Source organism: Onychomys torridus, unplaced genomic scaffold (assembly GCF_903995425.1).
Source record: "Onychomys torridus unplaced genomic scaffold, mOncTor1.1, whole genome shotgun sequence".
NCBI classification, from domain to species: domain Eukaryota; kingdom Metazoa; phylum Chordata; class Mammalia; order Rodentia; family Cricetidae; genus Onychomys; species Onychomys torridus.
In genome coordinates this window covers 344,807-478,399 of record NW_023412870.1, presented here as the reverse complement: position 1 = coordinate 478,399, position 133,593 = coordinate 344,807, and the positions used below count along the sequence as shown (strand labels likewise).

The 133,593-nt window shown below is 38.7% G+C and overlaps 3 protein-coding genes and 2 pseudogenes across 8 annotated transcripts; 2 read left to right on the top strand and 3 right to left on the bottom strand.

The window, feature by feature from the left end:
• Positions 1-5,546: 5,546 nt before the first annotated feature.
• On the bottom strand, positions 5,547-8,259 carry LOC118575922 (olfactory receptor 2J3-like). The gene is made up of 2 exons (XM_036176280.1): positions 7,218-8,259; positions 5,547-6,543 (listed from the first exon to the last, which is right to left on the bottom strand). The coding sequence occupies exon 2, from the start codon at positions 6,519-6,521 to the stop codon at positions 5,547-5,549; it is 975 nt and encodes a 324-aa protein (XP_036032173.1). The 5' UTR covers positions 6,522-6,543; positions 7,218-8,259.
• LOC118576049 lies at positions 6,884-6,978 on the bottom strand (annotated as a pseudogene).
• A 26,713-nt stretch (positions 8,260-34,972) lies between the features above and the next one.
• LOC118575920 lies at positions 34,973-35,716 on the top strand (annotated as a pseudogene).
• A 19,906-nt stretch (positions 35,717-55,622) lies between these two features.
• Positions 55,623-85,155, bottom strand: LOC118576037 (zinc finger protein 431-like). 5 transcript variants are annotated; one of them, XM_036176443.1, is made up of 5 exons: positions 73,893-73,909; positions 60,401-60,452; positions 60,110-60,236; positions 59,850-59,910; positions 55,623-58,684 (listed from the first exon to the last, which is right to left on the bottom strand). In XM_036176443.1, exons 2-5 carry the CDS (start codon positions 60,434-60,436, stop codon positions 57,262-57,264), a joined length of 1,647 nt encoding a protein of 548 aa, XP_036032336.1. In that variant the 5' UTR covers positions 60,437-60,452; positions 73,893-73,909; the 3' UTR covers positions 55,623-57,261. The 5 variants fall into 5 exon arrangements, with proteins under 5 accessions (XP_036032336.1, XP_036032338.1, XP_036032341.1 ...); XM_036176445.1 differs by lacking the exons at positions 60,401-60,452; positions 73,893-73,909 and adding an exon at positions 85,047-85,155; XM_036176448.1 differs by lacking the exon at positions 60,401-60,452 and having other exon boundaries at positions 73,893-73,915.
• A 3,894-nt stretch (positions 85,156-89,049) lies between these two features.
• Positions 89,050-110,214, top strand: LOC118576023 (zinc finger protein 431-like). 2 transcript variants are annotated; one of them, XM_036176426.1, is made up of 5 exons: positions 89,050-89,158; positions 107,130-107,256; positions 107,454-107,514; positions 108,763-109,586; positions 109,671-110,214. In XM_036176426.1, the coding sequence occupies exons 1-5, from the start codon at positions 89,132-89,134 to the stop codon at positions 110,141-110,143; spliced, it is 1,512 nt and encodes a 503-aa protein (XP_036032319.1). In that variant the 5' UTR covers positions 89,050-89,131; the 3' UTR covers positions 110,144-110,214. The 2 variants fall into 2 exon arrangements, with proteins under 2 accessions (XP_036032319.1, XP_036032318.1); XM_036176425.1 differs by having other exon boundaries at positions 108,763-110,214.
• The last annotated feature ends 23,379 nt before the right edge of the window (positions 110,215-133,593 follow it).

Below are 133,593 nucleotides of genomic sequence, written 5' to 3'. Positions count from 1 at the left end.
CTTGCCTAGCAAGTGCAAAGCCCTGGGTTCAGTCATCAGCTCTGGCAAAAAAAAAAAAAATCAGTCCAAAGAGAATGGGGAAGGGCATTACATATTCATCACAGAAAAAATCCTCCAAAATAAAGTCTCAATTCTGAACATTTATGTCCCAAATACAAGGGTACCCACATATGTAAAAAATAAATTACTAAAGCTTAAATCAAACATCAAACCTCACACATTAATAGTAGGAAAACTTCAACACCCCACTCTCACCAATGGACAGATTTGCCAGACAGAAATTTAACAGAGAAATAATGGATCTAACAGGTGTTATGACTCAAATGGACTTAATAGATATCTACAGAACATTCAACCCTAACAAAAAAGAATATACATTTTTCTCAGAATCCCATATAACCTTCTCTAAAATTGACCACATACTCAGTCAAAAGCAATTCTCAATAAATACAAAAAAAAAATTGGAATAACCTCCTGTATTCTATTGAACCACCATGGCTTAAAGTTAGATTTCAACAACAAAAATTACAGAAAGCTTACATTCTCCTGGAAAGTGAATAATACTCAACTGAATCACCAGTGGGTCAAGGAAGAAATAAAGAAAGAACTTAAAGATTTCCTAGAATTCAATGAAAATGACTGTACTACATACCCAAACTTATGGGGCACAATGAAAGCAGTGCTAAGAGAAAACTTCATAGCATTAAATGCCCACATAAGGAAGTTGGAGAAATCTCACACTAGTGACTTAACAGCACACCTAATAGCTCTAGTACAAAAAGAAGCAAACTAACTCAGGAGGAAAAGATGCCAGGAAATAATTAAATTGAGGGCTAAAATCAATAAAATAAAAACAAAGAGAACAATACAAAAAAATCAATGAAACAAAGAGTTGATTCTTTGAGAAAATGAGCAAGATAGACATGCCCTTATCCAAACTAACCAAAAGGCAGAGAAAGAACATGCAAATTAACAAAAATCAGAAATGAAAAAGGAGACATAGCAACATTCAATGAGGAAATAGAAAGAATCATTAGGTCATACTTCAAAAACTTGTACTCCATAAAATTGGAAAATCTGAAAAAAATGGATAATTTTCTGGATAGGTACCACATATCAAAATTAAATCAAGACCAGATAAATAATTTAAATAGACCCATAAATTCCTAGGAAAAGTCTTTAAAAGTTTCCCAACCAAAAAAAGCCCAATACCAGATGGTTTCAGTGCAGAATACTACCATAATTTAAAGAAGAGCTAATACCAAGACTCTTCCAATTGTTACACACAATAGAAACAGAACAAACACTATCAAACTCTTTTTAAGAGGCTACATTTACTCTGATACTCAAGCCACACAAAGATGCATCAAAGAAATAGAATTACAGACCAATCACCATCATTAACATCTATGCAAAAATACTCAAAAATATATTGGCAAACTGAATCCAAGAATACATCAAAGAAACTATCCACCATGATCAAGTAGATTTCATCCCAGAGATGTAAGGATTGTTCAACATAATGAAAAATGTGTCAATGTAATACACTATATAAACAAACTGAAAGAAAAAAAAAACACATGATCATCTCATTAGATGCTGAAAAAGCATTTGACAAAATCCAACACCCCTTCATGATAATGGTCTTAAAGAGAACAGGGTCACAAGGAACATACCTAACATAATAAAAGCAATTTACAACAAGCCAACAGCCAACATCAAATTAAATGGAGAGAAACTCTAAGTGGCTCCACTAAAATCAGGAATAAGACAAGGCTGTCCACTCTCCCCATAATTATTTAATATAGTACTTGAAGTCCTAGCTAGAGCAATAAGACAACAAAAGGAGATCAAGTGGGTAGAAATTGGAAAGGAAGAAGTCAACCTTTCACTATTTGTAGACAATATGATAGTCTATAAGTGATCCCAAAAATTCTACCAGGGAACTCCTAAAGCTGATGAACACCTTCAGTAATGTGGCTGGATACAAGATTAACTCAAAAAAATCAGTAGCTCTCCTATACACAAATAATAAATAGACTGAGAAAGAAATCAGAGAAACATCACCCTTGACAAAAGCCACAAGTAACATAAAATACCTTGGGGTGACTCTAACTAAGCAAGTGAAACACCTGTACAACAAGAATTTTAAGTCTCTGAAGAAAGAAATTGAAGAAGATACCAGAAAATGGAAAGATCTTCCATGCTCATGGATAGTAAGATTAACACAGTAAAAATGGCAATCTTACCAAAAGCAATCTACACATTCAATGCAATCCTCATCAAAATCCCAACACAATTCTTCACAGACCTGGAAACAACAATAGTCATCTTCATGTAGCAAAACAAAAAACCCATGATGGCTAAAAATAATCTTGTACGATAAAGTAACTTCTGGAGGGATTACCTCAAGCTCTACTATAGTGCTATAGTAATAAAAATAGCTTGGTATTGGCATAAAAACTGACTTGTGGACCAATGGAATCAAAGTGAAGACTGACATTAACCCACATACCTATGAATACCTGATTTTTGATAAACAAGCCAAAACTGTACAAAGGAAAAATGAAAGCATTTTCAATAAATGGTGCTGGCATAATTGGATGTCAATATGCAGAAGATTGCAAACAGATCCACATATATTGCTATGCACAAAACTCAAGTCCAAGTGGATCAAAGACCTCAACATAAAACCAGTTATACTGAACCTGATAGAAAAGAAAGTAGGAAGTAGTCTTGAACGCATTGGCATAGGAGATCACTTCCTAAATATAACACCAGTAGCACAGACTTAATTAATAAATGGGACCTCTTGAAATTGAGAAGCTTTTGTAGGGCAAAGGACATGGTCAATAAGACAAAATGACAGCCTACAGAATGGGAAAAGATCCTCATCAACCCCATATCTGACAGTGTTCATCTCCAAAATATATAAAGAACTCAAGAAACTAGACATCAAAATACCTAACAATCCAATTAAAAAATGGGCTACAGAGCTAAACAGAGAACTCTCAACTGTCGCGCCCGCCTCGACCAGCAAGGAAGACGCTACACCGGGATCCTTCTCATTACAGTTTAATCAGACCTTTGATTAGTTACATTGTGTCTCTCTCGCTGGGGCAAGCCTCTCCCAGCACCTAAGTAGGGCTGGGCTGCCAACCCCAAGCAGCCACGTGGGCACTGTCCACAGGTTCACGCATATGCCAGCAACACACGAATCCAGCCACAGCCAAATAAGGAGCTGTTTACCATAAAGAGTGTTTGCCATCGGGAAGGCAGAGGGTAGAAGCCAGAGCCATCTTTAGGGTGCGGCTACACGCGGCTCTCTACACTCAACAGACAAATCTCAAATGGCTGAAAGACATTTAAGGAATTGCTCAACATTCTTAGTCATCAGGGAAATGCAAATCAAAGCAACTCTAAGAAACCATCTTACACCTGTCAGAATGGCAAAAACAGTGATGACAGCTTATGTTTGAGAGGATCTTGAGCAAGGGGAACACTTCTCCACTGTTGGTGGGAATGCAAACTTGTACAGCCACTTTGGAAATCAGTATGGTGGTTTCTCAGAAAATTGGGAATCAGTCTTCCTCAAGACCCAGCTATACCACTTTTGGGCATATACCCAAAGATTGCTCAACCATATCACAGAGACACATGCTCAACTATGTTCATAGCAGCATTATTCATAATAGTCAGAATCTGGAAGCAACCTAGATGCCTAGATGTCCTTCAACAGAAGAATGGATTAAGAAAATGTGGTACATATACAAAATGGAGTACTACTCAGCAGTAAAAAAAAAAAACAAAAAAAACCAATGACATCATGAAATTTACAGGCAAATGGATGGGACAAGAAAATATCATCCTGAGTGAGGTAACCCAGACTCAGAAGGACAAACATGGTATGTGCTCATTCATAAGTGGATACTAGCTGCAAAGCAAAAAATAACCAGACCACAACCCATTGCTCCAGAGGAGCTAGCTAACAAGGAGAGGCCAAAGAGGGAGGCATAGATAGCCATGGGAAGGAGAAATAGATGAGATCTCCATGATATAAGGGGGGCAATGGAGATAGCAGATGGAGAGTGAGAACATAAGTGAATGGGATGGTTGAGCTGTAACAAGGATAGAATGGGAGAGCAATGAAAACCATGATAGAGGGAGAGATAATGGGGATAGGGAGTGCTAGGGAAGTTCCCAGGAATCCACAATGGATGAGACCAGTTTAGACTACTAGCAATAGTGGAAAGGGTGCCTGAGCTGGCTTACCCCAGTAATTAGATTGGTGAATATCCTGACTGTCATCATAGTGCCTTTCTCCAGTAACTGATGGAAGCAGATGCAGAGATCCACAGCCAAACACCAGCCTGAGCTCCAGGAGAGAGCTCAGTCAAAGAGAGAGAAGAGGGATTCTATGAGCAAGTGGCATCAAGATCATGATGGGGAAATGTACAGAGACAATCAAACCAAACTAGTGGGAATTTATTAAATTTGGACCAGCACCTGTGGAGTCTCCACAGGACTGGACTAGACCCTCTGCATAATCGAGACAGTTGTGTAGCTTGGTCTCCTTATAGAGCTCCCTGGAAGTAAGATCAGGATATATTTCTGGTGCATGAGCTGGCTTTTTGGAGCTCACTGTCTATAATGGAACACCTCACACAGCCTTGAGGCAGGGGGAGGGGCTTGGACCTGCCTCTATTGAATGTAACAGGCTCTGCTGACTCCCCATGAGAGGCCTTACCTTCTAGTAGGAGGGAATGGGGAGTGGGTAGGGGGGAAAGGCTAGAGGTGTGGGAGGAGGGAAGAGAGGATCTGTGATTAGTATGCAAAATGAATAAAACATTTCTTAATTACAAAATACTATACTGATAAAGAGATGGAAATATAAGTTACTCTGTATCAACTCATGCATATTGGATACAGGTATTGAACTGTAACACTTGGTCCCATAAAATATGTAATAGTTATATATTAGTATATATTAAAAACAATAGATATAATTCAAGAATGTTGCTAATTAAGCTTACTTTAGCAAAAGAATGTTATGTTGATTTACTAACACAATCTTCATCTCACCTTAAAAGTAGATGTTTATATTTAAGACATTTTGCTAAATCCTCTTGAGTTAATTTGGAGAGACCTTAATTTATTTGAATGCTTCTCTTGGCAAACCAAGTTTAATACAAAATTTCATAAATAAAAATTTCTTCATCCTGCATCTTTCTCATATTTTCCCTCTCTGAATATGATTAGTTCATAAAGTAGCATGTTAATTTATGTTAGAAATATTTTAAATTTTCAAAGGTTTTTGTAATAATTTCTTCTTCATATAACCTTCATCAAGCACTCTACTTGTCTCCTCAACTCACAGATGCTGAAACTTTATTACAGTCACCTAAAAAAAATCAAAGAGATCATCTTAAACATATTTCAGAATTAACCAATATAAAGGACGGCACATTGAAGATTTAAATATTTTATGTTTTATGACCTACTGTGCAACAGATATCTCAATAAATCAAAGTGTCCTTTATGAAGGATCAGGCATTCTTATCAAAGACTACACAGTGGAGGCTTCTCTCATTGCTCCCTCTCACACCCATCAGCCTCCTTGCTGCTCCTCTGACATCCTTGTTTCTTAGGGTATAGATGAGAGGGTTCAGGCTAGGGGTGACAACGGTGTAGAAGAGGGCAATGAACTTGGCTTGATCTTGGGAATTTTCTGTTGGAGGCTGAAGGTAAATGCACATGATTGGAATGAAAAAGAGACACACAACAGTAAGATGGGCTCCACAGGTCCCCAAAACTTTCTGAAGTCGAGTGGTTGACTGCATTCTTAGGACAGTGCATGCGATGGCACCATAGGAGCTCAAAATGAGAATAAGTGGTATCACAACAAAAATGGCACTCATGACCATGAGGGTCAGCTCATTTGCACGGATATCAACACAGGATAACCGCAACAGTGCTGGGACTTCACAGAAGAAGTGGTCCACTTGGCGATGTCCACACAGGGGTACCCAGAAGGTAAAGGAGGAATGAAGTGCTGAGGTGGTAAAGCCACTTACCCAGGATGCTGCAGCCAGCAGGTAGCAGAAACGAGGATTCATGAGGACAGAGTAATGTAAAGGTTTGCACACAGCTGCATAGCGGTCATAGGACATCACCACCAACAGAACACACTCTGTGGTACCCAGTGCGAGGACAAAATATAGTTGTAGCATACACCCAGCATAGGATATCGTCTTCTCTGGACCCCAGAGGTTGAACAGCAGCTGAGGGATAGAGCTAGTGGTGTAGCAGAGATCCAGAGCAGAGAGGTTTGAGAGGAAGAAGTACATAGGGGTATGCAGGTGGGAATCTAGGTATGACAGGATGATGATGAAGAGATTGCCTGTCAGTGTCATCAAGTAGAATATCAAGATCACCACAAAGAGAGCAACTTCCAGATGAGGCCATTTAGAAAAACCCAGAAGGATAAAATAATCTTCAGAACTTGCATTGAGCTTTTCCATTATCACTCATTTTTTCCTGTACCTTAAGAGGAAAAAAATCTCATAAACTTCATAATAAACACTTGTAAGTAGATCAGGTTAAATAAATGCTGCTTTTCAGTGTCACACCATGTGCTATGTGTTAATACATTTTTTATTTTTTTTTCTATTCAGTCCATTATTTGTGTTGTGGTAGTTGCAGTGAATATGTCTTAAGTTAATATGTGTTTTACAGCATCTTTAAGCTAGCATTTGCAAATATGAAGAGTAAGTTATTGTATGAATATAAAGGGCAATTCTTATAAAGTTCTTTTTGCCAAAAATTAATTTATTCTCTTTTATCATATTTTTGATGGCCCAGAAAAAGGATCACCTATAATATTTTCTATAAGGAATGCTTCCCAAATTTGTGTGTCATCCTTGTGCAGAGGCCATGCTAATCTTCCAATTTTAGTATATGTGCTGATGAAGCTATTACAACTGCAATCAACAATTTCTCACAAATGAAAATTCCTCATGTGATGATTTTAATTTGGTAATAGCTTTCAAATGTTAAAATTAGGAGAACTTTAACTTGAATTGAATACACACATAAAATTTATATATATTTTAAATCATCAGTCATGGATGGGAGAGGGTATCACAGAGCCACACTACTTCCTGCTGAACTATTGGTTCTAGAGATTCCGAAGATGAGAGTCAGTGTCTTCAGCATACCCACTGGTAAATCCACCATGCTTCAATGCGTAGTTCCAAACTCACAGTTCCACAGAAGACTCTGGTTAAACTCAGATTATAAAAACAAAACAAAAGCATGTCAGTGTGGCAAAGAGATTTGTAAGGAGAAGAAAGGATTGAAAAATGTGGGAAGGAGATAAGAGTATGTGAGGTAAGAGTTATCAGAATACATTTTATACATGTATGAAATCATCAAAGAACAATTTTAATTAAAATATATTCATTCTGATCCTTATTCTCAGACAAAAACTATGATGACAATGGATGTATAAACAGATACTTACGAGCAAAAACACATGGAAATTTATAAGTATTTACAATATTAAAAAATTATGTGCACTTAAAAATGGGGAAATCATTGATAACAAAAGAGGGGATAGATTGGAAAAATAAGTTATGGAATAGTTCTAGTGTTATGTGAAAATAATACTAATCTCTGAAGACTAAAGTTAAATACTACATTTAAGAAAATTTAGCAAGTAGGCAAAAGATAAAGAGAGGTTTGGAAAATATAAGAAAGGCTAGAGAAGCACTGAGTGTGGAGCCCAAAATTAAGTCATGATTAGCTTGGGCAGTGAGATACAGATTTAAAGGTAACATCTACAAACTTCACGATGCTGAAGAAAATAACTGAGATAGAATTTAAATTATGATCTATAATTTATAATTTGTGTCTTTTAGGTTGTCCATAATTTCCACTGGACCTTCTAACTAGTCATTATCTAATGTTAATCTCCAATTCAGTGCTTGTGAACACTTTACTCATCTATCTCATAGCCATCCTGCTGTGAAAAACAATAGTGGAATTCTAATATCCATTGGTACTTTGAATAATTAGTGTCTCATTTTACCTTGTGCTTTATCAGTCTCTCATATAAAAGATAAATACCCTTTTCTTATTTTTTTCTGTACAATACAGTGACCCACCTTTTGAATATTTCTGAAGAGATTTGCTGTGCTGTGTTTTCTGTCAGAGTGGTTTCTTCTTCTCATATTCTGAAAGAATACAGTGAGAAGCAAATACAAGCACAACAGGCCTTCATTCAATTTATTGAGGAAAATTTCAAAGCTTAAATATTTTGATGTTTACTCTTTAGAAAATGATGTCAGGAGCACTGAAATTCTAAGTGGGTGGATTTAAATGTGATGTTCTCTAGTGCAGCATAATTTTTTAAACTGCCTCGCTTAGAAACTTACAACATTAATTAAAGAAAAGTGATATTCTTCATCTAAAATATGAAATGATTTTGGAGTTCTACATATTTAGAAAGAGTATGAAATTGGGGATCCAAAAGATTGGCAATTCAAATAGAGAAAGGTTCAGAATCTTGATTTTCTTTTTGAGAGAAAAGAGAAAGTGAAGACTATTAAATGCGGTTTTTAAAAACTCTTGGAATATGATATATTCTTAAATCAAATATTATAGATTAAATGGATATCTCAGCATGCTCTAGTAGCCCCCAAAGCACTAACAGACATTTTGCTAATTCTTACAGAATTTATTCATATTAGGCTTATTTTTGAAAATTAAATCTTAACTGAATACTTCTTGTATTTATTTATGGGGCGCAATGTAAAGTCTTGATACAGGTGTACCCTGTGTAGTGCTTGTTTCCAGATAACTAACAAATCTCTTATCTCTTCTTTAAAGAGCATTTTAAAAGTTATGCTTTCAGCACTTTGAAATATAGGTCTGTCTGCCTGGGTCTTAGGCAATGCTCTATCAACTGTCTTCTCTGTCAGTCCACCTTTCCTGTAGCCTAATGCCTAAGCCCATGCAAAGGAATATGGAAGCTCACTGACTGTCTTGCAGCCTCAAGTCAACCATATTTGTTCTCACAATCTAGTTTTATGAAATCCATTTAACTATGGAGACAGGACTGTGACAATTGTCACAGACAAGTGAGCCTGAGTTTGTCCAGAAGATTTGCTTTTAGCAGAAACTCAGAACACATTAGGGCATTACAGCCATCAGGGAATGTACCATGACAATGAATAATAGAGCTCTTTTCCTTGACTAGGACCTTTGGGAGGTATATCCCAATGTAGCAATTAATATTATTAAGAAAATTTAATATTTCTCTATTTCTAGCTTGTTTTGTCTTTAATCTTTTGAGACTATATTATAGTCACACAATTTCCCCCTTCTGTTTTCTCCCTCCAAACACATTTTATAGAATTGTCCTCATTAGACCAGTGTGGGGTTCATATAGTAAGCCTTCCAAAGAGATACTTATGTCTTATTTTCAAAATCACAATGGATTTATCACTAAACAGGGTGTAAAATGAGTGTGTTTGTTATATAATGAAAGAGGCTTTTATATTTTTATATTATGATATATATCCATTTATGGGGTATGTTGTAATGTTTTGACCTATGCATCTCATGAAACTACTAAACCAAAGAGATGTATTTGTTGTGATAACTTTTCCTGGGAAAATATAAATAAACATCTATTCATCCTAAATAATTAACCCAAGCCTAGCTTGGTGGTTCAATGAGTTTAATTGGCACTGCTTACTAGAACATGATTTGAGGGGCTTTGCTTTTTGTTTTTGTTTTTTCTTTTTCTTCTTCTATCATACAATACATTCTAACCATAGTCTCCCCTCCCTCCCTTACTCCAGTTTCCCCACACACCTCTCTATAGTGATATTTTATTTGTATTGAAATGTGATTTTATTTGTATGTCAATAAAGTTGCCTTGAGGTCAGAGCAAGCCAGAGCAGAAGCAGAACAGTAGTGGGGCACGCCCTTAATCCCAGCACTTGGGAGGCAGAGCTAGGCGGATCTCTGTGTGTTCAAGGACACAGCCAGCATAGCAGACACACGCCTTTAATTTCAATACCAACCATAGAAGACCTGGAGGTCTGTACAAACAGGCAGTGACGAGGAGGTCATGTGGCTGGGTTTACAACCAATGAGGGAGGAGAACAGAAAGTTTTTAAATAGACAGGACGCAGAGAAGTAGGTCTCTTGCGGAGAGGAGGAACGGCAGAAGCAGTGAAGGGTAAGGTTTTCTGCTTTGGCTCTGACCTCGTGGTTTTTAACTCTGCAACTGGCTCTGTGTTTCTTATTTAACAAGCAGGATACATCTACACCTCTCCTCTCCCCCAAATACACTGCTCCTCCATTTCCCTTCAGAAAAGAACAGGCCTCCCAGTGATATCAACAAAACATGGAAGAAGAAGATGCAATAAAACTAAGCATAAACTCTCATACTAAGGCTAGATGAGGCAACCCAGTAGGAGAAAAAGGGTCTCATATGCAGGCAAAAGAGTCAGAGTTAGCCCAAATCCTACTGTTAGGGGTCCTATAAAATTGTGCACGCCTTTAATCCCAGCACTTGGGAGGCAGAGGCAGGCGGATCTCTGTGAGTTCGAGGCCAGCCTGGTCTCCAAAGCGAATTCCAGGAAAGGCGCAAAGCTACACAGAGAAACCCTGTCTCAAAAACAAAAAAAAATCCCAAGCTAAACCACAGCATGGATACAGAGGGCCTAATGCAGATCTATGTAAGCTCCCTGATTGCCACTTCAGTCTCTGTAGGCCTCTATGAGCCTTGCTTAGTTGATTCTGTGGGCCTGTTCTCTTGGTGCTCTTGCTTCTACAGGCCTTCCTTTTCCTCTTCTGTGTGGTTCCCTGAGTTCGGCTTAATGTTTGGCTGTGGGTCAATTGAGGGGCTTTGTATGGGAACATGGATAATCCATACTCCCCACCCAAGCTACTGCCAACTTCTTATATATCAATGGGAAAGGAAAAAAGCCTTGTACATCTAAAGCATTGACTTTGGGGGTACACATACACACACACACACACACACACACACACACACAGAGAGAGAGAGAGAGAGAGAGAGAGAGAGAGAGAGAGAGAGAGAGAGAGAGATATGTAATGGCATATTAATGGAACCAATTCTGAACATAGCTCTTACACGGAATCACAGCTATTAAAATTTCAGGTATCAACAGAATAATTGCCATGTCATTTTTGAAGTATGGTTTTCCACAATATTCTGTCCCATCCTCTATCTTTAGATTCTTTCTGTATCCCCTATTCTGTGATGTTCCCTGGGTTTTGGAGGGCATGATGCACATAATCCATTTATGTCTTACTCTCTACACTTTCACCAGCCTCTACAATACAAGTCACTCATTACCAAAAGTAGCTTCCCTGACCAAAATGATAGCAACAAGAACCTATAGGCATAAACATAAAAGCTTAGAAGGTAACTTGACAGAAGATCATGCCGTTTTAGCAAAACAACAGTAGTAGCTTCCCCACATGACCTTTGACCTCCCTAGTAATTGGAACATGAGTTCCCTCTCATAGAATAGTTCTTACATGCAACAGGAAAGCAATTGATCAAACACACTCTACTTTTCTCACTATCATATCAGTAGTACATTTTATCTGCCATGTTGATCATGAAGGTCTACAGCCAATTCTTTCCCAGAAGCCTGTATAGTACCTTCTTACACTACAAAAGTTAGGCAGTAGGGAGAAAGCTACTATATCATCCCCAGCTTGTTTTCTCCATGTATTGCAACCAAAGTATGGTTTCTAGCAATAGAAACCTACAATATAGTTCAGACAACTGATAGTAATGACAGTAGCCTACTTTGTTTTCAGGAAGTTGGGGTCCTCATTGATTAATTTAAAGGGTGATAGTGATAACTAGGATTTTCATTTATTAACCTTATGACTTGTTTTCTCACCCATGAGGGCACCGTCATTCAAGCTCTTTATGTTAATGTTCAGAGGCATGTTTTATTCATATGTGTGTTATCTGTACCTTACCCAATCATAAATTTCCTAATAATTTCATTGCAGTTTTTGGCTATTGTACCTTATGTAAACTGATTTCCAATCCTGACTCTTAGATATATCCACACATCTTTCAGATGATTTTCTAAACCTGTAAAACACTTAAAAGTTACCACAATGTCACCCTTTTAGTGAAACCTTTTTGCAAAGGGAGATCAGGATCTCTAAAAGCCCACAACCTACCATTCCTAGCAAGTGCTAACTGACCTCAAGAGTCAATAGTCAAAGGGATGATATTAAAGAAAAACATTGCCAAAATACAACATGAAAAGATCCTATCATTTCTTTTCTCAAAATATCAGTACTGGGGGACTGGAGTTCAATTCCCAGCAACTACATGGTGGCTTACAGCCATCTATGATGAGACCTGGTGCCATCTTCTGGCATGCAGGCAGAACACTGTATACATAATAGATAAAAATATCTTTAAGAAAAAAAAGATCAGTACTGGAGATGTAGTGTGGATGGGAGACACTACCATAGTTAGCTCTCATAGTTCATGGATATTCTTCACATGCCATCAGCATCTTATCCTCATGGGATATTGCCACAAGCCAACATGCATTTATTTGCTCACCTACAACAGGCTTTGTGGTGTCATCTCAAGCTACCCAGCTTAACCAAAGGCCAAGGGAGGTCATGGATATGTTTGTGTCTGAAGTAATGGCTTCCATGTTTGACAGGCTTTAGACTGTTACTTTGAATGAAGCATCTACCTCTCCAACAGTCATACTTGGCTGCTGAGGGGGGCACAGCATGTATTAACAATTTCTACATTTGGTATACTTTCTTGCTAGAGACAAATATACACAGATTATTCTGTGACAAGCAGTATTTTCCCTTCTCTTCTCTATAATTTAGACATTCATTGAACTTTTACTCAGGTTTTAAAACCCTTCACTTCAACATGTCATATACAATCAATAAATACATGTTATAAACAAACAAACAAACAAAGCCATAAATCTGAGCTACATACTGGAATAAGTATCTACGTGGACCGTGACCTACCTTACCTCTCAAATACTGGTGTGAGTCAAGCATTCATATCCTAGGGCTGGGCATACTTTAGGCCACCCTCATTCTAGATTTTCTCTGTGGAGCTTAGCAGAGTGAATAAAATTATAACTGTTTTAAAAATGTGTTGGGAATAAATATTTCAGTGTAAGAATTCAAACAAGCTACTTTTAATGAGAGCTGTGATTTAAAGTCTGGTCTCCACCACATACTCAGAAAGACACCAATATCCTCATGACTCCTTTTCTGTTTCCTATAAATTAAAGGTATGGTAATAACACAATATGTTTGGCTCCACCCAAGTAACTATTGGGTATGAAAGAATAATGGAAATTATGGGCATCATTTTGCCTATTTCAAGAATCTTCTGAGAAAAGATAAATGTAGGACTTTCATACATTTAAAATATCATGTAGACATATGGATCAATCTGATTTTACAGAACAAAGCATGGCCTTTGTTCTTATTTTTAAAATTAATTTTATTTTTTGAGAATTTCATACATGAGCACTACATCTACATCATTTCCACTCCTCCCTTCCTGCCTCCAATTCCTCTGTAGTCCCCATCTCCATCCAATACTAATGATCTTTTCTTAATACAATATAATATTTATATATTAATATAAACATGTAAATATATCTAAAATGTAAGTATTACATATACATGTATTCAGTTTACTGAGTCATTTAGTGTTGCTCATATGTACCTGTTCTGGGTTGGTCACTTGGGACAAGTTGGAAATTATTCTCTGGAGGAAACTGATTCTTCCTCTTTCTACATCTGTTGATTACCTCTAGCTATTCTTGGGTCTTCCAAAGTAGGACTATGCAAAATTACCCCTGTCTGCACTTGCATACTGTGGTGGTTTGAAAGAAAATGCCTCCCAAATGGAGTGACAATATTAGGAGGTATGACTTTGTTGGAGTAGGTGTGGCCTTGTTAGAGGAAGTTTGTCACTGTAGGGTGTGAAGATATTGTGCTCCCCAAAATATTGTGCACCCTAATAAACTTATCTGGCGTTGGAAAACAGTACAGCCACTAGATACTGAGGCTAGAAAATGATGGCACTCACACCTTTAATACTAGCCTTCTGGAGGCAGAGATCCATCCAGATCTCTGTGAGTTCAACGTCACACTGGAAATAGCCAGGCATGGTGACTCACACCTTTAATCCCAGGAAGTGATGGCAGAAAGCAGAAAGGTATATAAGGTGTGAGGACCAGAAACTAGAAGCTTTTGGCCTGGTTAAGTTTTCAGACTGTGAGTAGCAGTTCAGCTGAAATCCATTTGGATCTTCCAGTCTGAGGAAACAAGACCAGCTGAGGAACTGGTGAGGTGAGGTAGCTATGACTTCTTCTGCTTCTCTGATCTTCCAGCATTCACCCCAGTACCTGGCTCCAGGTTTGATTTTATTAATAAGACCTGTTAAGATTCGTGCCACAGTAGGGGTGGGCTTTGAGGTCTCTTTTACTCAAGCTATGCTCATTGTAGTAAACAGTTCACTTTCTGTTGAATGAAAATCAAGATATAGAACCCTCAGCTCCTTATCCAGAACCGTGTCTGCCTGCACACTCCATGCCCACCATGATGATAATAGATTAAACCTCTGAACCTGTAACCCAGCCCCAATTAAATGTTTTCCTTTATATGAGTTGCTATGGTCATGGTGTCTTTTCACAACAATAGAAATCCCGATTAAGACATAGACTAACTGATGTTATCATCACACTGACCTTGTTCAGGCCATCTTATTGTTGAGATAATTGTGGGTGCATTTTCCTCCCTCGTCATACCTATGGGAGGCTGTCTATCAGCAGGTGTCCTGGATCACTGGCTCACAATCTTTCTGACCCATCTTTGTGAATTTCCCTGAGTTGTAAGTGTAGGGGTTGTATTATGGATATGCAATTTGGATTTGGATACCCAAGGCTCATTAATCTCTGAATTTTGATAAGTTGTAGATTTCTGTAATCATCCCCATTTGTTGCAAAAGGATACAACATTATACCAGACTTATCTGTGGGTATAATGATAAGTATTTGGAATATAGTTATATTTTATATTGTTTTAGGAAACCCCTTTTATGTCTGTGCCTTCCCTAACTATGGGAAACTGGCTAGATTTTCAGTACCAGGCTCACTTCCTTCCTAGTGAGCAGGCCTTAAGTCCAATTAGACAGCTGCTGATTACTCTCAAGATATAAGTGCCAGTATGACTCCATTAGTGATATCTTGCTGGGACAGTCTTTGTGATTTGAAGGCTTTTAGCTGTGCAAGATTACTGATTGTCCTGTTATAGGAATCTAGCAGAATCACTGTATCTAGGGTAAACATTAGAATAAATAATTGTTTTTAGAAATCTTTGACCTAAAAGAAGTCATTGAGGAAAACAGTCACTGTTTTCCATGATTTTTAGATTTGTTTTTCTGAGGGAGTTTTACAGCCTTTGCATGACTTTGGTCACAATCTTCTGGCACACCTGATGCTCTTAGACTATTTGATACAGCAAATAGTATGCAAAAAGACTAAAGTGAGGGTGACATGATGCTTTCCTTCGGAAAAATACATAGATTAGGTCATGGACTTTGCTAAAAAGAACTTGTTTTAAAAAAACAAAACAGCTTTGTGTAACAGTTAATAAATATGCTTTTGTATGACTGCTCAGTCTATCAGAGCCTGGACCTTCCTGCTGCCACATAGGTCTAAAAATTTCATCTTGGAGTGACTTCTTTCTTCTACCAAATCACACAGCACAGAACACCCAACACTTGGCAGCTTGCATAGCAACTTCTGATACTGTAAGAGATAGCACACAGGTAGGAGGCTTCTGGTTCAATTCTAGTTCTGTTCCTAAAAGGCTTGTGTTTTAAAGTTTGTGTTGCCTTCAGTAATAGGTCTTGTCTTCAGATTCTACAAAGGAAACTAAAATGTTAGTCAGCCCAACTATGCATACTGTATTTTATTTTGAGACAGAATCTTACTAAACAGTTGTGGTTGGTCTGGAATTTGCTCTGTAGACCAGGATGGCCTTGATCTCACAGAGGCCTTTTACTCTTAAGTGCTGAGATTGAAAGTATGCCACACCACAAATGGAAAGACAGTCTTTGTAAGGGCCCTCAGAGTCATGTCATGGTTCTTTAATCCTTAAATAAGTTATTTTATGTCAATCAAATATTTAAAGTCATCTCTCACTTTCTGGTTCAAAGAAAAACCATGTTCTTTCTAATTTTACTTTTTAGGGAAGAATTAAATTATCAGTTTTTATCTGTTCTCTATACTTTGAGAATTACAACTAAGAAACAGTGCAAATAGTCAAGTAATTTCACTCATAGTAAAGATCTAGGAAAGGTAAAACCATGTGCCTAATCAGAAGTCTGTAAAACATTACACATAATAGTCTAAGTTGGGAAAAAACAAATGTTTATTAACTGAAGAATTGATAAATAAAATGTGGTACATACAGTTAGCAGTAAAAAGGAGTGGTTGAGGCTGAAGAGATGGCTTGGTGCTTAAAAGCATTTGCTGTTCTTCAGAGGACTTGAGTTCAGTTCCCATCACCCACATCAGGGGTTGTGCAACTGCCTGTAACTCTATTCCCAAGAGGTTTGATGTTATCTTCTGGTCTCCCCAGGTACTTTCACATATGGCATCCATTCCCACAGCCACAGTCACATGAATACAAATCAAACTAGAGCTAAAAGAGTCTTGATACATGTTCAAAATTAGAGAACATTAAAGATGTTAAGAGAAAGGGGGCAGTTAAAGAGGCCACACTTTATTTCTTTGTGTGAAAATTCCAGAATAGACCTCTCTAGAGGAATAAAAGACACATTAGTGTTTTTAGCACCATGAAAAGAACAAATAATAATGACTAAAGATATGGGATTTGCCTTTTTGGGTGACAAATATATTTTATAATTTACTAATGGCAACAGTTACACAATTAATACTGGGGACATCATAAAAGATGACTAAATTATAAACTTTAAAAAGTGATCTTGGGGCCAGGTAGTGGTGGTGCATGCCTTTAACCCCAGCACGTGAGAGGCAGAGGTGGGTGGATCTCAGTGAATTTGAGGCCAGCCTGGTCTACAAAGTGAGTTCCAGGACAGCCAGGGCTACACAGAGAAACCCTGTCTCAAAAAAGGGAGGGGGGGACTTGGACCTACAGAGAAATCTAAGTTAAGAGCAATGACTTCACCAGGCAGCAGTGGCACATGCCTTTAATCCCAGCACTCAAGAGGCAGAGACAGGAGGATCTCTGTGAGTTCGAGGCCAGCCTGGTCTACAGAGCGAGATCCAGGACAGGCACCAAAACTACACAAAGAAACCCTGTATCAAAGAAAAAAAAAGAGCACTGACTTCTTATCCAGACAACCCAGGTTCAAGTCCCAGAACACACAGGGCAGTTTACAACTATCTGTAACTCTAGTCCTAGGGGATCTAACACCCTCTTCTGGCCTCTGAGGGCAATGCACACATATGGTGCACAGACATTCATGTAGGCAGAACATCTATACATAAAAAATAAGTATATAAAAATGTTAAAAGTGAACTTTTAAAGTATTATATTAATTGAGGTAAATGAAAATTGCATGTTTTCATATGTAGATGTTAATGTTTATATTTATATGTGTAAGTGGGCATGAATATGGGTAAAGATCTTGAAACTAGAAAGTTTCTCCTTCACAAAGGAGAAGAAAGGTGTTGAGGAAAGGAGGGAGGACAACAGAATGCAAGTAACATGAAAGCAGAAAGGAAAAAATTATGGTAAGGAGAAGAGTACACGGAATGGGGATATCAGTAAATAGGGAAAAGTGGCAGGGAGGAGAATTAACAAAAACAAATTTTGTTTGAAACTGCCACAATGAAACACAATACTATATATGTTAACTGATATATTTTAAAATAAAAAAAATTATCTTCATGGTATGTAAATTATTTCTTGAATTGTTATATATTTTTATTTTACCCTTTTCTATTAGAAGCAACAAATCTTTTTTATTTTATTTTCTTTATATAAGTTAAAGACATCAATAGTTGCTGGGATTTTTTTTTGTTATCTCCTTGGCATATATGTTCTAGTTTTGAACTATTTGATCTATAATACTGACTTGTGCATCAATACACTTTATATAAGTAGCATTATAATATATGTATAAGAATGTAAAATCTGCTTTGTGCATCTGTTTTCATTATGCTCAAGATCCTTGGCTATAACAGTGGCAGAGCTTATTATGCTATGTGGCACCCAGTTTCCATGGCATTCTTACTAAAGTTGAATAATTTGATTCCAGTCATAAGCAGCAATTAAACTTTTTTATTTACTGTCTGCTAAATTATTACTAAATCTACTGAAATTTTAACTACTGTCTATGACCCTGCAGACAGCACCCTGCTGCTCAAACTGTGTCCTGGTGGGATTTAGTTTCTTCAACACTGTCTGACTGTGGCTGCCAAATGTAGGTTCTAGCTAAATCTCATGGCTACAATGTCCTCTCTATGGCTAATTCCTGTCAATTAGTCATTGGCTCTACCCCCTGATCTAAGATTAATTTTATTAACACGGTCTTGGAGTTTCACGGTGTGATCAAATATCCCATAACATTAAAGGATGTTGAGTTCATTCCTGTCAAACAACTGGCCTCCAATCTTCAGAAGCATGGAGATGGTGAAAATCAGGAAACACAAAATCAAGAAAGAGCTATCATATCTAAATACAATGTGTGTTTATTAAGTAGATCAGTTGGTTAAGGGATATAGTTAGGATACCTGCAAAAACTTCAGACTTGTCTCTCTATTGCAGAATCTGGTAAAGTAATAAATCCACCAGAGCCTATTTAAGAAATATTAGGAAGAGCCCCTGTCCACCCCAGAACTCCCATCTGGACCAGAGGTGAGTGCCTGGGGTTATAGCCAGAGAGGCAACTGCGCTTGGGTCACACTGCTAGACACAGGCCACTCACGGAGGATCTGACCAACTTGGCCCCAGTTTCCTGCCAATCGGGGGCCCTGAGGGAAGGCTCCCCTTTTCCAAGACTGCAGGCAGACCCTGCAGTCTCCACACCCTGCCCCCACACCCATCTGCTGGAGACTCCAGCCACTTCCTGAGAATCAGAGACCAGACCCAAGCTTCCATCCTGCCCTGGAACTCCCATCTGGACCAGAGACCAGAGGAACTCCCATCTGGACAAAAGGAGCTCCCATCTGGACAAAATAAGGAGATGACAGGGACTTCCCGAGACTCAGAGTCCAGCCCTCCAGCAACTATCTGGCCAGCACACTCATCTGGACCAGAGCTCCCATCTCGCCCAGAGCTTCCATCTGGACCAGAGAGAGGCTACCTAAGTCTGTCAACTCTCTCTGGACCAAGTACACTGATAGGACCAAGAACGAACACAAGAGGAGATGGGCAGACGTCAAGGCAGAAATACATACAACAAAATAAAGAGCAATACAGCATCACCAGAACCTAGCACTTCCCCAACAGCTAGACCTGAACATCACAGAATGGAAGAAGAAGAAGAAAACAAGCTTATAAGTAACATCATGAAGAGGCTAGAGACTTATATAGAAGAAATAAAAAATAAAGTAGAGGAACAGACAAACAAAAAATGAGAACGCTATAAAAAACTAGAGGAAAGGACAATTAAAGGAGAAAAAAATAATAAATCCTTGAATGAAAATCATGAAAAAGCAAAGGAGACAATCCAAGACCTGAAGAGGGAAACAGAAAAAATGAAGAAGACACTACTAGAAGGAATGCTGGAAAAAGAAAATCGGAGTAAGCAAACAGGAACTTCAGATACAAGTATAACCAACATAATGCAAGAGATGGAAGAGAGGATCTCTGGTGTTGAAGATACGGTAGAAGAAATAGATTCATCAGTCAAGGAAAACACTAAAACCAACAAAGTCATGACCCAAAATGTCCAAGAAATTTGGAACACCATGAAAAGACCAAACCTACGAATAGTAGGAATAAAGGAAGGAGATGAATACCAACTCAAAGGCACAGAAAATATATTTAACAAGATGATAGAAGAAAACTTTCCCAACTTAAAGAAGGAAATGCCTATGAAGACACAAGAAGCCTATAGAACAACAAACAGACTAGACCCCCCAAAAAGTACCCTTGCCACATAATAATTAAACAACTAAACATACAGAATAAAGAAAGAATATTAAGGGCAGCAAAGGAAAAAGGCCAACTGACTTATAAAGGCAAACCCATCAGAATAACACCCCATTTCTCAATGGAGACTTTGAAAGCCTGAAGGACCTGGACAGATATAATGCAGACACTAAGAGACCATGGATGCCAGTCTAGACTAATATACCCAGCAAAACTTTCAATCATCATAGATGGAGTAAACAAGGCCTTCCAAGACAAAACCAGATTTCAACAATACTTATCTACAAACCCAGCCCTACAGAAAGCACTAGAAGGAAAGTTCCAACCTAAGGAAGGCAGATACACCCATGAAAACACAGGCAATAGATAACACCACAGCAGTAAACCCCAAAGAAGAGAAGTACAAACACACTACCACCAAAAAAATAACAATAACAACAGGAATGAACAATCACTGGTCATTAATATCCCTTAATATCAATGGACTTAATTCACCTATAAAAAGACACAGACAAAGAGAATGGATATGAAAACAGGACCCATCTTTCTTTGTGTACAAGAAACACACCTCAGATTCAAAGACAGACACCTCCTAAGAATAAAAGGCTGGGAAAAGACTTTCCAATCAAATGGTCTTAAGAAGCAAACTAGTGGAGCCATCCTAATATCAAGCAAAATAGATTTCAAACTAAAATCAATCAAAAGAGATGATGAAAGACAGTACATACTCATGGCAGGAAAGATCCACCAAGATGAGGTCTCAATTCTGAACATTTATGGCCAAACACAAGGGTACCCACATGTCTAAAAGAAACATTACTAAAGCTTAAATCACATATAAAACCCCACAAATTAATAGTGGGAAATTCCAACAACCCACTTTCACCTCTGGACAGATCGGCCAAAACGAAACTTAACAGAGATATAGTGGACAGAACTGATGTTATGACTCAAATGGACTTAATTGATATCTACAGAACATTCCACCCAAACAAAAAAGAATATACCTTCTTCTCAGCACCCCATGGAACCTTCTCTAAAATCGACCACATTCTTGGCCACAAAGCAAATCTCAACAGATACAAAACAATTGGAATAACCTCCTGTGTTCTCTCAGACCACCATGGTTTAAAGTTAGATTTCAACAACAGAAAAAACTACAGAAATCCTACAATCTCATGGAAACTGAACAATGCTCAACTGAATCACCAATGGGTTAAGGAAGAAATAAAGAAAGAAATTGAATACACCACATACCCAAATTTATGGGATACTATGAAAGCAGTGCTAAGAGGGAAATTCATAGCACTGAATGCCCACATAAAGAAGCTGGAGAAATCTCATGCTAGTGACTTGACAGCACACCTGAAAGCCCTTGAACAGGAAGAAGCAAAGTCTCCCAGGAGGAACAGATGTCAGGAAATTATCAAATTGAGAGCTGAAATCAATAAAATAGAAATAAAGAGAACAATACAAAGGAATAATGAAACAAAGAGTTGGTTCTTTGCAAAGAACAACAAGATAGACAAGCTCTTATCCAAATTAACCAAAAGACAGAGAGAGCATCCAAATTAACAAAATCAGAAATGAATAGGGGGACATAACAACAGACAATGAGGAAATCCAGAGAATCATCAGGTCATACTTCAAAAACCTCTACTCCACAAAACTGGAAAATCTAAAAGAACTGGGTAATTTTCTGGATAGGTACCACATACATAAGTTAAACCAAGACCAGATAAACCATTTAAATAGTCCAATAACCCCTAAGGAAATAGAATCAGTCATTAAAAGTCTCCCAACCAAAAAAAGCCCTGGACCAGATGGTTTCACTGCAGAATTCTACCAGATCTTCAAAGAAGACTTAATACCAATACTCTTTAAATTGTTCCATCAATAGAAGCAGAAGGTATATTACCAAACTCCTTCTATGAGGTTACAATTACCCTTATTCCTAAACCAAACAAAAATGCAACAAAGAAAGAGAACTACAGACTGATCTCCCTCATGAACATTGATGCAAAAATACTCAATAAAATCCTGGCAAACAGACTTCAAGAACACATCAAAACAATTACCCACCATGATCAAGTAGGCTTCATCCCAGGGATGCAAGGGTGGTTCAACATATGAAAGTCCATCAATGTAATACACCATATAAACGAACTAAAAAAAAAAAAAAAACCACATGATCATCTCACTAGAAGAAGAAAAGGCATTTGACAAAATGCAACACCCCTTCATGATAAAGGTCTTGGAGTGGTCAGGAATACAGGGAACATACCTAAACATAATAAAGGGCAATCTACAGCAAGCCAACAGTCAACATCAAATTAAATGGAGAGAAACTCAAAGCAATACCACTAAAATCAGGAACAAGGCAAGGCTGTCCCCTCTCCCCATACTTATTCAATATAGTACTTGAAGTTCTAGCCAGAGCTATAAGACAACATAAGGAGATTAAGGGGATACAAATTGGAAATGAAGAAGTCAAACTCTCCCTTTTTGCAGATGACATGATAGTATACATGAGTGACCCCAGAAATTCAACCAAGGAACTGGTACAGCTAATAAAAAACTTCAGCAACATAGCAAGATACAAGATCAACTCAAAAAAATCAGTAGCCCTTCTATATACAATAGACAAACAGGCTGAGAAGGAAATCAGAGATACATCACCCTTTACAATAGCCACAAATTATATAAAATACCTTGGGGTTACTCTAACTAAGCATGTTAAGGACCTATATGACAAGAACTTTAAGTCCCTGAAAAAAGAAATTGAAGAAGATGTCAGAAAATGGAAAGACCTCCCATGCTCATGGATAGGCAGGATTAACATAGTAAAAATGGCGATCTTACCAAAAGCAATCTACAGATTCAATGCAATCCCCATCAAATTACCAACACAATTCTTCACAGATCTGGAAAGAATAATACTCAACTTCATATGGAAAACCAAAAAACCCAGGATAGCCAAAAGAACCCTGTACAATAAAACAACCTCTGGAGGCATGACAATCCCCGACCTTAAGCTCTACTATAGAGCTACTGAAATAAAAACAGGTTGGTACTGGCATAAAAACCAACATGTGAACCAATGGAATAGAATTGAAGACCCTGACATTAACCCGCACACCTATGAACATATACTTTTTGACAAAGAAGCCAAGAATGTACAATGGATAAAAGAAAGCATCTTCAACAAATGGTGCTGGCATAACTGGATGTCAATGTGTAGAAGGCTGCAAATAGATCCATATCTGTCACTTGTCAAAGCTTAAGTCCAAGTAGATCAAAGACCTCAACATAAATCCAGTTACTCTGAACCTGATAGAAGAGAAAGTAAGAAGTACTCTTGAACACATTGGCACTGGAGATCACTTTCTAAATATAATACCAGTAGCACAGACACTGAGGGAAACAATCAATCAATGGGACCTGTTGAAACGGAGAAGCTTTTGTAGAGCAAAGGACACGGTCAGCAAGACAAAGTGACAGCCTACAGAATGGGAAAAGGTCTTCACCAACCCCACATCTGACAGAGGGCTGATATCCAGAATATATAAAGAACTCAAGAAATTAGATATCAAAATGCCCAACAGTCCAATTAAGAAATGGGCTATAGAACTAAACAGAATTCTCCACAGAGGAAGTTCAAATGGCTGAAAGACATTTAAGGATTTGCTCAACATCCCTAATTATCCAGGAAATGCAAATCAAAACGACTCTGAGATACCACCTTACACCTGTCAGAGTGGCTAAGATCAAAAACACAGAAGACAGCTTATGCTGGAGAAGATGTGGAGCAAGGGGAACTCTCCTCCACTGCTGGTGGGAATGCAAGCTTATACAGCCACTTTGGAAATCAATATGGCGCTTCCTTAGAAAATTGGGAATCCATCTCCCCCAAGACCCAGTTATAGCACTCTTGGGCATATACCCAAGAAATGCTCAATCATACCAAAAGGGCATTTGCTCAGCTATGTTCGTATCAGCTTTGTTTGTAATAGCCAGAACCTGGAAACAACCTAGATGCCCTTCAACTGAAGAATGGATAAAGAAAATGTGGTACATATACAAAATGGAGTACTACTCAGCAGAGAAAAACAATGACATCATGAGGTTTGCAGGCAAAAAATTATCCTGAGTGAGGTAACCCAGACTCAGAAGGACAAACATGGTATGTACTCATTCATAGGAGGATACTAGATGTAAAACAAAGATGACTAGACTGCTACACAACTCCAGGGAGGCTACCTAGATAACAGGACCCTAGGAAAGACCCAAGAATCACCCAATGACAGAGAAATGGATAAGATCTACATGAACAACCTGGACGACAGTGGGAGTAATGAAGGGCAAGGTTTGAGGGAAAGAAGCTTAGGGGAGCAGGAGATCTCAGCTGGATCAAGAACAGAAAGGGAGAACAAGGAATAACAGACCATGACAAATGAAGACCACATGAGACCAGGAATAGGCAGAGTGCTTGAGAGGTCCCCAGAAATCCACAATGATATATCCTCTGTAGACTGCTGGCAATGGTTGAGAGAAAGCCTGATCTGACCTAGTCTGGTGATCAGATGACTAAACACCCTAACAGTCTTCTTGGAAGTCTCATCCAATAACTGATGGAAGTGGATGCAGAGATCCTCAGCCAGTTCCCAGGTGGAGCTTGAGGTGTCCAACTGTCAAGAAAGAGGAGGGACTGCAAGTGTGTGAATTGTTGAATCCAAGATTGCAAAACCCAGGGACAAATAGTCAATTGAATGGAAGCACATGAATTATGAACCAACAGCTGAGGAGCCCCCAGCTAGATCAGGCCCTCTGGATAAGTGAGACAATTGAACAGCTTGATCTGTTTGGGAGGCACCCAGTCTGTGGGACCAGGACCTGTCCTTAGTGCATGAGCTAGCTATTTGGAACCTTGGGCTTACACAGGGACACATGCTCAGTCTGGAAAGAGGTGACAGGACCTGCCTGTACTGAATCCACCAAGTTTAAATGAATCCCCAGGAGTGCCTTGATCTTGGAGGACATGGTAATGGAAGGAAGTGGCTGGATGGAAGATAGGGGTGAGGGAGGGAGGGGGGATGACAGGGGAACCCATGGCTGATGTATAAAATTAAAACACATGATAATAAAAAACAAAACAAAAAAAAAGAAAAACCAAAAAAAAAAAAAAAATGTCATGTACAATGGCAGGAAGCACTGCCTCCTTCAGGCTCTTACAGGTTATGTTGGAACAAATACCACTACAATCTTGTTTTATTATTATGACATTTTTAAGCACACTATTTATTGCTATGCTAAATACTATAAAAATTTGAATTTCTAAAACAATGTAAACTATTGCCTTTTATAAATTTATTCATTAATTTTTCATGGTGAAAATGTTGTCCATACTAATCAGGCACTTCTCATTTTGCAATTGAGTAAAAATGCATTAATATACATAATCTTCCAAATATCAGAAAATTATCATCAACTACATGACATAGTCTTAGGTGTTTACCCTTGTGAGTATGTGGTTGATGACTAGGAGCTGTGGCTCACCACCACTCCTAAGCCTCACAGGAGAATATTATGCCACATATTGCTATCAAGGAAGCATCAACATTTAAAATATAGTTTCCACTGAATGTATACTGCCTTGGATGCACTGTAAAGTCAAAAAATCATAAATCAAACAATCCCTCATCAGTTACCATGCACAGTTCTATATTTTAGGTATGTTTGAAATTGTTCCTATGATACAAAATTATGTTAAAAGTTGTGTTTGAGTTAACTTTCTGTTTATAACCTCTTTGGAGTGCAGTGAAATAAAAAGAGAAGGTAAAGATTTTTAACGCCAACTCAAGTTAGAATGGAAACTGTTACATGAAGAGGTCATTTTCTTGATTAACTTGTAACATAGTCTTGGCTGAATACCAAGCCTTGGGCCTGTTGATGGAAGTAACAGATTTAAAAGCTAGTTTAATATACTACTTTGATTAATAATTATGAAATTCTTTTGAATGTGAATGGATGACATCATTCAGGTGAACAAAATATATTGATAATTATAATCCCTAAATCTCTCTGAATCATTCTTTTTAATGGAAATAACACCCTCTACTAATAAACACACTGTTGATCATGAGGTGAATAAAATAGCTTTAAAAAAATCCATCTATAGTTCACAAAGACATGGAAAGATTTTTTTCCATCACCTACTACTGCCACCTCTCACTGCTTCTAGGAACCTCAGAAAGAATTCCATTTTAGTTCAACTCAGATGGAGAAAGAAAAAAATCTCTCTGTGAGCATCCTTTTTCAGTATTTATTGGAAAATACAGTTAGAAGAGTACTTTCACTTATTTGACAAGGTCAGCAACATACTTTCAGTGTTTTATCACATGGCTGGGTCAACTCCCTAGTGAAACAGGGTAAGACATTCATATCTCACAACACATCTTAAACCCTTTAAAGCACAACTTCTCAGAGTCTTTGTAGGCACTGTTTGCCTATAATCAGAAAGTATCAAGTTCAGTAGATGTCATAATAAACATATAACCATGCACAGAATTATTAAAATATTTAAATTGCAATGTTTGCTTCTGCCTACTGACTTTCCTTATTCTCCCAAGGTGATCACTGTGAGAAGTTTGTTCTTTAATGTTCATTTCATAAATTTATGACTACATAAAATCAAATAAAATATGGGAGGTATTTAGAACAGAAATAAGTGGTATTATGCAATATATATTCTTCAGTAGCTTGTCTGACAAACCTCTGTGATGAAACAGCATGTCTTTATTATTTCTGGATGTACAAAAAACTGAAACGGTATTTCTCATAAAGGATTCTGCTAAAAAAATTTTTGTTTGCCATTCTGAAATGATGAAATGTGGATGCTTGTGAAATGTGGATGCTTGTGAGAAGACTGAACATAAAAGGTGTCTTGGTTACATTTTTATGCTTCTCAAGACACCATAACCAAAGCAACTTATAAAAGACAGAGTTTATTGTGGCTTACAGCTTCAGAGGTCAATAACCATGATGGTTGGGAGAATGGCAGCATGCAGGCAGGTATGGCACTTGAGCAGTAAATGAGAGCTAGTAGAATGACATGTTCTTTGAAACCTCAAATTGTGTCCCCAGTGACACACTTTTTCAAACAAGGCCACACCTGCTAATCCTTTCCAAACAGTTCTACCAACTGTGGACCAAGTATTCAAATATATGAGCCTATGGTGGTAATTCTTGTTCAAAACACCCCAGAAGGTAATAGCAATATGTGATGATGGTGCAGTGATGTGCTGTAGCTTTGGATAGTACATTAAAAAAAAAAAAAAAAACTTCCTGGAGTAAGATACACAAATCACTTTCACTTTCTGTGGTTACCTCACTCTCTTCATAGAAATCAACCAGAGGTTATTTTGGTGTGTATACTAAAATTCAGCATTGGAAACTTTTAACTATATTCCTTGAGAACATAAATAAAAAATACTTCTACAGTTTTATCCTTCTAAAATTATGAAATAGTCCCTTGGAACCTGGAGAAAATTAATTCATCACTATTAGTCCCTGTACCTAACTAGCTCAATAAATAATGAGCTCCCAAGAGACCACCTTTGTAGAAAGAACAGGGTATTTTAAAAAGTCTTCCTAACTAGTTTTTAGTTTGAAAATAGCAAAGGTATTCTCTATCCAGTCTAATGATTACCTACTTTCATCTGAGATATTGTTTGAACTAAAGCAATGAATCCTTAATTCTCCATAAAATAGTGAATACCAGTATTAATAAACCAGCCACAGTTCCAATGTCTTTACTTTCTCCTTCTCTAGAACAAAGCTGCTCATATAATTAAGAAATAAACTTTCCCCCCTGTCCCTCTATGCCTATGCCATGTGAGAGAGCTGGCTATTAGGTCATAAGAGATGCAGCACTCTAGAGATCAGGCCCTGTACCTCACCTGGACAGCATAGTAGAGCTGACCCTGTTGGTGGAAGTGTGGGTGAGCCAGCCCTGAAGTTGTGAGCATGAGAGTGCTGTCCCTACTATGTGTCTGTTATGCAGAGCCATGGGCTGGGGAGAGATGTCCCCCTTTCGATGTGCTCTCTCCATCTTCAACAGATGAGGAAGATGACCCTCCCCCTTACCAGCTTCAGCATTCAGAAAAGAAGGCCCTACTTCTCTCCTGGGCAGCAAAGTAGAGCTGGCCCTGAGAGTGGAATAACTGGTCACATACCCCCTTGACTGCCATGTGGTGATGAAGGCAAGGGAATGATGCCCCTCCCCTTGCCCCTACCATCTGTGGTGAGGGAGGGAGCTGACCCTCCCCCTTAACAGCTGCAGCACTCAGGAAAGTAGGCCTTGCACCTCACCTGGGCAGCAAACTAGAGCTGTAGAGTAGATGAGGATACAAGTGAATCAGCTTCCAGAATGTGAGCATATGAAAGCTAGTCCTGCCCCTCATCTGCCATATGGTGGTATGGGCAGGGGAGAGATTCCCTAACCCCCACCCCTCACTACCTGTGGTAGGTGGGAGAGCTGGCCCTGATGTCATAAGAGTGGGAAATCTGTCTCTATCCCATACAAGCTGCAGCACTCAGGAGCATGGCCCCTGCACCTCACCTGGGCAACACAGGAGAGTTGACCCTGATGGTATAGGTGTGAGAGAGCCAACCCTGGGGGCATGAAAGCAGGAGAACTGACCCTGCCTCTTGTTCATCACTGCAAAGAGTGAACTAGCCAGGGCAATGCTGGAGAGTTCTCCCTTGTGATGAGGACCCGGAAGAGCTGGTAGACAGACTGACCAACCTGGCAACTACCCAGGCCCAGAACCAGGGTAATGACTTGGCACACCCAACACCCACTCCATCTATGATCTGCTGAAACACATGAAGGGGCCAGTTCTGCAAACTCAAAACTGCAAGATCTCCATGACACAGGGCAACAACATGATATCCAAGAGGAGTCCCGGTGAGGGCCCAGCATGGATAGTGTAGCAGAAACCAAAGCCCTGGAATCAGACCAATGACTCTTTGCAATGAACACTTAAAAGTAAAGATAAATGAATAAAAGGGCTTACTGAGTGGCTCACTGTGTCACACTATAGCTCCCACAACGAGATTGATTTTTCCTTCTTTTTTCTTTATCTTTTTTTCTTTTAAATTTTGTTGAATTTCATTTTGTGGAGAGGATGCGAGTGTGGAGGGTAGATACAAATTGATAGGGAAATGAATGGGATAGAGATCCATGATATGGAAGACAAAGAATAAATAAAAAGAAAGTTAAAGAAAGAACAAAAGAAAGAAAGAAAGAAGGAAAGAAAGCTTAGGGGAGTGGGAGATACCAGCTGGATCAAGAACAGAGAGGGAGAACAAGGAAAAAGAGACCATGATAAATGAAGACCCCATGGGAATAGGAAGAAGCAAAGTGCTAGAGAGGTCCCCAGAAATCCACAAGGATACCTCCACAATAGACTACTGGCAATGGTCGAGAGAAAGCCTGAACAGACCTAGTCTGGTGATCAGATGGCCAAACACCCTAGCTGTCGTGCTAGTGCTAGAACTCTCATCCAATGACTAATGGAAGCAGATGCAGAGATCCACAGTCAGGCCCCAGATGGAGCTCCAGGAGTCCAATTGGTGAGAAAGAGGAGGGATTGTATGAGCAAGAACTGTTGAGACCATGATTGGAAAAAGCACAGGGACAAATAGCCAAACTAGTGGAAACACATGAACTATGAACCAATAACTGAGGAGCCCCCAACTGGATCAGGCCCTCTGAATAAATGAGACAGTTGATTAGCTTGAACTGTTTGGGAGGCACCCAGGCTGTGGGACTGGGACCTGTCCTTAGTGCATGAGCTGGCTGTTTGGAAGCTGGGGCCTATGCAGGGACACTTTGCTCAGCCTGCGAGGAGGGGACTGGACTTACCTCGACGGAATCTACCAGGTTGAGTTGAATCCCCAGGGGAGTCCTTGCCCTGGAGGAGATGGAAATGGGGGGTGGGCTGGGGAGAGGGTGGAGGGGTGGGAGGAGGTAGGACAGGGGAATCCGTGGCTGATATGTAAAATTAAATGAAATTATGAAAATTTTAAAAATACAATAAAAAATTAATTAATTTTTTAAAGGAAAGAAAGAAACTCATTTCCTTTTCTCAAAGAAGATGGAGAAAATAGACTCAAGTGGCCCAAAATCCTAGAGCACAGTTTTTAAACATTCAAAATATTGAGATTAATTTAACTACATTTCTCCCTTCCCTTTCCTCTTTCTAAACTCTCAAGTACACCTCTTCCTACTCTCCTTCAAATTTATGGTCTCTTTTTTTCACTGTTATTGCATGAGCATGTATATGGATATGCATATATATTTCTAAATATAATCTATTCCATCTATATAATGTTATTTGTATTACGTTTCCAGGGTTGACCATTTGGCATTGAACAACCAATTGGCATGTTCTTTTATAGGGAAAACCACCTCTCCCTTTACCAGATTTCCTCCTTATAATTCTTTGTGTAGGGTTGAAGCCTCATGAGCTTTTCCCTATCCAGTTTGGCATGTTCATTGACATCATCCTTTTTCAATTTGGGCAGCCATGTTGGTAACACTTTATGGATGTTGCTTTTGATATTACTAGAAGACACAATCTCATACCAAATTCCCTAATCCTCTGGCTCTTACAATTTTTCTGGCTGTTCCTTTGAAACATTCTTTGAGCCTTAGGTGTGGGAGTTATTTTGTAGGTATATCCATTGGTACTGACTGGGCTTTGCAATTCTGCATTTTGATCAGTTGTACTTTTCTATAAAGTTCTCTGTCTTTTGCAAAGAGAAGTTTTCTTAATGAGAGACAAAGACTCTACCTATCTGAGAGTATAAAGACAAATGTTTGTAGATTGTTGCTAGGGATTAATCCTATCTAGAAAATTAGTGGTTGTAGATTCTCTTCCAATAACTATGACTTCACTAGCACTGAGTAGTTTTCCAGTACCAGGTATGAGTTCCCTCTAGTTGAGTGAGTCTTAAGTCCAATTAGAGAGCTTCTTGTTACCCCAAGGTACGTATGTCATCACTGCACCCTTGGGGTTATTCTGCTGTGTTGATCATTAATGTGATTCATAGGGATAAAAGCATGATAGGACTGTTGGTTGCCTCCCTCTTTTGGAAGCTTACATGATGCTTCCAAGGTTCAGTTTTTGCATTTTTAGTTTATTTGGATTCATTAATCCCTAGTAATAAGGAATTACTAGGACACTTTAAAATCTATGTTTTTCTGTCTTCCAAATCTCAGATTATTTACTCTTAAAGTAGAAAGAAAAGGTAATGTAATTCACTTTTCAACAAACTGATGAGTAAAATGTTTTCTTTCTTTCTTTTTTTTATTGGAGCTGAGGATCGAAACAAGGGCCTTGTGCTTGCTAGGTAAGCACTCTATCACTGAGCTAAATTCCCAACGAGTAAAATGTTTTAAGAATGCCAACTACACAGACTGTGACTGGGCATGTGTGGAGCATAACATAATGGAAAGAACTGTTTTGAGGGTTTTTTGTTGTTTGTTTTTGTTTTGTTTTGTTTTTTAGTGGAATTATCATTTAATCCTCACTCCATTAGAAGATTTAACATCAAATTCCAAGTGTATTTTCTTTACTTCCATGTAAACATTGTAAAGGGGACAGTATTTGTGACATACCATTACCATTGTTGTGGGGTATCTTTCTGTATGTTATGAATATATGTTGCTCTGGTTGGTTGATAAATAAAGCTGTTTGACCAATGGTGAGGCCAAATAAGATTAGGCAGTACATTTAAACTGAAGGTAGAGATGAAGAGCAGAGTCAGAGGAGACATCAGTCTGCTACCCAAGGAGCAACATGACAGCAGACCATGGACATAGCAAAACATAGATTAATAGAAATGGGTTAATTTAAGATGAAATAGCTAGCTAACAAAAAGTCTGAGGCATAGGCCACACAGTTTATACATAATATTAAGCCTCTGAGTGATTATTTTGTAAATGGCTGTAGGATCATGGGTGGGAAAGATTCATCTGGACTGCGGGGGCCAGGAAGGATTAGAGAAACTCCTGACTACTCACACACACATACACACACACACACACACACACAGAGAGAGAGAGAGAGAGAGAGAGAGAGAGAGAGAGAGAGAGAGAGAGGTTACATCCTTCACCTAAGGCTCAGAAAACAAGGGGACAAAGGGTTGGAAAGTGAGACAGTATCTCCTAGCAACATTGATACAGTTATGAATACCTCAACAATATGGCTACCTAATCAAGACCTGAATAATGACAATACCAATAGACATGCTAATGTGGAAATTGTAAACCTCATGGAGTCTCATCTTATGTTTGATGAGGGAGAGTTTACTCTAATTGGTTATCCAATACAAAGTAATAAGCTTTGAAATCATGTACACACAAGCAACACTAAACAGATCACAGCCCTGCTTCTTCCTGGTGGAAACTTTCTTCATGCCTTTTAGAAGGAAGCTTGACTTGAATCTAGCATTGAAAATAAAGTTATTGTATGTATAATTAAATATGTTAGTTTTGTCTTAAGACATAGATGATGAAGTGTGTTGCTCTGATTGGTTAATAAATAAAACACTGATTGGCCTGTAGCCAGGCAGGAAGTATAGGTGGGACAAGGAGAGAGGAGAATGCTGGGAAGTGGAAGGCTGAGGCACAGAGACACTGCCAGCCACCGCCATGACAAGCAAGATGTAAGGTTCCAGTAAGCCATGAGTCACGAGGCACACGTGGCAAAGTATAGACTAATAGAAATGGGTTAATTAAAGATGTAAGAACAGTGAGCAAGAAGCCTGTCATGGTCATACAGTTTATAAGAAATGTAAGTCTCTATGCGTTTACTTGGTTGGGTATGAGCAGTTATGGGCCTGGCAAATGAGAGAGATTTGTCCTGACTTTGGGCCAAACAGGACTGGGGAAAACTCTAGCTACAATGACCACTCACAAACCAACCTACAACTAATATGTTAACCAGCCTATAATTAATAAGAAACCTGGCCGGGCGGTGGTAGTGCACACCTGTAATCCCAGCACTCGGGAGGCAGAGGCAGGTGGATCTCTGTGAGTTCAAGGCCAGCCTGGTCTACAGAGCTAGTCCAGGATGGGCTCCAAAGCTACAGAGAAACCCTGTCTTGAAAAACAAAAAGACAAAAAAAAGAAACCTTAAAATAATACAAAGAATACTACAGCAATTACTGTCATTGAAGACAGATAACAGATACATATGAAAAATTTAGAGTATTAAATATAAATTAGTCTTTTAAATGTTGAAGGGTGGTTAGTGTATAAGAATACAAAAGTTGATTATAACATTGTTAAATAAATGGATAATAATTGTCTCATAATTAAACAATTTTATGATTACATGGAAATATTTAAATCTATAATTTTAGAATCTAATTCATATGTTTTTCATATCAAACATCCCTTACTTTCTCAAAATATCACAGTACTCAGGTACTAAATGGTGTGGTTTTGTACATGTCTTTTATCTGAAAAGAATATATATAATCAACAATGTAAAGTAACTTACATGTTTGAGTCTTGAACCTGACTTTTCTCATGGCAGTTATAAAATCACTTCATATTTATAAATGTATCTATAGTTTTAGAATGTTAGTATGTCTTTGGTAAGTGTATAAATGCATTTTAAGATGGGGTAGTATACTCATTAAATTAAAAAAATGCCTAAAATAAATGAGTTAGCTCAAATTAAATATGGTTTTCAATTATTTCAAAGTCTAATTTCTTAGTTACACAAGAAAAATTAAATACTTGAACATGGAGGAACCAATATAATTTTTGTTTAATGTCTATGAATTGTATTGTTGAATAACAGTGTTATAGAAGTTACATTTTGGGCTAGCTCAGATGGTAAAAGTCTTGCTGCTCAAAACTGACTGCCAGAATTTGATCCCTAGAATCCTGGGTAGAAAGTGGGAACCCACTCCCAGAATTTGTCCCTCTGACCACACAATCCATGTTCATTCTGTAGATGCAGATACCCACACTCACCCAACTTTTACACATACACAACAATAATACATAAAACATTTAAAAAGAATTTACATTTATAAGTTTTAAATAGCTTGGATATATTGCTTAATACCATTCTTCTTACTCCTGACAGAATAATTATTCTACAGATATTTTTGGAATAGATGAAATCATCTTAATGTTTCTGTATCCTTATCTTATTATTTATAACCTACTTGACTATTTAAATAACACCCACAGCATTGATTTGAAAAGAAAGCACTTCAGACATGCAACTTTTATTCTGTAATATGCTGGGGATAATATTCATTTAAAAGTCTGATCAACTTCATGTCACCCAGAATTAGAAAATCAATTTTTGTGAATTTTTATTTGGACACAAATTTCTCTTTTTTTGTTTAATTGTAATGAGGGTTCAGTGATCTATCCTTATGATACAGAGGAAGAAATTAAGTATCCTGAGGGAGCTCTTATTTAAAGTGACTTATTTTGTAATTTAGTGTCATAAAAGAAATGGATCACCTGGTCAAGATTCTTCTTTACCCCACCAAAGCCACAACATTCGTTTTTTTATCACTGGAAAAACAGTACAAGATACAAAATAATGTGTTGTCTCTTGTCATTTTTCAAAACTAATCCTCTCCTTCTCCTTCCCCCCTTTCTCTCTCCCTCTCCTCTCTCTCTTTTCATTATTGCAAGTGAAACAAATTGAAGAGAATGGTAAAAATTAATACAACCCACCCTGAAGAGTTCATTCTTCTAGACTTTGCCAACCATCCTTGGCTAGAGCTCCATATCTTCATTATTCTTCTGGTAACATATCCCTTAGCTGTGATGGGTAGTTTTGTCATCATCCTAGTGTCCACCTTAGACTTCCATCTCCACAGACCCATGTATTTCTTCCTCACCCTCTCCTTTCTGGACATGTGCTACACCACAAGCATTGTGCCTCAGATGCTGTTTAACCTGGGAAGCTCCAGAAAGACCATCAGCTATGTGGGATGCGCACTTCGACTTTATGTATTTAGTACAATGGGGAGCACAGAGTGTCTTCTTCCAGCTATTATGTCTTTTGATTACTATGTAGCCATTTGCATACCTCTGCACTACTGCCTGATCATGAATCAGTGTGTATGCATTCTGTTAGTGTGCATCATGTGGCTCTGTGGAATTGCCTATGTGATCTCAGAAGCCACACTTACTTTACAGTTGCCACTATGTGGCATTAATACAGTGGATCACTTACTATGTGAGATTCCAATTCTGATAAAGACTGCGTGGAGAGAGAGAGAGAGAGAGAGAGAGAGAGAGAGAGAGAGAGAGAGAGAGAGAGAGAAGCTGGCACTTTCTGTGGCATTCATTTTTATATTAGTTGTTCCTTTATGCTTAGTACTTGCTTCCTATATTAGTATTTGACATGCTATACTTACAAGTAAGTCTTCTGGAATATATAAGAAGTAAAGAAAAAGTAGAGACAGAACTGAGACCGAAGATGATAGAAAGATCCTAATAGTGTGTATGTGGGGTTGTGTTTTCCCTCTCTAGCTGATGCCAGAGAGTTATGTTTAGTGCTCCCCCCCCACTGACCTCAAAAAATTAAATTTTATTCCCTTAGATAAAAAAGTCAAAGGTCTGCCAACTCCACAGTCTCCCCTTCAAGCCTCGTGAGCTGGAGGCTGATCCTCACAGCAGCAATAAAGTACACACAAGTCTGAAGGGTTGTGGTTCAGTATCACATCTCATGAGGAACACCCTACTGTAAAATAAGAAAAAGTCTGTTTGCACTAGACTTAGAGAGTGTGCTGGATTCTAGGAAAAGAATAACCCAGAAAGATAGCAAAAGTTTGGGAATGTGAAAACAATTTGGGATGTTTGGGGAAAAGGCCAACATGGTCATTTCCTGCCTCATCAGCCCTAATCTAGCAGGATGTGAGTGAGCAATCCATCTGAATTAGTCCCTGCACTGGGAAGGAAAACTGAGGCCTGAAATGCCCAGTCAGAGCTTCTTGGGAACAACCAAGGTAAAGAGGTTTGGTAATTATGTGTTGAAATGGTGACCCATCTCCACTCAAGGCTTCTATATCTTTAGATGAGGCCAGAGTCACACATATAGGAAGATGGCTGGACCAGGATGCTTGCGCCTGGGAAGGGAGTGGGGGAGAAGCAGATGTGGTGGGGTGCCCATCAAGTAGTTGATAGTTTAGGTGTGTTTTTAATCACAATTGTAAGGATTGTCTTGCTATGTAGCCCAGGCTAGCATCTCTTCTTGACCCTGATGCCACAACATTTTGAATGTTGGGATGATTTGCCTGCACCTGCACCATCAAACTCATTCTCAGGGACCACCTGGGTTATATGGTAAAGCACACATCACACTAGACCCATGAAAACCCCATTTCTCCAGCGAGATCTGAACACTCACTGAAAGGAAATGTGTCATCTATCCCCAAGACCATGTTCTCAGCACAAAGGAAATTTATTTTGCAATAAAAAATAAAATAAATTTGCAAATGGATGGAGAACAGGGAATATGAGACAAACACAGCCAATAGAGAATGAGGGAGAAAGGAAAGGGAACAAGAGAAGTGGGCAGGGTATTTGTCCTGGAGGGACAAAGGACTGCCTCTGGATAGAGACGAGACAGATGTGGCACATAGGAAAATGGTGGTTTATAAAAGTAAAATGGGAAACCTTGTGTTAGGATGTGGTGTTTAATTTTAATTGGGCGTGTTAATTGGATGAGCCAAAGGGGGCTTTAGATTGCTTGACTTCGGTACTTTGCATTTTGGTTTTTTCGAGACAGGGTTTCTCTGTGTAGTTTTGGTTCCTGTCCTAGATCTCACTCCTGTAGACCAGGCTGGCCTCAAACTCACAGAGATTCACCTGGCTCTGCCTCCCGAGTGTTGGGATTAAAGGCCATCAGATGCAGGACCCAGAGGCCCCTGACTGAGAACTAACCTGAATGCCCCCTCACTGATGTAGTAGGAATCTTAACAGGTTATTAATAAAATCAAACCCAAGGCCAGTTATTGGGGTGAATGCTGGAAGATCAGAGAAGCAGAACAAGCCACAGCTACCTCACCTCGCCAGTTCCTCAGCTGGTCTTATTTACTCATCCACATGAATCTCAGCTGAACTGTGCTGCTCCAAAGCCTGAATGTTTAACCAGCCAAATGCTTATAGTTTCTGGTCTTCACGCCTTATATATCTTTCTACTTTCTGCCATCATTTCCTGGGACTAAAGGCTGGATTTCTGTGATTAAAGGTGTGTGTCAGCATGCCTGGCTGTTTCTAATGTGGCCTTTAACTCAGAAATCCAGAGGTATTTCTGTCTCTGAAATGCTAGGATTAAAGGCGCGTGCTACCACTGCCTATCCTCATGTTTAATATTGTGGCCATCCTGTTCTCTGACCCCAGATAAGTTTATTAGCCTGCACAATATTTTTGGGAACACAATACCACACACTGAGGACTAGCTTTCATGGTAACAGAAGTCACAATGCAAACTTTCACAGGAAAGTAAGAACCAATAGTCCATTTGGAACCTGGGGCCTATGCAGGTACACTTTGCTCAGCCTGGGTGAAAGGAGGAGGGGACTGGACCTGCCTCAACTGAATCTACCAGGCTGAGATGAATCCCCAGGGGAGTCCTTGCCCTGGAGGAGATGGGAATGGGGGGTGGTCTGGGGGGAGGGCTGGGGGGCAGGAGGAGGTAGGACAGGGGAATCTGTGGCTGATATGTAAAAATAAATTAAATTATAAAGTAAAATTTTAAAATGCTAAAAAAAAAAGAAAAAGAAACAATAGTCCTACCTAGTTACGATACCTATGAACTACATAGCCTTAATGGTACAATAGTGTCTTGCACACTTTGGCAATAAACAACAGCTCTCTAATTGGACTCAAGACCTGATCAACAAGAGAGAAATAATGTTTGGGACTAGAAATCTATCCAACTAAACAGGGATAGTGACATAATGGATCTTAGAGAAGAAGCTCTAACCATTACTTCACTGGACCAGCATAATAATCCCTAACATTTAAAAAATTTGTCCTTCCACCAAAAGATAAGTGTAATCCTCACCTCCTATCAAGGAAATGTTTTTTTGCAACAAAGTGACACCATTATAGAAAATTATAACCAGTCAAAATGTAGAGTTGTCTATCTCAATCCCTCTACAACATAACTCCTACACCTAGGGCTTAGAGATCCTTGATGGAGAGAGGTTGGGTAGCTTATAAGAGCTAGAGGAACAGGAAATTGGCTGTGAGATTATGTCTCCAAGGAATATCAAAAGCTATACTCATGAAGTCTCACCAACATGACTGCCTAAACAGGAGCTAAACAAGGATAATCCCAACAGACATCCTGATGTGAATGAGGGGAAGCTCAGGAGGCTTCAACGCTACACAAAAAACCTATAGGCAACTAAGGAAACCTGTGAGCAGGGAAAATAGTCTTCCTTGGGGAAGAGCATACCAATTGGCTTTCCAACATCAAACAAGCCTAAAACATGTGTTCAAATAACATTATACAAACTGAGTACACACACACAATACAACAACAATAAAAAATAAAGCCATGAATTTGAAAGAGAACAAGGAGGGGTGGATAAAATGGGTGTGGGGGTTGAAGGGAGAAAATTGTGTAAGTAATTTGAGTTTTATTCAACCATAGAAAATAATAAAAGTATGTTATTTGAGAAAAAATGATGGAAATTGAGATCATCCTAAGTGAAGTAAATCAAGCTCAGAAAGATAAATAATGCATAATTTATCACATCTATAGAATCTGTATTTTGTGTGGTGTATATGTATGGGGAAAGCATACTTATTTATAAGAATGTGAGGGCACAGGGAGGCATGAACCATCCCCTATTGCTCTCCCCCTCATTCTATTCCAACACAGTCTCTCAGGGAGTCTGAAGCTCAGTTTCAGCTAGGCTGTCTAGTGAGTGAGCTCAGAATTCACCTTTCCCCTTCCCTTAATGCTGGGCCTCCAGGCATGCAAGACCACACCAGCTATTACATGAGTGTACGTATTTGAAATCAGAATTTCATTCATAGCATGTGCTCTTACATCTGAGCCATCTCCCTAGCATTAGATATTTTTAATACAATGTGAAAGGAGAAGGGGTACTATCTGAAAAATGAAAGATGATGAAGGGATATAAGTAGAGGGAATGTAATCAAAGCATGCTATATATATAAAAACATAATAATGAAAACTAATAATTTTGTATAATTGATATATACTAAAAAATAGGTAGGATGAAGTTGCTCAATGTTGTTGTGTTTAATATTTAATTTTAAAAGAGAGTAACAAGCCAGGCAGTGGTGGCATATTCCTTCAATCCCAGCATTCAGGAGGCAGAGGCAAGTGGATCTCTATGAGTTTGAGACTACCCTAGTCTAAAAAAATGAGTTCCAGGACAGCTAGGACTATTACACAGAGAAACCCAGTCTCAAAAAAACCAAAAAAGAAAAAGAAAGAAAGGAAGAAAGGAAGGAAGGAAGGAAAGAAGGAAGGAAGAAAAGACAAGTTGACAGAGAGAATGAAGAAAGAGGAGAGAAAGAAAGGAGAGGGGAAGGAAAAGGAGGAAAGGAAGAGACAGAGAGAAGAGGGAAGATTCTATTATCTGTCTTTGTAGCTTTTGCAAAGGAAATTGAGTCATTAGAGGGGATCCAAATCCAACGACTAATGTTCACATAAAAAGGGTAATTTAGACTCACATACAAATACAAGGGAAGACACAAAAGAAATTCATGTAGAAGGTAGTCCATTTATAACCCAAGCAAAGAACCCTGGAACAGACTGCTCATAATCTTCATGGGAGCCAGAATTGTTAACCCCCTCATTAAAGAATTCTAGTCTCCAGAACTGTGAGAACTTTCTGATGTTTAAGCCACCTACTATGTGGTGCTCCATTGCAGTAGTCTTAGAGAACTACTGTACTTAGAAAAAGCTGACCATGTAGCATTTCACCATATCCTATTTCGATTCCTTCTCTCCACTTCTCTAGTAGCCTTGAAAAACCAATGATCTGAGATTTTAGCAAAGCCAATAGCCTGGCAGCCACTAGAGGGAGGAAATAGGATTTGAATTCCACAATTTTTTTCTCTAAGGATTGTTAATGGATCTAAGAGTTTCTTAAGAGACCCTCTGGTCGTTTTTTCTGTACATTATAGTATATTGGATTGTATAGTTTGATGCAGTAAAATAATTGCAGGAAGTACATTACCAAAAATACTTAAGAGAAAAAAAAAACTAGTGATTGTCATTTAGAACTTTGAAAAAACTCTAACACATTTTAGAGAACAGAACAGCAAGTTTATGCATAGGAATGGGTGCAAGTCCAGGACTGTGAACATGCATGTAAACACTAAATTCTTACCTGTGGTGATGTTTTATTTGTGCTTTAATAAACAAAGTTTGCCTGGAGATCAGAGAGAATAGCAAGCCATTTTAAATAAACAAAGAAGTCAGGTAGCAGTAGCACATGCCCTTAACCCTATCACTTAGCAGGCAGGATCTCTATGTGTTCAAGGCCACACTAGAGAACAGAGCCGAGTGTGATGACATGTGCCTTTAATCCCAGTGTCAACCATAGAGTTCTGGATGTCTGTACAGACAGACAGAAAGTGACAGAGCTGTGTAGGAAGAGGAAGTGATGTAGCTGGGATAAGAGTGCCAATGAGAGGACAGAACAGAAAAGGCATATAAACGTGAGTATTCAGGAAGAAGCTCTCCTTGGAAGCTGCAGAGTTGGTGAGGTAGGATTGGCTGATGGCTTTCCCTATTTCCCTGATCTTTCCAAGGTTTTCATCCCTATATTTGGCTCTGTGTTTTTTATTTAATAACACAGTTTTAAAATTCATCTACATTTGGCATCCAAATAGTGGGGCAGGAATTCACAAAAAAAATCCACTTGCCTGTGGCCTTGCAGGCCCCAGCTTGACTGGAGCACACAGCCAGCATAGCACTCTGCTGGAGCTGCACGCTAATGGAGCTACACGTGGTCAGACTGCTTGTGGGCTTACAGAGCCCCTGGCTGAGGCCTAGTTGCAAGGCTCAGACTTAAGCACGTGGCCAGACTTTATCTTTTTTTCCCCTGGTGGGTGTGGGCTCTCTTTGGATTCCCTTCTCAGACTGCCACCACACTAGGTAGCTGCTTTGAAATTCCTCGGACTTCTACTGCTCTACACATTTGACAGATTTGGTAAGTCAATTCAGATAACTTAAAGGGTGAAATTAGTTAAAAGAGAATTTTTTTCCACATTAAAAAATGGGAAACACTTTTACTATGGAAAGAATTTGGTCTCTGTTTGATAGCACATTAGAGAGTCTGAAAATGGAACAATTAAATGAGAGGATAATTAATGTTGATGGGATGTATGTGACATCAATTATGAGTATTATTTGTTTGATCATTTTATTTTAGCATTAAGAAGGTTGGTCAATTTAAGTGCCAAGATAAAAGCTTTAGAAAAACCTGTTAAAATGAATCATAAAGAAATTCAGACCCAGAGAGGAGAACTTAAAGGAGAACCTAACACAGGTTTGACTTTAGAAAACATGTTAAAATGAATTATAGAGAAATTCTGACCTAGGCAGAAGAATTTAAAGGTGAAATTATTTCAGGATTGAATTATATTGTTACAGAGAGACAGCCTGTTTTCAAACAACCAAACTTAATCCAGTAACCTTACAGTAACTACCTGCTCTAGGGCACGTATAAGCTAATTGGACTCCAGTGGAAATGTTAGATTTAAGGAGATCTAAAGAAGCTATATTATCATATGGCATGCATTCTCCATTTGTAAAGCGACTAAGTTTGTTGCTATTTCATAACTGTAATTTTGATATTATTATGAGTTGTAATGTAAATATCTGATATGCAACCACTATGAAAAGATCATTCCACCTGAAAGAGTTTGTGACCCATAGGTTGAGGACTGCTGCAATCTAGACCAAGATCCTTTCCCTCTAGATCAGGCTCCTAGACTCAAGTGAGTTCAGGTACTTAAAACCTTTGTAATAATTTCTATATACATGTTTATCCATAGAACAGATCTCCTCAACTGATACCTTCTTTGAAAATTTTAACTCCATTAACCCTTCAGTTTAGCATCCAATTATCTTGGTCAAGCACAGTTATCAATAAAAATTTTCCTCTGTCTTTCATACTTAATTTTCATTGTTTTTTAATTGCCTTCAGTTTTTCATTATCCCAATCAGGGCACTGATACAGCCTAATAGTAACCAGCTGGTTAGATTTTCCTTGGATGCACTTCTCTAGTTTTAAAAGCCTTATTTATTGAAAAGTACAAAACTGCTCAGCTTCTGAAAAATTCTTCCAAATCAATGAATGAATGTTCTAATACAAAACTGCTCAGCTTCTGAAAAATTCTTCCAAATCAGTGAATGAATGTTCTAACAACAGAGACATATTTTTTTTGTACACTTGGTGTCTCTCTTCCTGTCTGATCTGGGTCTAGATTGAAAGAGAAGTCAACCCCTGAACCCAGGTGGCACCTGATTGGACAAGTCATGCTCATAGTTCCTGACTTTGTAGATGCAGATGGGTTCAAAACTAGAGTATTGAGTGTTCATTATGTGAAAGGAAGCATGTGAAAACAAGACAAAGTACAAAATGATGTAATGGAGTAGGAAGCAGGGAGGAAGGGTGACAGCCCTTGTTGAAATTGCAGGTTATTTTTAATTTACTACTTTTTAATATACTTATTTTATTCTTTCAAATTTTTACTTTTTAAGTGTGTGTGTGTGTGTGTGTGTGTGTGTGTGTGTGTGTGTGTGTGACTCAACCTGCTGAGTCAGTCTTTGTGTAAACTGTTTCAGAGCTAACCGCTTTGCACCGGACAACCAAGATGGGGACTGTTCCCTAGGAGAGGTAAATTCTCCTTTTTCTAGCAGTTGTAAGTTGACTATAGTTCTTGGCTTAGGGGTGGACCCCATAGAATTTTCTCCTTCCATACTAACGTGTCCATTGATCTTGCCATTGCCTGGTCTTCTTTATGTATCCATTCTAGGAGAGACTGTTTACCACTAGACTTCCCAGTATTCTTACTACACTTTTGCTTCCCTCTTCTATAATGCTCCTGAGTCATAGATGCAGTCGGTGTCTAAGTGGATTTAAAGTTCATTCAAAAAGTAGGGAATTATACCTAATATAAGAAATCTTCCAAGTTTCCTGAAACTAGTGAAGTTATGAACCTAAGGAAAATCACCACCCTGCCTCTTTGCTTGGCCAACATAATCCTTAACTACATTCTAAATCTTATTCTTATACCAATAGGTAAGTACAGCTACTACCCCATCCTCAAAGAAGCCTCCTTTTATAGCAAGTGGAGACTAGACACAATGAGGGAATCTTGCATGGAGCCCAGCCCCAACACATACACCATGTAATTTTGCTTCTTTTTTTTTTTTTTTTTTTTGAGACAATGACTTCATGTAATACAGGCTGGTTTTGACCTCTCTGTGTAGCACAAGATTGTCTTGAATGGCTGGCTGATTGGCATGCTTTTGGCTCCTCAGTGATAAGATTACAGTAACAAGACACCAGATATAGCTACAATATATTTCTGACAGTATTTCATCATCACAAATAAGACATTTTGAGTCAGACAATGAGACCTCATTTACACCACAAATGACTGGCAGAGTATGATCTTAACTCCATATGAGAATCAGATCCAGATGCGATCATTGTAGAATGTAGTCAGCTGACTGCATCTGTTGAGGGTTAGAGGCTAGTTCTATTTTGAAAGAAAATCACTAAGTACATTCTTATCATGTATTGACTTCTATTCCTTACATGTTTATGAATGCATTATGGCCTCAGTATAATATCTGTAGACATGTTATCAATATGTTAAGATGCATTTCACGAATGAGAAGCATAATAGACAATAAGTTCTAGAACACCAAAAATATTTATCTTGTAATATACTGACAGAAAATCCTAAATGACATGCTGGGCGGTGGTGGCGCACACCTTTAATCGCAGCACTCGGGAGGCAGAGGCAGGCGAATCTCTGTGAGTTCGAGGCTAGCCTGGGCTACCAAGTGAGTTCCAGGAGAGGCTCAAAAGCTACACAAAGAAACCCTGTCTCGAAAACAACAACAACAACAAAAAGTCCTAAATGACAAGTGTAAATAATTATTAGCATTGGTGAAATGTAATGATTTAATAATGGTATTATTTGAGTAGTAACATTCAGAATTTTTAATTTTTTTTTTTTTGAGACAGGGTTTCTCTGTTGTAGCTTTGTGGCTTTCCTGGATTTCACTCTGTAGATCAGGCTGGCCTTGAACTCAGAGATCCACCTGCCTCTGCCTCTCCAGTGCAGGGATTAAAGGTGTGTGCCACCACCGCCGGCAATAATTTTTAATTTTTAAAAACATCTATTTATTTATGTAGTTTTTATTTACACTTATTTTTGTATGAACACAGATTTAGCAAATAAGAAAAGAATTATTTTCAAACATTAAACTAGATTTTCTTTTGTATGTACTAAAATTGATTAAAGACTTTTACAAAATATAATCCTAAATGTATCTGTTTGTGAACCATCAGATCCACCTTAAATTCTGTTACAAAACATGCACTTTCTAAGTAGTTCATCAGCCCTTTTAGTTATAATTAATTCAAGAGTTTTGGACTATTTCTTAAGAAGAACAGGAACGCTGGTTTTTGTATCACTTCTTACAAGCCTGATTATTTGGATCCAGGACTTCTCAGAGTATTTTACAATTCTGCCTTTCCAAAGAGTAACGTTTGCAACTTATGAAGATCCTACTCTGCAGTGCATTTTCAGCAAGCCAATTAATCCTTAAGGTTCTGCTTTATGACTGAGCATCCATTTGGATGGACTGCTACATAGCTGTTTCCTCTAAGATGATGCATCTTCTCATGGAGAGAAGAGGAAGGCTCTTCTGTCAGGAAGCTTAAAAGTCTTACTAGTTTCTGAAAGTTGCGCAAGTCACAAGGCATCTGTACAAGGTTAGGTAAGTGGTAACATTGCTATGGAGAGGAGGCTAGGTGGAATAGCTGCCTCCAAATGTGGCAAGGAGTTCCAAGCATGCTAACTTCATGAACCATCCTGAATAGTATATGGGCATTTCTGTAAGGGGCTCCTGTGAGTCACAGCTCACTTATGTTACTGTAAATAATACCAATATAGTCACTGGCTCAATAAATGATGCTTACATGGGATAGTTTCTCTGCTCTGTCATCAATGCCCTAGCTTGGGTGAACAGATATATTTGTTTATGTGTCCCAATGAACATATGATATAGAAAGGCCTTAGGATATTTATGCTAGCACCAAAGGCATTGCTAATAATAGGTTCTTTTACCTAGAGAAGGCATGTAAAACAGCCACAAGCAATATAGTTCAGAATATATATATGTGTGTGTGTGTGTGTGTGTGTGTGTGTGTGTGTGTGTGTGTGTACACATATATTTACAGGTATTTATATATTTATATATGCTCATAACTTAGAATCATTTAACACTCATGAAACCTATTAAGGAGTTTGTGCTGCACACACACACACATATGATATATATGAATGATAGGAAAACAATTTCTTCTTAAACTGTATTTCAAAACATTTAGTCTAAGCCAAATACATAGTGATCACTACGTTTTCATTTGTTGTATATAAAATGTTGTTCTTTGACCATTTTTATTTACACCCCACAATTAAATGCCTTTCTTCTCTGATGCCTTTTAGACTTAACATCTGTCCAGGTCAGAAATTCTTCCCTGAGCTATAGTCACTTGAGGAGCTGGATTATCAGATATCATCCATTTCAGATATATTGACATCCAGTTTTTTTTAAAAAAGATTTATTTATTTATTTATTTATTTATTTATTTATTTATTTATTTATTTATTATGTACACAGAAGAGGGTGCCAGATCTCATTACAAATAGTTGTGAGCCACCATGGGAGTGCTGGGTATTGAACTCAGGACCTCTGGAAGAGCAGTCAGTGAGTGCTCTTAACCTCTGAGCCATCTCTCCAGCCCTGACATCCAGTTTTTGAGTTTGATTCATTCTCAAATTTTTCATCTAGCTACTTATATTTTGTTTAAAATACATAAAAAACTATTTAAAATGTTTTTAATAAATATAAAATATATTTAACATAAATATATTGATGTAATTTATATAATTTTATCCAAATAAATTTTTTCAAATAAATACAATCTATAACATATAGATTTTTTTTGCTTGTCTTATATTTGGTTTACTTTTTTTAAGGTTTATTTATTTATTATGTGTACAGTGTTCTGCCTGCATGTGTCCTTGCAGGTTAGAAGAGGGCACCTGATCTAAATGCAAGTGGTTGTGAGCCATCATGTCGTTGCTGGGAATCAAACTCAGGACCTCTGGAAAAGCAGTTGGTGCTCTTAATCACTGAGCCATCTCTCCAACCCTTGGTTTACTTTTTAAATAGAACTCTAGTCCTAGATACTGAGATCCACAGGTATGCTGCATAGACATGTTGAATTCTTTGAATGGAAGGAAATAAGATATCCCACAAACAACAACAACAAAAAACTCTGGTTCCTACTGTCTCCATTTTCTGCATTACTAAAGTCAATACAAATTAAGAACTCTTCTTAAAAGCCTATCAGAGAAATCAGAGGCTCTGTCTACCAAAGCCTCCCACAAACCCTAGACATATTACAATTTACCTTACTTTTTCTAATTCTCTGTGTAGCAGCAGGTAATGAGGAAACTGTCTGAACTATCTTGTCAAATAGATTAACAAGTCTCTTTCAAGAAGCAGGTCATACTCAAGAGGAAATGCTACAGATGCCTACCAAGAATAATCAGAGCAGGCAACCTTAGTTGTTTCCCTGGTACCTAAGACATATCCTTTGTTGTTCAATCTTAATTCCACATAATGCCCAGGGGCTGCTAACCTTAGCACAAAAAGTGGACAATTCTCCCAAGAGTCTTTGTTTCTTGATTTATACAGGCTCTGCAATAACATAAATTTTGATTAAATAAACTTATTTTGCTTTTCTTCTGTCAACCTAACTTTGGCTATAGAAGGATCAATGGTGACTCTTGTGATGAGGAGGAGATGTTACATATGTTTCTACCCTTTTATGTTTTTATCATAAATTTTGGAACATCTATGTCAGTCTCTGAGTCTGGTATGATGTATACTCCATTTCTTCTGACTTCACGTTTTGCCTTATATTATGCCTATAATTTATTAGTTTTAAATTTAAACAGGATATATCTGTAATGAAGACTTAAGTATCAGAGGTTTACAATGAAGATTTAGGCTACTTTGTCTATGACTTGTACTGTTAATATTTTCCATAGTTTAGTTTCTAAATCGTAGGGTTTTTTTTTTTTTTTTTTGCTGTTTTCTTTTTATTTTGTGGGTTTCCCAAAGAACTCCCTGAATGGTCTCTGTTGCAGTTCTCTGTTGTTACCACTGTTTGGAACTCTGTTAATGTCCTGGGGAGGAAAATTTGCATGTGCCCAAGATTAAATTTGGTTTTCTTATTGGGTATATATTCCATATGGTATTTAGGTGTTTCTTAACTCATTTCTCCATTAAGCATTGCTAGGAGGAGGAGGCAGAAGCTGACAAACAAGACTTTTTCTAGGTCAGATAAAGTTCCTGGAAAGAGCATCTTTTGATGACAAGCTCTGTTTACTGAGAACACTTTGTGACATTCTCAAGTTGCTTCTCTCTCAATGCTTTTGCTGGAGCACAAGTGTTTTTATCTGCACTCTCATCAGTGAGAACATTGTGAAATTCTAGTAAACCCCATGCAGTTTAAAGACTTTATAGCAGAGCAGCGGCAGCAATATGTCAAGATAACAGACACTCAACCTTCAGCAGTTGCTCACTCCTGCTTTCACTTAAATACTCTTGTCAGCTGTGGCTCCTGTGATTCTGCTGCTGCTGGCCTAATCTCAGTGATGATGTTGTATTTGCTCATCTTTCTATTGTCTATTTGGTGAATGTTTCCTATGACATCAATTATCTGGTGAAATTCAGGAAGGAGGATGGACACAAGATGAATATTTTTGTTTGTTTTAATATGAAGTCAATAGCAATGAATTCCATTTTTAAAAGTATTTTTAAGTAGAAATCAGATTCCCAAAGAGTATTACACAGGATGTAATTTTCCTTGGTATAGAATTTAAGCAATTCAATAAAAGCTTGGATGATTACCTTCCTTTACAATTTCATTTTGTTTAGTTTAATTTTACCCACAAGATTTTTACTCAATTATATGTATGAAATCTTTCATTTATGAAATTTCCATGAAGTTCAATTATAAATATTCATAACACTTAATAAATTATATGTTATATATGTCATAGTATTATATTTCATGGCTTTTTATTTTCATTATTACTTCAATTTTTGTTAGTTCTCCCTAGAAATATGTCTGTAGGAAACCTTAATATATACTTGTTTATATGCATTGGCTGTAATTTATTAAGCAAAGGGTCTTATGACCCTGGTATACTTAATTGGTATACTTTAAAGTGAGGGCTTGGACTATGGTTACTTGGCCAAGTGCACTTGGGCAGAACATCCTGCTGGCAGAGTATATGAGAAAAAAGAGCTACATATTTCTCAATTCTCCCTCCTCAAGAGTACCCTGCTGGGGGTAGGGGGGGAAGTGGGAGTAGTCTCCCTCAACTAGCACTGGAAACAGGAACCCGGGCTTTGGCAAATGGAGGGTTAGAGGGCCCTGTGGAAAGTTAGAGCATGTCTGGCTATAGAAATTAAAGTGGGAAAAATCTTTTGGGGCAGTAAAGCGGGCTGGATGATGCCATAGTGAAAATGCAGTGTATATTTCTCCTTATCTAGGTTTCTTTCTTTTATCTCTATCTTAAAATTATGTCTATAAAAATTAAGAAAAAATGTAATGTAGTGTAGTAATATAGTGTTGAAAAATTAGAGTAAAACAGAGTAAGAATATTGGGAAGAAAACTTAGAATAACATCAATAACATCAACATAATTCTAGTATAAACCTTACTAAACAGATTTACAGCTAGCATGACTATTTACTATATGTATTTACACTTCTTACAACTTAAATCACTATAGATATTTACAAACTTACATTAAACATTAAGATTTACATTCAACATTTGCACTCACATTCAACATATACTTATTTATACTTCTTACAAACTTATGTTCATAACAAAACTCTATAGGGCTATCTTAGCAAATATCCAGAAGAGAATTCTTAACATTCAGTAGAGGTTTCTTAGCTAAGCTATTCACAAGACAAATACTTTTAAGAGGTGGGGAAATTGTCTGAGAGTTTGGTGATGAGTGAGAAATGTCAGCTCTAATAACCCTCCTGTAGAGGAACTGGAGTGAAAGGCAGCTAAACCAATATCCCTGATACTGAGGTTCCATCGTGCAGTCTGTGGATAGTAGGAGAATAAAGAGGCAAATCATTTCTAAAGGTCAGAGTTTATAGTAAAGTTCAGAATTTATAGTCAGCTTTGATATTCTGAAAGTTCTCCTGTCAGTTGAAAACAAGAGCCTATTTTGTCAATGGCTGTCCCTAAACCTTACAATTTAGTGAGTGCTATTGCTAAACAGTACTTTATGCATTCCAGATCTTTTACAAACTCTCTATTCAGAGCTATCTCAGTTTGCAGCAAACTCAAAAAGAAAGAAAGGAGGATGAGGAGAAAACTTCCTTAAGGAACATTCTGTTTCTGAATTGCTCAGCTAGCAACTCCACAGCAGTCAGTTTCCAATCAGGAGAAGATAATTGTCTAAGTTGGAGTGGGGTTCCAGATCTGCAGCTTTCAGCAGATTCCCCTGTGTACCAAAAACATTGCTAAAACTTCATCCCAAACTCCTCAGCAGTCTGGGGGCCTCCTTGTTCTCCTACTATCCACAGACTGCACGATGGAACCTCAGTATCAGGAATATTGGTTTAGCTGCCTTTCACTCCAGTTCCTCTACAGGAGGGTTATTAGAGCTGACATTTATCACTCACAAACTCTCAGACAATTTCCCCACTTCTTAATTTTTTAAAACTATATTAGCCATGAGTTCTTTAACAATGCTGATGTTTCTGGTAGACTTTTATTAGCCCAATATTTCTGGCAAGGTTATTTGTTCAACAAATTGCTACTGTTTAAAGGAGCCCAAAACATAGATGTTGTTTCTTGAAACACATCCTTCATTAGCTTACTCTGAAGAGGAACATATTCATGATTCATGATTTAGTATTTTTACTTCAATCATTAGTTTCTCAACCCCTGATGTAACTTTTACTAGTAGCTGTGATATACTCTGACCATGGGTTATGTAACTCAGACTGTAGTTGCAGCTTTCCAACCTTTAGTGCTTGGTACATTTTCTTCTTCTCACAAACAGTCACTAGCACGCATTCTGTCTTAGCACTGATTCCTTATAGGCAAATTTCAAGTAATGCAACCATTTTGTAAGACAGCTACATTTTCTGAAGTTCCAGTGTATGAACTGCTTTCCCTGAGTTTCTTAAAGTTTTCAAAGTGACTTGTTGATAAACAGCATTAGTATTTGAAATGTCTTCTGAGAGGAAAGCTGTTTGTCTATTCTTAGTTTTATTGGGAAGTAAAGCTAAGCTTTCTAGCAGTGCTTGGGGGAAAAAAAAGCAGTTTTAAGCTGAGCATTTGAAAGTTTTTGTCCCAGTTTGTCTGCCTTTCTCTGTACCAACTTGCCTATCCTGTCTTGCTTCTACACTCTGTATTTTCCAACATGCCTTTCTCTATAGCATCACTATATTTTGGCCTTCAGTTCCCAAGCTGCCTATCTCATAATGCCTCTTGGGTCCAGGAGCAAATGTCTGGTTTTCTCTACAGGATTTGTTTTCCTGTATTTTCAACAGATTTGTTTTTGTTTGTTTGTTTTTTCAAGACAGGGTTTCTCCATGTAGTCCTGGTGAATGTGCTGGATCTCGCTCTGTAGATAAGGCTGGCCTCAAACTCATAGAGATCTGCCTGGCTCTGCCTCCTGAGTGCTGGGATTAAAGGCACCACCACTGCCCCGCTTCAACAGATTTTTGAGTCAAGATTTTTTGCTTTTTAACCACAGGAGATTGGCAGATTTCTGTACTCCCTGAGTTAGCATTGCTAGGTCTTTTTCTTTCCTGATATTGTCCTTGGAACCGAGTCATACCTGCCTGCTAAAGAATATTCTGGCAGGTCCTTTTGTACCCAAAGTAAAATTCCCTTGTGGGTTAGTGGAAGAATGATGCCAGGTGGTGGGGGCACATGCCTTTAATCCCAACACTTAGAAGGCAGAGGCAGGTGGATCTCTAAGTTCAAGGCACCTAGTCTACAGAGTGAGTTCAGGGACAGGCTCCAAAGCTACACAGAGAAACCCTGAATTAAAACAAAAACAAAAACAAAAAACACCCAAAACAAAAACAAAAAAATGAAAGTACTTAAAAAAAAAAAAAAAAAGCTTTTCACAGCCCTTTCATAGAGACCTTTTCCCAAATAGAGCTTTGTCTTGTCATAGCTCATCTCCTCCACCAGATACACAGCCCCTGATCCCACAACCACCACAGGTGTAGCTCAGGTTTACTGCCTTCTCCACATAGCAGCCCCTCCAATCAAGGAGGAATCTGCCTTGTTCAGCTCTGCAGCTCTCCACCTGCCCAGCACTTTCCCAAGCTCTGAGTTCTTGCTGCTGTTTTTCTAATATTTGCTTGAAAGAGACAGTGCTAGCAGAGAGAATTTGTCTTGTTCCAAACGATCTTTTCATTTTGTTTTGTCTTCAAGCAAACCACAGGTGATTTCCAATACTGGTATCTCCTGGTGAATTTACTTTTTGCCTTTACAGAAAGAACAATCTCTGAGAAGCAAAGATCTGAAAAGCTTTTTAGTTTTTTAGGGAGAGATTAAGTTTTTCCCTAGAAAGCTTTCAGTTTTTGAAAGAGAAAAACCACAAAGTTTTCCCAAGATCAAATGTAAACTAATTCTGTTTGAACAGTATTGTACAAGGTTTCTCAGGCACCTTTTTTTTTTTTTTTACAATATAGAATCACATACATACTGTTTTTCACTATTTGCATATCTGGTTCCCTAAGAGGCTAGATGAATGCACCAGATTTTCAGGATCTGGAAATACAAGTAGTTTTGACCAATATGATATGGATGCTAGGAATCAAACTTGGGTACCCAAGTAGATCAATGACCAATTCTCCAGGTCCCAAATATGTCATTAGAATGCCAAAGATGAAGATGTCCCCCTGCTCCTTCTATCTCTTATCAATTAAAGGTAAGGAAAGTCCTCTCTAGATGGTTGTCTAAGGATTCAATGGATTTTTATACCTCTGTGAATGAACACTACATTTCATTGTTAACACAGTTCTCTTAGTGTGATTAAAGATAAAAAAAAATATTTTGTTGAAACCAGTCCAAATCCAGCCATATTATATTGGGGAAAGTTCTATAATCTGAAATATGTTTTTTTCTTTTTGGAATTTCTTGAGACAGATATGTTCACATAGCCATGGCTGCCCTGGAATTCATTATGAAGACCAAGCTGGACTCAAACTCACAGAGATTGGCTCAAAACAGTCTTTCAAGTGCTGGGATTACATCCATGCTGGATCCAAGTCCAGCTGAGGTATGTGTTTTTAAAGGAACTATCACTGAATCAGAAAATAAATGGATAAAATAAGATTGATAAAGGGACCATCACTGTTTCAATGAACAGTAATATTTCCTGAAATGCTATCATTTAAATGGACAAATCATTTCATAGTTTACAATAACTGAGTTATTTTATGCTTTTTAATTTCACCCATTTAAAAATGTCTGAACTGTGTTTGTGTGTATACACCTGTGCCATGACGTGTGTGTGGCAGTGAGAGGACAGCTTACAGTTGTCTATTTCCTACCTCCCCTGTGTGAGTTCTAGTGAAGAAACCTAGGGAGTCACTTGGACGCAAGTGACCTTAATAGCACTTATTCAGGTTTAAAAATTATTTATCTATGTACTGATGTAGGAGTGTGCATATGCCACTGCCCCAGTGTAGAAATAATAGAAAAACTTGTAGGAGTAATATGGGTTACTCAGAGATAGAACTCAGGTCATCAAGTTAGTACAAACTTTAATGAATGAGGAAATTCTCTGGCATCAATTGTGGTTCTGAGAAAGTGTTATCAACAAATGTTTATTCCTCAGAATAAACAAATTAGAAAATGTATGGTCATATAAATATTTTTATATGCAAAGAGGATTTATTATTCAAATTGTCCTGTTTTTCTCTATCATTGCATGAAATTCAAGTTTACAATCTTAAAAGAAGACAATAGTTTATTGTTGTAATATGTCTACTAACCTTATTTGAGCACCAGTGAGATGGCTCAGTGGAAATGTCTGTGGCTGGAAACCTGATCTTGATCACCATATTATGAGGACAAAAAGTAGAAACCACAAAGCTGTGTTCTATTTCCTCCTATCTGCCATGGGTCTACTAACCCATAATCACACTATACATACACCATAAATGTTTGTTACAAAATAAATCTTAGTGCCATTATATTACACCTCTGGATAATTCCCTTAGAAGGCAGTACTTGAAAGTGAAATGCCAAGTAGTTAACTAATGGGGACATGGAGAAGCAAGAAAGACCAAATTATGTGTATGTATGTATCTACATAATATATGTGTGTATACCTATATATACACATATATAATGTGTGTATATCTATAAAACATCAAGCTTTAATATGAGATACAAAGTTGATTGCTGATTATCCTACTTTATTATATTTTTTTTACCAGATAAATAAAAATATTGCTTTGAAAAAGAAGAAGAGGGGGGTCAAGATCATGATTGGGAAACCCACAGAGACAGCTGACCGGTGCTAGTTGGAGCTCACTGACTCTAGACTGACAGCTCGGGAACCTGCATAGGACCAAACTAGGCCCACTGAATGTGGGTGACAGCTATGTGGCTTGATCTGTTTGTGGGGTCCCTGGCAGCAGGACCAGGACTTATCCCAGGTGCATGAACTGGCTTTTTGGAGCCCATTCCCTGTAGTGGGATACCTTGCTCAGCCTTGATACAATGGGGAGGGGCTAGGCTCTCCTTCAACTTGGGATGCCAGACTTTGTTGACTACCATGGGAGACCTTACCAACTCTGAGGAGTGGATGGGGGTAGAGCAGGAGGGAGGTGAAGAGGCAGGAGAAGGGGAGGGAGAGAGAACTGGGGTTGATATGTAAAATGAAAAATAAATAAATTAATTAATTAATTTAATTTAAAAAAGAAACTAGCTTCAGAAAATGGAATATAAAAATGAATAAAAATACTTTGTTCATAATTTTATATGGATATGTTGAAATGGAAATATTTTCATATGTTGGATTAATAAATCATTAAAATAATAAAAATACTGCTTTGAAGACACACATGAGGCATATAATGTTTCTTATATTCTCTTCTATTAAACATATTAGCATTGTTAAATTGTGTTGACAAAACAGCACATGTTGGGAGTACATCATCTATCTACTCTTGTCCTGGTACTCAGGAGGTGGACACATGAAGATCATTAGTTCATATATATCCCTGAATCATTATTGACATCCAAGCCAAGCTGAATAATAAACAACAAAATCTCAACAGAATTTGGAAAATATGAAAAACAAAACCAGGAACAACAACCCACTACCATTTCACAGACATCATTACTTGAAAAGTATGACCGAACAATGCCTGATATTTCAATAAGCAATGGAACACTTTGATGATGAGGATGCCATTCAATAAATTGCAGCAGAAAAATACCTATCACTAAGTAAAAGCACAATAGAAGATGAACAAAAACCCAAAAAGAATATAAAGACCACAAAATAAACTTCACTAAATGGATATGTGGCACACATAGCACACTTTTTTTTTCTCAAAAGTTTCAAAATAGAAACTACAATGCAGTGATATCCAAAATCAGGCTTTTGTGAACATGGTAACTTACTTCCTTCAAGGATACAATGAAAAATAAATGAAACATGATTTATTTTCTTGAAGCTGAAAACAAGTGTGATGTCCAAATCGTTTACATGATTAGGGTTTTTCTATTATATACGTTTCTCCCTATTTCCTGACTTCAAATGACAAAAGTAGACTGAAATATTTACAGCACTAGATATATGGCTGGGCAGTTAGATATGTTCATTCATAGGAACAAGGTCTGATTTTTGACAACTCCCAGCATTTCCTGCTACATGATTACCCAAAGGATTAAAGCATGCACACTCACATACCCACATAACACACACTGACATCACATAATTACAATCAAAACAACTCTAAAACAAACCATTTTTTATTCATGAATGATTTTCTTTTGGAAGCATTCATTCTTGTAACACAAGTGGTTGAAGCATCTAATGGCTTACTTAAAGAGTTTTCTTCACCATGAATTGGTTCATGTAACAAAAAGCAACATTTAGGCATGAAGTCTGAGAAATCAATCCTTCTAAGTTGGTGGTTTCATTTGGGAGTATTCAGGAGATGCTGCGCTGCTGAAGGAAATATGTCACTGGGGATAGGTTTTGAGAATTTACATCCATACACTATTTCCAGTTCCCACTCTCTGCTTCATGCTGCAGGTTAAGGATATGAGTTCTTAGCTTCCTAGTTTAGCTGCCATGACTGACACTTACTGCCATGCCACTTTCATGTTATTCTTGTATCCTTCAGGAACCAAGGGCCAAATTAAACTCATTTATAAGTTATATCACAACAAAAAAAGGAGTTAATACAAATCCATAAAAGTTTATACCTGAATTAGTTATTTCATGTAATTGAAGAGAAGTATAGACTCTAAAAGGGTTACATTACTGTTTCATAGTGCAAGTGTTAAAGCTCTGGCGGGAAAGGTACTCTGACTATCAGAATCATGCCATACCTACAGCTGTGAAAGGAAGGTCTCCTGGATACCTTTAGCTCTGAAGAGAAAGGAACCCTGACTGTTGGAAGTCAGGCTATACCTACAGCTGGGAAGGAAAGATATCCTGGATACCTGCTGCTGTAAGGAGAATGGTACTCTTTCATCTAAGTTCCAGGCCAAATTGTTACTTCTCTGCTTCACTCAAGGGAAAAGTTGTTACTTCTGCTTTGCTCCTTTAAGGGAGTTTTCCAACAGAGGTGTCCATTGATTTTCTGCTCCAATGCAATACTGAGTTTCTGACCTGCTCCAGTGAAAGGTCTTCACCCAAAACTTATTTAACATATTTATTTGGGAGGAAGGAATTTAGGAAAGTGACTGCCTCTGCCAGGATGGTAAAAGGTAGCTGCCAACTGAACAGGCACAGGGCTTGAACAATCTCAAAGATTGACTTGATTTAATGCTCAGGGATTGGTTGGTATCAAGCTCAAGGAATGGTTGGTTTTGTGCTCAGTTGGTCAAGGGTAGAGTGTGTTTCTTTGGCTCTGGTTTCAGGTCCAAAATGTATATTTTTTTCACTGACCACTTAACATTTTGGGTTTGGTTTCAGGGTCAGGGTGTTTCCATCACTGGATCTTGATTCAGGGACAAAGTGTGTCTCTTTGACTCTAGTTTCAGGGTTAGAGTATGGTTTTGGATCTGATTTCAGGGACAAAGAGTGTGTCTTTCACTGGCTTTATTTTCATGGTCAGGGTGTTTCTGTGGCTGGCCCTTTTACCCTATACATAAGCATTCATAAAAAACATAAATTCATTTTTTGCATGAGTTTGCTTGTGCAAGCAATATAAAAAAGGACACCATAATTATTGCACAGATTGTTAACATTGTCAAATATTTTTCTACAGAATACACACTCCTGTGTAACTGATTATAAGTGTGTTGGATAAAGATTGTACCAAATACTTTATAATAATAAGATGCCCTCAGTATCTTTTTCAGAGAGCTGAAGACTATTGTAATATGGAAAGGCTTTAACAGATTGATTGCACATAAAAAGATTTACTCCTGTATAAAGTGCAAAACTTTACCACTATGACTATATTTATAGGATTTCTTTGCAGTATGATTTTTCTCATGATTTTGAAGATTACTCATACATGCAAAGGCTTTACCACACTGATTACATTCATATGGTTTCTCTCCAGTATGTGTTCGTTTATGCCTTTGAAGATGACTGTGTTGTGCAAAGGCTTTATCACACTGATTACATTCATAGGGTTTCTCTCCAGTATGTGTTCTTTCATGCGTTTGAAGAGTACTGTATTGTGCAAAGGCTTTACCACACTGATTACATTTATAGGGTTTCTCTCCAGTATGTGTTCTTTCATGCATTTTAAGAGCGCTCATGTAGGCAAAGGTTTTATCACACTGATTACATTCATAGGGTTTCTCTCCAGTATGTGTTCTTTGATGCATTTGAAGACCTTTGTGACATGCAAAAGCTTTATAACATTGATTACATTCATAGGGTTTTTCTCCAGTATGTGTTCTTTGATGCATTTGAAGACTTTTCTGGCACGCAAAAGCTTTATCACATTGATTACATTCATAGGGTTTCTCTCCAGTATGTATTCTTTTATGAATTTGAAGAGCATTGACATATGCATAGGCTTTACCACACTGATTACATTCATAGGGTTTCTCTCCAGTATGGACTCTTTTATGTGTTTGAAGATGACCACGAGATGCAAAGGCTTTACCACACTCATTGCATTCATAGGGTTTCTCTCCAGTATGTGTTCTTTGATGTATTTGCAGATGACTTGGACATACAAAGGCTTTACCACACTCATTACATTCATAACTTAACTCTCCAATATGTGTTCTTTTATGCACTTGAAGATGACTGTGACATTCAAAGGCTTCACCACACTGCTTACATCCATAGGGTTTCACGCCAGGATGTTTCCTCTGATGCCTTTGAAGATGACTCTGTCGTGCAAAGGCTTTATCACAGTGATTACATTTATAGGGTTTCTCTCCAGTATGTGTTCTTTTATGCACATTAAGATTACTGACATAAGCAAAAGCTTTACCACACTGATTACATTCAAAGGGTTTCTCTCCAGTGTGTGTTCTTTGATGTATTTGAAGAAAATTGGGTTGTGAAAAGGCTTTATCACACTGATTACATTCATAGGGTTTCTTTCTGGTGTGTGCTCTTTGATGTATATAAAGAACATTGAGTTGTGCAAAGACTTTATCACACTGATTACATTCATAGGGTTTCTTTCCAATACGTGTTCTTTGATGCATTTGAAGACTTTTGTAACATGCATAGGGTTTACCATATTGATTACATTCATAGGGATTCTCTCTAGTATGTGTTTTTTCATGCATTTGAAGAGTACTGTGATGTTCAAAAGCTTTAATACATTGAGTATATATTGAAGGTATCTTTCCAGTTTGACTTCTTTCTTGCCTGCAAGGATAATGGCACATGTAAAAGCATTATCTGTGATGGTAAGATCCTTTATTTCATGGCTCATGTTTACAGTATCTTTTTTCTATATGAGATAATCATCTATTTGAAGAGAACTGGAAAAAAATCAAAGTTTTAACATCTTTATTGCATTAATAAATTTTCCTATACTGTGAGTCATACTACATTTGCTAAATCAATTATGACAAACAGAAGTTTTTATACAGTCCTAGTACTCATAGGACTTTTCTGCAGTATGAGTATACTGATGCATTAACAATGAACCTGGAAAACCAATTACTTGTATATTGAAATCAAATTCAACAATTATACACAATGTGGGGATTGCTACATATCTTCTAATTGTTCTGAGAGGTATGTTATGTCTTTCCATAGCCCTATGCTCATTTGATTTGCATCCAGAGTGGCATATGATATACATAGTAAAGGAATAATAACCAATAAAAGTTTTCCACATTCATGCCGGGCGGTGGTGATGCATGCCTTTAATCCCAGCACTCAGGAGGCAGAGCCAAGTGGATCTCTGTGAGCTCAAGGCCAGCCTGGGCTACAGAATGAGTTCCAGGAAAGGCACAAACCTATACAGAGAAACCCTGTCTTGAAAAAAAAAAAAAAGTTTTCCACATTCAATTCATACAGTTGGACTTTTTGTACTCATAAGCTTGTAGCATAAGAATTAAGGATTTTTTCATAAGAATTGCCTTTTGATTCTTAACTCTAATTGTCTCTCTCACTAAACAGCACAGTCACAACAAGTATACGAGTTACACTAGCTTTACTATGGACTATTTTCTTATTAGAAAGCTTTGAAGATACACTAATCACTTTTTCACTGTGTATGCCTTTTGTAATATGAATTGTATGAAATAAATGGATTGACAGTTTCACAGCATATCTTTCATAGTGCTATGATTCATATAGTGATATCATTTAAGGCATTGTTTTCTTGACTTCTTTCTTTAAAAAATGCTTTGCAGATGCAATTCACCTACCTGAAATTGAGGTATAAGGTTTTGTGAGAATTTAATAATTATCAATGCACTTTAAGCTATGCTTATTTATACTGTGCTTTTGTTTAAAACTTCCAGTACACATTATAAGTTCTTCAGAGGCACATTTGTATCAGCTTGCACATGAAAATTACCTTTCATGTCTTCTAGAACTTTGACAATGTTCTTCAATATTATGGTCTTCCCAACTGTATCCTAAAATACAGTACCAGAAAAAATGTATATTATGTCATTGAAAACTGCAAAAATTTTAGTTAATATCTTCAGTGAACCTTAAATATGCCTGTTTTATTCAGCTCATTCTTGTTCTTTCTCAATAAAATTACAGAAGGGCATCAATAACCAAGGAACAGTTGTCACCTTATTTTAAATCATAGTGAATATTCAGTGTTACCTATAGTAAGAAGGTTCCAATAGGTCTCCAGCATCACATCTTTGTAGAGATTCTTCTGGGAAAGATCCAGCAAAGTCCACTCTTCCCAAGTGAAGTCGATATGCACATCATTATAGGTCACTCCATTCTAAAACATCCCATACATATGTACAAAGTATGATACTGAAATTGTTAATGTATGTACTTCATTAACAATATAATCATATAATTCTTGTGATCCTCATTTCCTAAAATAGCCATTATAATGTAATCAACAAATCAATTTAGAAGGAAACTGAATAGGAAGGTCACCTCTGTCATTTCTGTACTCTTTGAATGGGATATCATCTTGCAAGAGAAATACCTAATAACAAACAGAGAGACAAGTAAACAGATCAACAGTACAGAGTATACATGAGAGAAGTTTATGAACAATTATTACAAAAAAGAAAAATAAGATGGACAAACGGGATGTATTGGCTCACACATTTAATGCCAGCACTCAGTAGGCAGAGGCAGGTGCCTCTGAAAGAAGTAGGGTAAGTAAGGAAGAAGGGAAAGAGATAAATAAAACAAAAGACCTTTTTGAAAAAGACATGGATATTTACTGTACTTTAATATCACAAAAATACACTCACACACAAAGAGACACAAACACACACATAGAAAGGGGAATGGAGATGAGGGAGAGAGAGAGGGAGAGAGAGAGAGAGAGAGAGAGAGAGAGAGAGAGAGAGAGAGAGAATTAAAATGGAGTTATTCTGAAACAGAACAACAATACTTCTACTGGACACCAGAGGTAAACAAATAAAACTTCTGTGCCCTTTATAAGTTACTTCTTGGAGTTCTTGCTAATGAGGTCCCCCAAATTCCCCAAACATTACACTGTATTGCTATTGCTGTTGGTTATCCCCAAAGACACCATATGTTTGAGTCATAGAGCATTCATGGCAAAGTCAAAGTGGTAAAGAAGTAGAAGCTTTATCCATACTAACTTGCTTTCATAGTGATGGAAGGTGCTATGCATGCTACTGAGGGAGATAAATAAGCATCAGTCAGGCCCAACTACAAACACTTCAAGCTACAATAATGACTGGCCTGGCAAGAACTGTTTACTGGTGTAATAGCAGTACAAATATCATAGGAGTAAGCAACCACTCCCTGACTGTATCTAAGTCCCTCTCCACAAGATGAAAAAAAATGCCTGGAACCATTATCAGACTAAGAACTTAAGAACAGAAAGTTCATGGGTCTTAGAGATGAATGCATTACTATTATGCTGCTAAGTGGACACAGAATTAAACTTACCATTATATCCATAGGTCAATGGAACTCCCATCCCTCAACTTACATGCTTCTAATTGAAGTAGATTGTAATTGACATGGTGATATATATCTGGCCAAGGTGTAAAGAATAAGTGACTAGAAATGCTCAGTGTTAAAACAACATATATAGCTCAATCCCCTCCTAAGTCTCAGGGATCATTGTGAATGATGTGGCAGGAAGAGCATAAAAGGCAGAGGTATGATCTGTTCTCTGAGACTAAATCTCTTATGGCTTGTGCTCCAACAGATCACCAGCTGAAGCCTCACTTCCTCCTGCCCTCTTGTGAATCCCACAGACCATCCTCTCCAACCCTCCTTCTTCCCCCAACCCTTTGCTACAGCCCAGCCACCAACACCAGCAGGCATTCCCTATGAACACAAGCATAGCAGACCAATAAATCAGGCAACATGCAGGTATCACACTATGGAAAAGCCCCAAAAGGGAACAACAACCAAAGAATATAATACCCATGCAACTTAACAAACCCAGGAATCAAGACCTAGACCTATAATCATCTCAAACCTGGATGCCTAGATGATAGTATAAAAACATACTCAATAGCAGCCAGGGAAATAAGTCTCCACCAGAATCCAGCTATCCTAGCACAGCAGGCCCTAGGTATTCCAACATGGCCAAAGGACAAGAAGAAGGCCTTAACACCAACTATATAAAGACAATAGAGGTCCTTAAAGAGGAATTGAATAAATCCCTTAAAGAAAGTGAGGAAAACACAAACAATTGGAGGAAATGAATCAATCCTTTAAATAAAGCCAAGAAAAAGGAAACAAACAGTTGAAAGAAATGAATAATACTGTTCAAACGCTGAAAAATAGAAACAGAAGCAACAAAGAATGTTGTTGGTTGTTTTTGCTCTTTTGAGAGGCTCACCGCCCAGCTCCCAAATAAATCACACATGGAGACTTATTCTTACTTATAAATGCCCAGCCTTAGCTTGGCTTGTTTCTTGTCAGCTTTTCTTAACTTAAACTATCCCATCTACCATTTGCCCCTCAGCTATTACCATTCTCTTCTGCATATATCACTTTCACCTTTACTCCATGGGTGGCTGTGTGACTGGGTGGCTGGCCCCTGGTGTCCTCCTCCTTCTCTGGCTCCTTGACCTTTTTCACCTTTCCTTTCTCCTGCCTTGTTATTGGTTCTTTAGCTCTTTCTTAAGCCATCAGGTGTTTTAGACAGGCACAGTAACACAGCTTCACAGAGTTAAACAAATGCAGCATAAACAAAAGTAATGCACCTTAAACTATTGTTCTCCAACATTTCCCCTTTGTTGTCTAAATAAAAAGAAAGGATCTAACTTTAACATAGTAAAACTATATACAGCAAAACAGTCATCAAGTAAGAATTACAGTTATAATATTCTGTGCATCTGTAGTTAGAATATTCAGAGAAAATAATGCATTATCTATCCTACCTCAGTGAATCCAAACTTTCACACCCAATTTACTTTCTATCATAACTAATGAAAACTGTAACTATAACTATCTGGTATTCAACTCCATCAAAGACCCAGAAGGATGTATTATTATCTAACAACAGAGATATTTGGCTTCCTGGACAGTCACCCAAAGTTTCTCTGCAATTATTGGGGCATCTACCTTCAGCCTACAGGCACAGAATATCTGGCTAACTTTTTAGTGAAACATGAAATTTGAAGGACTGTCTGCCTTGTATTGGCAAATTTTGACAGTCATTTTCTTCTGTGAAGCAGGAATTTGGAAGGACTGTCCTAGCCTTAGCCTGGCTTGTTTCTTATCAGCTTTTTTTTTTCTTTTTCTTTCTTTTTTCTTTTCTTTTTTTTTTTTTTTGACATAGGGTTTCTCTGTATAGAAGCTCTGGCATTCCTGGAACTCATTCTGTAGATCAGGATGGCCTTGAACTCACAGAGATCCACATACCTCTGCCTCCCAAGTGCTGGGATTAAAGGCATGCACCCCATGGCCTGGCTGCCAGCCTTTCTTAACTTAAATTTATCCCATCTAGATTTTGCCTCTTGACTTTCATGTTTCTCTTCTGTATATCCTACTTTCACTTTTACTCCATGGCTGGCTGTGTAGCTGGGTGGCTGGCCCCTGGTGTCTTCTTCCTTCTCTGGATATTTTCTTCTTTCTCTCTTTCTCCTTCTATTTATACTCTCTGCCTATCCTTTCTCATGCATCACTATTGGTCATTCAGTTCTTTATTAGACCATCTGGTATTTTAGGCAGGCACAGTAACACAGTTTCACAGGGTTAAACAAATGCAGCATAAACAAAGGTAACACACATTAAAATAATATTCTCTGGGCTGGAGAGATGGCTCAGAGGTTAAGAGCACCAACTGCTCTTCCAGAGGTCCTGAGTTCAATTCTCAGCAACCATCTGTAATGAGATCTGGCACCCCCTTCTGTATGCATAATAAAATAAATAAATCTTTAAAAAAATAATAATATTCTCCAACAAAAGAAAATAGAAAGTGAGGAAATTCTGGAAATGAAATGTTTAGAAATGCAAAAAGGAACTACAGAGGCAAGTTTAACCAACAGAATAGAAGAGATGGAAGAAAGAAAGAATCTTGGAAATTGAAGATAAGATAGAAGAAATGGATATATCAGTCAAAGAAAATATAAAATCCCTCCCAAAATTCCTGAAACAAAAAAATCCAGGAAATCTAGCATATTACAAAAGAACAAATACAAGAAAAATATAGAGAAAAAAGAAGAAACTCAGGTCAAAGGCACAGAAAGTATGCTCAACAAAATAATAGAAGAAAATGTCACTCACATAAAAGAGAGGCCTATAAAAGTAAAAGAAGTATATAGAATATCAAATAGATTGAATCCAAAAAAGTCCCCTTATCACATAATAATCGAAACGCTAAAAATACAGAACAAAGAAAGAATTTTAAAAGCTGCAAGGGAAAAACATCAAGTAATACATAAAGCCAGACCTATTAGAATTACACTTGATTTCTCAATGGAGACTCTAAAAGCCAGAGGAGTCTGGATACATGTGCTATAGACTCTAAGGAACCACAGATGCCAATCTAGACTACTATACTCAGCAAAACTTTCAATTACCACAGATGGAGAAAATAATGTATTCCATGATAAATCAAATTTAAACAGTATCTATCTACAAATCTAGCCCTACAGAAGGTGCTTCATTGAAAGAACATTTCAACCCATGGAGGGTAACTACACCAATAAAAACACAGGAAATAAATAATCTCACACAAGCAAAGCTAAAAGAAGGGAAACTGGGAAACTAACACTTGTGTGTCTATTTGTCTATCTCTGTCTCTGTCTCCCTGTCTCCTTGTCTTTCTCTTTCTCTCTCTCACACACACACACAAATGAATAATAAGAACAAAAACAATATAACAGGAATCAACAATCATTGGTCACTGATATCTCTCGATATAAATGGTCTCAATTACCCAATAAGAAGATACATACTAACAGAATGGATATAAAAACAGGATCCATCCTTCTGCTGCATACAAGAAACACACCTCAACATCAAAGACAAACATTACTTTCTGGTAAGGGATAGGAAAAAGATATTCCAAGCAAACAGACAGGAAGCATGCTTGTCTAGCCATTTTAATATCTATCAAACTATGCTACCACCTGTAAGGATTCTGTATATGTGCAGCTGGGGGTCTTGTCTGGTGCCTTATTACATCATCAGCGGGCGACTGCACCCCAGCCTAAAAGCCAGATGTGCAACCCCACATGCTCTCTCAGTCTCTCTCTCCAAGCTCTATCTCTTGCTTTCTCACTCTCCTTCTCCTAATAAAGCTCTAAAAGGTACCACTGGGTTCTGTCGTGACTGTGACCTTTCTGCCACTGACCAAACCAGTGCCATATACCCTTTCAATGGTGGCATGCCATAGGATAGGAAATTCTGCACACATCGGCGTCCAGGGCAGAGTGTTGTTGGAAGGACCTGCCCAGCTGCCACCATCACCGCAGCCACCACGGTACTCATCGGGATGTTGCTCCTGCAACTGCCTCTGCAGTGATGTCCTGCCATGTCCTGCCATGTCCAGCCACTTCTGCCACAGCAGCTGCACTGTGCCAGCCTGACCTATATTCTTCGTGATGGACACATCAGTGGTGGTCCTCAGCTGTGTACCACAACACATTCTATCTTGATGATATAAGGAATATGCTGTCCAGCCCCCACTGGGGGGGGGGCGTCTTGTGGGTATGTATGCCTCAGCCCTTATCCATAACATGATGGCGGTTTGGGGTAACCTGTGATGATTCATAGATCTTTCTCCTTGCCTCAGGAATGCCTGGGATTGAAGTCTGATCCCGGTTTGTTATTTTATTTTTTTTATTTTTCTCTGGGCTGCAGCCATGGGACAAAAGGGCAGACAGCATTAAATCTGGCCACATAACAGCTTCATGGGAACTTCTGCCAGCGAATGGGCAAATAAAAAGAGTTACTTTATTCCCAAGTTTTCTGTTAAAGCTCTGAACCCTTCTCCCTCCCCATTTCTGGTGTTTCCTTTTTCTCTGCCAAGTGCAACCATTTTTGTCTGTCTGACCTCCACCTTCCACTCTTTGGCAGTGGGAGGGCTCAAGTGGGCGGACTCTGTACTGTTGTGTGGGCCGCTTCTGTTGACTCTCACTTTAACTCATTCCCCTCATTCTCAAGCTGTGTGAGAAGCACAGACAGGTCTGCAAGCGGCTAAGATCCAAGCAAATAAGTTTACAGTAGTCAGGATGGCTCTTAAGCCAGAAATCAGCTTATAGCCTCAGGCAAGTCTTCCCAAAGGTTCAGTTTATAGTCTGCCTCCTGGCAGATCTTCCAAAAAGCCAGCAATCATCAAGGAAATACAAAATTCAAGACACGGAGTAAAATCCGTCTCTTATTCCCCAGACCTCCCTGACTAAAACTTAAGCATCTAAACAAGGCTCTTGACCCCACAGGCAAAAGGGTCATCTGTGTCATTTAAGGTGTGCCAGGGAAGAGATCAAAAGCCCAAAAACAAAATTGCCAATTGCTGTCACTCGCTGGCTCCTAAAAGCTGTTGGGTCCCTGTTTTAAGTGAGAAAAATGGCCACAGGCTATCGAGTGCCCTGCCAGACCATCAATAGCCTTGTTGAAAGTGCGGCCTAGAAAGACAACAGGTCAGATGACTGTCCCCAGGCACCAAGATGTAAGGGAACATCAAGCTAAGACCTCCAGCAGACCTAGGCTTGCAGGGAAGCAATCCATTTCTTTCCTTCTGGACACCAAAGCCACTGACACAGTTCTGGGAGTTTGGGGATGTCATCTCTCCTCATTTCCCTATTCTCAGGGTAGGGAGGACAGCCTTACCCACCTCACCAGATTTAATTGCACTTTTAGACTTACTTAATGGGAAAAGATTTCCAGCTAAGATAGGAGCTTCCATGTCCTCACTCCAGACTCACCCACATGTGCTTACAGGGTTCTGATCTTTGTCTTGTCCCTAATTCCAAAGAAATAGGTTCTCATGCACCACAGCTTTTCTCTTCCCAGTTCCCTGTTCTAACTCACTGTTCAGCTAATGGTACAGGACCACCACAGAACTGGAGTCCAGAGATCATCAAGTAAGAAACTGTAACAGCTAAAAGGTATTTACACCCCCAGACCCAAAAACGTCTAGGCTCTACAAAAACAGACTTTAATATAAACATAAATTACTGTGAAATGCTTTTAACAATTGATCACCTGTCTCCTGGATGCCAAACAGGTAAATGAAACAAGTGCCTTAAAATAATCTGTCACTGATAAAGCTTAACATGTTCCAATCTCTCTGTCTCTCCCATTAACACTAACCAACATAAGCAGAGTACTAAACACCACAAATGGTCACTAATCTTCTTATGGCTGCTTCTTTTTCTTTTTTCTTTTTTTCTTTTTTTGGTTTTTTGAGACAGGGTTTCTTTGTGTTGCTTTGCGCCTTTCCTGGAAATCGCTTTGGAGACCAGGCTGGCCTCGAACTCACAGAGATCTGCCTGCCTCTGCCTCCTGAGTGTTGGAATTAAAGGCATGCACCACCACCGCCCAGCATCATGGCTGTTTCTTAACATGGTTCAAAACTTTCCCCAAGCTCCAAAAACCAGCTTAAATCCATCTGGACAGGTCAGATCTACTTCAGGCTTTTCCTGTCTCATCAGCATCCTGTCAGATACAAAAGCAGCCAGAGTGACAAGCCAAGAAAGGTGCACAGCTCCAGGATGGACAGCCCATCATCCAACAACACCTGTCTACCTCAGAAGACCCCCCTTCCCTATTCCCCCCAAGAGCCAACCAACATCCACCAGTCAGCTAGAAGCAGTTTTTGAGAGAAACAATGTCCCTATTTATTCCCATTTACTGGATTTTTTAATAATAAGCAAAAGTCTGGAATGTAAGGATTCTATATATGTGTAGCTTGGGGTCTCGCCTGGCACCTTATTACATCAGCAGCAGGTAACTGCGTGCCAGCCTAAAATACAGACATGCACTCCCATGCGTTCTCTCAGTCTCTCTCTCTCCACGCTCTCTCTCCATCACTTGCTCTCTCTGTCTTTCTCTCTCTGCATCTCTCTCTCTCTCAATAAAGCTCTAAAAGGTACCACTGGGTTCTGTCGTGACTGTAACCTTTCCACCACCAACCAAACCAACACTGCTGCAGTATCCAGCGCCAGCCAAACCAGCACCGTATAACCTTTCACCATCCTCTCCAGTCCCCCATACACTCTCACAGCAGTCTAAATCCAGAATTCTATTTTACTCTTAGTTCTGGGAGTGTGTTTCTACAATGATGGTCTAGGTATATACTTTACTAAAAATACATAAATAGAAGTGTAAAGGTATATACTTTGATATGAATATCATTACATTATTACTACTTTTTATATTTTGCTTACATTTTATCATAAAAATACAGAGCAGCAACAAAATATACCTCTGGAAATAATAGCTTAAGAGCCTTTAATTTAAAAAGAAAAAATTAATATATCATATGTACATATACTATAATTGCTCTAAGTATGTAATGACCAAACATTAAAATGTACATTATTCAAAAAGAGATCTTAGATTTGATGAGCAAAGTGAGAAGCAAATGTGGTACACTTAATGTTACTGCACACCAGAAAGAAATATTGCTGCTTTCAACTAACACACAGAAATTGAACCCATTCTCCTAAAAAATGTTTAAGTATCTACACAGTGACTGATAGAACAATGTGATTAGAGAGGGCAATAATAGTAAAATTATGTTAAAAATAACAATTACCCTTAAGGATATTTCTATGTACACATGATCACCAGGACACATATACATGAGTATACAAACAGTAAAACTCAGAAGCAATCTATGAGGTATAGTAGAACTGAATGAAAGTTATGCTGAAATGCATTAAGTCCTAGAATGGCAGGCAAACCTATGTATGCCTAATGTATTAAGGATAGACAAGCGAGATCATCTGAGTTAGATCCTTAGATACATATGCAAATTAGCCCTCACAAATAAAAGTAATAAAAATATGAAGGCTAAGGAGTTGCCTCAGACAATAAAGGCTGTTGCAACCAAGGCTAAAGACTAGTTTGATTCATAAGACCCATATGTTAGAAGAAAACAAATTCCCTCTGGCCTTCACAAAAGCACTATGGAATCTGTGTGTGCAAGCAATAGAATATTGAAAACATGTGATTAACTTAACAAGACAAGAAGTGCTGTGGGATATCTTCTTGGAAACTGTGAATATGTGTTGCTCTGATTGGTTGATAAATAAAGCTATTTGGCCAATGGCAATGAAGAATAAGGTTAGATACTACATTCAAACTGAAGAGACAGAGGAAGAAAGGGAAGTCAGGAGAGACACTTCAAGCCACTCCCAGGAGAAGCAAGATGTGAAAGTACCAGTAAGCCACGAAGCCATATTGCGAAACATAGAATAACAGGATCGGGTTGAATTAGGTTATAAGATCTAGTTAATAATGTGTCTGAGCCATAGGCCTGGAGTGGGTAGCCATTCCAGCCTTGGCCTGGAAGTTCCAACCCCCACTGAGGCTTTGGTAACGGTCACACCTACAAGGTGGGACTGAGGGAGGATGCTGAAGACCCAGGATTGAGAGGAGAGGCTTCTCTTGGTTCCAGGACCCTGGACGCTGGAAGTAGACCAAGCAGAGTTCTCCAGAGAACACCGCCGGACTGCGCCATACCTTTCCCAGACCCTGCAACCTATCCCTTCATTTGTAAACCTCCCTTTTAACTACGTGGAGTGGCCTTAGTAATTTCACCAATTTCATACAGTTTGTAATTAATATAAGCCTCTGGGTGATTATTTTAATAAGCAGATGTGGGACTTCAGGGGCTGGGTGGAACCAGAGAAACTTCCAACTACAAAGTAGTATGCTTCATCAGGTGGTGGTGGAGCACACCTGTAATCCCAGCACTCAGGAGGCAGAGGCACCTGGATCTCTGTGAGTTCGAGGCCAGCCTGGTCTACAAAGTGAGTTCCAGGACAGGCTCCAAAGCTACAGAGAAACCCTGTCTCAAAAAACAAAAAAACAAACAAGAAAAATAGTATGCTTTTGTACTTTTATTCCCCCAATGAAAGGGCACTTTCTAGGATGCTATAGACATTACTCCTGGCTAACATCTGCTCCACTAATTTACACTCAATCATTCCTACTAAGTGTATTAACATATATGGCTCTTCTGAATCTTAGTCTCTAAGACTTCTCAGCCCACTTAAGTTCCAAAATTCAACTTGCCCTCTAGCAACAAATATTAGTCATATTAATGACCTCCTAAACATTTTTACTTCTCATTATTTCTAATCGTTAATTTTTCTTTTTATTTTGCATGTGAATTCATATGAAGGTACACATGTTTATATGGGATGCAATGTTCATAAGGGTGCAAGAGGACATTTTGGGTATTATTTCTCTGGTATCATCCTGACATTTGATTTAGGAATAAAGATCAAAGCGTATGATACCTGGAGCAGATTATACCTACATCCAAAGCACCTTTCTCTGTTTTATACCTCTGAACAAAATCATCAAGCTTGGTTAAAAGCCAAACTTAAGAAAAGGCAAAAATACTACCTGCATTCATAACAAAATACTGTATATCTTGGGAAGAGTATCAAATTATTTAAAAGAGTAATGCTAAAAGATGAAATAATTGTGAGGGTTTATTTATTTATTTAGTTTGTGTGTTACATTATTTGATTTTATTTTCACTACATAACCTAGGCTAGCTCTTAACTCATGGTCCTTGTCCTGCTTGGCTTTTCCTCAACATGATATAAGCTAGGATTATTTGGGAAGAGGAACTTCAATTATAGGGCATTTCCTTGATTAATGATTTATGAAGGGTGATCCAGCCCACTGTGGAGCTGTACTATTCCTGGGCAACTGGTACTGCAGTGTGTAAGAAAGCAAACACAATTTTTAGATGCCTGTTTCTTTCCTAATGTGTGTGTGTGTGTGTGTGTGTGTGTGTGTGTGTGTGTGTGTGAGAGAGAGAGAGAGAGAGAGAGAGAGAGAGAGAGAGAGAGAGAGAGAAGGAGGGAGGGAAATAGTGTGTAGGCTTGGATGGGAGGAGAAGATCAGGGAGGAACTGGGGACAAGGGCATTATAATCAATTGCATGAAAATCTATTTTCAATTGAAAAAATAAAGGAAAGAATAAAGAAAGACAACAACTGAAGAAGCCAGGAAGAACAAGTCAATAAGCAGTATTCCTCCATGGTCCTGTCTCTAGACTTCTGCCTTGAGTTCCTGATTGACTTTCCTGCGTGATAGACTGTGAGCTGGACCTGTAAGCCAAATAAACCCTTTCCTTTCCAAGAACTAAGTGAATTCAGTGATTCTAAAAGCATCCCGTGAAGTGGAGAAGAGGAAACAAAAAGAGGCAGGGGCACAGAAGAGGCGGGAAAAAGGGACAGATTTGATCAAGTTACAATATACTCATGTATGAAATCCTAAACTAATAGAGGGTGGCTAATGTATGGCTAACAAACCAAAACATGAATTTCTAGTTAGAAAAGCAACTGCAACATGAAACATCACCCTAGCACCTATAAATTAAATGAATGCTTCTTAAACCCAGAAAACAGTTTTTGTTTTTGTTTTTTTTTAAGCTGCACAGGAAAGTACTGGTAAGCTGACAGCATGCTGATTATTGAGAAGTGGACATTATTACAAAATTATTATTCAAAAGAGGAGTGGAAAATCATAAACTCATGACAGTAAGAATGTTGACACCAGTTCTTAAAATATTTCATATTCCTTCAAAAGAAACCTTTTTTTTACAGCCTCTAACATTCACTCAAATGTAGCCTAATTCCCTAATCACTAAGGACGGGTCTAAGTACTGACATCAGTGAACTCAATGAAAATATTGAGAAATAGAAGGCAACTTGGTTTAACATGTTTCAAGTGAAAATCAGATCTGACTAAAGAGATAGTAACTTATCTGCCAAGTGGTTTTGCCAACATAAATGAGTCTCCAAGACTTTTAAACACTGAGTCATTGCTGACTGAGAACAGCCTTGATGCTTTCCATTGTGTTTGTTTACTTTCAAAAGTCAATTTATTGTGAAAATGTGCAAAAGCCAATGTTTGCTCATGTAGAACTGGCATTCTCATTTTTATTCTTATTCAAAGGAACTGACAGTTAACATTAGTCACTTCAGGAATAAAATCCAAACAAGATAAAAAAAAAAAAAAAACTGGTTTAAATTAAAATAGTGATTCTCAAGAATGAAAATTATACAGCACAATTATGTCAGTATTTTTATGGACAGACAATTTACAGTAACAATCTCTGGTTACCAGAAGCCTGCAGTGTAGTACTTAAACCACACATGAAAACCAAAAATTGCTCTTAATGCACTCTAGGGGCTTGGGGTATAGCTCACCTAGTTGGTGGAGTGTTTGCCCTGTGATCATGTTACCAACAACACATGTAACAGCTGTGGTAGTGGTGCATATTTGTAATCCCAGCACTTCTTGAGACAGAGAAGGATCAGAAGTTCAAGAATTCAAATGAGGTAAAGGTCATTCTGGGCTACCTGACAGCCTGTCTCAAAACCTAAACTAAACAAACAATAGCAATAATGTCAAACAGGGACAAGATCAAACAGATTTCCTATAATGGGGGCAAAAAACTGGGGGGTAGAAGGCAAAGGCCCAGCAATAAAGAGTACTGGTTACTTTTCTCGGGGACCTGGGTTTGATTTCCAGCTTCCACACAGAAACTCACAATTGTCTTTAATTCCAGTTTCAGGGAATCTGACAACCACTTTGGCCTCCATAGGTACCAGAAATGCAAGTGATACACAGATATACACATAGGCAGAATACAAGCATAGAAAACGTTAAACAAAAGTTACTATCTTCCAGTAAGAAATTTCCTAATGAAAAAAGTATGGCAGAAGAGGCTACATAATGGTTTGGGTTATAAACATAATGAGGCAATAGAATAAAAACAAGCACCAGGGTTGGGGATTTAGCTCAGTGGTAGAGCACTTGCTAAGCAAGCAAAAGGCCCTGGGTTCAGTCCTCAGCTCCAGAAAATTAAAAAAAAAAAAAATCAAAAACAAGCACCAAGATTGCATATGTAGTTTCACTCAGCTGAATTACAGACAAGAGCAACCGTGGATTCTGACTATGCTTAATCTTTTGTCCCCTCATTCTCAACCCCGGCCCCTAAATTCACAGCAAACACCACCAAGCTTATCCTAAAAGGCAACCTGGCTAAGCAGGAATTATGCTGTGACAAAGCAAGGCACTGAATGTCCCTATAAGGAACACGATCTGTTCTCAGACGCCTAGAAGAACATACTCTGGGACTGCAGGAAAACTTTATTCTTTAATTTGTATTTGTTTGGACCTTCCTGGTACATTGTTACTGTTATAGAGAAATAATAATACTGACATTTAAACACACATCTCCATACTTCCATAGGACTGAAAATGTATTCTGAATTTAGGTAATCTGAGCTCAAAATCCTAACTCCCAAATGAAGAATAGGGAATGTCTACCCCAATGATTGCCTAACTATAAGCAAGATCTATGTTTGTTAGCAGATTTCACATTTGCTGCAATATACAATCATTAATTTAGACATATATTATGAGAGAAAGTAACTGGAAGATAAGTGATATTTTACTGGGCACACACTTGTAATCTCAGCTCTTGGAAGTGAGATCAGCCTAGTCTACACAGATGAATTATGGGAAAGCATCCCAGAAAAACTAGCTCAAATATGTTGATTAATTCATTAATTCAAATTTTAAAAGCAGGGCAAATGCAATTATCTAAAACATTTTTTAGGGTTTGTGACAAAAAGAAAGGCACTTCCTTATACACAGTCTCAATACTATCCACAAGGAAAGGATGAGTCTTTGTTCAAAGAGAGAATACATGAAATAAAAAAGCCTTAAAAACTAAGAAATTAGGCTGGAGATAGGGCTCAGCGGTTAAGAGTACTTACTGGTTGCTCTTCCAAAGGTCCTGAGTTCAATACCCAGCAACCGCATGGTGGCTCACAACCACCATGTAATGAGATCTGCTGCCCTCTTCTGGCCTGCAGGCAAACACGCAGTCAGAACACTGTATACATTAATAAATAAATAAATCTTTTAAAAAAATAAGAAGGGTTAGGGATTTAGCTCAGTGGTAGAGCGCTTGCCTGGCAAACACAAGGCCCTGGGTTCGATCCTTAGCTAAAGAAAGAAAGAAAGAAAGAAAGAAAGAAAGAAAGAAAGAAAGAAAGAAAGAAAGAAAGAAAGAAAGAAAGAAAGTCAGTCAGTCATATAACACCACAACTATCCTACTATGAGAAAACCCACATATGAAGTAAAAACTAATATAAAAGATTTGTTAAGCAAAGGATTTAATCTATTTACTGAAATCAGATAAAAGAAAAAACATTTTCACATATCAAGTATTTCTAAGGAATGCAGTAGTTCAGTAATAAAGCAACTGCCTAGAATGAGCCCTGCCTATGTTTCACTCCAAGATGAAAATTATCCAGAATAATGGGGTATCTAAGATATGCAAAAATATTATAATTGTAAAGGAAGTAAGCTTTTTAAAAGGAAAGCTGAGCAATGATAATTATTTAGAACTAATTTGTGTATACATGGGCCCAAAATGTCAAAAAGCAAACAGAAATCACACATATTGGAATGAAAAACTAGATTATACTTCAACTCTGGAGCAAAACTTATGCAGTATGAAAAATGAGCAACATTTTCATAGTTTACATGTTTAAATCATAAGATGGAGAGTGGCTTGTGTGGGGCTAAGAGCATCAAGACAAGGTCATCCTCAGGTGAGTAGAGAATAAAAGCCACCTTGATTTACTAATGACCAGATCACAAAATAATTAAGTCTAGCCAAAAATTTTTAGCACACAAGTGTTTTTCTACTTTTTCAAAGCACAACTAACATTGACATTTCTTGATCATGTAAAAAAGGATCTCAAACATGTGTGTCGGCACATACTTTAATCCCAGGGCTCCAGAGTCAGAGGAAAGAAGTCCTCTGAGTTAGCCTACTCTACTCAACAATGCCAGGCTCACTAAGGATACATATTGAGACTATTTCAAAGAAACTAAAATAAAAGCCAGAATGATGGTGTAAACCTTAATTCCAGCACTTGGGAGTCAGATGCAGGAGGAGCTGTCTGCGAGTTCAAGGCTAGCCTGCTCTACATACAAGTTCCAGGACAGCCAGGACTACATATAAAGAATGTTTCAAAAAACCAAACTGAATCAACACAAGGTCTACTTTTATTATGCCAAAATATTAAAGTCCTCTATTATTTAAGCCTAAAGCGTCTTTAAAATTTCAGTGTCTCCAACAGTCACAGCCTTTTATGGTACTGATAAAGATTAAAATGATACCTCAAAACTACTAATATTGGTTGGGGATTTAGCTCAGTGGTAGAGCACTTGCCTAGCAAGTGCAAGGCCCTGGGTTCGGTACTCAGGTCTGGAAAAAACAAAACAAAACTACTAATATTAAATGCAAAACTATTCTATGCATCCTCTCCTCATAGTAGTCAAAGTATTCCAAGTATCATACTTTGCAAATATTTATTTTATGGCTACAAGAAAAGACTAGTTCTATGAGGCCACAACTTTTCAGAACATGCTGTTATGGCATACAAATAAAAATTAACAAATTGAAGAGAAAAATATAGTCCTGTATAAATTTATCAACACGCATATCCTAAGTGTTATTTAAATATTAATACTGTTTCTGAAAGTTTCTTTGTGAGTATATATGGGTTTGTGTGTGTGTGTGTGTGTGTGTGTGTGTGTGTGTGTGTGTGTGTTTATGTAATGGGTGTGTATCTGTGTGTATATATGTGTACTGTATGTGGTTTATGTGATGTGAGTCTATTTGTGTTTGTGTGTGTCTTTATGTTTGTGCATGCACTTGTGAGTATGTATGTATTTTGGTTTGTGTGTCTTTGTGATTGAGTAGTGCCCGTGTATTTGTGTGTGTGGTGTGTGTGTGTTTATGTTTAGTGTGCATTTGTATACGTGTGTGAGAAAAGGAAATGTGTGTGTGACGTGTCTCTTTGATGTGTGAGTACACATACATGCTAGACCTCATATGCAGTGGCCAATGGACAACTTTCAGGACTTGGTTCTCTCTACCATGAGTTCCCAGGAACAAGCTTATTACACTTGTATAGCAATGTGCTTTGATCTGATGAGTCATCTCAAGATCTCACAAATACATGTAAATAAACTTTTTAAAATAATTGCTGGCACCTAAAGTCAGTACAATCATACTGTCATGTGGGATTGCTTTTCAAACATACAAGAACTAACTTAGATTTACTATTGAACCATCTCAGGTCAACTTCATGAGTGGGAAGATTTTAGTGCTTAAAATAATTTTATCTAAAGCAACGGTGGCTACAATTCCCAAAATTCACTATATCCACTGGTCTATGCAGTTGCTAACACCAGTTTGAAACTTCTCTAGTGCTAAGCATTAGCTAGATACCATTAACATAGGACAAAGTTGGCAATATACCATGCATACAAATTAAAATACCATCCATTAGTATAGGCAGGTGACAGCGAAGTCCTTAGACTCAAATGATGTTGAGTGAGGTGGAGTAAGCTCTTCTTGCATTCCTGACAAGCAGCCAAATTTGGTTACCATTACTCCACACTTGGAATATTTGTTTTTAAATCCCCCATATCATCCCCTCAATTGTGTGAATGGCACAATGGATGTGACCAAATGCCCTCATGCTCTGTAGATTCTGTTATATAGCTCTCATTGGCCGAACTACTTTTATTTCTAACTCTACAAGAAGCAGTAAAGCTGGGCGGTGGTGGTGCATGCCTTTAATCCCAGCACCTGGGAGGCAGAAGAGGGTAGATCTCTGTGAGTTCGAGGCCAGCCTGGACTACTGAGTGAGTTCCAGGAAAGGCTCCAAAGCTACACAGGGAAACCCTGTCTCGAAAAATCAAAAACAACAACAACAAAATAAAAACCAAACAAACAAACAAAAAGAAGCAGTAAACCTAGCTCTTCTGATCTAACACATTTCATGTAACCCCAGAACTCAGAAGCTAGGAAGAAAGCTGCCATGAATCAGTGGCCTCCTGGGCTAGAAAACAAAACAACAAAACAACTCCATTCATGATAGCAAGGGCAGGCCTAAGAATTTCAAAGTCCTTTGCAGCAAGAAAATCACATTTGAGGTACCACTTTTTGTTCCAACTTTCTTCTCTTTTGCTGTGATTAAATTCTCTAAACAAAAGGAACTGTGGTAATGAAGAGGTTTATTTGGTTGATATCCCCAGGTCACAGTCCGTCTTTGTGGGAGCTTAGCATACAAACTCAAGCTAATAAATGAAGGCAAAACATGAGGAAACATTGCTTCCTAGCTTATTCTCTTGCTTATGCTAAGCTACCTCTCTTATCCAACCCAGACCCGCTTGCTTAGAGATACTGCCAACTTAGTCGAAGAGTCTTCAAACATCAATCATAATCAACACAATCCCTCTGAGATATAGCAATCAGATATTCTGATGTAGACACATTCTCAACTGATGTTCCCTCAGATGACTCTAGGCCATGACATGCTGACAGCAGAAGCTAATAAGGAAAAAGAGACAATCATATACAAGAAGATTTTAAAGATCCACAGCCAATGTATTAATCAAATCCAATCACTTAAGCAGCTAAAACCCAAACATAAAGATAGCAACAACTGGAAAACACAGATATGCTATGAAATGGGCAGAGTCTAAGATCAAGAAGAAAAGGCAGATCTCTGTGAGTTCAAGGCCAGCCTGGGTTACAGAGTGAGTTTCAGGAAAGGTGAAAAGCTACACAGAGAAACCCTGTCTCGAAAAACAAAAAGAAAAGAAAAAAAGAAAAGTCGGTTGTGTGAGGAGGGTGCTCCACCATATTTGGAGAGATTCGTTTGAAGCCTTCTGAGGTTTCAACTTTGTAGAAAATAGTTTTGGCTACTAAAAGGATTTCATTCTCTTACGATAAAGAAAAGGATGTCAGTTAGGATCACTTAGACAACATTTTGTTTTCAATAATTGAAGATTGCCTGTAAGTCTGCATCAGAGTGAGGTAATGAAAACTTCTTAAAACAAAATGCAAGAGAGCAGATTTTTAAAGAACCAGTGTTCACCTAAAGCAACTTGGTTTGCTCTAATGGCTTTATAAGTCACAAGCACTTTTGAAAACAAGTGTATTGCTATTTTTTTGCATGTGTTTGTGCATGAGAGACTGTTTGCAGGATCTGGAATAGAATAGTAGATAGTTTTGAGCCTCATAACTCCAGTGTTTGTTGGTATCTCAACTCAAGTCATCACCAAAAAGAAAATGTGCTGAGCCACCTGCCAAGACATTTTATCCAATAAACCAAAAGTCTTTCACAGATTGACAACAATAAGAACAACAAAACCTAAATAAACAAAGAAGCAAATAAGTAATCCTTGGGAACATACTGCATCAAAATTAAGATGTTGTTTACGGTAAATTTGCAGCATAAAATGAATACAATCCAACAACAGTGCCCAACAAGTTATAAGAGGAAAGCTGATTACAAAGCTACATTCACAGAGGAGGCATTCAGAATGATGAATGGGATTATGTAAAATAGTACACATATTGACATAATATGACTTCTATACTTGTCACAAAACTACAACAATCAAGAATGTGTACAATATTGATAAAAGAATAAAGGGGATAGAGAGAAGAAGCCAAGAACAAAGGAAGGAAAATATAGTCAACTATTAATCAAAAAGCTACCTGTGATTCTATGTGTACAGAAATTAAATAAACACAGACTTCACAACTTTCACAAAATTAACTCAAAGTGACCCTTAAACTGTTATTTCTGACCCACCAGCTACTGATACTTCTCCCAAAGACAGAAGCCCCATGCTCCAGAGCTCTCCCTGCAAAAAGAGGTGATCTCCTGCTATGGCTCTGCAGCCCCTTATGCCTCCTTGTGTTTTCAGGTAAACCCAGCCCCACTGATGCCCAATCCCAAAACAACATAGAAGAATAATTTAAAATCTGCTTCCTGTCACACGGATTATGGCACAAGATGTGGATTCTGCCCTATCCACTCACACAACACCATGCACACCTGAGAAACCTCTGCAGCTCAGAAACTCCTGTTTTCCCCTGAAACTAAACTCCACTGAATCACACCATTGCGGCCGGTGGTAGCAGAAAATTAGAAACATTCTAATCATCTATTGCTGAAAGACAATCCACTACACATCACCATCACCATCTTTCTACCAGTTTCTAAACTATTTGAAACATTTCTAAGACAAACCTGAAAGAGGAATGCAATATTCAGAACTCCTAGAAACAAGACCACATTTTTCCACACTGTCTTCCCACTGCATACCAAAAGCATGCCTGTGTGGGCACCCTGGACAATGATATCACAAGCAGCACATACTACAATGCCAGGACTGGAGAGTCTCCCCTCCCCAGGAAATTGATACACAGTGAGGCTCAGAGAACAAGGATGACTGCCTAGGTCACCACATGGATGAACCGAACCACGGTCTGGCTCATAGTCCATCCAAATCCCAGTAGAAAGAACATCTCAGCAGATCTGTGCTGAATACCCTACACTCACCATGACATTGCTTGCGATCTTCCTTACAATGCACTAAAGCAGAATCTGAGGAGAATAATGGAAAGAACCTGCAAGCTACCTGCCCCTAGTACTCCTCATGGCTAAACCTTCCCAGAGTCCCTCATTGGCTAGGGCTACCCAGCTGGGCCTCAGAATATTAGCAGCTCCCCTACTGGGTGATCAGAGATCAAATGACTCAGACAGAACAGTCCTTCCAGCTCGGCCCTCCCAGTCCAGTAGAATGGGGCCTAGTCTAGAAAGTTTGTATTGTAGTAGGCATTCTTCTACTCTCCTAGACCACATCCTGTTCCTCATCCAAAGCACAGGGTCCTTCGTGTGCACATTCCATTACACACTCAATGTGCAGTACAGTGAACCCACTGCCTTGTAGCTGAGAGTCTTGCAGCCAAATACAGGTCACCTTCACACAGTAACTTACCATGTGACTGATATTAGAGAAAGACAGGCCACAAATTAGACAACAATGAGGGGTGATGGCAGGCCTTGGAGTCAGGGAAGAGAATGTGGATATGATGTAGTTATAATCTCAAAAAATTATATTTAAGAGTTGAAACAGGCTTTATGGCCATGTGCTCCAGAGACTAGGGATTTGTTTTGTGGGTTTTTGTTTGTTTGTTTGTTTGTTTTGTGACAGAGTTTCTCTGTGTAGCTTTGCGCCTTTCCTGGAACTCCCTCTGTAGTCCAGGCTGGCCTCGAACTCACAGAGATCCGCCGAGATCCGCCTGCCTCTGCCTCCCGAGTGCAGGGATTAAAGGCGTGCGCCACCACCGCCCGGGAGACTAGGGATTTGTATTAGCACACATCAAAGATTTCTCAAAACCTTTTATCTTAGGGTGTACATCTAAAAGCAGAAAAGTAACAGTGTTGTTACACAGGGCCACAACATTTTACCCAGAACTATTTTGGTTGAACTATTGTAACTATAGCAATTTGGTTTCATAATAATCAGATTCTTGAATGCCCTGGTCTGTGGACGCCAAGAAACGGGTAATCAGGACATTTATGGAGCATCTAAAATTGACTACTTAATTCCACATTGCTAATCTCAACTACTGATGATGTAGCAAAGCTCTCAACCACAGTCCTGCTTCTCCTTTTCTGCACTGTGACTCTACCAGCTTCAAAGTTTGTCTATGAACTCAATTCTTGCACAGGCCCCTCTTCATTTATAAGTCCCCACTAAAAGCCGGAGAGACTGGAGATCTCTCATTAACTGGTCTATTTTTCCTTCTCACTGACAAGTCAAGGCCCTACTGGAAGGACTTATGAGACTGTCTACCCAGCACTGGGCAGCAGAGGCAGAATTAGGTATTCAAAGCAATTCTCAATTACATAGCATGAAGGGAGCCTCAATTACACAGCATGAGGAAGTGATATTACAAGCTCATAGTCTCCCATGCCAGGATGGCAGAGCCTCCCCCTCCCCAGGGAATCCACACTCAACAAAGCTCAGAGGCCAAGGGTCACCACAGGGACCAATAAACATCAGTCTGGCTCATGGTCCATCCCAGTCCAAGCAGCTCTGACAGCTTAGTCAACCTGCCTTTCCTGGTCTGGGGACAGTGGCCCCCACACTCACCATGGCAGGGCTTGTGGTCTTCCTTACAGCTCCCTACAGCAGAACAAGAAGAGAATCCTGGAAAGAGTCTACAAACTACCTGCAACTGGTGCTCCTGATTGCTAAGCCTTCCCAGAATCCCTCATTAGCTAGGACCACCCAGCTGGGCTTCAGGGCATTAGGTGTTGTTACTCTACTGGGTGAGCAGAGATCAAATGACTCAGAGAGCAAAAATCCTCCCAGGTTTGTCCTGCCACGCTCTGATCAGACAGGACCCTAATCGGGGAACTTTGTAGTTTAGTAAAATCTTTCATTCTCCCAGAACATTTCCTGTTCCTCTTCTAAGGCACAGGGTTCTATGTGTGCACATGCTATTACACATTCAATGTCCATTGTAGCCAGTCCTTCACTTCACAACTGGTAGGTCCTGCAACCAAACACAGGTCACATTCAAACAGTAACTGTTGTTAAACAAAAAGAGGCCATGGATTAGAAAACAAAGAAGAGTTTATGGAAATAATGTAATTATAATCCCAAATAATTCTGTTAAAAAGTTGAAACAGGCTTTATGATCATGTGCTCATGCCGGGCGATGGTGGCACACGCCTTTAATCCCAGCACTCGGGAGGCAGAGGCAGGCGGATCTCCATGAGTTCGAGGCCAGCCTGGTCTCCAAAGCGAGTTCCAAGAAAGGCACAAAGGTACACAGACAAACCCTGTCTCAAAAAACAAAACAAAAAACAAAAAACAACAACAACAACAACCAAAAACAACCAAAAAAACAACCCCCCCCAAAAAAAAACAAAAACAAAAACAAAAAAAGACCATGTGCTCCAAGGCTAGAGATTTGTATTAGGGCACACCAAATACTACTCGCGTCATTTTTCTCGGAGTACGCACCTTGAACCTAAAAACACGGTCATGTTAGGCACGGCCACACCATTTTATCCAGTTCTTCTATTTAAGTTGAACTGGTGTAACTACAGTGTTTTGGTTTCATGAAAATTCAGTTTTTTTTGTCCAGATTCTTGATTGCCAGGTCTGTGGACCCAAGAAATGGCTAGTCAGGACATTTATTGATCATCTAAAATTGATTACCTCACTACTCATTTCTAATGTCAACTACTGTCACAGCAGGAAGGCTTTCACCCTCTTTCTAACCCAACCCTTTCTGTGTTGTGACTACACCCACTTTACAGTTGGTCAGTGAACTCATTCTTACACAAGTCCCACTTCATTTGTAAAATCACAATAAAATCTATCGAAGTTAGAGGATACTCATTCACTGGTCTATTTTTCCTTCCCACAGACCAGTCAAGGCCTAGCCAGCACAGGGCAGCACAGGCAGGATTCGGTGTTCAAAGCATTCCTCTGTCTTATAGTGTGAGGCAAGCCTGAGCTACAGAAGGCATTGATCTAAACCAGTGGTTCTCAACCTTCCTGATGCTGTGACCTTCTAACAGAGTTCCTCATGATGTGGTGACCCACCACCACTATAAAATTATTTTTACTGCTACTTCATAACTATATATATATATATTTTTTTTCCCCCCCCAGGACAGGGTTTCTCTGTGTAGTTTTGGTACCTGTCCTGGATCTCATTCTGTAGACCAGGCTGACCTTGAACTCACAGAGATCCTCCTGGCTCTGCCTCCCAAGTGCTGGGATTAAAGGCATGCACCACCACCACCACCCGTCTCATAACTATATTTTTGCTATTGTTATGAATTATAATATAAATATCTGCTCTTTCTGATAGTCTTAGGCCAGTACTGTGATAGGGTCATTTGATCCCTCAAAGGGAGCCGTGATCACCAAGGTTGAGAAGCACTGCTTTAAACTGATATAAATAAATACATAAATAAACAGCCCTTTTAAAAAATGGAATGAAATTCTTAAACTGAAAAGCAGAAAAAAAAAGCAGTAATGCATTTAAAGAAAACAAATTTAAAAATGATACCAATAATTAACATTTTAAAGTGATAAAAATAGGGGTTGGAGATCTAGCTCAGTGGTAGAGTGCTTGCCTAGCAAGCACAAGGCCCTGGGTTCGGTCCTCAGCTCTGAAAAAAAATGATAAAAATAATTGGAAGAACACTTAGCTACACTGACTTTGAAATGGAGTAGGCACTTCCCTGGTAGAGAGAATGAATGCCATTAATCAGAAACTGCATGACTTTGTACTATGTAAAATTTTAGCCATTGAGTGCCATAAGATAACTCATGGAGTTACAGCCAATGGTCTGTGTCTCAAACCTCTCAGCTGTTTTAACCTTGTCAACCAGGATTGTACATATCTGCATAGGAGAGTTTGCTAATTGGAAACTGAATGCTTAGTAGTTAAAGCTATCCTCCCTAAATTGTACACCCACCAATTCTGTCTGTCTTCATTCACACAGAAGGAATTAATACATGCAGGGAAATTACACAGAAAGTCACTCACCAAGCCCCATCAGGTCTTTGTAATGGAGACCTCTGCAGCTCAAGGTCTTCAACTTCAGTCTGAGATCTAGCTTTTGTCTTGTCTGTTTCCCCCCTGTAGTGCACACAGTACACTGTTCCTCCTCTTCTGGTCTGAAGGGAGAAGCCATGCTCCACACACAAATCCTTTCCCTGTTCTGCAGTGGACAGTCCACTCTATGACTCAAACTGGTAAATTTAGAACTCTCTGGTGCTACAGACATGTAATCCAAGATTTAGGGAGGTTAGTCAGGAGGATCGCAAAGGCAATGCCCTGTGGGGCTACAGACAGGGTTCAAGTCCACCTCAGTCAACATAGAAGACCTTGACTCAAAACTGCTTTTCAAAAAGACTGGAGATGCTGTTGTTCTGGAATTAATATACTTTTATGGCACATCAGGACTTAAGTTGGTTTTGACCCTGTAATGGTCCCTTGAGCAACATTTAGATGCCAGTTTCTTAATGGAGGGATGGGCCTTTCTGCTGGTTGTAAATCAGAGTTACCTTCTTTTGTTTGTTTGTTTGTTTTTGTTGTTGTTGTTTTGTTTGTTTGTTTGTTTGTTGGGTTTTTTTGTTTTTTTCTTTGTTTTTGTTTTTGGGGGTTTTTTTGTTTGGTTTTTTTCTGAGACAGGGTTTCTCTGTGTAGCTTTGCGCCTTTCCTGGAACTCACTCTGTAGCCCAGGCTGGCCTCAAACTCAAGAAGATCCACCTGGCTGGGGTTAAAGGAGTGCACCACCACCACCATCACCACCACCAGCACTGGCTGGGTGACCTCTTTTGTAATGGGAATGTAGCTGGTTAATCTTGGGGAACAAACATTTACATCTTATCATACTCCTCTCTGACAGAATTAGCACACTACTTGCCTTTGGGGTATTTGTGATGCAGCCCTCCCTTACCTAAATTCTACTTTGTGACTTAATGTCTCCTAAGAACCGGTAAGTCCTTATACCATCAATTATATCACCATCAATTACCATCACAGTTTAGCAGTGGAGTGCTACTCTACACAGGAAATACTGTCTACAACTTCCACAGAATTAACGCCAGGTGGATTCTAAATCTAAATGTTAAATGTTCCAAGTGCAGAACTTCTGGAAGATACTAGAGGAACCAGGGCTCTCTCAGTTTGGCAAATCTGTGTGCCATGGCGACCACACAAACACTAAGGGTGCTGCCTTTTCACAGTGATGTCAATGAAGATATTTCAAAGCACAGTCCCGCTCCCAATGCTCTGCACACATGCTGCCAGCTGGCCCTGGAAATTGCAACGACCACGCAGGACCATGCAGAAAGAACCACACTGGACCATGCAGGACTAGGCAGGAACATGCGAAACTCTGCATCTGGCCACTGACTCCCACCCATTCAGGGGTGTTCCCACCACACTGGCTCCCACGTCTCAACTAGCAGATCCTCCCAGTCTGGGGATAGCAGCCCCTGCTCACCATGCCATGGTTTTCCAGCTCGCCCATGCTCTCTGCAAAGCTCCCTGCAGCAGCAGTCACAGCACCATACACAAAACCACTGGTGCCAGCTTCTGAAGCGGGCAGCCGGAAGGAGCCTGCACAACTTCTGACTGGCAGGTTATCTGCAGTGCCTGATTGGCTAGTGAGGTCTGAGTGACAAGAGCACCTCCCATAGGGTTACACAGCGCTTAAAGACACACACACACACACACACACACACACACACACACACACACACACACACGTTCCTGATCCTGCCTTCCACCCCAGACAAAGACCTTTTCTAGGTTAACAGAGATAAGCATTTCAATAGCACTTGCCCCTGGCTCCTAAAGCAGACCCTGCTATCTTCCTGCTCTGCAGAGGCACTTCCTTTTCTTCCTCCTGGACACAATGGGCTAGATAGCTTGTACAACCCCACTATACACTACAGAGGATGGAGTGATTCCTTGTCAAACAGGTTGAAGAGTACCTATAATATTAACAACTAAAAGAGATTTAAGAGCACAAAAGGGGATGTTTGTTAATGTGACTTCACACTGAGGTCAGGTGAACTGAAGGTACTTTTTACCTGCTTGTCACAGGGACTTCAGACAACCAGGAAAGAAAAGCAGGAACTTGATCACAAGTCTTTCTGCTATCAGAAAGCTGGATGGTGGCTGCTGTACCCAGAGACCCCCAAAGATCACCAAGAGAACAAATCTGATGCAAAACCAGAGTCTTTTTATTGTTTTGAGTTAACCTGGGTGTCTCTGTCCATCTGACACAGCAGCAGAACAGGAAAGACCATGTACAGCCATCAAGCCGGGTTTTTATAATGGTTAGGGTAGAGGATCTGGGGGATTCCCAATTCTATGTAGTTACTAGCTCAGGATTGGTGCCTATTTCAAGTTAGAGATGCTTGGATTGAACTGAGTGCAGAGTTGCAGCTGCAAGAAAATTGCTGTATCTTCTAGCAGTCTATGTCACTGTATCCCACAGGACATATCTGTTGCTTTGTTTATTATGCCAGTTATGTTATATCATATCCTTTAGGTTGTGGCAGAAAATGTCTGGTGTGCAGCTCCTAATTGTGTGGGTCTAGAGACAATGGGGCAGCACATCCTATGGTGGTTTGTTTGTTTGGTTTTAAGAACAATTAGTCTGGCTGGGCGGTGGTGGGGAACACCTTTAATCCCAGCACTCAGGAGGCAGAGCCAGGCAGATCTCTATGAGTTTGAGGCTAGCCTGTCTCCAAAGCCAGTTCCAGGAAAGGCGCAAAGCTACACAGAGAAACCCTGTTTCAAAACAAACAAACAAACAAAAAAGAACAATAAGTCTGCAACCCTGGTGTCTACTCAAAGGCTCCATTGTTTGAAGAGTTTTATTCCTGAAATTCAGAGCACATTGTTGGCAAATGAATAATAATAAAGAGTAGTCTTCATGGAAAGTGGAATACTTATAGAATAATTGAGCTAGGAAGAATGTTTTTATGAGCACCATTTTTAGCCAGCATGTCTTCCTCAGTGGGAAGGTGGAAAAAAAAAAACAAAAAACAAAAAAAAACAGCTGGGTGGTGGAGGCACACGCCTCTAATCCCAGCACTCAAGAGGCAGAGGCAGATGGATTTCTGGGCTACAGAGTGAGTTCCAGGAAAGGCACAAAGCTACACAGAGAAACCCTATCTCCAAAAACAAAACCAACCAAACAACAACAACAAAAAACCAACCACAGAAGCAGGTGGATCTCTGAGTTCGAGGCCAGCCTGGGCTACAGAGCGAGAGCCAGGACAGGCACCAACACTACACAGAGAAACCCTGTCTCAAACAAACAAAAACAAAAAAGGAAGGGAAGGTGTGATCCAGATTAAAGGTGGATCTTATTCTTTGAGTTGTGTGTGTGTGTGTGTGTGTGTGTGTGTGTGTGTGTGTGTTTATCTGTGTAGACCTGGAACTCATTCTGTAGACCAAGGTGGCCTCAAACTCAGAAATTCCAACTGTTTCTGCTTCCTGAGTGCTGGAATGGAACTGTTGGCTGGAGACATGGCTCAGAGGTAAAGAGCACCTACTGTTCTTCAGAGGTCCTGCTTTCAATTCCCAGCACCCACATGGTGGCTCACAACCATCTGTAATGAGATCTGGCACCCTCTTTTGTGTATATAATAAATAAATAAATCTTTTAAAAAAACATGGAACTCGCCAGGCGGTGGGGACACATGCCTGTATTCCCATTCCTAGCACTCAGGAGGCAGAAGCAGGTGACTCTCTGTTAGTTCAACACCAGCCTGGTCTACAGAGCTAGTCCAGAACAGGCTCCAAAGCTACAGAGAAACCCTGTCTCAAAAATCCAAAAAGGAACTGTTTAAATGAAGAAATTTATTATTTCTACCTAGACTAATGATGCAGTTTTGTGTATGCACATGTCCTGGTAATTCATGAATTGATCTGTGTTAAAAATGGAATTGTTTTATGCAACTGTTTATGTAAAAATGGAATTAATTATGGAACTGGTTTTGTGTTGCAAATGGTACAGATTAAATGGAAAAGTTTGAGTTTTCGAACAAGGCTTGAGATTTTGCTTTGGAGCCTGGCTCTGACTTTCTAGTGCTGGGATTAAAGGTGTGTGCCACCACCGCCCAGCTAGATCACACCTTCTCCTGGCAGCCTACATAAATAAAGGCTATTGAAGGAGGAAGCTCTCTCTCTCTTTGCCTGGTTGCCCTAGCTCTGGCCACCAAGTTCATCCCTTTACTAGCATTAGAGCCTACTTCCTTGGAGTTTTGGTATATACTGAAGACCAGCTGTAATGTCCAGCCTCATGAGCTGAACAATTACTGGACTCTTCAAATTTCCATTAGTAGGCAGCCATTGTTGGACTACCTGGACCACAGCTTGTAAGACATTCTAATAATTCTTTTTTTTTTGGGGGGGGGGGGTTTCGAAACAGGGTTTCTCTGTGTAGCTTTGCGCGTTTCCTGTATCTGGCTCTGTAGACCAGGCTGGCCTCGAACTCAAGTTCGCCTGGCCCTGCCTCCCAAGTGCTGGGATTAAAGGCATGTGTCACCGCCACATAACTGGCATAATAAACAAAGCAACAGATATGTCCTGTGGGATACAGTGACATAGACTGCTAGAAGATACAGCAATTTTCTTGCAGCTGCAACTCTGCACTCAGTTCAATCCAAGCATCTCTAACTTGAAATAGGCACCAATCCTGAGCTAGTAACTACATAGAATTGGGAATCCCCCAGATCCTCTACCCTAACCATTATAAAAACCCGGCTTGATGGCTGTACATGGTCTTTCCTGTTCTGCTGCTGTGTCAGATGGACAGAGACACCCAGGTTAACTCAAAACAATAAAAAGACTCTGGTTTTGCATCAGATTTGTTCTCTTGGTGATCTTTGGGGGTCTCTGGGTACAGCAGCCACCATCCAGCTTTCTGATAGCAGAAAGACTTGTGATCAAGTTCCTGCTTTTCTTTCCTGGTTGTCTGAAGTCCCTGTGACAAGCAGGTAAAAAGTACCTTCAGTTCACCTGACCTCAGTGTGAAGTCACATTAACAAACATCCCCTTTTGTGCTCTTAAATCTCTTTTAGTTGTTAATATTATAGGTACTCTTCAACCTGTTTGACAAGGAATCACTCCATCCTCTGTAGTGTATAGTGGGGTTGTACAAGCTATCTAGCCCATTGTGTCCAGGAGGAAGAAAAGGAAGTGCCTCTGCAGAGCAGGAAGATAGCAGGGTCTGCTTTAGGAGCCAGGGGCAAGTGCTATTGAAATGCTTATCTCTGTTAACCTAGAAAAGGTCTTTGTCTGGGGTGGAAGGCAGGATCAGGAACGTGTGTGTGTGTGTGTGTGTGTGTGTGTGTGTGTGTGTGTGTGTGTGTGTGTGTGTCTTTAAGCGCTGTGTAACCCTATGGGAGGTGCTCTTGTCACTCAGACCTCACTAGCCAATCAGGCACTGCAGATAACCTGCCAGTCAGAAGTTGTGCAGGCTCCTTCCGGCTGCCCGCTTCAGAAGCTGGCACCAGTGGTTTTGTGTATGGTGCTGTGACTGCTGCTGCAGGGAGCTTTGCAGAGAGCATGGGCGAGCTGGAAAACCATGGCATGGTGAGCAGGGGCTGCTATCCCCAGACTGGGAGGATCTGCTAGTTGAGACGTGGGAGCCAGTGTGGTGGGAACACCCCTGAATGGGTGGGAGTCAGTGGCCAGATGCAGAGTTTCGCATGTTCCTGCCTAGTCCTGCATGGTCCAGTGTGGTTCTTTCTGCATGGTCCTGCGTGGTCGTTGCAATTTCCAGGGCCAGCTGGCAGCATGTGTGCAGAGCATTGGGAGCGGGACTGTGCTTTGAAATATCTTCATTGACATCACTGTGAAAAGGCAGCACCCTTAGTGTTTGTGTGGTCGCCATGGCACACAGATTTGCCAAACTGAGAGAGCCCTGGTTCCTCTAGTATCTTCCAGAAGTTCTGCACTTGGAACATTTAACATTTAGATTTAGAATCCACCTGGCGTTAATTCTGTGGAAGTTGTAGACAGTATTTCCTGTGTAGAGTAGCACTCCACTGCTAAACTGTGATGGTAATTGATGGTGATATAATTGATGGTATAAGGACTTACCGGTTCTTAGGAGACATTAAGTCACAAAGTAGAATTTAGGTAAGGGAGGGCTGCATCACAAATACCCCAAAGGCAAGTAGTGTGCTAATTCTGTCAGAGAGGAGTATGATAAGATGTAAATGTTTGTTCCCCAAGATTAACCAGCTACATTCCCATTACAAAAGAGGTCACCCAGCCAGTGCTGGTGGTGGTGATGGTGGTGGTGGTGCACTCCTTTAACCCCAGCCAGGTGGATCTTCTTGAGTTTGAGGCCAGCCTGGGCTACAGAGTGAGTTCCAGGAAAGGCGCAAAGCTACACAGAGAAACCCTGTCTCAGAAAAAAACCAAACAAAAAACCCCCAAAAACAAAAACAAAGAAAAAAACAAAAAAACCCAACAAACAAACAAACAAAACAACAACAACAAAAACAAACAAACAAACAAAAGAAGGTAACTCTGATTTACAACCAGCAGAAAGGCCCATCCCTCCATTAAGAAACTGGCATCTAAATGTTGCTCAAGGGACCATTACAGGGTCAAAACCAACTTAAGTCCTGATGTGCCATAAAAGTATATTAATTCCAGAACAACAGCATCTCCAGTCTTTTTGAAAAGCAGTTTTGAGTCAAGGTCTTCTATGTTGACTGAGGTGGACTTGAACCCTGTCTGTAGCCCCACAGGGCATTGCCTTTGCGATCCTCCTGACTAACCTCCCTAAATCTTGGATTACATGTCTGTAGCACCAGAGAGTTCTAAATTTACCAGTTTGAGTCATAGAGTGGACTGTCCACTGCAGAACAGGGAAAGGATTTGTGTGTGGAGCATGGCTTCTCCCTTCAGACCAGAAGAGGAGGAACAGTGTACTGTGTGCACTACAGGGGGGAAACAGACAAGACAAAAGCTAGATCTCAGACTGAAGTTGAAGACCTTGAGCTGCAGAGGTCTCCATTACAAAGACCTGATGGGGCTTGGTGAGTGACTTTCTGTGTAATTTCCCTGCATGTATTAATTCCTTCTGTGTGAATGAAGACAGACAGAATTGGTGGGTGTACAATTTAGGGAGGATAGCTTTAACTACTAAGCATTCAGTTTCCAATTAGCAAACTCTCCTATGCAGATATGTACAATCCTGGTTGACAAGGTTAAAACAGCTGAGAGGTTTGAGACACAGACCATTGGCTGTAACTCCATGAGTTATCTTATGGCACTCAATGGCTAAAATTTTACATAGTACAAAGTCATGCAGTTTCTGATTAATGGCATTCATTCTCTCTACCAGGGAAGTGCCTACTCCATTTCAAAGTCAGTGTAGCTAAGTGTTCTTCCAATTATTTTTATCATTTTTTTTCAGAGCTGAGGACCGAACCCAGGGCCTTGTGCTTGCTAGGCAAGCACTCTACCACTGAGCTAGATCTCCAACCCCTATTTTTATCACTTTAAAATGTTAATTATTGGTATCATTTTTAAATTTGTTTTCTTTAAATGCATTACTGCTTTTTTTTTTCTGCTTTTCAGTTTAAGAATTTCATTCCATTTTTTAAAAGGGCTGTTTATTTATGTATTTATTTATATCAGTTTAAAGCAGTGCTTCTCAACCTTGGTGATCACGGCTCCCTTTGAGGGATCAAATGACCCTATCACAGTACTGGCCTAAGACTATCAGAAAGAGCAGATATTTATATTATAATTCATAACAATAGCAAAAATATAGTTATGAGACGGGTGGTGGTGGTGGTGCATGCCTTTAATCCCAGCACTTGGGAGGCAGAGCCAGGAGGATCTCTGTGAGTTCAAGGTCAGCCTGGTCTACAGAATGAGATCCAGGACAGGTACCAAAACTACACAGAGAAACCCTGTCCTGGGGGGGGAAAAAAAATATATATATATATATATATATAGTTATGAAGTAGCAGTAAAAATAATTTTATAGTGGTGGTGGGTCACCACATCATGAGGAACTCTGTTAGAAGGTCACAGCATCAGGAAGGTTGAGAACCACTGGTTTAGATCAATGCCTTCTGTAGCTCAGGCTTGCCTCACACTATAAGACAGAGGAATGCTTTGAACACCGAATCCTGCCTGTGCTGCCCTGTGCTGGCTAGGCCTTGACTGGTCTGTGGGAAGGAAAAATAGACCAGTGAATGAGTATCCTCTAACTTCGATAGATTTTATTGTGATTTTACAAATGAAGTGGGACTTGTGTAAGAATGAGTTCACTGACCAACTGTAAAGTGGGTGTAGTCACAACACAGAAAGGGTTGGGTTAGAAAGAGGGTGAAAGCCTTCCTGCTGTGACAGTAGTTGACATTAGAAATGAGTAGTGAGGTAATCAATTTTAGATGATCAATAAATGTCCTGACTAGCCATTTCTTGGGTCCACAGACCTGGCAATCAAGAATCTGGACAAAAAAAACTGAATTTTCATGAAACCAAAACACTGTAGTTACACCAGTTCAACTTAAATAGAAGAACTGGATAAAATGGTGTGGCCGTGCCTAACATGACCGTGTTTTTAGGTTCAAGGTGCGTACTCCGAGAAAAATGACGCGAGTAGTATTTGGTGTGCCCTAATACAAATCTCTAGCCTTGGAGCACATGGTCTTTTTTTGTTTTTGTTTTTGTTTTTTTTTGGGGGGGGGTTGTTTTTTTGGTTGTTTTTGGTTGTTGTTGTTGTTGTTTTTTGTTTTTTGTTTTGTTTTTTGAGACAGGGTTTGTCTGTGTACCTTTGTGCCTTTCTTGGAACTCGCTTTGGAGACCAGGCTGGCCTCGAACTCATGGAGATCCGCCTGCCTCTGCCTCCCGAGTGCTGGGATTAAAGGCGTGTGCCACCATCGCCCGGCATGAGCACATGATCATAAAGCCTGTTTCAACTTTTTAACAGAATTATTTGGGATTATAATTACATTATTTCCATAAACTCTTCTTTGTTTTCTAATCCATGGCCTCTTTTTGTTTAACAACAGTTACTGTTTGAATGTGACCTGTGTTTGGTTGCAGGACCTACCAGTTGTGAAGTGAAGGACTGGCTACAATGGACATTGAATGTGTAATAGCATGTGCACACATAGAACCCTGTGCCTTAGAAGAGGAACAGGAAATGTTCTGGGAGAATGAAAGATTTTACTAAACTACAAAGTTCCCCGATTAGGGTCCTGTCTGATCAGAGCGTGGCAGGACAAACCTGGGAGGATTTTTGCTCTCTGAGTCATTTGATCTCTGCTCACCCAGTAGAGTAACAACACCTAATGCCCTGAAGCCCAGCTGGGTGGTCCTAGCTAATGAGGGATTCTGGGAAGGCTTAGCAATCAGGAGCACCAGTTGCAGGTAGTTTGTAGACTCTTTCCAGGATTCTCTTCTTGTTCTGCTGTAGGGAGCTGTAAGGAAGACCACAAGCCCTGCCATGGTGAGTGTGGGGGCCACTGTCCCCAGACCAGGAAAGGCAGGTTGACTAAGCTGTCAGAGCTGCTTGGACTGGGATGGACCATGAGCCAGACTGATGTTTATTGGTCCCTGTGGTGACCCTTGGCCTCTGAGCTTTGTTGAGTGTGGATTCCCTGGGGAGGGGGAGGCTCTGCCATCCTGGCATGGGAGACTATGAGCTTGTAATATCACTTCCTCATGCTGTGTAATTGAGGCTCCCTTCATGCTATGTAATTGAGAATTGCTTTGAATACCTAATTCTGCCTCTGCTGCCCAGTGCTGGGTAGACAGTCTCATAAGTCCTTCCAGTAGGGCCTTGACTTGTCAGTGAGAAGGAAAAATAGACCAGTTAATGAGAGATCTCCAGTCTCTCCGGCTTTTAGTGGGGACTTATAAATGAAGAGGGGCCTGTGCAAGAATTGAGTTCATAGACAAACTTTGAAGCTGGTAGAGTCACAGTGCAGAAAAGGAGAAGCAGGACTGTGGTTGAGAGCTTTGCTACATCATCAGTAGTTGAGATTAGCAATGTGGAATTAAGTAGTCAATTTTAGATGCTCCATAAATGTCCTGATTACCCGTTTCTTGGCGTCCACAGACCAGGGCATTCAAGAATCTGATTATTATGAAACCAAATTGCTATAGTTACAATAGTTCAACCAAAATAGTTCTGGGTAAAATGTTGTGGCCCTGTGTAACAACACTGTTACTTTTCTGCTTTTAGATGTACACCCTAAGATAAAAGGTTTTGAGAAATCTTTGATGTGTGCTAATACAAATCCCTAGTCTCCCGGGCGGTGGTGGCGCACGCCTTTAATCCCTGCACTCGGGAGGCAGAGGCAGGCGGATCTCGGCGGATCTCTGTGAGTTCGAGGCCAGCCTGGACTACAGAGGGAGTTCCAGGAAAGGCGCAAAGCTACACAGAGAAACTCTGTCACAAAACAAACAAACAAACAAACAAAAACCCACAAAACAAATCCCTAGTCTCTGGAGCACATGGCCATAAAGCCTGTTTCAACTCTTAAATATAATTTTTTGAGATTATAACTACATCATATCCACATTCTCTTCCCTGACTCCAAGGCCTGCCATCACCCCTCATTGTTGTCTAATTTGTGGCCTGTCTTTCTCTAATATCAGTCACATGGTAAGTTACTGTGTGAAGGTGACCTGTATTTGGCTGCAAGACTCTCAGCTACAAGGCAGTGGGTTCACTGTACTGCACATTGAGTGTGTAATGGAATGTGCACACGAAGGACCCTGTGCTTTGGATGAGGAACAGGATGTGGTCTAGGAGAGTAGAAGAATGCCTACTACAATACAACTTTCTAGACTAGGCCCCATTCTACTGGACTGGGAGGGCCGAGCTGGAAGGACTGTTCTGTCTGAGTCATTTGATCTCTGATCACCCAGTAGGGGAGCTGCTAATATTCTGAGGCCCAGCTGGGTAGCCCTAGCCAATGAGGGACTCTGGGAAGGTTTAGCCATGAGGAGTACTAGGGGCAGGTAGCTTGCAGGTTCTTTCCATTATTCTCCTCAGATTCTGCTTTAGTGCATTGTAAGGAAGATCGCAAGCAATGTCATGGTGAGTGTAGGGTATTCAGCACAGATCTGCTGAGATGTTCTTTCTACTGGGATTTGGATGGACTATGAGCCAGACCGTGGTTCGGTTCATCCATGTGGTGACCTAGGCAGTCATCCTTGTTCTCTGAGCCTCACTGTGTATCAATTTCCTGGGGAGGGGAGACTCTCCAGTCCTGGCATTGTAGTATGTGCTGCTTGTGATATCATTGTCCAGGGTGCCCACACAGGCATGCTTTTGGTATGCAGTGGGAAGACAGTGTGGAAAAATGTGGTCTTGTTTCTAGGAGTTCTGAATATTGCATTCCTCTTTCAGGTTTGTCTTAGAAATGTTTCAAATAGTTTAGAAACTGGTAGAAAGATGGTGATGGTGATGTGTAGTGGATTGTCTTTCAGCAATAGATGATTAGAATGTTTCTAATTTTCTGCTACCACCGGCCGCAATGGTGTGATTCAGTGGAGTTTAGTTTCAGGGGAAAACAGGAGTTTCTGAGCTGCAGAGGTTTCTCAGGTGTGCATGGTGTTGTGTGAGTGGATAGGGCAGAATCCACATCTTGTGCCATAATCCGTGTGACAGGAAGCAGATTTTAAATTATTCTTCTATGTTGTTTTGGGATTGGGCATCAGTGGGGGCTGGGTTTACCTGAAAACACAAGGAGGCATAAGGGGCTGCAGAGCCATAGCAGGAGATCACCTCTTTTTGCAGGGAGAGCTCTGGAGCATGGGGCTTCTGTCTTTGGGAGAAGTATCAGTAGCTGGTGGGTCAGAAATAACAGTTTAAGGGTCACTTTGAGTTAATTTTGTGAAAGTTGTGAAGTCTGTGTTTATTTAATTTCTGTACACATAGAATCACAGGTAGCTTTTTGATTAATAGTTGACTATATTTTCCTTCCTTTGTTCTTGGCTTCTTCTCTCTATCCCCTTTATTCTTTTATCAATATTGTACACATTCTTGATTGTTGTAGTTTTGTGACAAGTATAGAAGTCATATTATGTCAATATGTGTACTATTTTACATAATCCCATTCATCATTCTGAATGCCTCCTCTGTGAATGTAGCTTTGTAATCAGCTTTCCTCTTATAACTTGTTGGGCACTGTTGTTGGATTGTATTCATTTTATGCTGCAAATTTACCGTAAACAACATCTTAATTTTGATGCAGTATGTTCCCAAGGATTACTTATTTGCTTCTTTGTTTATTTAGGTTTTGTTGTTCTTATTGTTGTCAATCTGTGAAAGACTTTTGGTTTATTGGATAAAATGTCTTGGCAGGTGGCTCAGCACATTTTCTTTTTGGTGATGACTTGAGTTGAGATACCAACAAACACTGGAGTTATGAGGCTCAAAACTATCTACTATTCTATTCCAGATCCTGCAAACAGTCTCTCATGCACAAACACATGCAAAAAAATAGCAATACACTTGTTTTCAAAAGTGCTTGTGACTTATAAAGCCATTAGAGCAAACCAAGTTGCTTTAGGTGAACACTGGTTCTTTAAAAATCTGCTCTCTTGCATTTTGTTTTAAGAAGTTTTCATTACCTCACTCTGATGCAGACTTACAGGCAATCTTCAATTATTGAAAACAAAATGTTGTCTAAGTGATCCTAACTGACATCCTTTTCTTTATCGTAAGAGAATGAAATCCTTTTAGTAGCCAAAACTATTTTCTACAAAGTTGAAACCTCAGAAGGCTTCAAACGAATCTCTCCAAATATGGTGGAGCACCCTCCTCACACAACCGACTTTTCTTTTTTTCTTTTCTTTTTGTTTTTCGAGACAGGGTTTCTCTGTGTAGCTTTTCACCTTTCCTGAAACTCACTCTGTAACCCAGGCTGGCCTTGAACTCACAGAGATCTGCCTTTTCTTCTTGATCTTAGACTCTGCCCATTTCATAGCATATCTGTGTTTTCCAGTTGTTGCTATCTTTATGTTTGGGTTTTAGCTGCTTAAGTGATTGGATTTGATTAATACATTGGCTTTGGATCTTTAAAATCTTCTTGTATATGATTGTCTCTTTTTCCTTATTAGCTTCTGCTGTCAGCATGTCATGGCCTAGAGTCATCTGAGGGAACATCAGTTGAGAATGTGTCTACATCAGAATATCTGATTGCTATATCTCAGAGGGATTGTGTTGATTATGATTGATGTTTGAAGACTCTTCGACTAAGTTGGCAGTATCTCTAAGCAAGCGGGTCTGGGTTGGATAAGAGAGGTAGCTTAGCATAAGCAAGAGAATAAGCTAGGAAGCAATGTTTCCTCATGTTTTGCCTTCATTTATTAGCTTGAGTTTGTATGCTAAGCTCCCACAAAGACGGACTGTGACCTGGGGATATCAACCAAATAAACCTCTTCATTACCACAGTTCCTTTTGTTTAGAGAATTTAATCACAGCAAAAGAGAAGAAAGTTGGAACAAAAAGTGGTACCTCAAATGTGATTTTCTTGCTGCAAAGGACTTTGAAATTCTTAGGCCTGCCCTTGCTATCATGAATGGAGTTGTTTTGTTGTTTTGTTTTCTAGCCCAGGAGGCCACTGATTCATGGCAGCTTTCTTCCTAGCTTCTGAGTTCTGGGGTTACATGAAATGTGTTAGATCAGAAGAGCTAGGTTTACTGCTTCTTTTTGTTTGTTTGTTTGGTTTTTATTTTGTTGTTGTTGTTTTTGATTTTTCGAGACAGGGTTTCCCTGTGTAGCTTTGGAGCCTTTCCTGGAACTCACTCAGTAGTCCAGGCTGGCCTCGAACTCACAGAGATCTACCCTCTTCTGCCTCCCAGGTGCTGGGATTAAAGGCATGCACCACCACCGCCCAGCTTTACTGCTTCTTGTAGAGTTAGAAATAAAAGTAGTTCGGCCAATGAGAGCTATATAACAGAATCTACAGAGCATGAGGGCATTTGGTCACATCCATTGTGCCATTCACACAATTGAGGGGATGATATGGGGGATTTAAAAACAAATATTCCAAGTGTGGAGTAATGGTAACCAAATTTGGCTGCTTGTCAGGAATGCAAGAAGAGCTTACTCCACCTCACTCAACATCATTTGAGTCTAAGGACTTCGCTGTCACCTGCCTATACTAATGGATGGTATTTTAATTTGTATGCATGGTATATTGCCAACTTTGTCCTATGTTAATGGTATCTAGCTAATGCTTAGCACTAGAGAAGTTTCAAACTGGTGTTAGCAACTGCATAGACCAGTGGATATAGTGAATTTTGGGAATTGTAGCCACCGTTGCTTTAGATAAAATTATTTTAAGCACTAAAATCTTCCCACTCATGAAGTTGACCTGAGATGGTTCAATAGTAAATCTAAGTTAGTTCTTGTATGTTTGAAAAGCAATCCCACATGACAGTATGATTGTACTGACTTTAGGTGCCAGCAATTATTTTAAAAAGTTTATTTACATGTATTTGTGAGATCTTGAGATGACTCATCAGATCAAAGCACATTGCTATACAAGTGTAATAAGCTTGTTCCTGGGAACTCATGGTAGAGAGAACCAAGTCCTGAAAGTTGTCCATTGGCCACTGCATATGAGGTCTAGCATGTATGTGTACTCACACATCAAAGAGACACGTCACACACACATTTCCTTTTCTCACACACGTATACAAATGCACACTAAACATAAACACACACACACCACACACACAAATACACGGGCACTACTCAATCACAAAGACACACAAACCAAAATACATACATACTCACAAGTGCATGCACAAACATAAAGACACACACAAACACAAATAGACTCACATCACATAAACCACATACAGTACACATATATACACACAGATACACACCCATTACATAAACACACACACACACACACACACACACACACACAAACCCATATATACTCACAAAGAAACTTTCAGAAACAGTATTAATATTTAAATAACACTTAGGATATGCGTGTTGATAAATTTATACAGGACTATATTTTTCTCTTCAATTTGTTAATTTTTGTTTGTATGCCATAACAGCATGTTCTGAAAAGTTGTGGCCTCATAGAACTAGTCTTTTCTTGTAGCCATAAAATAAATATTTGCAAAGTATGATACTTGGAATACTTTGACTACTATGAGGAGAGGATGCATAGAATAGTTTTGCATTTAATATTAGTAGTTTTGTTTTGTTTTTTCCAGACCTGAGTACCGAACCCAGGGCCTTGCACTTGCTAGGCAAGTGCTCTACCACTGAGCTAAATCCCCAATCAATATTAGTAGTTTTGAAGTATCATTTTAATCTTTATCAGTACCATAAAAGGCTGTGATTGTTGGAGACATTGAAATTTTTTTTTCAAACTTTTTTAAATCTTTTTTTTTTTAAGATTTATTTATTTATTATACTGTGTTCTGTCTGCACATATCCCCAAAGGCCAGAAGAGGGCACCAGATCTCATTACAGATGGTTGTGAGCCACCATATGGTTGCTGGGAATTGAACTCAGGACCTTTGGAAGAGCAAGCAGCACTCTTAACCTCTGAGCCATCTCTCCAGCCCCCGAAACTCTGAAATTTTAAAGATTGTTTAGGCTTAAATAATAGAGGAGTTTAATATTTTGATGTAATAAAAGTAGACCTTGTGTTGATTCAGTTTGATTTTTTTGAAACATTCTTTATATGTAATACTGGCTCTTCCGGAACTTGCATGTAGAGGAGGCTTGGTGTGCCTGTTCCTCCACTGGGGGCCTATGTGATTATGGCTAGTTCAGCCTCCATATTCTTTTTTTTTTTTTTAAAGATTTATTTATTTATTATGTATACAGTGTTTTGTCTGCATATATGCCTGCAGACCAGAAGAAGGCACCAGATCTCATTACAGATGGTTGTGAGCCACCATGTTGTTGCTGGGATTTGAACTCAGGAACTCTGGAAGAACAGTCAGTGCTTTTAACCTCTGAGCCATCTCTCCAGCCCCCCTTTTTTAAAAAGATTTATTTATTTATTATGTATACAGTGTTCTGTCTGCACATATCCCTGCAGGCCAGAAGAAGGTGCCAGATCTCATTACAGATGGTTATGAGCCACCATGTGGTTGCTTGGCATTGAACTCAGGACCTTTGGAAGAGTAAGCAGTGCTCTTAACCTTTGAGCCATCTCTCCAGCCCAGCCTCCATATTCTTAATTAGTAGCAGTCCTCCCTGGTGTCACCCTCATAGGTTCCAGGAAGTTTGCAGTGTATTGTTTCCACATGCCCTGCTAAAACCTCTGCTACTCCCGCCATCTCTCCCTGTCTTTTCCCCTTCTCTCCCTTCCGTACTCACCTGACACTTCCTGTTTTCATCCCCACCTGCCTCCACTCTACCCACTGTTCTATTTCCTCTTCCCCGAGAGGTCTGTGCGTCTACCCTAGAGCTATTATTGTTACTTAGCCTTTCAGCGTCTGTGGATTATGCTGATTACTGTGATTATACATTACTAACTACTAATATCCATTATACATATCATGTTTGTCTATGTGCTTCTGTGTTGCCTCACTCAGGATAATAAAGAACTTAAGAAACTAGACAACAACAAACCAAATAATCCAATTATAAAGGTGTACACCTCTAAACAGAATTGTCAGAAAAGGAATCTAAAGTGGCTGAGAAATACTTGAAATTTCCAAGGTCTGTAGCCATCAGGGAAATTCAAATGAAAACTACTTTGAGGTTTCATATGACACCTGTCAGAATGGTTAAGATCAATAACACAAGTGACAGCTAATCCTGGTAAGTACATGGAGCAAGGGGACTTATTGCTGTCACAACTGCAAACTTGTATAGCCACTGTGGAAGTCAATATGCAATCCTCAGAAAATTAGGAGTCAATCCTCCTCTAGACCCAGCTATACCACTCTTGGGTATATACTGAAAAGATGCTCCTCCATCCTACCACAAAGAAACTTGCTCAACTATGTTCATAGTAGCTTTATTCATAATACCCAGGAACTGTTAGGTCTGTGAGAGATTGTGTTGATTGATGATTGATGTGGAGGCTCCTCCACCTAGAGTGTCAATATCCCTAAGAAAGCAGGCCTGGGCTAGGAAAGGGAGCTATTCAAACATGAGACAATGATTAGGCAAGAGAGAAAGCCAGGAAACAATCTTTGCCCATGGATATTGCCTTTAATTATTAGCTTGAGTTTCTATCCTAATCTCCTGAAATGATGTAATGTGTTCTGACACAGTCAGCCAAATAAACAAATTCATTGCCTGAGATATTTTTAATTAGCGGATTTAATCACAGCAGGATAAAAGCAAGTTAGAACAAAAAATATGGAACAATAAAATTATTTTGTTGGTAGGCAGAGCCTAGGAACATTGCCTTTTGGAAGAATGTGAAAGATATCAAAACTTTAGGTGGCAAAAACTATAGAAAGTTGTACATAGAATTTAGTTGGCTGTTTTTTTAGGACCAGCAGGATTGGATTGTTAAGAGTAATGGCAGAAAGTGGAAATTAAGACCATAGATTTCAGTTAGAAATAGGTAGACTCCATATAAAAATTAAACTAAACATTATTTATGTCATATTTTTGCTCCAAAATCTTTTTTTATTTTGTCCATACCCTGGAAAATCAGTAAGGCGGAATTAAACAATTATGAGTTAATTCCATAAGTGGAATTGTATCTGGAGAGCTTCTCTAGGGTACCAACAAGCCCCCATGGTCCCACAGCCCACTTATAAAATAATCACTCAGACGCTTATATTACTTATAAACTGTATGGCTGTGATAGGCTTCTTGTTGTCTACTTTTTCTATCTTGAATTAACCCATTTTTATTAATCTATAACTTGCCACGTGGCTCATGGCTTACCTGTACCTTACATCTCACTCGTCATGGTGGCGACTGGCCGGTCTCTCTGCCTCAGCCTTCCTGTTCCCAGAATTCTCTTGTCTGCTTGTCCTGCCTATACTTCCTGCCTGGCTACTGGCCAATCAACATTTTATTTACACAGAGAGATATCCATAGCATTTCCCCTTTTCTTTTTCTTTCTTTCTTTTTTTTTTAAGGAAGGTTTTAACTTTTACATAGTAAAATTACATATAACAAACAATTATTAAGCAAGAATTACAGTTACAATATTAAGGAAGATATCTATCTTATATTTGTGAGTCTAAGGTTTTTATATCTAACTTATCTTTTATCATAACTAAGGAAAATTGACACTAGCTTCAACTACATCAAAGAACTCAGAAGGATATACTATTACCTGAGAACCGGAAGAAGGATGCAAGCAACTTTCAGGAGGCTTGCAGGGTAGACAGAGACATCTTACAGTCTGGACAGTCACCTAATGTTCCTTTGTAAAGCTTGGGCATCTGTCTTTAGGCCACAGGGCTAGAGTCTCTTGGTCACTTTTTTTTTTAGTGTCCTGTAGAATGTCTGGCAGTTTCCTCTGTGAAGCAGGAACCTGAAGGACCATTTTGTCAAGCAAATTTCAGTGGTCACCTTTCTATGGGTCCTACACGTTCAGTCGATCAAGCAGTCCAGGCAAGAATAGTTTCTTGCCCAAATGGCTATTTTTGTCAAGGTGAAGATAAACTGCATATGAAGTGTCTTTGATGCCCATCCTCCTCTCTGAAGTAAATCAGTACTGCCAGGAGCAGACATATCTCACTGTCCAGAAAGTCTAAATTTTTAAAAATATTTTAAATGCCATATTCTGTAGGTCTTTGAAGTATTTGAAGATTACCTATCTATCTGAAATTTGTCTATGTATACCTAGAAGACTTAACTAACATGGCTATGAGTATGATTATGATAGATGAGTAATTATTACTCTATGTTTTAATTATCCATTACAATTTTAAATGAGCTATACAAACATAAAACCTTAAACAAGAGTAGAAATATACACACAGTAAAACAAAATTAAGTTTGTATCAATAAACTAAAATCTATACCAATGTAAAACATTTTAAACAAGTTGTTGCTCTTTAAAAGTAGGTTCAGCAATTTACCCTTTTATCCTATCATATCTATATCATATCCCCCTTTTTTCTTTAGAAAGCAATCACATTTATAATCAACCCGATTTAAATAAAAATATTGGTTTTTCTCTGTCCCACACCAGAGGGCTTTTCTGACTTAGGACACAAGAATCTCTTAACCTTTATTTTAGCAATATGTCTGGGTTTAAAGAAGGAGTGAGCCAATTCCATCTCCAAATCCAGCTTGATATATTTGGGAATTTGGGTGTAGTTTTTCTTACTACTTCCTGCTGGAGGGGGGCGCTGTATCTTATGGGGACATAAAGAAAATTTTAGGATTATTGAGTAGTCTGTGAGAGTATCATTTGAGCCAGTTGCCTTGAAACTGTTTTGGATGTTGGATCATCTGGGCCATGGTGTCACTGGAGACCATTCAGGGGGTCTTGGCTGGTCAAACCTGATGTATCTTAATCTGGAACAAATCCACAGCCTCTGGCTTTCTGTGGAAACAAAAGCAGAGCGTCCTTTCCAAAGCAACATATCCTTATATCCAAATTTTGAAGTCAAGGTACCTTTAAAATATACATATTTGTTTAACTCAACAGCTTTTACGATCAAATCTTTTTCTGCAGTTATAACTCCCAAAGACAACACAATCCAGATTCTCTGTGTAATATCTATCTTTACGTGGCTTATTTTTCATACTGCCTTTACTGTCTCTTTAAAGACTTTATTTTTAAAAACTATTTTTTATATAACTGTATATATTCCTTTTTTCTCTCCTTCAAGTATACGTACATTTTTACACACATTGTAAAGCGTTAAAGCTTGTTCCATCTGAATTTGTCTTATTGTGAATCAATTGCTTTAAACTGCAGCATTTCTAAGACTGAAATGGCGCTGTGGCTGCTGGCTCCACCCCCGACAGCTTCCCAGCATGGTGGTGATACAGTTTACCGCCAGCTCTGGGTCTGGAGCCATGTGTACCATCAACTATCAGAAGCAGTTCTATCAAAGCAGTGCATAGCCCAGAAACTTTTTTTTTAACTAGCAAAGGCAAAATCCACCACGCAACAGAGTAAAATGCTGCTTGTAGACTCCTCATTCCCACCACACTGCAGGTCAGACACAGCCTAGAACCAGCCATAGTAGTTCAAACCGGCAGGCTGCCACTAACTTGAGAGAGACTACTAGGAAGCTGTTTTTAGCTCCGTTTTAGAATCTTTTTTCTCAGGTTTTAGGTGGAAACTCTTGCCCCATGTTGGGCGCAATTTGGAGCTGGAGAGCCCAGGTGCCACCAAGCCCCCCACCCATGGTCCCACAACCCACTTATAAAATAATCACTCAGATGCTTATATTACTTATAAACTGTATGGCCGTGGCAGGCTTCTTGTTGTCTACTTCTTCTATCAAATAAACCCATTTCTTTTCATCTATAACTTGCCACGTGGCTCATGGCTTACCTGTACCTTACATCTCACTTGTCCTGGCAGCAACTGGCCAGTCTCTCTGCCTCAGCCTTCCTGTTCCCAGAATTCTCTTCTCTGCTTTTCCCGCCTATACTTCCTGCCTGGCTACTGGCCAATCAGCATTTTATTTACACAGAGCAATATCCCCAGCATGGAATATTGATTTTGTTGGATGGTTATTACTGATGACTCATCAGGTCTACCATGAAAAGAAAAAAAGTAGGGCAGAAATAAATGAAAATAAACAAGTAGTTTCAGATGGCAGTTAAGTGCTGAAACAGGCAAGAATTTTGAAAGTTTATCACTATTATAGAGAAAGCCCTTGGTATGGAATGGAAGCCTAGCAAGATGCCCTAAGGGTATAACTCCATCCAGCTAAATCTTCAATTTATGGAAGGAGTAAGCAAAGTGATTCCTAGTCCCTGGAAGCAAGCTCATATAAAACCTGCTATACCTGTGGTCCAAATATGTTAGTGTCCATCCCAATTAATAAATTGAGCTTTGCAGGATCACCCATCATGTGCTGTTCCTGGAAACAAGAAAGAATCCAAATTTAAGGTCATAAAGTCTTAGGCTGTGATTACAGTTCAGCATTGTTGCCGGGATCTATGTTTGGCAGAGTCAGAAACCCAGTGAGGACACTGAGAATTAACTGCATGAGGGTGTAAAGATTGAAGCCTTTTGTTTGTGTGTTTGTTTTTGTTTTTTTACTCTTTACTCTTTTGGGGCCTGGCACCCAGCTCTGAAGTAAATCACATACATGGAGGTTTATACTCTCTTATAAATGTCTGGCTGTAACTTGTTTCTAGGCAGCTCCTTTTTTAAAAATTTATTTTTTCCTGATAATTTAGAATTAACTTTATTATTTGTACAACTACAATAGGCAATCTGAGAAAGAAATTGCCCACTTTATATTGCCCACATTCAATATCTTACTAGGTTTAGGCAGCTCTTCTTAACTTAAATTATCTCATCTACCTTTTGCCTCTGGGCTTTTATCTTCCCCTAATCTGTATACCTTTCTTTATTTCTTGCTCTGTGGCTTGCTGTGTAGCTGGGTGGCTGACCCCTGGTGTCCTCTTTTTTTCTTACTCCTCTTTACTTTTTCCTCCCATTTATTCTCTCTGCCCACTAGCACCACTTTTCCTTTCCTGCCAAATTATTGGCTGTTGGGATCTTTATTAGACCAATCATTTATTTTGGACAGGTTTTAGAAGTATCACCATGTCACAGAGTTAAACAAATGTAACATAAAAGAATGCAACATATCTTCGCATCATTAAAACAAAAGTTTCCAGCATAAACAAATATAACACATCTTAAAATCATATTCCACAACAGCCTGGGTTACATTTTGAGACCACAAGATGTTGAGATACCTAAGCTATGAGATGTCTTCCATGGAGACCTAGCTGTATATAGGGAGTTGAAGCAACCAAAGAGGGAGATGTATGAGAAGTTGCATGTATAAAGCCAGCTAAGCCCTTTGAAACTGGCACCCTATGCATCTGAGACAGAGATACAGGATTTGATGTTTGTCATGTTGTGCTTCAGTCTTGTCTTGGTCCAAACTTCACTCGATATATCTCCATTTCTGTCTTTTGGAATGTGAATGGTATTCTGTGCACATTAGAAATATGTAACTTGATTTCTGATTTTATGACATGTCACTGTCAAGATACTGTCTTGAGTGTCAGAAGAGACTTTTGGACATTTGAACAGTGTAAGGGATGTTGCAGACTATGAGTATCATTGTAGCAACTAAATGCATTTTCTTCATGGATGATCATGAACATAAAGTGACCTGGGTCAGAATATAGTTGATTTAAAACTTCCCAGGTAGCATGATGTATCTGAAATGTGTCTCTCTTTGGTGACTTTCTTTCAATTGTTTGTAAAATCTCTACTAGGAGGAGCCTTTCTGGATGAAATTCCTCATTGGGGATATGATATGATTCTCTGTAGCCTTTTTATATTATTGGGTGATGGGCCTGGAATGTAGGTTTTGGTACATGTCAAGCATAGGCTGTTGTACTGAGCTTCATCCATATTGTGATTTTTAAAATTTGGCAGAGGGTATCATTCTGTTTTTCAGGATAGCATGTATTCATGACATTAATTGTGCCTGAGCCTACTGAGGCATTGGATTGCAGGGGCATGACCTTCTTCCCACCTGTTGTATTTGTTTTGAATATTTAAATAAATATGAGTATTTTACCTGTATGCATCAATATATACCATGTGGGTACCTGGTCATCACAGTGATCAAAAGATGGTCTCAGAAATCCTGAACTTGGATTAATGAATTGTGATCCTCCATGTAAGTACTGGCAATTGAGCCTACCTATATGCAAAACCAGTAAGAGCTCTTTACTTCTGAGCCATCTCTCCTGCCCTGTGTTGATTATTTATGATCAATGTTTATATTGCTAAGGCTTTTATCTGTTCATTTGTAACTATTTAAATACACAGTGCCTTTTAGTAAAATTTTATTGATGTTACAGCTTAAATTGGGGTACTTCAGGTTTCTGAAGATGACTACATAGTGTGAATGCATAACTCTTTGTAGGAATTTCAGTTAAAACCTGCAAGTTCTTTCTATCTTTTTAATTTGTTTGATTGACTTTTACATGGGAGATAGGGTCTTATTATGTACATCTGGCTGTCATGGTCATGATTGCATAGAGTAGGCTGTAATTCAACTCAGGGGTATCTGCCTCTGCCTTCTGAGTGTTGGGGTTAAAGGCATGAGCCAATACATCCAGTTTGTCCATTTTATTTTCCTTTTTTTAGTAATTATGCATAAATTTCTCTCATGTATACTCTGCCCTATTGATCTATTTACTTGTCTCTTTGTTTGTTAATAGGCATTTCTCTTGTAGGATGATATCCTATTCAAAGGGTACAGAAATGACAGAAGTGAACCTATTATTCAGTTTTCTTCTAAAGTGATTAGATGATTACATTATAATGACAATGTCATGAATTAAGTGTGGGGTTCATCAGAATTATATGATTATATTGTCAAATAATACATTTACAATGTCAGTATCATGGTCTCTTTTATACATATGTATGGGATATTTTAGAGTGCAGTGACCTATGATGATGTTCATGTTGACTTCACTTGGGAAGAGTGGACTTTGCTGGATCCTTCCCAGAAGAATCTCTACAAATATGTGATGCTGGAGACCTACAGGAATCTCATTACTATAGGTAACAATGAATTTTCTCTATTTAAATAAGGTGACAACTGTTTCTTGGTTATTGATGCCCTTCTATAAATTCATTGAGAAAGAACAAGAATGAGATGAAAAAATCAGGCTTGTGTCTAAGGTTCACTGAAGATTTTAATTAAACTTTTGCACAGTTCTCAATAACATAATATACATTTTTCTTATAATATATTTTAGGATACAGTTGGGAAGACCATAATATTGAAGAAGATTGTCAAAGTTCTAGAAGACATGAAAGGTAATTTTCATGTGCAAGCTGATGCAAATGTTCCTCTGAAGAATTATAATGTGCCCTGTAAGTTTTAAAACAGAAGCAACAGTATAAATAAGCATAGCTTAAAGTGCATAATAATTATTAAATTCTCACAAAACCATATACCTCAATTTCAGGTAGGTGAATTTCATTTGCAAGGCATTTTTAAAGAAAGAAGCCAAGGAAGCAATGCCTTAACAGATATCACCATTTGAATCATAGCACTGTGAGAGCTATGCTATAAAACTATTAATCCATTTATTTCGTATCACTCATATTACAAAAGGTATGCACAGTGAAGAGGTGATAAGTATATCTTCAAAGCTTTCTAATAAGCAAATAGTCCATAGTAAAGAAGTCTAACTAATATACTTGTGAATGTGCTGTTTAGTGAGAGAGGCAGTTAGAGTCAAGAGTCAAGTAAAAATAAAACAAAAACAAAACCTTATTTCTTATACCACAAGCCTATGAGTACAAAAAGTTAGACTGTGTGAATTGAATGTGGAAAACTTTTGTTTTTTTGCCAGAGCTGAGGACTGAACCCAGGGCCTTGTGCTTGCTATGCAAGCGCTCTACCACGAGCTAAATCCCAACCCCTAATGTGGAAAACTTTTATTGGTTATTCTTCCTTTACTATGTATATCATATGTCACTCTTAATAAAAGTCAAATGCACATAGGGCTATGGAAAAACATAACATACCTCTCTCTCAGGACAATTAGAAGATATGTAGCAATCCCAGCATTGTGTATAATTGTATTTGATTCCAATATACAAGTAATTGGTTTTCCAGGTTCATTGTTGATGCATAAAGAAAGTTACACTGCAGGAAAGTCTATGAGTACTAGGACTGTATAAAAACTTCTGTTTGTCCTAGTTGATTTAGCAAATGTAGTATAGCTCACAGTATTGGAAAATTTATTAATGCAATAAAGGTGCTAAAACTCTGATTTTTTTCCAGTTCTCTTCAAATATGTTAATATCTCATATAGAAAAAAGGTACTGTAAAAGTGAATCATGTAATAAAGGATCTTACCATCACAGGTATCTTCCAAGATGCAAAACAACTCTTAAAGAAAAGGAGTAACATGAGTGTGAACACACAGATTAAAACCTTAAGATCTAATTTCTCTTTATAATTGGACCAAATTGTAAAATTAACTCATACAGATATAAAGATTAAACAGAATGTTGTATGATGTAATGCTTTTACATGTGCCATTATTTTTGCAGGCAAGAAAGAAGTCAAACTGGAGAGAAACCTTCAATATATACTCAATGTGTTAAAGCCTTTGCACATCTGAGTACTCTTCAAATGCACGAAAAAACGCACACTAAAGTGAAGCCCTATGAATGCAATCAGTGTGATAAAGCCTTTGCATGTATCAGTAATCTTCAAATGCATCAAAGAACACATATTGGAGAGAAACCTTATGAATGTAATCAATGTTGTAAAGCCTTTGCACAACACAGTACTCTTAAAATGCATAAAAGAACACATACTGGAGAGAAACCCCATGAATGTAATCAGTGTGATAAAGCCTTTGCACAACTCAGTCATCTTCAAATGCATCAAAGAACACATACCGGAGAGAAACCCTATAAATGTAATCAGTGTGGTAAAGCCTTTGCATATGTCAGTAATCTTCAAATGCATCACAGAACACATACTGGAGAAAAACCTTATGAATGTAATCAGTGTGATAAAGCCTTTGCACAACACAGTCATCTTCAAATGCATCAAAGAACACATACTGGAGAGAAACCCTATGAATGTAATCAATGTGATAAAGCCTTTGCACGACACAGTCATCTTCAAAGGCATAAAAGAACACATACTGGAGAGAAACCCTATGAATGTATTCAGTGTGGAAAAGCCTTTGTATGTCACAGTCATCTTCAAATGCATCAAAGAACACATACTGGAGAGAAACCCTATGAATGTAATCAGTGTGATAAAGCCTTTGCACAACACAGTCATCTTCAAAGGCATAAACGAATACATACTGGAGAGAAACCTTATGAATGTAATCAGTGTGGTAAAGCCTTTGTATGTTATAGTCATCTTCAAAAGCATAAAAGAACACATACTGGAGAGAAACCCCATGAATGTAATCAGTGTGATAAATCCTTTGCACAACACAGTCATCTTCAAATGCATAAAAGAACACATACTGGAGAGAAACCCTATAAATGTAGTCAATGTGGTAAAGCCTTTGCATGTCACAAAAGTTTTCAAAGTCATAAAAGAACACATACTGGAGAGAAACCCTATGAATGTAATCAATGTAGTAAAGCCTATGCATGTCAAAAAAGTCTTCAAATGCATAAAATAACACATACTGGAGAGAAACCCTATGAATGTAATCAGTGTGCTAAAGCCTTTGCATATATCAGTAGTCTACAAATGCATCAAAGAACACATACTGGAGAGAAACCCTATGAATGTAATCAGTGTGGTAAAGCCTTTGCACAACACAGTCATTTACAAAGGCATAAACGAACCCATAGTAGAGAGAAACACTATGAATGTAATCAGTGTGGTAAAGCCTTTACATGTACGAGTAATCTTAAAAATCATGAGAAAAAGTCATACTGCAAAAAAAACCTATAAATATAGTCAGTGTGGTAAAGTTTTGCACTTTATACGGAAGTAAAACTTTTTGTGTGCAATCAATCTGTTAAAGCCTTTCTATATCACAATAGTTTTTGACTATCTGACAAAGATTCTGTGGGCATCTTATTATAAAGTGTTTGGTAAGATCTTTATCCAATACACTTATAATCAGTTACACAAGAGTGTGTATTTTGTAGAAAAATATTTGACAAAGTTAACAATCTGTTCAACATTCTTTTTTTTTCGAGACAGGGTTTCTCTGTGTAGTTTTGGAGCCTGTCCTGGATCTTGCTCTGTAGCCCAGGCTGGCCTCAAACTCACAAAGATCTGCCTGCTTCTGCCTCTTGAGTGCTGGGATTAAAGGCGTGCGCCATCACCACCCAACTCTGTTCAACATTTTGATGTCCATTTTTATATTGTTTACACAGAAAACTCATGGAACAAAAAAAACCTTATGAGTTTATGAAAGCTTATGTATGGGGTAAAAGGGCCAGCCACAGAAACACACCCTGACCATGAAAATAGAACCAGTGAAAGACACACTCTTTGGCCCCAAAATCAGAGCTAAAACCACACTTTGGCCCTGAAACAAGAGACAAAGAAACACTTTGTCCCTGAGTCAAGAACTAGTGATAGAAACACCCTGACCCTGAAACTAGACCAAAATGTTAAAAGGAGCCAGTGAAAGAAACACACTTTGGACCTGAAACCAGAACCCAGGAAACATACTCTACCCTTGACCAACTAAGCACAAAACCAACCAATGCCTGAGCATGAAATACAACCAGTCTTTGAGCTTGTTCAAGCCCTGTGCCTGTTCAGTTGGCAGCTGCCTTTTACCACCCTCGCAGAGGCAGTGACTCTCCCGGATTCCTTTCTCCCAAATAAGTCTCTTTAATGAGTTTTGGGTGAAGACCTTCACTGAAGCAGATCAGAATCTCACTATTGGCTTGGAGCAGAGAAGCAATGGACACCTGCTGGCAAACTCCCTTAAAGGAGCACAACAGAAGTAACAACTTTTCACTAGAGAATGCTGCATTTCTGCAGCAGTTTCCCCCTTACTTGAGTGAAGCACAGAAGTAACAATTTTGGCTGGAGCTGAGGAGAAATGGACATTTAAGCTGGGACACTCCCTAGTAGAGCTGAGCAGAGAAGCAATTGAAAGCTCTGCTGAGAAAATTCCTTAAGGGAGTGGGGCAGAGCAACAATGGACATCTCTGCTGGGAAACTCTCTTAGCAGAGTGTCACAGAGCCCAGCTGTAATGGCTCCCTTTTGGAGAGGAGCAGGATTACTGCATTCTGCAGGAACACCATTTCCTACTGGAACACAGCTTCAGGTATAACCTGACTTCCCAACAGTCAGGGTACCTTTCTTCTCACAGCAGTAGGTATCCATGTTATCTTCCCTTCAAAACTGTAGGTATGGCCTGATTGCCAACAGTCAGAGTACCTTTCTCTTCAGAGCTGTAGGTGTCCAGGAGACCTTCCTTTGACAGTTAGGGTACCTTTCCTGCCAGAGCTTTAACACTTGCACTATGAATTTAAACAATAATGTAACCCTTTTAGATTCTATACTTCTCTTCAATTACATGAAATAACTAATACAGGTGTAAACTTTTTTGTTTTTGTTTTTTTTGGGTTTTTTTTTTTTTGAGACAGGGTTTCTCTGTGTAGTTTTTTGCCTTTCCTGTAACTCACTTGATAGCCCAGCTGGCTTTGAACTCATAGAGATCCTCCTGGCTCTGCCTTCCAAGTGCTGGGATTAAAGGCTTGTGCGATCACCACCCAGCTCCAAGTGTAAACTTTTATGAATTTGTACTAGCTCCTTTTTGTTGTGATATAATGTCTAGGTCAACTTATAAATGAGTTTGATTTGGCCCTTGGTTCCAGAGGGATATAGGAACACCATGAAAGTGGCATGGCAACAGTGTCAGACATGACAGCTAAAGCAGGAAGCTAAGAACTCACATCTTTAACCTGCAGCATGAAGCAGAGAGTGGGAACTAGAAATAGTGTGTGGATGTAAATTCTCAAAGCCTACCCCCAGTGACATATTTCCTCTAGCAGGGCAGTATCTCCTAAATACTTCCAAATGAAACCACTAACTTAGAAGGATTGATTTCTCAGACTCCATGCCTAACTGTTGCTTTTTTGTTATATGAACCAATTCATGGTGAAGAAAAACTGTAAGTAAGCCATTAGATACCTGAATACCTGTAGTACAGGAATGAATGCTTATAAGAGAAAATCATTCATGAATGTAAAATTGTTTGTTATTTTATTTGTAATTATGTGATGTCATTGTGTGTTTATGTAGGTATGTGAATGTGCATGCTTATTCCTGAGAACTTTAAACCCTTGGATGTTCTTGTAGCAGGAGATACAGGAAGTTGTCAAAAATTGGACCTTGCTCCTAGGAATGAACATTTCTTAACTGCCTAGCCATGTCTCTAGTGCTGTAAATATTTTAAAGCCTATTTATGTCATTTTGAAGGCAGGAAATAGGGATAAACTCATGCAAGAGAAAAACCCTATTTGTGTAAATGATTTGGACATCATAATTGTTTTCAGCTTCAAGAAAAAAAAAAAATCATGTTTCATTTATTTTTCATTGTAACCTTGAAGGAAGTAGATTACTTACCATGTTCACACAAGACTGATGCTGGAGATGACTGCATTGTGGTTTTTATTTTGAAACATTTGAGATACATACTAAAGTGTATTATATGTGTGGCAAATCCATTTGTTGTAGTTTATTTTGTGGTCTTTATATTCCTTTTGTGGCTTTTGTTCATCTTCTATTGTACTTTTACTTAGTGATAGGTATTTTTCTGCTGTAATGAATAGAATGGTATCATCATCTAAGTGATCCATTATTTATTTAAATATCAGGCAGTGTTTGATCACACTTTTCAAGTAAGGGTGTCTGTGAAATGATGGTGGGTTGTTTTTCCTGGTTTTGTTTTTCATTTTTTCACAAATTCCCTTGAAATTTTGTTGTTTGTTACTCAGCTTGGCTTGGATGTCAATAATGATTCAGGGATACATTTGAACTTAGATCCTCATGAATCTGTCTCCTGAGAACAAGTCCAAGAGTAGATGATGTACTCTCAACATGTGCTGTTTTGTCAACACAATTTAACAATGCCAATGTTAAAATGTTTAATAGAAGAGAATATAAGAAACATTAAATACCTCATGTATGTATTAAAAGTAGTATTTTTATTTATCTGGTAAAGATGTAACAAAGTAGGGTAGTCAGCAATCAACTTTAATCTCATACTATAGCTTGATGTTCTATAGATATATACACATATATTATATATACATAATTTAATGTACCATGCTTCTCCATGTCCCTATTACTTACATTTGGCATTTTATCTTGAAGCACTGCCTTTTAAGGAAATTACCTAGAGATGTAATGTAATGGCACTAAGATTTATTTGTAACAAACATATATTGTGTGTGTATGATGTGATTATGGGTTTGTAGTTCCATGGCAAATATGTGGAGACCAGTAGACAGCTTTGTGGTTTCTACTTTGTGTCCTCTTGATCAAGGTCAGATTTCCAGCCACAGACATTTCCACTGAGCCATCTCACTGGTGCTCAAATAAGGTTAGTAGAAATATTACAACAATAAACTATTGTCTTCTTTTCAGATTGTAAACTTGAATTTCATGCAATGATAGAGAAAAACAGGACAATTTGAATAATAAATCCTCTTTGCATATAAAAATATTTATATGACCATACATTTTCTAATTTGTTTATTCTGAGGAATAAATATTTGTTGATAACACTTTCTCAGAACCACAATTGATGCCAGAGAATTTCCTCATTCATTAAAGTTTGTACTAACCTGATGACCTGAGTTCTATCTCTGAGTAACCCATATTACTCCTACAAGTTTTTCTATTATTTCTACACTGGGGCAGTGGCATATGCACACTCCTACATCAGTACATAGATAAATAATTTTTAAACCTGAATAAGTGCTATTAAGGTCACTTGCGTCCAAGTGACTCCCTAGGTTTCATCACTAGAACTCACACAGGGGAGGTAGGAAATAGACAACTGTAAGCTGTCCTCTCACTGCTACATACACGTCATGGCACAGGTGTATACACACAAACAGTTCAGACATTTTTAAATGGGTGAAATTAAAAAAGCATAAAATAACTCAGTTATTGTAAACTATGAAATGATTTGTCCATTTAAATGATAGCATTTCAGGAAATATTACTGTTCATTGAAACAGTGATGGTCCCTTTATCAATCTTATTTTATCCATTTATTTTCTGATTCAGTGATAGTTCCTTTAAAAACACATACCTCAGCTGGACTTGGATCCAGCATGGATGTAATCCCAGCACTTGAAAGACTGTTTTGAGCCAATCTCTGTGAGTTTGAGTCCAGCTTGGTCTTCATAATGAATTCCAGGGCAGCCATGGCTATGTGGACATATCTGTCACAAGAAATTCCAAAAAGAAAAAATATTTCAAATTATAGAACTTTTCCCAATATAATATGGCTGGATTTGGACTGGTTTCAACAAAATATTTTGTTATCTTTAATCACACAAAGAGAACTGTGTTAACAATGAAAATAAGAAGCAATGTAGTGTTAACTCACAGAGGTATAAAAATCCATTGAATCCTTAGACAACCATCTAGAGAGGACTTTCCTTACCTTTAATTGATAAGAGACAGAAGGAGCAGTGGGACATCTTCATCTTTGGCATTCTAATGACATATTTGGGACCTGAAGAATTGGGCACTGATCTACTTGGGTACTCAAGTTTAATTCCTAGCATCCATATCATATTGGTCAGAACTACTTGTATTTCCAGGTCCTGAAAATCTGGTGCATTCTTCTAGCCTCTTAGGGAACCAGATATGCAAATAGTGAAAATCAGGTATGTATGTGATTCTATATTTAAAAAAAAAAAAGGTTTTTTTCATGTGCCTGTTATCTTAAAAAAATAATTAAATTTAAGTGTATAAGTTTTGCCAGTAAGTATACCAAGTGCATACGAGGTACCAGAAGATGGTGTCTGATCCCCTGTGACTGTAGGTACAGACAGTGGTGAGCTGTCTTTTGGGTGCTAGGAATTAAAGTCAGGCCCTGTGTATGATTAGCCAGTTTTCTAAGTTCTTTTCAGCTCCATGGACATGTTATTAATAGCAGTAAAGTGTGAATGGTTGATCTAAATTCATCTTTACTTTAGCCCTGATGACCCAGAAAAAATATAAAATAGCAACAGAAACTAACTTAGACATGGTGCCGATAGAATTTTTTGAGCCTAGATCCCCACAAAATGAGGGAAAAGTACAAAGAATTATCAGGAGGGAAACTGACAATAAAAGTCTTTAAAAGATGATTGATCATTTAACCAAAGCCACAAGAGTGGATTTATTTCCAATGTGGTAAACAGGCAGCAATTGAGACCCAGAAATTCACATGTCAGCTGTCCCCTGCTTGGGTTTATAATTCCTGTAATAAGAAAGAAGGAACTTGCAGGCATGAAGTCTGACCTGTCTGAATATTTTCTGCTTTCCTGATGCCTGTAAAACCTTCAGTTTGGAGCTCTGAATAGTGGTGACTCTAGATGACATCCAGATTATGAGGAGATCCTGAGACTTGATCTGAAGTCTCTATGGCTAGGGCTTCTACAAAGAGCTAATTTCAAAGAATTGTTAGGGATGGACATTTGGGTGTGAAAGCCCAATGTTCAAATGCCAGGGCAATGCTTGGGGTGTACCTGAGGAGAAGCTGGCATGGACTGTACTTGGTATCCACTCAGCTGTGGTGGGTCAGACCCCTCCAGGTCTTGTACTCTTTACTCTTTGTCAACTTGTGTAGCTGGCAGTGACAGTACCCTCCAGCCTCCACTTTTTAATTTCCCCTGGGACCTTGAAGCTCCTCAGTCTCCACCCTGTCAAACTCTGGTACTTGCCTGAGTATTGAATAGAATAATAAGGATATTTTAAGAGACATTGATATCTCTCCCTTTGGATAACAGCTAATAAAACAGTAGATGCCATGAAATTCTATTGGGGGGGTATTTAATTGTGAGCAAAGACTGACTCCTTTAGATGAGAATGTCTCTACTGAAGAAACATTTACTCCTTATCTGACCACCTTGCAGGACAGAAAGGAGCTGAGGTTGGAGGAGGGTTTTAGAGATGGAAAAACTTTCATTATATGAATTTGTTGTGTTACTTGGTTGTGCATATCTCTTGCCATCTATCTAAACCTATTAAGAACCCAAGGATAGATTAATTACCTTATATCTTCATCACTGTTCCATGTTAGTCATACTGAAAAAAAAAAGTCATGTTTACAATTTTTTTTTTATTAAGAGTTTGGGTTTTTTCCTTTTGTTTTCTTTTTTCTTTTAAAGAATCTTCTCACTATGAATCTCTGGCTGGACTGGAACTCACTAAAAAGACAAGGCTCTTCTAGAACATCAGAGAGATTTGCTTACCTTGTCTCCAATGTACTTGAATTATATATGGGCAAATCACAGACAACTAACTTTCTTTCTTTCTTTCTTTCTTTCTTTCTTTCTTTCTTTCTTTCTTTCTTTCTTTCTTTCTTTCTTTCTCTTCTTTTTTCTAATTTTCAAGACAGGTTTTTTTTTGTGTGTGTAACCTTGGCTGTCCTGGAACTAGCTCCATAGACCAGTCTAGCATAGAATTTACAGAGATCCACCTACATCTGCCTCTCTACATGGCTTTGTGTTCCAGAGACTAGGGATTTGTGTTAGAGCACACCAAGTATTAGTCACACATTTTCCCTCAGGTTGTACATCTTAAACCTGTAAAATAATAGTTCTTTTAGGAAGGGCTACAACCATTTTATCCAGCTCTATTTTGGTCAAACTAGTGTAACTATTATATTTTGACTTCATGATAAGTTCAGTTATTTAACCAGATTCTTAATTCCCTGTTCTGTGAGTGCAAGAAATAGCCAGCCAGAACAATTAATAACCACCTAAAATTGATTATCTCACTAGTTATTTCCAATGTGAGCTACAGTCAAAGAAGGAAAGCTTTCATACTCCTTCTTGCCCATTCCTTTCTGTTCTGGGACTACACCTACTTTAAAGTTGATCAGTTCTTACACAGGTCCCTCTTCATTTGTAACTTTGCAATAAAATTGAGAGAAGTTGGAGGACACTCATGTACTGGTCTATTTTCAGTTCTCACTGACCAGTTAAGGTCCAGCCTTGAAGTGGTAGCAGCACTATCTTTCCAGCACTGGGCAACAGAAGCAGGATTAGGTATTCAAAGCAATTCTCAACTGCATAGTATGAGGCAAGCCTAAGTTACAGGAAACATTGCTCTAAGCAGAAATAAATAATCGATAGCACTTGAAGAAAATGGAAAGAAGTTCCTAATGACCTGAAAACAATGAAGAATCGAAAAAATAAGAGATTAGAGCAGTGATGCATTTAAAGAAAATCAAATTTTAAAAGTGAAAGAAATAATTGTCTTTTTAAAAAAGATAAAAAGAATTGAAAAACACATAGCTATACTGACTTTAGGGTGTTTTTAGTATTTTCAATAAAATATATTAAATTTAATTAACTAGAATTTTAAATAATACAGTAAGAAATTCAAGGCATGACACAAGAATGACCTTCTGAATATCAGATAGTTGTTTTTTTCAAACAAGAAATATTGGTTCCTAAAATAAGAAAAATATTAACATAAAAGTTTCAAGCAAGATTTTAATCTAGACATTTGTTATGAAATATGTAGAAATTAGCATGTTGTTCTTTCCCCTTCTACATCACAAGCATTTATTTAATGCATTACTTTGATGTTTAGTTTTTTATTATACAAAAATGAGAATTCTTTTAAATTCATCTTTGTTCTTTTTTTCATTTTTCTTTATTAAGAAAATTCCTACTCACTCTACATACCACCCACAGATCCCATCTCCCTCCTCCTCTCACCCCTAGCCCTCCCTTCCAAGCCACCCCACATCCCCACATCCCCCAAATCTCCCATGGGAAGTCAGCAGAGTCTAGCACACTGAGCCTAGGCAGGTCCAAGCCCCTCCCCACTGCACCAAGGCTGTGCAAGGCATCACACCATTGGCAGTGGACTCCTAAAACCCTGCCCATGCACCAGGGATGGAACCTGATCCCCCGTCTGGGTGCCCCCCAAACAGTTCGAGACAAACAACCATCTTCTGTATCTTGAGGGCCTAGTCCAGTCCCATGAGGCCCCCACAGTCACTAGTCTACAGTTCATGGGCTTCTACCAGTGTGGACAGTCATCTTTGCACATCTTCCCATTGTGATCTCTATGACTCCTGCCTGCAGAATCCCTCCTCTTTCTCATCAAATGGCTTCCTGGAGTTCAGCCTGGTGCCTGGCCATGGATCTCTGCATCTTCTTCCATCAGTCACTGGACAAAGGCTCTATGATAGCGGTTAGGGTATTCACTAGGGTGGTCACCAGAATAGACCAGTCCACCCTCTAGACCACTGCTAGCACTCCCAGGTGGGGTTATCCTTGTGGATTCCTGTGAGCCTCCCCGGCACCCTGCCTCTTCCTATTCCCATGATGTCCTCATCCATCATGGCATCTCCCGCCCTGCCCTCCCACTCTGTCCCTGTTCCAGACTCAACCCTCCCATTTTCCTATGTTCTCATCCCCCACTCCTCACCCTCCACTCCTCTCCACTCCCAGTCTGCTCATGTAGATCTCATCCACTTCTCCTTTGCTGGGACAGACTCTCTCAAGCTGTGGGTTGCAGTCTGGCCATCCCTTCCCTCACATCTGGTATCCACTTATGAGTGAGTACATACTATGTTTGTCCTTCTGAGTCTGGGTTACCTCACTTAGGATGATATTTTCTAGTTCCATCCATTTGCCTACAAATTTCATGATATCATTGTCCTTTATTGCTGAGTAGTAATTCATTGTGTATATGTGCCACATTTTCTTTATCCATTCTTCAGTTAAGGGGCATCTAGGTTGAGAAAACCATTCTCTAGTAGAGGGAATGATATTAATAAGATATTATTTTACCATGCTTCTATGTGCAATGTTATCTGCTGAGACCTGTGATCTGGCATACAATTAATGAATATAACCATGACAAGCAGGATTGAACATATCTGCATAGGAGAGTTCCTTTGTTGAAAATTCAAAATTCATTGGCTCAAACTAACCTTCCCAAATTGCACACCCAAATTCTAGCCTGCCTTCACTCACATGATGGATCAATACATGCTGGAAAATTATAAAATCACTGATCCTGCTGCAATCAGGTCCTATTTCATAATGGTGACTCCAGCAGCTGATTGTCTACCCTGTTTCCCCCTGTAGTGTACACAAAAATACTATTCCTCCTATTCTGGCATGAAGGCACACACAAATCCTCTTCCTGTTACTGAAATGCACAGTTGACTATGTGACCCAAATTTTTAATTTTAAAATTTAGTGGTAGTTGAGTTCTTTAATTGAAAAATGTAGTTGGTTTAATCCCAAGGACAACAAGGTGAGATGGAGTGGGATCAAGGCTACCTGATCCAACATAGGAAAATTGTCTCAGAAAAATTTTCTACAGAGGTACTGCTGTTATAGAATTAATATGCCTTCCCAGGAATAAATTATTCCACACATTTAAAAGCTTAATAAACAAAATATCTTAAATAACAGCATGTATCAAGTGGTGATTAAGGTTAAAAGAGGAGCTGGTCTGGCACAGATTTTGCATGCCATATATGCTGTCATCCTGAAGCCTCTTTTAGGTTCTGGCCTGAGGTTAAATGTTGAACAATTTAAACAGGGATAGGAGAATGCAAGTCTAGCAGCTTAGGCAGATGGAGCTTTATAGAGCAAAACTGTCTTTTAGATCATACATCATGATCTAAATATAAATATAACATAATTCATGATTTAAAAGATAAATAAATCATAATGTATGACATAAAAGATACATATAAAAATGTACCAATGCCACAATTCTCACATGTACAAAGGACAGAGAACACAAATAGAAAAAAAGGCATAGGAAAGTCACTTATTCATACTATGAATGATGTTTTTAAATGAACAGCTATTCTGAGCTATTCTAACCTCTGAATAAGGCTTCCTTTGCCTCCAAGCAAGCTGGCTTAGCAGGCCACAAATGCTTCTGTCAAGGACCAGAAAGAGTTCATTTTAACGAAGCCCTGAAAGCTGTCTATCTCTAGGCTGTGACATTACGGTACAGAATTTAATTTTTGGTTGGGGAAGAATGCTGAAAGATCAGAGAAACAGAACCAGCCACAGCTAACCTTACCTCACCAGTTCCTCAGCTGATCTCATTTTCTCAAACTGGAAGCATCTGAATCCTCATCCAAATGGATCTCAGCTGAACTGTTGCTAAAAGCCTAAAAGCTTAACCAGGCTCTAGTTCCTGGTCCTCATGCCTTATATACCTTTCTGCTTCCTGCCATCACTTCCTGGGATTAAAGGCATGTGTCTCCATGCCTGACTGTTTCCAGTGTGATTTTGTATTCACAGATATCCAGATGTATCTCTGCATCCAGAATGCTAGGATTAAAGGTGTGCGTGTGTGCCACCATTTTCTGGCCTCTTTGTCTATCTAGCAGCTGTTCTATTCTCTGACCCCAGATAAGTTTATTATGGTGCACAATATATTGGGGAACACAATATCACCACATGAATGTGATCAATCTATCCCACAATATTTCCCCTTTTTTTGTCTAAATAAAATGGAAGGTTTTAACTCTAACACAGTATAACTATATACTATAAGAAGAATTAGGGTTGGGGATTTAGCTCAGTGGTAGAGCACTTGCCTAGCAAGTACAAGGCCCTGGGTTCGATCCTTAGCTAAAAAAAAAAACAAAAAGAAAAAAGAATTATTAGGTAAGAATTACATTCACGATGTCCAATCCATTTGATTTTGGCAAAACTAGAAAAATTAAAAATTACTCCATTTTCTATCCTGTCTTGGTGATTGCAAAGTTCTGTACCTAATTTACTTTCTATCCTAACTTGTATTACCAACCCAAGACTATTTTTTTAACCTGAAAACGTTTTATTTTATTTTATTTTATTTTATTTTATTTTCCTTCCTTCCTTCCTTCCTTCCTTCCTTCCTTCCTTCCTTCCTTCCTTCTTTCTTTCTTTCTTTCTTTCTTTCTTTCTTTCTTTCTTTCTTTCTTTCTTTTTTTCTTAAGACAGGGTTTCTCTGTGTAGCTTTTCGCCTTTCCTGGAACTCACTTGGTAGGCCATGCTGGCCTCGAACTCATAGAGATCTGCCTGGCTCTGCCTTCGGAGTGCTGAGATTAAAGGCGTGCACCACCACCGCCCAGCTTGAAAACATTTTCTTAGATAAACAGTTTTATTATGTCACTTAACCTTATACACTTTATACCACTGTAGCTAGACAACATACCACTTTTGTAAGTTTCTTCCCAGAATTACAATTTTTAAGCTATTTTATGTATGTAGGTGTTTACCCACATATGTCTGTGTGTAATACCTGTAAAGGCCAGATGAGGGAATCAGATCCCTTGGAACTGGAGTTACAGGAGATGGTTAGCAACCATGGTTTCTGGCAATGTAATCTGTGTGTCCCCTGCAATAACACCCAGTGCTCTTAATTGCTAAGCTATCTCTCAAGCCATATTTTTGTTTGAAATTTATTTTTATACATTTTAACTAAAATATTTTACATCACTTTCCTGCTTCCTTGTCCTCTCTTCATGCCTTCCCAAATTCTTCCCTTCCAATTTCTTCCTTGTTAAATATGTGTGAATTAGTATGTGCAAATATATGAATAAAACCTGCTGGGTCCATTTCTGTTAGTTAGGTCCTATGGTTTTAGGACTGAACATGCTCTTTTGGATACACATATAGGGATCCTGTCTAAGGCTAATTCACTCCACTTGCTGGAGAATTTTACTCTTTATTTAGCAACGTAAGTCTGACCCTTAAGTGACATAGGCTACCTTGGACAGAAAACATTATCAAGAATAGAAAACTTGGAGTGGTAAATACCTCAGATAACAATTGCTGGTGCCATGGCTCTAAAGTTAATGTCAGGGTCTTCAATTCGATACCATTGGTCCACATGTCGGTTTTTATGTCACTACCAAGCTGTTTTTATTATGCTAGCTCTATAGTAAAGCTTAAAGTCAGGGATTGTGATGCCTCCAGAGGTTGTTTTATTGTACAGGATTATTTTGGCTATCCTGGTTTTTTTGTTTTTCCATATGAAGTTGAGTATTATTCTTTCCAGATCTGTGAAGAATTGTGTTGGTAATTTGATGGGGATTGCGTTGAATCTGTAGATTGCATTTGGTAAGATCACCATTTTTACTATGTTAATCCTGCCTATCCATGAGCATGGGAGATCTTTCCATTTTCTGACATCTTCTTCAATTTATTTTTTCAGGGAGTTAAAGTTCTTGTCATATAGGTCCTTCACATGCTTAGTTAGCATAACACCAAGGTATTTTATATCATTTGTGGCTATTGTAAAGGGTGATGTATCTCTGATTTCCTTCTCAGCCTGTTTGTCTATTGTATATAGGAGGGCTACTGATTTTTTTGAGTTGATCTTGTATCCTGCTATGCTGCTGAAGGTTTTTATTAGCTGTATCAGTTCCTTGGTTGAGTTTTTGGGGTCACTCATGTATACTATCATGTCATCTGCAAAAAGGGAGAGCTTGACTTCTTCCTTTCCAATTTGTATCCCCTTAATCTCCTTATGTTGTCTTATAGCTCTGGCTAGAACTTCAAGTACTATATTGAATAAGTATGGGGAGAGGGGACAGCCTTGCCTTGTTCCTGATTCTAGTGGTATTGCTTTGAGTTTCTCCCCATTTAACTTGATGTTGGCTGTTGGCTATTATGTTTAGGTATGTTCCCTGTATTCCTAATCGTTCCAAGACCTTTATCATGAAGGGGTGTTGGATTTTGTCAAATGCCTTTTCTGCATCTAGTGAGATGATCATGTATTTTTTTCTTTGAGTTTGTTTATGTGGTGTATTACATTGATGGACTTTTGTATGTTGAACCACCCTTGCATCCCTGGGATGAAGCCTACTTGATCATGGTGGATAATTGTTTTGATGTGTTCTTGGAGTCTGTTTGCCAGAATTTTATTGAGTATTTTTGCATCAATGTTCATGAGGGAGATCAGCCTGTAATTCTCTTTTTTTTTTGTTGCATCTTTGTTGGGTTTAGGAATCAGGGTAATTGTAGCCTCATAGAAGGACTTTGGTTATATTCCTTCAGCTTCTATTGTGTGGAACAATTTAAAGAGTATTGGTATTAAGTCTTCTTTGAATATCTGGTAGAATTCTGCAGTGAAACCATCTGGTCCAGAGCTTTTTTAGGTTGGGAGACTTTTAATGACTGATTCTATTTCCTTAGGGGTTATTGGACTATTTAAATGGTTTATCTGGTCTTGATTTAACTTAGGTATGTGGTACCTATCCAGAAAATTATCCATTTCTTTTAGATTTTCCAGTTTTGTGGAGTAGAGTTTTTTGAAGTATGACCTGATGATTCTCTGGATTTCCTCATTGTCTATTGTTATGTCCCCCTTTTCATTTCTGATTTTGTAATTTGGATGCTCACTCTCTGTCTTTTGGTTAGTTTGGATAAGGGCTTGTCTATCTTGTTGATCCTCTCAAGGAACCAACTCTTTGTTTCATTAATCCTTTGTATTGTTCTCTTTATTTCTATTTTATTAATTTCAGCTCTCAATTTGATAATTTCCTGGAGTCTGTTCCTCCTGGGAGACTTTGCTTCTTCATGTTCCAGGGCTTTCAGGTGTGCTGTCAAGTCACTAGCATGAGATTTCTCCTGCTTCTTTATGTGGGCATTCTGTGCTCTGAATTTCCCTCTTAGCACTGTTTTCATAGTATCCCATAAGCTTGGGTATGTGGTGTATTCATTTTCATTGATCTCTAGGAAGTCTTTTATTTCTTTCTTTATTTCTTCCTTAACCCATTGGTGATTCAGTTGAGCATTATTCAGTTTCCATGAGATTATAGGATTTCTGTATTTTTTTGTTGTTGTTGAAATCTAACTTTAAACTTTGGTGGTCTGATAGAACACAGGAGGTTATTCCAATTGTTTTGTATCTGTTGAGATTTGCTTTGTGGCCAAGTATGTGGTCGATTTTAGAGAAGGTTCCATGGGGTGCTGAGAAGAAGGTGTATTCTTTTTTGTTCTGGTGGAATGTTCTGTAGATATGGATTAAGTCCATTTGAGCCATAACATCAGTTAAGACCATTATGTCTCTGTTAAGTTTCAATTTGGCTGATCTGTCCAAAGGTGAAAGTGGGGTGTTGAAATCTTCCACTATTAATGTGTGCGGTTTTATATGTGATTTACGCTTTAGTAATGTTTCTTTTACATATGTAGGTGTCCTTGTGTTTGGGGCATAAATCTTCAGAATTGAGACTTCATCTTGGTGGATCTTTCCTGTGATGAGTATGTAATGTCCATCATCATCTCTTTTGATTGATTTTAGTTTGCAGTCTATTTTGCCGGATATTAGGATGGCTACACCAGCTTGCTTCTTAAGACCATTTGATTGGAAAGTCTTTTCCCAGCCTTTTATTCTTAGGAGGTGTCTATCTTTGAATTTGAGGTGTGTTTCTTGTATGCAGCAGAAAGATGGGTCCTGTTTTTGTACCCATGTTAGTCTGTGTCTTTTTATAGGTGAATTAAGTCCATTAATATTAAGGGATATTAATGACCAATGATTGTTCATTCCTGTTACTATATTTTTTGGTGGTAGTGTATGTGTGTACTTCTCTTCTTTGGGGTTTCCTGCTGTGGTGTTCTCTATTGCCTGTGTTTTCATGGGTGTATCTGCCTTCCTTAGGTTGAAATTTTCCTTCTAGTGCTTTCTGTAGGGCTGGGTTTGTGGATAAGTATTGTTTAAATCTGGTTTTGTCTTGGAAGTGCTGCGGACTGGATCTCAGCCTGACCACCAGACAGAGTGAGAACAGGGTGAAGGTACTCAGGATAAGTGGGATTCGGCGAGTGACAGACAGCCTGCAGTCTTGGAAAAGGAGAGCCTTCCCACAGGGCCTGCCGAATGGCTGGAAACTGGGGCTAAGTTGGGCAGGTCCTCCCAAGATGGCTGGTGCCCCAGGGTGGGACCCAGGGGCAGTTGCCTCTCTGACTATAACCCCAGGCCCTCACCTCTGGTCCAGATGGGAGTTCTGGGGCCCATTTTGTGTGGTTTTATTATTTATCATCTAATTATATTGTAGTTTCTCTGAAAATGATGGACCTTTACCTATCTTTGTACTCTGAAAATTTCCTGTTATGTTGTGAGTTCCTTGAGTTTTTGTTGATTTGAGGACTTTCTGTGGAGAAACACTTTTAGTTTTCTCCCCTTGATCTTAGAATCTTCCCTCTCCTTATTTTTTGGCATATCTGTGTTTTCCAGGTTTGCAATCATTATTGTTTGGGATTTTGCTAATTAAGTGGTTTATATTGTTAATAAATTTGTTTGGGATTTTTAAAAATACTCTCATATATTGTCACTGTGTCCAACTTTGCTTCTACTATCAACATGACATCTGAGGGAGCCTCAGTTGGTAGCTTGACTAGATCATACTGGCTGGTTGCAATTATTGTTAGAGATTGTCTTGATTGATGATAGATGTGGGAAGAGTCTTCCACTGAAGGTAACGATATCCCTAAGGAAGTTGGGCTGGGTTGTATAAGAGCTAGCTGAACATGAGACAGTGACAAAGCAAGAATGCCGGGAAACCATGTTTCTATATGGATTACCACCAGTTATTAGCTTGAGCTTGTATCCTAAGATCCCACAATGATGGACTGTGTCTTGGGCTGTCAACCAATTAAACCTGTTCATTAACTCAGTTTTTTTTTTTGGTTAGAAAATTTAATCACAGCAACAGAAAAGCAAGTTAGAATTTAAAAACTGGTACCTCAAAAGTGTGGTGGTATTGTGTTCCCCAAAATATTGTGCACCCTAATAAATTTATCTGGAGTCAGAGAACAGACAGCCATTAGATACAGAGGCTAGAAAATGGTGGCACTCACACCTTTAGTCCTAGCATTTCAGAGACAGAAATCCCTCTGGATCTCTGTGAGTTCAAGGCCACACTGGAAACAGCCAGGCATGGTAACACATGCCTTTAATACTAGAAAGTGAGCCTTTAACCCCAGGGAGTGATGGTAGAAAACAGAAAGATATATAAGGTGTGGGGACCAGAAACTAGAAGCATTTGGCTGGTTAAGCTTTTAGGCTTTGGAGCAGCAGTTCAGCTGAGATCCATTCTGGATGAGGACACAGAGGATTCCAGTCTGAGGAAACAGGATCAGCTGAGGAACTGGCGAGGTGAGGTAGCTGTGGCTTGTTCTGCTTCTCTAATCTTTCAGCATCCACTGGCCGCAGGTTTGATTTTATTGATGACTTGTTAAGATTCATGCTACACAAAAGTGATTTTGTTACTACTGCAAAAGACTTGCAATGTTGTCTTTTGGAAGAATGTGGAGGATATTAGGACTTTAGATGGCAAAAGCCATAGAAGCAGTACACAGAGCTTAGTTGGCTGTTCCTGTAGGACCTGGAAGATGGGATAATCAATGGTAATGCATACAGTTGTGTTCAATGTCATATAGCCTTTCAATGGTAAATAGTCTCCAAGAAAAATTAAGCTAGAGGTAATTTTTGTGATATCTTTCTTTTTCTGCACCTGTCCTTCAAATTTGAGTGAGGTAGAATTTAAAAATATTGTGCTAATTTCTTTGATAAAATATTGGTTGTATTGGTTATTACTGATAAATCATTCAGGTCTATAGTGAGAAATAGCAACTAGTGGGATAAAGAGAAATGCAAAGTCTGGCTTTTAGAGCAAAACAACACTAGGTAGTTTCAGGTGGCAGTCAATTACTGAAACAGATGAAAGACTTTTCAAGATTATCACCATTAAAGAGAAAGCCCTTGCTCTATACTGGAAGCCTAGCAAGGTACTCTGTAAGTGTAACACTCCATCTTGTACATCTTCATTTAATAGAAGGAGTGAGAAGTGATTCCCATTTCCAAGAGGCAACTTCACACAGATCCTTCTGCAACTGTGGTCCAAGCATGGTGTTGTGGTCTTCCTATAACTTTTTCTGAAGAATTGGCTTTATTTTCATTTTTTCTGTGTGTTAGAATTCTTTTTTTTTTTTAAAAAAAAAGATTTATTTATTATGTATGCAAGTGTTATACCTGCATGCATGCAGGCAGACCAGAAGAGGGCACCAGATCTAACTTAACTACAGATGGTTGTGAGCCACCATGTGGTTACTGGGAATTGAACTCAGGACCTCTGGAAGAGCAGGCCACTGCTCATAACCTCTGAGCCATCTCTCCAGTCCCTGTGTGTTAGATTTCTATGTGGCTTATATAAACCAAGGCAATATGATAACATCTTAATTGACAATAGCACAAGTAACCACAAACAAATAAGTGAATACTGTGTGTGAGGGGAGGGCTTGCTGATATAGCGGTTGTTCACTATTTGGAAAAGCCTAGTTTATCCCATGAAGGATAGAAGACCTTCAGGAGGCAGGACGTGAGTTACAGATATACCCATTGTTTGGGCAGAGAATAGAGATGTGTAACTGAGTCCATGGGAAATCATTTATGTCCTAACATGATAACACAGAATAAAGGGACCTCTTAGTAAACCTACAGACTTGTAAGAAACTGTGAGCCTAGTAGTATTGCATCATTATGTTTTAGGCTAATTAATGAGTGGCAATCAGATAACACCCTCTGTAGTATAAGTCATTGTCCTGTGAAATGAAGATCATTCTTCTCTCAACCCTCATGATTTCAGTGCTTGGTCTCCTACTGGTGGCACTGCTTTGAGAGGTTATAAAGCCTAATTTATGAAATGGGACATTACTGAAGGAACTAGGTCACTATAATATTCCCCTGTCTGTCACCTCTCACTGTACTTCTCCATCTTCCATGTAGTCTACAGCTCTTTTTCTTCATATGCACTGCCAGCAGGATGTTCTGCCCAAGTGCACTGGGCAAGTAAGCATAGTCCAAGCCCTCACTGATGCACCTCAGTGAATTTTAATAAATATTTGTGCACTTTTGACAATCTTCTAGGATCAATCTCTTGTCCCTGAAGTACTATAGCATTTAATATTGATGCAAAGGTGTCAGCTCTATAAAATAATATTCTAACTTATTCCAGAGTTGTAAATACACTGCCATGTTTCATTTATTTCACCTTAATGTATTTATGTTTCAAATCTCCTTTGTAATAGGTCAGAGCAGCTTAGCACATTGTGTGAAGATGATTAGTATACTCCAAAATGTAACAAATGTAGGAAGTTAGTTAAGAAACAATATGTCTGAAGCAGAATGAATTATGTGCCTTTAGTAGAATATATGAAGGTAAACGATATAAATTAGTCATTACTTTTAATGTACTGAAAATAACAAGTTTCCTCATCCCTATGACTAATAGCACTTTAAAAAACAGAGCAAAACTGTTATACTTAAAAATACAAAATTGGCCGGGTTTTGATGGTGCATGCCTGTAATCCCAGCACTTAGGAGACAGACAGTCCCATCTCTGAGTTTGAGGAGAGCCTGGTCTACAGAGCTAATTCCTGGGCTATGCAAGGAAACTCGGTTTTGCAAAACTTAAAAAAAAAATGCATAAGTTGCTGTTAATTATACCAGCTACATAAGACCATTCACTTAATAAATTACAGCCAATGCATATAAACAAGTATCTATTAAGGTTTCCTACAGCCATATTTCTAGAGAGAACTAACCAAAATTGAAGTAATAATAAAAAGAAAAAGCCATGAAATATATTATGACATATATAATGTATCATTTATAATTTACTAAATGTTATAAATATATGTAACTTAAACTTCATATAAATTGCATAAATGTAAGATCTCATGCACATAAGTGAGTTAAGAGCTTGTGGGTAAAGTTAAACTAAACAAAATGAAATTGTAAAGGAAGGTAATCATCCAAGCTTTTATCAAATTATTTAAATTCTATACCAAGGAAAATTACATCCTCTGTAATATTCTTTGGGAATCTGATTTCTATTTAAAACACTTTTAAAAATGGAATTAATTGCTATTGACTTCATATTAAAACAAACAAACAAAAATATTCATCTTGTGTCCATCCTCCTTTCTGAATTTCACCAGATAATTGATGTCATAGGAAAAATTCACCAAATAGACAATGGAAAGATGAGCAAATACAACATCATCACTGAGATTAGGCCAGCAGCAGCAGAATCACAGGGGCCACAGATGACAAGAGTATTTAAGCTAAAGCAGGAGTGAGCAACTCCTGAAGGCTGAGTGTCTGTTATCTTGACATATTGCTGCCGCTGCTCTTCTATAAAGTCTTTAAACTGCATGGGGTTTACTAGAACTTCGCAAGGTTCTCAATGATGAGAGTGCAGATAAAAACACTTGTGCTCCAGCAAAAGCATTGAGAGAGAAGCAACTTGAGAATGTCACAAAGTGTTCTCAGTAAACAGAGCTTGTCATCAAAAGATGCTCTTTCCAGGAACTTTATCTGACCTAGAAAAAGTCTTGTTTGTCAGCTTCTGCCTCCTCCTCCTAGCAAAGCTTAGTGGAGAAATGAGTTAAGAAACACCTAAATACCGTATGGAATATATACCCAATAAGAAAACCAAATTTAATCTTGGGCACATGTTCTTTGGGAAACCCACAAAATAAAAAGAAAACAGCAAAAAAAAAAAACCACTACAATTTAGAAACTAAACTATAGAAAATATTAACAGTACAAGTCATAGACAAAGTAGCCTAAATCTTCATTGTAAACCTCTGATACTGAAGTCTTCATTACAGATATATCCTGTTTAAATTTAAAACTAATAAATTATAGGCATAATATAAGGCAAAACGTGAAGTCAGAAGAAATGGAGTATATATCATACCAGACTCAGAGACTGACATAGATGTTCCAAAATTTATGATAAAAACATAAAAGGGTAGAAACATATGTAACATCTCCTCCTCATCACAAGAGTCACCACTGATCCTTCTATAGCCAAAGTTAGGTTGACAGAAGAAAAGCAAAATAAGTTTATTTAATCAAAATTTATGTTATTGCAGAGCCTGTATAAATCAAGAGACAAAGACCCTTGGGAGAATTGTCCACTTTTTGTGCTAAGGTTAGCAGCCCCTGGGCATTATGTGGAATTAAGATTGAACAACAAAGGATATGTCTTAGGTACCAGGGAAACAACTAAGGTTGCCTGCTCTGATTATTCTTGGTAGGCATCTGTAGCATTTCCTCTTGAGTATGACCTGCTTCTTGAAAGAGACTTGTTAATCTATTTGACAAGATAGTTCAGACAGTTTCCTCATTACCTGCTGCTACACAGAGAATTAGAAAAAGTAAGGTAAATTGTAATATGTCTAGGGTTTGTGGGAGGCTTTGGTAGACAGAGCCTCTGATTTCTCTGATAGGCTTTTAAGAAGAGTTCTTAATTTGTATTGACTTTAGTAATGCAGAAAATGGAGACAGTAGGAACCAGAGTTTTTTGTTGTTGTTGTTTGTGGGATATCTTATTTCCTTCCATTCAAAGAATTCAACATGTCTATGCAGCATACCTGTGGATCTCAGTATCTAGGACTAGAGTTCTATTTAAAAAGTAAACCAAGGGTTGGAGAGATGGCTCAGTGATTAAGAGCACCAACTGCTTTTCCAGAGGTCCTGAGTTTGATTCCCAGCAACGACATGATGGCTCACAACCACTTGCATTTAGATCAGGTGCCCTCTTCTAACCTGCAAGGACACATGCAGGCAGAACACTGTATACATAATAAATAAATAAACCTTAAAAAAAGTAAACCAAATATAAGACAAGCAAAAAAAATCTATATGTTATAGATTGTATTTATTTGAAAAAATTTATTTGGATAAAATTATATAAATTACATCAATATATTTATGTTAAATATATTTTATATTTGTTTAAAACATTTTAAATAGTTTTTATGTATTTTAAACAAAATATAAGTAGCTAGATGAAAAATTTGAGAATGAATCAAACTCAAAAACTGGATGTCAGGGCTGGAGAGATGGCTCAGAGGTTAAGAGCACTCACTGACTGCTCTTCCAGAGGTCCTGAGTTCAATACCCAGCACTCCCATGGTGGCTCACAACTATTTGTAATGAAATCTGGCACCCTCTTCTGTGTACATAATAAATAAATAAATAAATAAATAAATAAATAAATAAATAAATAAATAAATGAATGAATGAATGAATAAATCTTTTTTAAAAAAACCTGGATGTCAATATATCTGAAATGGATGATATCTGATGATCCAGCTCCTCAAGTGACTATTGCTCAGTGAAGAATTTCTGACCTGGAAAGATGTTAAGTCCAAAAGGCATCAGAGAAGAAAGGCATTTAATTGTGGGGTGTAAATAAAAATGGTCAAAGAACAACATTTTATATACAACAAATGAAAACGTAGTGATCACTATGTACATACATAAAAACTATTTAAAATGTTTTTAACAAATATAAAATATATTAACATAAATATATTGATGTAATTTATATAATTTTATCCAAATAAATTTTTTCAAATAAATACAATCTATAACATATAGATTGCTTTTGGGGGTCATTTTCTCTCAACTGCCACACCCAATTTGTGCAGAATTACTCTTGGATCATGTATTCACCTTTGAAGCATATTGGAATCCTCTGGGGAGGCTATAAATCCATCCTTACATTGTGTCTCCTATCTGGAAATACTCATTATGTACTCTTGGCATCCATGTAGCAATAGGCTCTCAGGATAAAGAAAACCTGTTCTGAAGATAGAGTAAATGTCATCACAGGACTTAGATGTGCCCAGATTTGTGTCAAAGACTCCTCAGAAATTCTTAGAGAGCTAGACTTAATTGCACCAGTCAGACTGAGGGTACTTATGTAGTCCTTTGTCCCCCTTCTGGTAGAGGGAGGTATCTCCAGTCCTGCCTTGCCCAGCAGTCTAGACAACTCTCTCCCACACCTGTTCTCACAGCCACTTACAAAATAATTACACAGAGGCTTATATTAATTGCAAACTGTATGGCCTGTGGCTCAAGCTTCTTACTAGCTAGCTCTTATAACTTAACTCAACCCATTCCTTCTAATCTATGTGTTGCCACATGATCATGTCATTACCAGTCTGCTGGCATCTTGTTGCTTCTTGGTCATGAGGCTGGAATCTCTCCCATTCTCCCCTGGGGACTCATTTAAACCTGGTGGATTCAGTACAGGCAGGTCCAGTCCCCTCCTTCCAGGCTGAGCAAAGTGTCCCTGTGTAAGCCCATTATACCTTTCTCTCTGTGTCCTTCTGCTTAGATTTCCCATCTGGCTGTAAGTTTTCTTGCCATAGGCCAAAACATCTTTATTTATTATGCACTTGGAGCTACACATATTCATAGCATACAGAAAGACATCCCACAGCACTTCCCCTTTTCTGTCTAATCAAAGAGGAAGGTTTTAACTTTAACATAGTAAAATTATATATAAAAGTTATCAAGCAAGAATTATAGTTACATTATCTAGTCTATTTGTATTTGGCAAAATTAAAGAAAATACTCTATTGTCTATCCTATTTTTGTGAGTCAAAGTTCTATAACATTTTGGGGGGTTTTTTGAGACAGGTTTCTCTGTAGCTTTGGAGCCTGTCCTAGACTAGCTCTGTAGACCAGGCTGGCCTCGAACTCACAGAGATCCACCTGCCTCTGCCTCCCGAGTGCTGGGATTACAGGCATGTGCCGCCGCCACCACCACTCGGCCAACATTTTTTATCATGACTATGGAAAACTATAATTCTAACTATCTAGTATTCAATTTCATCAAAGACCCCAGAAGGATATTATATTACCTAAGCAAACAGGAAGTGCAACTGAGCAATGTCTGAAAATTGCAAGAATTGACAGAGACAGCTGGCAGCCTGAACAGTCACCTAATGTTTCTCAGCACTGTTGGGGCATCCATTTTCAGCCTACAGGCCTAGAGTCTCTGACATAGCTTTCAGTGAAGCAGGAAATATTAAGGACTGTTCCACCCATTCTGGCAAAGTTCATCAGTTGCTTCTCCCCATGCCCTGTCTAATGTCTGGCAGCTTCTGTGAAGTAGAAGCCTGAAGGACCATGTTATCTTGCAAAGTTCAGTGGTCACCTTCCTATGGATCCTGTATGTCCAGTTTATATAGCACCCTGTCAAGCAGTTGAGGCAATGGCACTTTTTTGCTCAGTGTCTAACTTTTGCCACAAAGAAAGCAAGCTCCATTATAAGTTTCTCCAATGCCCATTATCTTCTCTAAAGTAGATTGGTGCTGCCAGGAGCAGACATGTCTCAATGTCTAGAAAAGTCTAAGTTCTT

Coding starts and splice junctions, on each gene's coding strand:
- LOC118575922 (XM_036176280.1), bottom strand. CDS start 6,521: ATGGAAAAGCTCAATGCAAGTTCTGAAGATTATTTTATCCTTCTGGGT.
- LOC118576037 (XM_036176443.1), bottom strand. CDS start 60,436: ATGATATCCCATTCAAAGAGTACAGAAATGACAGAG. Junction 60,237..60,400: donor AGAGTACAGAAATGACAGAG/GTGACCTTCCTA, acceptor GGGATGTTTTAG/AATGGAGTGACCTATAATGA. Junction 58,685..59,849: donor AGTTCTAGAAGACATGAAAG/GTAATTTTCATG, acceptor TTATCCTTGCAG/GCAAGAAAGAAGTCAAACTG.
- LOC118576023 (XM_036176425.1), top strand. CDS start 89,132: ATGGGCGAGCTGGAAAACCATGGCATG. Junction 89,159..107,129: donor AGCTGGAAAACCATGGCATG/GTGAGCAGGGGC, acceptor GGGATATTTTAG/AGTGCAGTGACCTATGATGA. Junction 107,257..107,453: donor CAGGAATCTCATTACTATAG/GTAACAATGAAT, acceptor AATATATTTTAG/GATACAGTTGGGAAGACCAT.